Raw genomic sequence first — 113,777 nt, 5'->3', positions numbered from 1 at the left:
CCAGAAATAGTGCTTCGGGTTAAGAACTTTGCTTCAGGATGAGAACAGAAATCGTGCTCTGGCAGCGCAGCAGCAGCAGGAGGCCCCATTAGCTAAAGTGGTGCTTCAGGTTAAGAGCAGTTTCAGGTTAAGAACGGACCTCTGGAACGAATTAAGTACTTAACCCGAGGTACCACTGTAGCTCATCTTATTTCCAAATCCAAATTTGGAGTGAGTCTTCTATGTATCAACCCAGTCCTCTTCACCACACCCATCCATCCACTGATCTCTTCCCTCCATCCTCTCTTATGAAGACTGGAAGTACTCCAGTAGCAGCAAACGGGGAGAAAGGAGGAAAATCTCTCCTACCTCCCTGCTGTGAAGCAGCCTCTGAGAAACAGCCATTCCAGGGTTTGCTTTCAGCCAGATGTTCGCCCTCTGCATAGCAACGCATCAGGCAAAAGGATGGGGGACTTTCACAGAGCACCAGCTCTGTGCAATATGGTTCAAGGGTGTAGCCCATGAGTGGGGACACTGATTCCTCTCTGGATCAGATTGAACTTTCTCCAGCTCAGTTGAAAATCTGAGCCAGAGAAGAACCATGTGTACTGCTCACTTTGTATTTGAGCTGAGCCTTTTAGGTCCAGGCATTGTATTGATTTGGGAAAGCAGAAGGGAAAATGTCAGATAATATTGGGTGGGCATCAACTACAGCTCCTGAGACCAGCTTGCTGTGGAGAAGCGGAAGCAAGATACTGCCTTTCTCCCCACCCCCTGCCCTGCTTCCTGGAGCCAGACTAGATCTCTCTATTGGCCTTGGGGTCACTAATGCATCCTTCCTGAGGCTATTAATACTTTGCTGCTCTGCTGACCTTGCATGTCCATCCCACAGCTGAGGGGCCAGATCTGGCCTGAGCCACTGCTAATGAGATCAAGAACAAGTGAATGACCTGCCTGGAGACGAGCCAAAGCAATGCTGAAATCACTTTTCTCCAAATGAAATTCTCAGGTTTTCCCCTTGAGAATTTTGATGCAAGATATCCGCTGGATATTCTCTGAACATTATTAGCAATTGCTCATAATACCCTTATTCTTCCCTCCATAGCAATTCACACATGTTCCTGGAACATCTCCCATCTGCTCAGCTGACGGGGTCAAAAACTGCTAAGCTCTCTGCATTGCGTTGCCCAACGTTGACTGAATATTTCATATCTCTGTTCAATACATCTTAGCTGACGGTATATTAGGGATGCTATTCAGTATTTGATAGCTGAAATGCAATTAGTGCTGCATACACTCTTCTCTCCCTGAAAGGTAGTCAACTGTCAAACTCCATAAATGACATTCAGTAGTTAAAAGCATGAGCTGTAAATCTGGGTGGGAGCTCAAATCTCCCCTTGGTCATAATCTTACTTGTGTGTTCGTGTCCAGTTCTTACTTGCAGCGTCCATACCCACAATATAAAGGTAAAGGTACCCCTGCCCGTACGGGCCAGTCTTGACAGACTCTAGGGTTGTGTGCCCATCTCACTCAAGAGGCCGGGGGCCAGCGCTGTCCGGAGACACTTCTGGGTCACGTGGCCAGCGTGACAAAGCTGCATCTGGTGAGCCAGAGCCGCACACGGAAACGCCGTTTACCTTCCCGCTAGTAAGCGGTCCCTATTTATCTACTTGCACCCGGGGGTGCTTTCGAACTGCTAGGTTGGCAGGCGCTGGGACCGAGCAGCGGGAGCGCACCCCGCCGCGGGGATTCGAACCGCCGACCTTTCGATCGGCAAGCCCTAGGCGCTGAGGCTTTTACCCACAGCGCCACCCGCGTCCCTACCCACAATATAGGGATAACATATTCCCCCAATAATTTTGTCATTAAAAAAACCCCTGAAAATCAGCCTTGGAGGCAGCAAAAGCAAGTTGAAAAGTAAAAAAGAAGCCTCAGAGGCTGCAACTGAGAACAGCAGAATGGGGGGGAGGGTTGCTTAACCCTTTCCAGCTGGTTTTCTGGTCAATCCCTGCCCACCTACGCCACCTGATTTTCCATCAACAAGAGAAAAACCAGAGGTTTCCCTTCACTCTTAAGAACTATTTTAAGAGCACCGTATTGGGGAGGGGTATTTTGAGGTTGGAAAATAATTCCTGGAGGGAAAATGCAGCATTTCCCCCACCCGGCCATTCTTCCTCTCAGCCTAGCAGCCCTGCTAAAACTGCTTGTACAGTGGTACCTTGGTTCTCAAACGCCTTAGTACTCAAACAACTTGGAACCCAAACACCGCAAACCCGGAAGTAAGTGTTCCGGTTTGTGAACTTTTTTCAGAAGCCGAACATGCTCCATTTTGAGTGTTACGCTTCCGCTTTGAATGTTACACTGAGGTCTGTTTTTGCTATTTCGCGTTTTTGTTTTTGCGGCTTTTTTGTTTTGTTTTTGTGACTGTGTGGAACCCAGTTCAGCTATTGATTGATTGATTGATTGATTGATTGATTGTGTGACTGCAGTACATTGTTTATTGCTTTCATTTCATGGATCAATGGTCTCGTGACATGGTAAAATTCATGTTAAATTGCTGTTTTAGGGTTTTTTTAAAAAAAAGTCTGGAATGGATTAATCTATGGGAAAGCGCATCTTGGTTCTGGAATGAACTTCCGGAACAGATTAAGTTTGAGAACCAAAGTGCCACTGTATTTAAAAGAAATGTGGAGGAAAGTCAAGGTCTAGTTTGATCATGAGCTAATATCCTGGGTCTTGGACAAGTGCTGTCTAGATGCAATGTGTGTTATGAAAGAAACTTTTGGAGTCTTCAAAGCAAAGACCAAAAAGCATGTGGGAAAGGGTTGCAGTTTCTTTGGCAGGTTTATTGCATCCAGTTTGAAGTATGAAAATTCAAGACAATTAACATCATACCCCCATGTAGCTACGCCCATTCCACAAATGAACGCTATCAAAGCCCAGGAAAAAAACAGTATTTACAAAGAGAGAGAGAGTGATAGAAAAACCTATGCTAAGTTTATATATATATATGTACACACATACACAAGAGAAGACATTTGGTGTTTATTTGGAGCAAACATTAAAACTCTGGTCTGCATCCTTCACTGATTCCAACAAACCTAGGATTTCTGGCTTCTAGGCCCCTCCCTTGAAAGCCAAAACAGATGTGATGTGAGATATTCCTGATCTGCTATTGCTGTAGATCTGCAATGGATAAAGCTAGCTGCTTCAAATTGATTTAATTCCAACATCACATCTCTTTCAGCCCTTTCTCCCTTGCAGTCCCAATCAGGTGTGGGGAATCTTTGCCGCTCCTGATTCTACTGAACTACAACTCCCATCTGCCCCAGCAAGCATGGTCAATGGCCAGGGGTGATGGGAGTCGTAGTTCACCAGTATTGGAGTGGGGAGGCAAAGGTTCCCCACACCTGGTGTAGGCAGCCACCCAATGTCTCCTCCAGAGATTTTGGACATCCTTGCTTCTAGGCACACCTGCTCTCTTGCACTGGACCTCACTTTTATACTCTTATCCACAACGTAGTTGTATTCCTCTTTCTATTTATAATGGAGGGGTCCAATATATTGCCCTACATTTACTAAAATGACAATCAATACAGATCCGTACAACCATTTTGCCATTGTTTTTCTCCAGCACATACTGTGTTTTTGCAGTTAATCTGTGTCGAATGTGTGTATGAGGCTAGTTCATGGCATTCTCCATGTGACCAAGCACTTATTTTCTACCTGGTCCGTGTCTTCCATCATCCTGTGTCCTAATGTGCATGTTGTGAGTGTCAACTGGAATGAGGGTTGAGAATGTGAAGCACAGAACGGGGGTTTGTATATATGGGCAAATGTAGTAACCAGGCATTCCCTTTGTTGCAGCGCATCAAAATCTGAGCTGCCACCAACAACAAAATATGCTTTTATGGTGATGTGCATTATGGATTTATGGTGTTTCCAGAATCTGACCGAATCCCATCAACCCACATATCAGCTTGCTTCTAGACTTTGGCCCATGGCTTTTGTGTTTCGTTCAGCCCATGTCTACATTACACATTTGGAATAATTTCCCCCAAACAGTTGATTTTCTTGATATTGATGAACATATCTTGAAATATTTACAAATTAGCCTAAGATACGCAAACTAGTGGAATTGGGTTAAAAACCTTTAGAAAAATGGTCATGTGAATCCACCTAAGGAGAGAAGCATCAGTGTAGAGGCACACGTTTTATACATATTGACAAAGAGAGCAAAATATTCCTACAGATCCTCCCCAAATCTTATAGGAAGGTCTAGATCCTGGAAGTTGTTCCCAAGGAGCGGAAAGGAGATGTTAAAATCAACAATGGTTCCGGAAGCGGGCTCCACCAAGTTTTAGGATAACTCATGGACGGGCTAAGATTGACACACAGAACTTTAACTCTCCTAATAGGATGTGTAGGGTGTATTTAATTGGTCAGTATGTTTGGGATGAGGGACGGAGGTCTTCCTGTTTAGAGGAAGTAGATAAGCTGAGGTTTGAGTTCGCAAATGGCTATTTAGTTTAGTAAAAAACAACAACACAAGATCTTGTCTTCTGAACTGAGGAGGGAGTGTTAGAGATCTCCAAGACAAAAAAAAAAAAGTACCTACCGTAACTTTCCCTCCAATTCCTGCCAAGCATATTTCACAAAGGCAACAGAAGAAAGCTACTATTTAAAAACAGATTTAGAGATGGTTGGGAAACTCAGTTTGCCAGAGATTGGATCATCTATTTCCAATCATCTTCCCAATGAACCAATGCTGTGCTATTAAGGCCTTACAAAAGACCTATGTCAGCAGTCTCCTATATTTTACATGCATCTACCTTTATGTTCCACCATGAGAATGCCGTTTCCATTTACTTCACATATTAAGGAAGTGCTCCATTGCAAAACATGATGGCGCCATTTTATAGTTGGGACAAAAGTCCCTCACCTCCACAGTACAGACATCAATGCTCCAAATGTTTGCTTACTTTTTAAAGGTAAAATTTTGGTCAGGCACCCTTGTAGAAAATCCAGGCATGCTAGATTCCAGATCCGAAGATCTCCCTGCACAAAACTTGGCTACATACACCCCACCCTCTCCTAAGAGATCCAGGAGTACCCTTGTCCCAAATGGAAAGGTCCCCATTATTTTCCAAACCCTACCCTCTTTTATAAAAAACAAAAAACCACTAGGTATCTTTGTCTCTCCAGAAAATCCTGGGGGGCTTGTGCCCAGCCCCACCCCCTAGATTTCACTCTCCTCTCAAGAACCCAGAAGTCCCTCTTCCTTTGTAGCCTCTCAGTGGCAGGCATTAAATGGTAGCTTGACTACTCCTCCGTGAAGCTCCATGGAGGCTTCGGCCCAGTTGATGATGTCGCCACCGGCGTAGCTGGTGCAGGTAGCCATCTTGTAAACCTCACCTGGTGTCAGGATGTGGCCCCACATGTTGAAATCTGAGATTTCCCCAATGAAGGCTTGAGTGGCATCAAAGCGGCCACCCAGAGTGTCCTGTAGGAAGAGGAGTGGGGAAAGAGAGTGAACACACAGCAGGGCAAGAGAATCTGTGGCCCTCCATGTGGTGCTGGACTCCATAAGAACATAAGAAGAGCCTGCTGAGCCAGGCCAACTCCAGCCCAGCTTCCAGTTTTCACACTGACCAACCAAATGCTTATGGAAAGCACACAAACAGGACCTGAGTGCAGAAGCAGTGTCCCCTTCGGTGGTTTCCAGCAAGTGATATTCGGAAGCATTTACCTCCTCTGAGAGTGGAGGTAGAACATAGCCTTCAGGGATTGTGGCCTTCTCCTCCATGAATTTGAATCTGGTTCTCATTAGCCCTAGCTGGCATGGCCAACTGTCAGGGATGACAACACACCTTCCAACATCTCAAGACCCCAAACCAGGACGCACATCTTTCTGCTTGTGCTCCTGCGTGAGTCACATGACCTCCACAAGATCACATGTCCCGTGTGAGATCACGCGACTCAGAATAGACACTTTTTTCTGAGCCATGCTTGCACAGAACCCAAAAATGCATGTTTTATGGCACTGCGTAATTCAGCAACACTTAGAGGGCTACGTGTTCCCCACCCCAGATTTAGAGGAACCAGAAATGGCTCTCTAGAAGTAATAATCGAGGGGTATTTACCTGCTCCTGGCCCAGTACGAAAACGCCCCCAGGCTTCACCGGATGCCAGGGAGCCAGGTTCTCTCCGCTCCCTCTCCGGACTCCATCCTGGTAAGACTCCCAAATGCCATCCCGGGTTGACCAGGTCACACAGATGTGGTGCCACTTAGCATCATTAATGGCCAGTGGTAATGTGGCAGCCTGCCGAGAAAAAAGGTTAAAGTGGGGTGAGCAAACATCCTGAGCCCTAAGAGTATTGCTGCAATAAGTGTATCATGATCTGATTGGCACCAGCTAAGTTGAACCTGCACAGCCTTGGAACTAGAAGAAGCAGGTTATAGCTGCCATCCAGATAGCTATAAAGCCTTGGGAATATCTCTCTGTGCCTCACCTCCAATGTTTTTGGGAGGGAGATCAATACAGTGGGAGAGGATAGGCAGGATGGAGCACAATATATTTTGCTGATCCAGTTTCAATGGAATCCTGAGGCATGCCTCAATATCCCTTCTGAGGTCTTTGCTGAAGGCTGTGGCCAAAGGACAAGCTGAACTTCAAAACACGTAAAAGACAAAGATTGTCAAAAAGAAACCATGTCTTTAATGGGGTAATACTCTTAATAGGGCCAACCAAAAATTAACAGCAATGTGGCAACTTCTGAGTTCTCCAGAACACTTCACCGGGCAATATAGGATGGTGGGGTGAAGATTTTTATCTAAAACTAAACTAGCTGTGTAGCTTGCAATCTGCATCTTGGAAATGGCAACCTCGTGGCTACAACATCTAGTTGTGTACTTTTTGTTTCAAACTTTTCCTTGTCTGTCCCTTTGTGTGATATCCCATCTGGTGAAGAGCTATGGAGAAAATCAAAATATTGCCACATGTCTGGGACTTTTTGGCTGGTTCCAATAAAGACACGATGCAGCTGTGGACTCTAGAGTTGTAGCTGTAATTGTGAATGAATGGATGTTTGTTGATCAAGGTTTGTTCAATTGACACAATTTATTCCAAAACCAGAATTAGGTATGGGAGGATGTAGCTCACAGAATATTCTAATGCAAAAGTCAAGGTATCTATAGCTACTGTACATCTCTCGTTTACAGCAAATCTTTGGTCAAGATTTCTTAATCCCCTGTCTGTGTCCCCTCTTGTCTACCTTGTGAGGAATTCGTTTTATGTTGTATATCCCAGAACCCCAGTCCAGAAGGCCTGAAATGGCAAACAAGGCAGGCTTCTGTCTCTTTAATTTATTGTTGGGCCCTCTTCAGATTTGGTAGGACATCACTGAATTGTTCCAGCCCAAGTGATCATAAAAAAACTGTTTTTGGTTTTTTATTTATTGTAACCCAAAAGGCAGACGAGACAGAGGAAAAACATGAACATGGTGGCCATTTTTCAAACATATTTGATTATTTGATTTCTAAACCGCTTCATATATTTATAAAATATCTCTAAGTGGTGTACAGAAAACTGAAACAACAAAAGAAAGCTTTGACAAAATATTACAAAAATACACCGTTACCTATAAAAATGTTACATTCATACAAAGTTACTAATATATGAGAGAAAAATATATATGTGAGAAAAGGGACGCGGGTGGCGCTGTGGGTTAAACCACAGAGCCTAGGACTTGCTGATCAGAAGGTCGGCGGTTCGAATCCCCGCAACGGGGTGAGCTCCCGTTGCTCAGTCCCTGCTCCTGCCAACCTAGCAGTTCGAAAGCACATCAAAGTGCAAGTAGATAAATAGGTACCACTCTGGCGGGAAGGTAATCGGCATTTCCGTGTGCTGCTCTGGTTCACCAGAAGCGGCTTAGTCATGCTGGCCACATGACCCGGAAGATGTACGCCAGCTCCCTCGGCCAATAAAGCAAGATGAACGCCGCAACCCCAGAGTCGGCCACGACTGGATCTAATGGTCAGGGGTCCCTTTACCTTTACCTTTACTAATATATGTAAATCAATATCAGTTCATTTTCCTTCTGACTCATCCTCCGTCTCTGCCTCCAGGTTGTCACCCAGGGTCCAAACTCTTAGCTCACCCACAAGCTCATCTCACAGTGAGTCTCGCAACATATCTGACCACCGCCACCCACTCAAGAAGCTCCCAGGTTGGCCTTGCTCCCGTACCTTGTCATTGATCAGCAGTTCCATGGGGTTATTTCCCCACTCGATGAGCACCACTTCGTTGGCCTGGCCTGGCACAGAGTATGAGAAAGGGGTGCCCATTCCCGGTGCTGAACTGGACTTGAGCCAGAGGCAGATGGAGAAGGCAAAGATCTCGTGATGGAGCGTACGCTTCACCTTGACGTACATGTAGTTAGTGCGGAGGGGGAAGCCCACCCGGAAATCCTCAGACTGCTTCTCCACCTTGTTTCCTGGAGGACAGAGGGGGTCAGAGATGTGGGACTGAGCTGCCAACACAGAGAAATGGAGGGGAATTGGGTTTGTCCATCCATCGGCTGCTAACTGCCCAGTTTATCTACCAAGCATCCGCCCCCCAAATACTCTTTTGATCCATTCCCATCTTCCCCCCACCAACTGTAACTAAGCCTGATCACCAGAAATATCATGCACAATTTCCTAGTTGACTCCTCCCTCCACTTTCTCTGTGGACTTCCTTGTACTGGGTTTTCACACTGTTGTACACTCCTAGGGGCAGGTACCTCTTCTTTGTAAAGCCCCATGCACACTGATGGTGCAAATGAAATAATATTAATGGACAACAACAGCATTCATCCATCACACTCTGCTGTCTGTCTCCTGAGCTGTCCATTTCCATTCATCATGGTCTATCCAGTCATATCTGTTCACACGGCTGCTAAAGTTTCCTTCCACCTATACAGCAAGTGGATTCTGAGAATCCTTAAAATGGGCATACACACCTAGCATTTGAAGCACACACACCCTCTCCCGAGAAGCTGTCGTTTCTTAAGAGTGCTGAGAATTGTACCTCTGCGAGGCTAAGACTACAGATCCCAGGATTCTTTGCAGGGGATGTGCCTTAAATGTATGCTATGGGCACAGCCTTATACTATAAGGTTCGAAGGACAAGCCTCCAGCAGATATTACTCAGTGGTTTGAAGATCTTACTGTCATTTCTGTGTTTGAAAGAATGGCTTATAATTGCTAGTCTCATTTTAGGTATCTATCTGTACATGTGGGCTACTTATACTGATCCACACATTTAATTTAGGATTGATGGAATATATTATTGACAAAGTCAGCTGGCATTTAATTTTTTTCCCTATGTTTCTTTTTATTGTATTTGCAAAATATGTTTTTTGTTTTGTGTGTGTGTGTGTTTTTTAAAAAATCTTTAAGGTTTCCTTGTATCCCACAACCAATGAACCAGCCAATGAGGTCACATATGACTGCTTTTATCTACCAAGCCATGTTTTCAATGTTCTGTCACTGAGCCATGCATCCCCACATCTTTCATTCTGCCTCCCCGTGGATCTGCCGATCTATGAATCCACTGTGTTGTCATTCCTTCCACACATCCTTCCGCCCATCTCTCTTCTGACTGGATCATGATTCACCCCACTAAATAATGACATCCACTTATTCCACTGTCCACATGCTGATAAATTTATTTGCCTAAGAAATTAATTTTAGAGCAGGAACCTTGGGCCCTCCAGATGTCGCTGAACAACACCTCCCATCACCCCCAGCAAACATGGTCAGTGAGCAAAGATGATGGGGAGTAGAAGTTCAGCAACATCTGGAGGGCCAAAGGTTGCCCACTCACACACACTTGATTCAGAGCCACCATGGCTCTGAAGCAAGGTTTGCCAGTGCAGTGGTGACCTCCACATGTTTTTGTTTGAATTCCTGCTCCATGATTGCAGTCATGGGATTGTAGTCTATCACATGACGGTATATGTTTTGAGTCCACAACGTGGGAAGTGATGGAGAAAGGATGTTTGTGTTACTGTGTTCCGTGAAGTGGGACTATTGTCCTTTGTTCTTTTTCTCTTTGCTGTCTGATGCTAGAGAGAGAGGGAGCCGTGTTGCAGGGCGTGTGTGTTTATATGTAAATAAAGTAGATTAGCCAAAATGCTGAGTTGCTGAGGTCTGTCATGCAAGCTGCAAAGACTCTGCGGATCCCTAAGTGTGCTGATGTCTGTTGGCATCGTTCGCTGTGATGTTTGGGCTGAAGAAAGCTTCTGAAGCTCCCGAACAATTGACCAGGAGGGAGAGAACATGCCAGTCAGGCATGTGTCTCTGCCAGGATCCTACTCGAGTGTAGGACGAGCTCCTGACAGTTTTTAGATTCCAATTCCCAGTCAGCATGGACAGTGGTCAGGGGGAATTATGGGAGTTGTGCTCCAATAACATTGTCTACCCTTTCTCTGGAGCAACAGAAAATGAATTTATTCTATGACAGCCCTTCAGATACTTGAAGATGACTTCCTTCCTTCCTTCCTTCCTTCCTTCCTTCCTTCCTTCCTTCCTTCCTTCCTTCCATCTCCACCCCATTGTCTCAAGACCAAACCCCCTCTCCCCACCCTGACCCTGGCAACACCTGGTGTGTGACTGCCACTCACCTTTCTCAACACTGTGCCCATGAGAGACGTGCTTGTGCCTGAGCCCTGCTGCTGTTGGCACACCCACCGTGTGATGCTCAGAGGTGTTTGATTTCTCGTGGATCTGATGCTCCAAGATGCTTATCTTTTTCTGGAGAGCATCGCGCAGGGACGTGGAGAAGACAGAGCTGTTCCGATTGTGCTGGTGAAGGCAAGACAGGCAGACATGTCAACCATTAATTCTATAACTCTGCCTCAAAACCCCAGAACCTCCTACCAGGACACTTCTGTTGCCTCTCTCATCTTTCTTCTCCTGAAAGCTACTTTTTGTGAAACCTTCTTCACAATCTATTAGTTCTCATCCCCTGCTGAACGTATAACCAACTAAGCACATGGCCTTCCTGTGACTTTCGCCTCCATCTTCTTTGTGTTGAATTTTAGATTGTTAAGTGCCACAGAGAAGGAACCTGTGTTGCTTGTTCGTTGTTCTTTAAATGACTTTGGCTGCATACTCACCATACATTTAAGCTTTAAATTTTAAAGCACACTTAAATAACATTCTTTCCCCAAAAAGATTCTGGGAACTGTAGTTTGTTAAGGATGCTGGGACTTGCAGCTCTGTTGGGGGTAAAATACAGTTCGCAGGATTCTTGCGTACATTTGTGCTTTAAAGGTATGTTGTGTACGCAACCATACACTCTAGTGGCATAATAATAATAATAATAATAATAATAATAATAATAATAATAATGCATCAGGCCTTGTCTAAGACGCAGCCTACATAAAACAAACAGTTCGTTGACTGTACAATCCTGCATGTGTCTACTCAAAAGTAAGCCTTATTGAGTTCAATGGAACTTATTCCCAGGTCAACAGATCTGTGGCACTAGCTACCTGGAGCCAGCCCTGCCGCACAGCAAGTGTGACAAACTGCTTCAGGCAACACCACAAGAAGTGGTGTCTGACTGATGCAGCAAGACTTTCTCAGGTGTTTTCTCAAATGGGGCCAGGGGCTGGGAGGAAGACATTTGGGTTCTGTTTCTGGAAGCAAAATATCTTGAGCCACTACTGCCAATTCCCACAGTCCCTTCCCTGCCCACAGGCCTGAACTGGGAGACCCACAAACTTTGATACTGTACCCCCACCTCCAGTTTGGTGTGTTCCTGGATATCTAATTCTTGCTTACGTATTAAGAAGGGGGAAAGCGAGGGAAAAGGGCAGCATAATTATTTTTAGTCACTGCACTCAGGTTAACACCTCAGATGCTCTAGTAATCTCTATTCCCACCCACAGTGATGGCTGTAGAACTGTCCTGTCCCTCCTTTCAAGGCTTCTTCAGTAAAAGCCATCACGTACGAAGCAGAATCATAAAACCACGTACAAAGGTGCTATTCAGAACATATTTTGAAGGCCTCTGCTCTTTTTGAGAAACAAAATATCTTGGATTTCTTAGCTTCTGGGCACTCCAGCTCCACAGGAAAAACGGAAGATTTTAAGAGAAAACACAGGAATCCTGTTTTGCATTCCTCCCTTCACTCCACAAAAAAACTGGCCGATAGATGGATGCGTGGGAAAGGGCCTTCTCAGTGGTGGCCCCTTGATCAATGTTTCTTAACCTTGGGTTCCCAGATCAGTTGGGACCACAACTCTCATCATCCCCAGCCAGCTTAGCCAATGGTCAGTTGTAGTCCAAGAACACCTAGAGCCCCCAAGTTGAAGAAAATGGGCTCAGGCCAGTGGTTCTCAAAGAGTGTGGCAGGAAGATTCAAGGACAATCTAATAAATGTTTAAACATTTCAGTGTAGTATAGTATAGTATCAATATATACTTTTTTATTTGCAGAATATTTGCATTGTTCTATATTTTCAGGATGCCCCGTGATCATATTAGAAAGTATTTTGTTCTCTATGTTATAAATCAAGCACTGCTAGGAGTCTTTTCTTTTTGTTTTCCAGTGTATTGCTTATCAATTAAAAAAATAATCAGTGTGGCAATGAGCAATTTTTTTATTCTGAAAATGTGTCCCAGAGAAAAAAGTTTGAGAACCACTGGCTTAGGCTATGAAATTACCTGCCTCAGGACAGAGATCTCTCTATGCCTGAAGTATCAGTTGAAAACAATGTTGTTCTGACATGCATTTCAGTAGGAAATTCTTACATGTTTTGTATTAGTTATCAAGCAAATTTGGGTATGGTTGTTGTTTTTTGTAGGGTGTCATTATTGGTTTTTTAATCATGGTTTTATGATAGCTGTTTCCCAGATTATGGGTCTTGTAAATATGAGTTGTATTTGTTTTATATAAATATAAAAAAATGATGATGATGATGATGATTTATTATTTATACCCCGCTCATCTGGCTGGGTTTCCCCAGCCACTCCGGGCGGCTTCCAACAAAATATGAAAATACGATAGTCTGTCAAACATTAAAAGCTTCCCTAAACAAGGCTGCCTTCAGATGTCTTCTAAAAGTCTGGTAGTTGCTTTTCTCTTTGACATCTGGTGGGAGGGTGTTCCACAGGGCGGGTGCCACTACCAAGAAGGCCCTCTGCCTGGTTCCCTGTAACTTGGCTTCTCGCAATGAGGGAACCACCAGAAGCCCTCAGCACTGGACCTCAGTGCCCAGGCTGGACGATGGGGGTGGAGACGCTCCTTCAGGTACACTGGACGGAGGCCGTTTAGGGCTTTAAAGGTCAGCACCAACACTTTGATAGCAACAAATAGCAACACAACAGAAGCTGCTTCCATACCTCAGGGACTTTGGCTTCTATCCTGATTTGCAAGTGCAGTTCTGGGCCAGCAGCCTAGGCTCAGGATATCTAAGATACCACTTTCTACCATTTGTAGCTGCCCATCAATTGGATGTTCACCTGAGGCCCTCTTCCCAATAGCCCTGCCCTTTGGAGGTTAGGGCCTCCACTGTGGAAAAACCTCTCCTATAGAATTACCTCCCTAAACAAATGTCCCATGTCCTCTTAGCCCTTGTCAATGTATGTCTGGTGGGTGTTTTACACTGTTTCAATGGGAGCGACAAATCTCTTTGAGGTTTGTTACACTGGAAAGTCAGGATAAAGATCTTTTAAATAATCACAACAACACTAGCAATTAGAGCTGTCATCCACTTAAAGAAGCCTTAGGCTGTGTACACACTATACTTTTAAAGCACATTAGAAGCACATTTCTCTCCCCCTCCCCATCAATAATTCGGGGCACTGTAGTTTGCTAAAGGTTGCTGGGAATGGGCAACTCTTTAAGGAGTAAACTTCAGTGCCCAGAATTCTTTGGGGAAAATAATGTGCATGGGACGTGCTTCAGAGGTCATCATGTGTACCTCATTCCCAGCCCTACCTGAAGATGCCAAGAATTGAGCATGGGGCCATCTCCATGCAAAGCAGGTGCTCTAGTACTACTGAGCCTCAGGTTGTACAGGGTTGCCAAAGCTGGCAGTGCCCATGAAAAACGCCCAGAGCGACCTCTCAGTTATTTGCTGCTTTGCTGCCAAACCTGTCAGTCCTGTCCTACTTGAGTTCTGGAGAAGGATTTTGGATGTATTTTTCTTATTTGAAAACAATAAAGGAAAGTTCTAACCAAATAAAAACGTCATCCTGTTTTGAAATGGACTCTTTACAGCTGGAAGAAGAAGAAGAAGAAGAAGAAGAAGAAGAAGAAGAAGAAGAAGAAGAAGAAGAAGAAGAAGAAGAAGAAGAAGAAGACTTATCGTGCTCATAATATTTGTAGCGCTTGGCCACTTGGTAGTGTCACCTCAAAGTACAGCTGTGTTCTATTTCTATCGAGAGCAAATCACATTGAACTGGAAGTTGAAAAATAAGCAGACTTTAAAGCTGACTAACAGAAAATCATTTTGTAGCTTGTGCAAAACCTGCATAATTTGCCGAGGTGTGGGGGAGAGAGTGGAGACACGTTGCTTTTTATCCTACCTTAGTTCCCTGCAGAGCAGACAATACGCTCCAGAAACAGAGCCACCAAGGTAAGCTTGGTGCCAACTTCCACTCAGCTCCCAGGGTAAGAAAGCCCAGACACCCAACCCAGTTGACCCTACTGGGCAACTAGGGTGGGATAGTTACGGTCTTTCCCTCCATGATGGGTTGGACGTTGCAAGGGAGGCATGGTTCCTTTGGCCTGTAACCTAGTGGGCTTTGTGGCTATGTAGGGACTTCAATCTGTCTCCCTGGTTCTTATATGACTCTCCCACCTGTACCCTACTGAGTCCAGATAAATAACAGGTAAACTATCTCCACCTTCACACACACCCCCACCCCACCCAGTGTAAGCTGTGTGGCCCTAGAGTAGCTTGATTGTCTATTTCAGGGATGGGAACCCCATAGCCCATAGATACTGTTGGACTACAAGTCCCAGCAGCCCCTGCTAGCATGGCCAATGGTCAGGAATAACAGGAACAACATCCTCCAGGAACAACATCTGGAGGGCCATAGGCTCCCCATCCGTAGTCTATATTAGCCTGCCATGTCCCAGGAAGAATTTTTACCATGTATCAGATTCAGCTGTACAGGAAAATGTGTGGTGGAATTATTATTATTAGTAGTAGTAGTAGTACTAATATTTATTGAATTTATATACTGCCCTATACCCGGAGGTCTCAGGGCAGTTCACTGTATTGTTATTGTTCTGTGCTTTTACTATTTTTGTACACTGCTTTGTGTAATTTTCTTTCAGGGTAGGTCACAGCAAAATAAACATTTCCCCATTAAAATCAATGCAGTGAAATACAACAATATCTGCAAAAGCTTGGTATTAGTCACTATCAAATGCCTGAGCCAGCACATAGATCTTAAATGTCAAAAACTCATCAGATTTAGCACTTTCCATTATTAGTATTATTTTCTGATTAAACCTCTCTGTCCAGGAAATGAAGGAATCCTGCCATTCAAATTACCCCCATATGATTTTACTGCAGCTGGACCATAAAGAAGGCTGATCGCCGAAGAATTTAAGCTTTTGAATTATGGTGCTGGAGGAAACTCTTGAGAGTCCCATGGACTGCAAGAAGATCAAACATATCCATTCTTAAGGAAATCAGCCCTGAGTGCTCACTGGAAGGACAGTTCCTGAAGCTGAGGCTCCAATACTTTGGCCACCTCATGAGAAGAGAAAACTCCCTGGAAAAGACGCTGATGTTGGGAAAGATTGAGGGCACAAGGAGAAGGGGACGACAGAGGACGAGATGGTTGGATAGTGTTCTCGAAGCTACCAGCATGAGTTTGACCAAACTGCGGGAGGCAGTGGAAGACAGGAGGGCCTGGCGTGCTCTGGTCCATGGGGTCATGAAGAGTCGGACACGACTAAATGACTAAACAATAACAACAACAACAACATGATTTTACTTCCTATCTGAAAGGGCCATTGTCTAAAATCAAACCAGTCAATTCCCACCCCCACCCCCTTTTGAAGGCTTAATTAATCCTGTTTCCCATTTAGGCTGTAAACAGACCATACATTTAAAACACACCTAAATCCAACTACTTCCCCAAAAGAATCCTGGGAACTGTAGTTTTGTTAAGGGCGCTGGGAATTGTAGATTTTGTGATAAGTAAAGTACAATTCCCGGGATTCTTTGGGTGGGTGGAGGGGAATGTCCTTTACATGTATGGTGTGTATGCGTCCACATATAACCCCAGACAGAATGAGAGCCATATTGTGGGAATCCGGATATGCACAGGAGAAAAATGGGGCAGGACCTGTACAGGAATGGCCTCCGAAGGGTAATTAAGAGGTGGTGTGTGAGGGGAAAGCTATGAAGGTGAAGAGAGAAGGCATGGAAAGGTGTGGAGCACAGCATGAGAGGCAGGTCAGATGGTCAGGTAGGCAAGTGGGGAGGGGGGACACTAAGAGAATAGGCAGCACATAGTCTTCAATGGAAGTGCCATTCTGTGGTGTTCTCAAGATCCACTCCGCCATCTTAAATGACTCCTGATCTGTCCCTGAAGAGGAGGAGGATGCTCTCTCAGATCATATAAACATTATTATTTATGTGCCCCTAAAACTGTTGCAGCACCAAATGACCTCCTGAGTTCTTTTTTGCAGTGAGGGCCTGAGTGTTACATCTGTCAGTCCTTCACTCCATCTCATCTGTTCTCCCATCCTCCTTTGTCTCATCTATCCTGCTTTCCTTCCAACCTTCCTATGCATCTAATAATCCATCGATCCACCTCTGCGTTCCACGAATCCATTTGCATGTTTCCTCTCTCCTAGATTCCTGGCCTATTTGTTATCCCTCGTCCGACAGCCGTTTTGGGAGATCTTGCAGTTGCTCCACACGAGGGGATGCAATTGTAAGGTACGGGATGTGCAACGTGGTGAGAGAGGCCCAATTTAACATGGTCGGTACAGACTTTACCTTTATCACGTATTATTATTGTTCGTCTCAACAACCCTGCGAGGAAGGTGAGGTGAGCGATAGCCTTTGAGAGGAAAGGACGGTCAGAAAGAATTCCTAAGGCCTAGATGAATGATGCCGCCACCCTGGCAGTAGTTTCGGCTGTTGTCAGAAGAAGGAGGGATGGGAAGGGAAAGGAAAACTTTGATCTTCATTAAAAACTTATGGTGAGCCATAAGGGGGGAAAACACTCCAAAATCATCAGGCAATATGTTGCTTGTGCAATGGGACTTTCTCCCCTCTCCTCCTCCTATACACCCCATAGTATTGTTTTAGGGGTTTGAAGGAACCCCCAGAACAGTGCATGGGGGAATGGTGGGGTGGTCATTCCACCTTGCATGCTGCCATGCTTGTCATAGCGCAACACTGAATTCCAACCAAGGTCTCAATTTTGAAAACGCCTGGAAACGTCTGGAAAATTTAAAGGCTTGTGGTAAGTCCCCAATAAAGGTTTCATCCAGCTGTCGATTTTGGAGCTTGGTTGACATGTTATTCCTTTCTTTGGAGGTGTGGTAAGCCTCAGGGTGGAGGCTGGTGTGATATGCACTTTGGGAAATCAAGGTTTGTGTGTTGGGGTGTGGGGGAATAAAGGCTCATGAAGACCATTTTCCCGCTGAGACCAAAATGCCTCTAAAAGGACCTGCTCACTTGCAGGTACCGAGATAGCTGAGTGCTATCTTGTGTGGATAGACTGAGCTTGTAAAAAGAAATGAATTGACTTCAACTGGAACCAGAAAACTGACTTCAACTGGAATCATTGTGCTGTATCATGTGCAAGCTGTTGGTTCTGTTACACCAACCTCACTTTTGTAAAAGCAAAACAAGATGATTTTCTGTCTCTGGTTATATATGGCCATAGGGAGGGAGGGAAATAGACAGACAGAGTACATGTGAGTGAGTGGTCATTTGTGATAAGTTCAGGAGGCAAAGGGCAGAGAGACCACTGACACCAAACCATTACGGAGTCCTAACAAAGATTTCACCTACATTTATCCCTGCGGTTAGGAAAAGGAGTTCCAAGAAACCGTGTGAACTATCTTCCTTACTGAAGGAGATACATTGGCTGCTGAGATAGATATGTTGATGGGAGAGACAAGGAACACAGGGTGTTTGTGGAAAGTGGGGTGGAAGGAAAAAGTGGGAGGTGGACCTGAGGGCAGGAAAGCAACATGACATCCAAACGTTTAGAAAGTGTGTTAGTCAGTATGAAGAAAGGTAAAGGAAACTGTGTATGTTTAGACTAGGGAAAAGAAGATTAAAAGGGGACTCAGTTGCAATCTCTGCCTATTTTTAGAGAGTTTAATACAAAGGTGGCAGAAGGCAATCTTTTCTCTCTTGCAACAGAGGCTGGGACAGGGACAATGGGTTTACACCATACTATAGTTTTAGAGCAGCTCCCATCAGCCCCAGCCAGCCCAATGGTCAGGGATAATGGGATCTGCATCTGGAGTGCCAGATGTTGGCTCCCTCAAGGGATAGGAACATGGGGTGTGGAGTGGATCACTTCTTAACTGAAAGAATGGTGGCCAACCGTATGTGATAAAGCCAGAAACGCATGCTCTTCACTTGATGACTGCAACAAGAAGTGATGACTGAGATATAAATCCACCTAGAGAATTTTCTTAACTACAAAAATGACTTTCAGCGCAATTTTTTTTCAATGGAATCAATTCAGATATTTTTCTGCCAGACATAAAGGGTAAAGGTGTATAGAAACTGTGATGAGAACCAAGCTACAGATGACCCAGCTCTAGAGATTTTACAGAGTGGGAAGAATCAGGAACTGATCGATATGGCTTAAGCAGGAGACATACTGCCTTAAGACAGAGAATATCCTCCTTTATCCACTGCTTTGTGCAGCATCTTGCCTGATGAAGGCCTCTGTTACAGAAGATGGATGAATAGACATGGAGGTAGGTTGATCAGTCTACAACGGCGTCCTTAAGAAATGAGATCCGAAATATTTCATAGAATTGTAGAGTTGGAAGGGACCTTGAGCTTCTTCTCATCCAACCCCCTTCTCTGCAAGGTATCAACTAAAGCATCCATGAAAGATGGCCACTCAACCTTTGTTTAAAAACCTCCAAGGAAGGAAAGTCCACCAGCTTCCAAGGGAGTCCATTCCACTGTTGAACACCTCTTACTGTCAGAAAGTTATTTCTTGTAACCAGAAGCCATTGATTTGAGTCCTACCCTCCAGAGCAGGACAAAACAAGCTTGCTACATCTTCCATGTGTGACAGCCCTTTAGATATTTTAAGATGGCTATCCTATCTCCTCTCAATTTCCTCTTTTCCAGGCCAAAGATACCCAACTCCCTCAACCATCCTCATAAGGCTTGGTTTCCAGACCCTTGACCATCTTGGTCATCCTCCTCTTGTCCAGCTTGTCAACATCCTTCTTAAATTGTGGTACCCAGAACTGGACACAGCACTCTAGGTGGGGGGGGGGGTCTGACCAAGGCAGAAGTCCTATTACTTCTCTTGATCTGGACAATATACTTCTGTTGATGCAGCCTAGAATAGCATTAGCTTTTTGTGCTGCTGCACCACACTGTTGACTCATGATAAACCTGTGATCTACTAAGACACCTAGATCCTTTTCACATGTACTACAGGCAAGCTAGGTGTCCCCTGGGAGTACTGACTGACCTTAATTTGTGGTTTTCCCCATTCAGATATTGTTGGTAGTGATGGGGTAGCTTCATAGGCCGTGTCTTCACTATAGCTTTAAAGCACCTCTCAAAGTATTCTGGGCACTGTAGTTTGTTAAGGGTTGCTGGGAATTGTAACTCTGTGAGGGGTAAACTACAGTGCCCAGAATTCTTTGAGCGAAATAATGTGTTTCAAATAAACTGTCAAAATATTAAATTTTGCTTCTCACATGCAATGTCCAAAAATCATCCCTATGGCTAAGACAACTTATCCATGTGAATCTAGTTGTGCATTTCACAGATGTGAAGAGGAAGCGTGAAAGCTTGATGCGAGAAAGTGTATCTGGCAGAATGGGAAATGTTTTTGGACATTGGATTTATAGAGGGTTGTGTGTTGAATAAGGTGGGGGGTTTTTTAACCAGGGATAAAGAGCATTGCCTGCCATTGTTTACTGTGATCACGTTAAAGGAGGGAGGGATGGGAGGCAAACTTGGGTGGTGAATATTTGGGTAGACAAGGAACAGATGGACAAATATGAGAAGAAAGCATAACTGGAAAAGATAAGGGATAGTTTTCTGGAGAAGAGGTGGCTGATGCACAAGACTTGGTACCTGAAGATGCTCCAGTCTCTCCTTGAGGGATTCCAGCATCCTCTCCATCTGGTTCACCCCAGATGTCTCCTTAGGTGGGTCCTCCATGGTGTTGGCAGTGGCAGCCCCCTTACGAAAGGCATCGTGGGTGCTGTGCCCCACCTGTAGTTCATGGTGCTCCCGTTGACCAAAATGGTGGTACTCGTTCTCCCGGGCATGGATGCCTTCGTGGGGATCTCGGTGCCCAGCCTCATGGTGTCCCCTGTGACTTTCTTCATGGTGGCCCTGATGCCCATCCTCGCGGTGGCCTTGGTGTGCATTCTCATGATGTCCCCTGTGACCATCCTCATGGTGGGTCCGATGCCCACCCTCGTGGTGGCCTCTGTGAACTCCCTCGTGATGCCCATGCCCATGGCTGTGGTTCTCTTCATGGTGACCACCATGGTGCTCCCCAACATGTCTCCGGGAATGGGCTTCACAGCGGCTCAGCTTGGCCGTCAACTCCCGCACCGTCTCCCGCTGGTCCAAGATCGTCTCCTTCTGGTGCACCACGGTCTCCCGCAGGTGCAGGATGGTTTCCTTGGCTTCCTCAAGAGTCCCTACCCAGTGCCCATTTCCCGCGCTGTTAGCCCCTGCTCCGTGTCGCTGCTGGCTGGCTGACTGGCAGCCGTTGTCCATATCCAGAGGCATAGGGCTGCAGATGAATTTGGGCAAGCCGTATTCAGTGGCCGGCATCAGTGGGGAGAAGATGAGGCAGAGCAACGCCCAATGCAAGGCCATCTCCACAGCTGCGATGGCTCTGGCGGATGGGAAAGGGATGGGGGTAGGGAGAGCAGTCCGGAATGGGTTTTGCAGCCAAGGAAGGAGGATGGAGGTGATCCTAGATAGAGGCCAGTGGTCTAGATATCATGGACGTTGCCGCACAACAGATTTAGATGCAACCTCGATCATCTAGGCCCTCTTTTAGGAGGCCAACGAAAATCCCAAGGGGCCACCTCTGTTAGGAAGGCGATCCGAAGGTCTTGATGGAAAAGTGGACGTTAATTCCAGCCGGAGCGTACAATGGAGGGAGTCAAGTTGGGCCCGCCAAGTCACCAAACACGAATCAGGTCTTGCCCTCCCCTGAAATCTGGTAGCGTTGCCTCAGCCGTCAGAGCCTTTTCTCCCTTGCCGGCATCTGAGCTTTACTACCCAGCGGAACCAAGCTGCCAGCAGGTATCCCAACACTGTAGGCAGGCGGGATTTGTGCTTTTCCTGCCTCTCCTTCCTTTTCAATTTGCCAAATCCGTTGGTGATGCGGAGAGAAGCATCGTCTCCCCTGGCGACCGAGAAATTAATGGGCTTAAGGTGTCACGGCAGAGCTTTTTCCTTCACCCTTGCCCATCCTCCTCCCACCCCTGTTGCTAAGGCCTCTGCCTGGAAGCCTTTATAGAGCCCCTCCTCATGCCACTGCCCTCCTCCTCCTCCTCTACCCCCACCCCAGCAGATAAGAGACTTGCAAAGCTAAAACTCCACTCAGAAGAATTAAGTTACCAGTGAGAGACACAGAAGCTAAGTCTGAGCTTTGAACTAATTCACAGGTTTCTCATCTAATGAAAAGTACTTACACGGGGCCCATTATTCGCAGGTAGAATAAGAGGACATAGGGGGAGCCAGGGTGTCAAGTAGGCCATGAGGGGGATGGATAGCAAGACGGTGGGAATATCTGTGAAAGATATATCAATACGTCCTACCTGTAAATATTAGACATATATTCCAAAATATAGGGCAAATATTAGACATATATTCCAAAAGCACAAACAGTATCCCCCCCCCCTCGCCCATGTATTCAAACTCAAGGCTTATAATCATCAATTTCATTTAGATATCTCTTTGGATATTTGGACTGCCTATATTTAATTTATATGTTTAAATTATGGAATAGTCTTATTGTTAATGCCAGCTAGCAATGGTGTTATTATTAATATTATTAGTAGTAGTAGTAGTAGTAGTAGTAGTATCTTCTTTCTTTCTGTCAGATTTGCATTTTTTTAAAAAGTAAAAATCAGATTGAGATGATAGTAAACTTCAGACAGAGCCCAAGGGCAGAGGTAGTTGAGGTTCAGAGCTCAGATAGGGATGGAAACATCTGTCCTTTTGGGGTTTCTGTTTCTCATTTTTCCAATCTTAAACTGAGTTCTCCACACTTCTGCAGCAGTTTGCAGGGGCGGGGATTAAATCCTCATGAAAATTCGTGCAACTTTCTCCTAAACACATCCCCCCCCCCAAGCAATTTTGAGGATGACTGTGTTTTGATTCTCACATTGTTTTTGAAAAATGCGCATATCATAGATTTGGTCCTGAATGCAATCTGAATAGCATTTCCTCCATCCCTAGCCTCAGAGCACAACAGGTTGGTTCTAACAAGTCTTGATTTCACATATCTGACATGGGAAACTGAACTTGCCAGAACACTTTTACATGATTGGGTTTTCCCCTTACAGCCCCCAACTCTAATAGCATTTATAACTGGGAACGTTGGATCCATTGTAGCAGGCATTTTACATTTTAGGACATTGGGTTGTGCTAACGAGGCTAAGCTTGCTGCACTCAGTTCACACTGAAATCAATAGGATTTACTTTTCCCATTGATTTCAGTGGGGTTAAGTGCAATTAATTTACGTGTCTGCAATGGATTCAGCCCCAGTTACTCTTTTGGGATCGAAGTCATTGTACTAACCATCTATAATTACATACAGACAAGAAGCAAGTGTCAAGAAGAGCTATTTCTACTAGCAACCCATAAAAGCGTATCATTCAGGATACAGACAACATTTCGAACAAATCTGAGGGAATTATATAATTTTGCCATTAGAATTTTGAGCCTTTTAGACAACAATCCTAATAACCGCAGTTATTGATATTATCAATGTTTCTAAAGCACTTCAACACCCAGTCATCGCACAGCAGCAATAAACCTTGAACACATGCTCAGAATGTATTCCCCCCCCCCCAGAAAAAATTGATTAATCCCCAACGGATTTTTTAAAAAACTCAATTTAATTCTTTTCTTTTAATGAATTTTAAGGCAATACTGTAAGGCATCAGCTTACTAGATTCAATATTTTTATACTCCCCCCCCCCTCCTCTAGATGGTTAATGTGAGCCCCACAAGTCCCTGTCCAATTTCAGGCAGCATCGTTTATAAAACATTCTGTCATCCAGAGATGGAAAGTGCCATGGCATCCTTTGTTGGTGGCGGCAATCACAGTACATGTTCTTCCTTCTGCTTCATGTCATTCTAGGTTAGTGTTTCTTAGCCAGTGGGGCTCCGCCACCCCTGAGGCTTGTATAAAGATCTCAAGGGAGGGGATGTATTCCTTCCTTCCTTCCTTCCTTCCTTCCTTCCTTCCTTCCTTCCTTCCTTTTTTTTGAGGGTATGTATTTCTAAAAAATATATTCCAAGCTAAGTAAAAACAACAACAAAATTATTTATCTATAAAAGTATGAAATACATTCATTTCTATTATTAAACACAAAATGCTATTTGCAATTAAAAGTCACAACATTTCAATGGAAATGCAAATAAACTTATAAGAGGAGCCAGGTTTGAAGGGGGTGTGGGGAGGAGGGGATTTCTATGTTAGCTAAAAGGCCGCACAGTTGAGAAGCACTGTTGTAGGTTAACCGATCCCAGGAAGGCTAGTCACAGTGTTTTGCTTTGCGGCCGTCAGCTAACAAGTCACGCCAAATTGCGTAGTGTTTTGCTCTGGCTCTCCACAGCTCAAGGCCTCGTGCAGTTTGGTCCAGAACACATTCTCAGCCTCAGGGTCCTCAGGCCATGTGAGGTAGCTCTCTTGCTTCATCAGTTTCCTTAGGCGATGATAGGGAGACAACCTAGGAAGGAAGGAAAGCAGGGCTGAGGTTTCCCATTCCTTAGCAGACTGACCATACTCCACACCCAGACGTACTCAACGGGGTCCTCAAGAAGTGGCCCACTGGAGCAGACAAAGGCTGAATCTAAGCAAAACATCCTGCTTCCCTTGGTGGCCAACCAACTGTGGGATGTAATATAAGCAGTCAAGTATAACACTTCCTGTTTGCCTAGAGTGGACATACGGGGGGGGGGTGTTACTCCACAGCTAGGAGGACTTCCTGTCATACTTCCTGTCTGGAGCTTCCTCCCCCTGCATGTGACCAGGTAGGTGGGCGTGACCCTGGGAAACCCCATAAAAGGGGCTGGTCACGGAGCCATCTCCCTTCCTCTTCCTCTTGATGCCATGCTCTCTTGATATTGATGTATTTTGCTGTCTGCTGGCTCTCAGCCACTAGGACATGGGCTCATTCCCATATGGGATGAACTCAAACCCTCTTCTGTAACTCTAAGCTAAAGCCTGTCTTCAGGAATCCAACTGTGAACTGAATGTGAGTAAAATTCTTGTTACTTTTAAAAGAAGCTTCTTGTGTCTTTATTATTATTTTTTTAGGAGGGGTAAAAAGGGGACTTACCAGGAACAAAATCCAATCTGAACAAAGCCAGAATGGATTGCTTAAGTAAAGAGATTCAAACGAATCTACCAACTAGCTTCCTGCTATATATTGGGGAATGTTGTTCTGCTGCTGACTCACAAGTGTGAGTTAGGAAGGATACTATTAAATCAATATATCCTCTCCTAGTACCTACAACATTCCCACACCAGCTGCATATGGGAAGCCCACAAGCAAGGGCACAAAGGCAGTAGCCTTCCCCAGCGTTTCTGAACATGGGTGTTAATATTAAATTGTGGTTTTATTATGATTTGTGGAATTGTACCCTCCTCTGGGGTTATTTTAAACAAAGGATAAGAAATGTTCAAAAGAGAAGGAATGAATGAAATAAGAACTCCTGCTTTGGCACCCAATATTCCTGTCTCACCTCTGCAGCTGATGAGCTATCCTCACTCACCTGTAGTTAGGGATTTCCTCCATAAAGACCACAACCAGAGGGTCCTCCCTCTGGTAGTAGATCTTGGAACAAGCAAGTTGGATTTCCAGCGAACACCACTCACTTTCCAAGTAATTGTCGCTCACCACACACAAGGTCTTGCGGCTCTGGCTTATTCCATTCTGAACGTTGTCTATGTAATATTCTCCAGGCGCGAAATCTCTAGGCCCGAAGCAGAGCCGCAAGCTGGGTTCTCCTTGCACTTCCAGCTTTTCCAGAACATTGTTCACCACCCATTCGTGGTCCTGACTACAACAAGAAATGTAGGCATCATACTGGTATTCTTGTCCCTTTTGGCGCAGGCGCTTGAAGCCCCAGCCCCTCAGCAGGTAGTAGCCATGTCTGAGGGTCCAACCAAATTTGGCATAGACTAAAACAGTAAACAGGAAGCAAAGGGTGATCACAGTGGTGGCAATGAAGAAGTATATTCCCCTGGTCTCAAAGCAGAAGGAGAAGTCTTCATAAGCAAAGAGACGGTCAGTCGTGCCAGGGCCAAAGCAATGATATGAGCCCAGCAAGGACACCTGGATATTTGGTTCCGACACAGACCAGTTTTGAAACCAGGCATTATCACAGGAGCATGTCAGGGGATTCCCAGAGACATCCAGATATTTCAAGGAGGACAGCCCACGAAGCGTTTTTTTACTGATGTTCCTCAGGTCATTCTTGCTCAGGGAGAGTTGCTCTAGAGATGTCAAACCAGAAAATATTTGTTCAGGCAAGTCCTTGATGGCACTGTCATCTATCCAGAGTTGGCTTAAGTTACCCAGGCCTTGGAAGAAATTGAATGAAGGTTTCCAAGAGTCATTGAATGGATTGATTTCGGAGACATCTAAGGACTTGAGGCTAGTCAGGTTAACAAACGAGATGTTAAGGAACAAGAGACTGGGGTTGCCCTTCAAAGAGAGGTACTGTAGGTTCCCAAGGCCTTGGAGGACTTTGTCTGGGGGACAAATGGGTAGTCTAGGACTCTGAAAACTAAGGTCCAGCTTGCGAAGGGAGCGGAGACCAGCAAAAGGACTCGGGTAATCATATTTGTTGTAAGTAAAGAGGTGGTTGTGACTGATGTCCAAGATTTCTAGTTTTTTGAGGGGTGTAAAGACTCCCCGAGACAGCTTGTAAAGCAAGTTGTGGTCTAGGTAGAGATATCTCAGGGAGTTCAGCTGGTAAAAGCCATTCCTTTTGACAGTGAGGATTTTGTTTCCTGACAGCAGGAGAGTCCCCACGTGCTTGAGCAAAAAGGCGCGGGGCTTGATTAATTTGATGCTGTTATCCCTCAAGTCCAAGAATTCCATCTTACGGGCATAATGGAAGGTGTTGCGGGTGACAGCTGTGATCTGGCAGCCCTGCAGGATGAGGGTCCGCAATGCCTCCATGCCAAAAAAGGATCTCTGCTGAAGGTTGGTCAGGTGGTTCTTTGACAGATCCAAATAGCTCAATTGGTTCAAAGGGCGGAAGACAGAATCCTCCAACTGGGAAATGGAATTTCTCCTTAGGATCAGGGTTCGGAGCTGCATCTGCTTCCCCCAGGCGCTAGAGCTGAGCCTCAGGACTTTGCACTTCTCCAGAGAGAGGAATTCCAGGCCTTGAAATGTTTCGAAGACCCCATTTTTCAGATACTTGTACCCCGTGGTGGACAGATCCAGCCACGTGAGATTAGTGCAGGAACCCAGCTGCCTCAGTTGAGTGTCATTCATTTGAGAATGTTGGATGTCCAAAGAGGTCAAAGAGGGTAAGCTTTTGAAGAAGGAGCAAGCTGCTGACATGCTCTCATTTAATGGTGGATTCATACTGGATAAATGCAACATGGTTAGGTTAGGGAGAGTTGCATTGATAAGCTGGGAGATATCCAGGGGGTTCATGTTGAAGGACAACTCCACCAAAACAGGGGTGGCCCGAAAGGATCCAGCCTCCACTTGCGACATGTTGTTATGGGTTAGGTTGAGTTGTTGCAAGTTAGGGAAGGAGCAGTTAGACAAGTCCAGCCTGGAAATCCCATTGCTGCTGAGGCTGAGGTTCCTCAGGGAGGGAAAGACAATCCAACTGGAGCCCGTACACGGAGTAGAGATCTGATTGGAACCCAAGTCAAGGAAGGTAAGGTTGGCCAAGCCTTGGGTAGCTGTTGCCACCTCTTGGAGACTAGAGAGATTATTGTTGGGAAGGTGCAGTTCCTGCAGAGCCACCTGGGATATGAGGGAGCTGGGATGCAAAGTGGCAATACTATTGTGACCCAAAAACAGCTCACGCAGATTCCTGAGGCTGGACAACATGGAAGACTCCACAGACACCAGCTGGTTCCAGCTCAGATCAAGCACCTCCAGGTCCTCCAAGCTGTGGAAGGCATTATACTCAATGCCTGATATGTTGTTATGGTCCAGGTAAAGTTCCAACAAGTGAGGAAGATGGGAAAAGGTCGTTGAGGTCAGGTGCGTCACTTTGTTGTTGGAGGCGTTGAGCCAGCGGGTGGAGTTGGGCAGCTGGAGGGTAACAGAAGTCAAGTTGGAGATGGCCTGGCCACTGCAGGTAGCAAGGCCCGGTCTGTTCGGGGAAAGGATACAGTGAGTGAGCCCGAAAGAATGAACGCCCTGATGCGGCCACACAAAGAAGACTAGCAGTATGTAGAGCATCATGGAGACAAGTCTAAAATTGGGCATTGTGAGCTCTTTGTGCTTCCTGTATGTCATACTGTGGGTTTCACAGGACCAAAGGCAGTTGTTTCTTCTCCATCTTGGGTTGAGAGAACCATCATGCAGCAGCTTCATGCAGAAGACGTTCAGCTCCTAAAGCAAGAATATGAACACGCTTCCAGTGAGTTAAACTCAGGGTGGTGAAATGCGTAATCTAGTACACTGCATTGACATGAAGGCAGCTGGATATGTGAGGTTCTTCTGCAAGGTTTACTGAGGAGGAGTGCTGATATGAATTCACTAGTCATATACAGGGGTAATAAACTGCCTACGTTCCCTGCCCCTTCAAAGGCTCAGGGATGCAATATGGGAGTACAGCAGAGTTCTCTCCTTATTCCTAAGGCACAGCAAGGGGCCATTGTTCATGCCCCACCTAGTATATTGAAAGGAGCTGCCTACCATAGGAGGGGGGGGGACATCTTCTCAATGGTACTCAGGGGGATCCTGGGAAGGGGTGAAAAGTGTCCCTTCCACACTGCGCAGGCAAGCCTTTAGCGACTTCCCCAAAATATGTTAGTCTTGAATGAAGGAGAATAGCGTCTAAAATGCAACAAAGGGGAAAATGGAAGCAGGAGAAAAGAGAGCTGTAGGTGTAAGTCAACTTTCCCCAGCCTGGTGCTCTCCTGATAATTTGGACTACAACTCCCATCAGCCCCAGCCAGCATGGACACACACACATACTCTCTCTTTCTCTTTCCTTGCCACTGTCGCCCCTGACCATGCACTTGGCTTCTTCCTCTGAAACCAGCCCCACAGCTGCCCACAGAGGAAGAAGGTGAGATGAATGGCGGTCAGCTGTTCCTTCTCCTTTATCCTGTCACCACTTACTCACCCAGGGGCCAGGGCCATGGTAGATGTGTGGAAGCAACTGATCTGCACTTTTTAGAATAATTAAATAAATAGGCACCATGGGGCAGGGGTAAAGCTGAGCAGAATCCGGATGGTGGTGGGCAGAGAGCGGGGAGTTTAACCCTTGTCTTCCTGCCACCATCCTGGTTACATACATACACACAAACAAAGTGTGATTTGTATCAGGAAATAAACTCCCATGGGCTCCTGCTGCGGCTAACAGCAAATTGGGGTGCGTCATTTTGATCATGATCACAATGGGGTGATGGTTCCCCACCCCTGCTGCCCCTATCCTCACGGGGAGGTTGCATACATGCTAGTTACGGCATGCTAACTGCTTTTACACGCCTGTAGTTTTATTTAGGAAAGTGGCTTTGTGTTCGGAAGGTGCGGATGTTCAATCTCTTGGTGAGAAAACATTTCCTTGTCTGAGCCGCTGGTGAACTGCTGCCAGTCAGTTTTGACAGTCCTGAGCCAGATGGAGCAAATTGTCTGACTCTGTTTCTGTGCCCTCAGAGACAGCAGGTGGGTGGGCAACAAGGAAGAGGACCGGCAAGCAGGCTGCGCAGATTGGCAGTGGGTCTTCTGCTCTGGCCCAGCAGAACATCACCCCCTATTGCCAGCACCTGCCTCCATCCCTGGGCGCCCTCTCATCCAAAGGAAACAAAACACACCACACAAAACCACACTTCTCTCCTCTCAGGAAAGTGAGGAGCAGCGTAACAATATGCGAGGAGACAAAAGAAGCCTCCGCAGACCTCCACAGCTAAACAAAGGACAGCTTCAGACCTTGAGCAACCTCAAGTTGTCGAGCGATTTGTAAATGCCACATGGGAGGAAGCCCAAGGCGGTATGACTGGAGGAATCTGAAACCGCAGGCTTGTGATCCAGTCAGACGCAAGAAAGCAATCATTTCCAAAATCTGGAGTTTACAGAGCCTCACACTGCAAGGTTTGCAAGTCGTAATATCTCTCGCTCTTTTTAAAACACCGACTGCTAAAAGGCAGTTTCAGCAGAAAGTTTCAGCAGAAAGCTTGCCCTCTCGGGCTTTTGCCTTGCAAACACAAGTGCTGCCATGGGCATATTATTGCGCAAGCAACCAGACAGGCATGGGAAATACCCATTTTTTCCAGCCCCATCATTTCCTCTACGCCTTTCCACTCACTCCGTTTTGCAAGCTGCCTCTGTGACTGAAGCCAAACCTCCCCACCAAACCCCGAAGGTCCTGCCATGGGCAGACCCACCTTTAGCATTGGGTCTTTCTCTCATCCGCTGAAGAAGCTGCTCAAGTGTGCTTCCTCCTTCTCCCATGGTACGTGAGGTTTGAGTCGAAGTGCAGCTTATTTCCTCCTCCTGTGGTCAGCCATGTGCCCCTTCACTCCCTGGGTGTGCCAGTTGGGAACTGAAACTTATGACAGAAGGAGGTGCGGCATGAAAAGAGGAAGAGGTGGAGCAACCCTGGGATACTTTCTCTCTCTCTTTCACCCCATGGGTGAGCTTTAAAAGGAGAATTAGACAAATTCATGGAGGCTCAGGCTGTCAGTGGCTACTAGCTACAATGCGTATGTTCTACCTACGCTCTATGGCAAACCTTTCCGAACTATGTGTTGCGACACAATAGTGTGTCGGCTGCAGTGTATAGGTGTGTTGTGCGAACACTCCCCGTGCTCCTCCCGGGACTGAAAAGGGGTTGGTCCTTTGACTGCCTTGGTAGTTGGAAAGCCTCCAGGCCAGAGGCATCAGGGTACCCTATTTTATGCCTGTATTTAGTTACTAAACTAGGGTCATCAGGCCCTAACCTTGCATTTAGGTCGCCCACCAGCAGGACCTTTGCTCCCGGATAATCTGCTAGCAGTAACCTGACATAAGAATCCAGTCTATTCCAGTTGCCCTCAATGTCGGGGGGTTTTTTGCCAGTTGGGGGAATATAAACGTTAATAATTTGGGAGCTTGTTTATAATGAATTTTAAAAAATGTTTAAATACACTTTTGTCAAAAAACCTGAAAATTTCCTTCTGGGGATGATTGGTAATGAAATCAAGAAAGAGGACCAGATTTTATTCCAATATGCCACAACAGCTGCTAGAATATTAATAGCACAAAATTGGAAGTCAACTAATATCCCAATGATAAGAGATTGGCAAAGCAAATTATTCGAATTGTGGCAAAAATGACACAAAAAATTAGAGATCAGAAAGAAACAAAGTTTATTAAGGAATGGAACAAATTTATAATATATATCGAAGCAGATTTAAAAAATGTAAAGATCACAGAAGGCTCAATATAACCCTACGACGTGCAGATATTTTAAAGAGAAACTGTGGGGGGAAATCCTTTGTTACATAACCCAAAACCGAGGTGGAGGGAAGTCAATTAGTTATATGTTGTTTTGGTCTTCTGTTTTTTTTTCTCTCTCTTGTTAGTTTTGTTGTGTGCTTTGTTTTTATTTGTGATGAATTTGTTTTGTGTGTATTTGTGTGTAATAAAAATCAATAAAGAGAAATTTAAAAACAAAACAAAAGTTAATAATTAGTAAACTGCAGTTTCCCCAGGATACGAGTAGGGCCATTCCTAGGTGATCTAGAGGGGACAGCTCCTTACAGGTGGGGTTTAGGCATAGTGAGATCAGGATGCATAAACCCCCTTTGAGCCTCCCTGGTCCTCTGCCTACCACCGCTCTAACTGAAAGGGGTTAGTTTAACCTCTGCTTTGCTAGTAAAACTGAATTGCTGTGTCGCAAAATGATGCGTATCTAAAAAAAGTGTGTCACCAGTGTAAAAGTCTGGGAAGCTCTGCTTTGTGGGGCAGTCAGGTTCCGAACACCAGGTGCTGGAAACCACCATACCCTCCAAGTGCCCCGATTTTCCAGACACAGTTCTGGAATTTCAACGGAGCCCAGCAACAGAAGTGTGCAGCTGTATTGAGCAGCACCGGGTGTGGAGATTGTGCGCCCCTAACAATTTTGCACCCGAGGGAACCACCCCTGTGCTGTCGCCGCCCGTGCTACAACACGGTGATTTCAGGACTCTGGGCTTAATGGTCATGTTGTTGGATTCTTTAGATGGTAATGTGCATTTCTTCACTTACAGTGGTACCTTGGGTTACATACGCTTCAGGTTACATACGCTTCAGGTTACATACTCTGCTAACCCAGAAATAGTACCTCAGGTTAAGAACTTTGCTTCAGGATGAGAACAGAAATTGTGCTGCGGTGGCAGCGGGAGGCCCCTTACCTAAGTGGTGCTTCAGGTTAAGAACAGCTTCAGGTTAAGTACGGACCTCCGGAACGAATTAAGTACTTAACCTGAGGTACCACTGTACTTCAAAACATGGTTACCTGGCCCTGCTGCATGAGGGGGGGGGGGCTTCCTTCTCCTGCTAAGAGAGGCCTTGGACGTCTGCCCCAAATCCTACCCTGAGGGCACCACTGTGCAGGCTGAATTATAGCAAGCAGACTGCAGCCCTCAGCAAGGCGTGGCAGGGGCAGCTCAGGCAGTGATCCCTGGTATTGGAATTGGGGTGCTACAAACATGTTCCATGGCTCACCCTACCAGGCCCAGATCAAGACCTCAGGTTCTGCAGTAGGCCTAGCCTGTTTTCCTAACCCTTTTGCTTTCCCTTGCCAGCTCCAAGTGCCAGAGACAGCCAGCAGGGGGCAGCGTGAAACCAAGATGCACCCATCTTATCAGGACACACTGCGGTAGAGATACAGGATTGGCAGGCAAGTCCTAGGTCCTGGACTTTCACTACAGGGGGCCTGGACAGTGTCCCATGGGAAAAACGAGTCGCCCAGAGCTGGCATTGCGTGGCTGGGAATCCTGCCAGCCCTGGAAAGCAACAATAGCAGGCATAGCCAAACCTCCTGCCAAGCTCTGCCAGGGCCGCTTATGCCCAACTTCCAAATCCATTGCTGTCGGAGACCATTTTTGGAATCTCCCTCTGTGTTACATTTCATGTATTCTCCAGCCAACCTATACTGGTCAATGATATCTATTTCCTAGACTTGAACCTTCAAGATCAGAGTTCAAATGCTGCTTTGCAGACTTTGAAAGTTTGTTTACACCGCACAGCAGATTTTCTTGTGTGCAAGTTTTACCACTTGTACATACCAAGGGTGAAGGGAGGCACGTCTATAACCACGTAGGATTTTTTTTACTACTGTTGTACTACGATGATTAAATTTATTAGTCACTTTATATGTAAGGTCCCACCCATCGCTGGAATGTGTCCTTTGCATGTTTGCCTGTGAGGAGGAAACATGCCTTTGGCTGAAAAAGATTCCCCACCCCCGGTTTAGACAGGAAGATGAATATCTTCACAATGTTTGGATTGATTGTAAAAAGGGTTCCTGATTAATCAAGCCAGCAGATGTCAACATTTTCAATTATTATTTTTAATAGAAGCTCTTTCGAAAACTTCAGCAGCCTTGAGTCCTGTGTGAGAGAAAATAAGGAATAATCAAAACAAGGAAGATGATCCCTGCTGCAATTCTACATACACAATGAAGTTTTTTCCTGCTTTTGGGACACTTTTTTCCTCCTCTTTAAATTTATGCAGATAAAATACCAACTTCTTCATTTGATCTTCCTAATAAATATCGTTTAGCCTCGTCATCCTGAACACAGCTAAAATTAACTTTTCAGACTTCGGACATCGTGTGTGGGTTTCAAACACTGAATTTTGCTTTTGTAGCCTTGAGAAAAGCTTACAAAACCTTAAAAATTTAAGACGACGATCACCGTGACTAACTTGCTAACTTTCATATTTTTTCACACCTGGGCGTTTATTTCCTGATAACCTTAAAATCCAACAGCATTCCCTAAATGGGAAACACTGAAAATGACTCCAGACGGGCAGGGGGGAAAATTCCCTACTAGCGATTTCAACGTAAACCTCCCTCCACCCAAAACAAACGGCGCCTTTCAGATGCTGGGGATCCAATTCTCCAACATTTGGCAACAGTATGTATATACCTCCAGCACCCTGTGTACTATTAAAAAATAAGATAAAAATGGCCGTGTATATGAGGCTGACACGCTTTTACCCATCTCACTAACACGCTCTATCTATCTATCTATCTATCTATCTATCTATCTATCTGTGTGGTCCTCCTGCTAAGGATCCCGTTTGATTTCTGGCGCTGCTCTCCCAGCCTTTTCCTTCCCAGCTGATCCGGCTCCCAATCCCCTCCTGCTTCCCCCCATTTTAAGACCCACCCCTCAGGCCCCCACGGGGGGGGGGGGACACAACCCCACCCCCTTTCTAACACGCCCCGTCCAGGCCCCACGGCGCTCACTGCCCCGGCATCATGTCCCGCTCGGAGGAGGTAAACCGGCTCACGGAGAACGTCTATAGGGTGAGTGAGCGGGACACTTTCTATCCTTCTCCTCATCCCTTCCTCATTCCCTCTTTCTCTCTCCATTCTTTCCCTTGACCCTCTCTTCCCAGATCCAGCCCCCGTCCATTTCTCAGCCAGCCCTCTCCCCTGTTTATTCCTCCTGTTCTTCCTTTCTCCCCCCCCCTCCTCCTCTCCCTTTGGCTCCCCTTCATCTCTCTCCCCTCCACTGCTTCTCTCCCCCCCCCCACTCTGCCCCCCTCCGTCCCTGATTTGTGTTTCCGTCCTTCTTTTCCTCCGCCCCACTCCTGCCATCCACACCCCATCGCACACTAGCCCTTTCCAGCACCGCCACACACAAAAAAATCCCCTTCCAACCCCCCCTTTCCCCCCCTTTCTTTTTTCCTTTCTGGCTGTTCTTAACCAGCCTTTTGTTCACCTCCCAAAATCTTTTTGGAAAAACAAAGCCTCGGAAAAGGAAGGGACAGGGGAAAGGGAGGAGAGGCCAGTGGGGCAGAGTTGTTCCAACAAGCTGCCACCCCCCAACCCCACATTTCCACAAACACACACACTTTGTGCACCCCACCCCCGCTGTCCCCCGCGCCCCCCACCCCACCTTTTGAATGCAGAGAAATGCCTTGGATTCGAAGGTAGCGCAACATTAATAATAACGTCCAGGTCTGGGAAGTTCCCCCTTCCCTCTAGTAAATGGGGGGGGGGGGGAGCCAGACAAACCCAAATTAAGATGGAGAAGTTGTGTGAACTTTTTTAAAAAAAAGTTTTGCTCAGATAACGGACCTGTTCTGTTATTTGCAGGAGAGATATGGCTACAGACAACTTTATTATTATTATTATTATTATTATTATCATCATCATCATCATCATCATCATCATTTGGTCCCACTGTTTTATTAGAAACTCAGCTGTGCATTTGGACATGTGGATGGAAAAAACTTTGGGGGGAAGTTCGTCAATGGTAATAGAAATAGTACCGCTAATAAAGTGTTCTTGTTTTGCTCGCTTCCTTGGAAAGAGACACTTTGCTAAGGATGTGGGGCCAGATTCTGACCTGGGCTCCCTGCTTTCAATGAAATCTGTGGTTATCCGCTTTTCTGGTTAAGTTCAGATGGAGCTGGAAGCTTTTGCTCTTTCTGTGTGTTTTCTTCTCCCATATGGAAATGAAGCAAATCCCATGCCAAATCCCAGCCTCAATGTACTTGGCCAGGAGGAGGGAACACTTAACCCTTTCCGCTCCCCCGAGATGTGTTGCCTAAACATCTTGACTCCAACTGGATGGGATATTCTCTTCTTATCCGGGGAGGAAGCACGCACATAGGCCGGGGTTCCTGTGCTTTCTTTGCTGTCTTCGCTCAGCAGAGACACATCTGACAGCTGTTAAAGCAGATGCCGAAAAGGGGCCATTGTCTCCTTGGGGCTGGGAAGGTGGGGGCAGGAGTGGCGCTGGTGTTGTCTGGAATCTGGGTCTTCAGAGCAGTTTTCCTTGGGTGTGTGGAGAACATTGTACTAACCAGTGCTGTTATTCCCTCTATCTCTGGGCTGTGAGTGTCGTTGGTTATGTAGCCAAAATGGTACCACCCATGAGCAAGAGGTATCAGCAGGCTTAGGAGAATCCCAAGGTTTGTAGGAGCATAAAATAATATTTAGGGTAGAGACCTGAAAACGAGGAGCTCCTTCCCAAAGAAACCAAATGAGGACTGAGCATGCTCAGTCAAGGCAGAATTCACGGTTGTGGAATGGAAAACCCAAGTGGTAAGGGAGAATGAGATGGACTGCATATTCCTAACATTTTGTTGCAGTGCCCACTTATTCTAATTTTTTATTACATTTTTAGTTCACATTTCCTCAGAGGTGCTCAGGATGATGTAAGACTCTTTCCTTCATTTGATCGTCACAACAACTTGTTGAGATGAGGTTAGACTGAAAGATAGAGACTTGGCCCATGGGAATTCATGGCTGAGTAGGAGTTTGAGCCTGGATCTGCTCAGTTGATTAACCATTGCTTCAATAAGTTGTTGAAGGCTTTTTTGCTTCTGCTAGGCTAAAAGATTATATCATTAGCTTATCATGCTAATGAGGAGGACATATGAATATTGCAAATTTAGAACAGAAAATGGAAGAAAATGCAGAATGTGATTGTGGTGTTCACCTGCATATTATTACAGGAACGCAAAATACCCTTTTTTCACATCATGCGTGAAAATGCCTTTTTGTGATGAAGCAACAGCAAAAGAATCAGGTGAGAATAAGGTGGCAGAAGAGACTATTCAGCATCTGACTACAGGAAAGGGATTTTTAATCCGTAGGTAGAAAAATAGCATGAAAAGAAGTGGGCTGGCTAACATCCTCCTCACTGTGCTAGATTTTTACTTGCAGGGAACTTTCATTCAGGTGAGACACGTGCAGTTTTAAATGATTAAAAGGTAAAGGACCCCTGACAGTTAAGTCCAGTCACGAACGACTCTGGGGTTGCGGCGCTCATCTCGCTTTACTGACCCAGGGAGCCGACGTTTGTCTGCAGACAGTTTTTCCGGGTCATGTGGCCAGCATGACTGGTGAACCAGAGCGGCGCACGGAAACACCGTTTACCTTCCTGCTGGAGCGGTACCTATTTATCTGCTTGTACTTTGACGTGCTTTCGAACTGCTAGGTTGGCAGGATCTGGGACCGAGCAATGGGCGGTCACCCCGTCGCGGGGATTCGAACCGCCGACCTTCTGATCGGCAAGCCCAAGGCTCAGTGGTTAGACCACAGCGCCACCCGCATCCCCTTTAAATGATTATAATGCCTAATTCTACCAGAGGTCTAGTGTCAAGGATCAGTGGGACTGAGCACCTTCTCAAGGTCCACAGGCAAGCTTGGGTCCAACCACTAACCCTAAATGCAGACCAGACCTGATTTCCTATTTCCAGAAGGGGGAAAGTACTTGGTAGCATCAGGGCAGCTCTCTCAGGTTTGGCGTCCTCAATCTCAGCCCCACATGACCCGGAAGCTGTACGCCGGCTCCCTCGGCCAGTAAAGCGAGATGAGCGCGCAACCCCAGAGTTGGTCACGACTGGACCTAGTGGTCAGGGGTCCCCCTAGGGAGAGGTGTAGATGCTCTGTGACCAAAGCTGACCCTTTTTCACTACTTATTTCTGCTGAATGTTTAGGCTAGGCCAACTCCATTCCACAAGACATCCCTTCTCCTCTCCCTCTGTCCATCATCTGCTCCCTTCATCCCGTTCCTGTCTGTCTTTCCATCCTCCCACACATTCCTGTCTGTCCAGATAATCCTCCCTCCCTCTCTCTGTTCCCACCCCCCTTGGGCACTCTTGATCGGAGTCAAAACAAGATAAATAGCTTCCCGACCAGTAGCTACCAAGCAGCACACATGAGTCAGGGAGAACTGTAAATTTTCCTAATGCATTCCTGTTAAAAAAAACCAAAAACCTACATTAAAACCAATTCCTTCATTAAAATGAAATGAATAAAATGTCACAGTCCTTATCAACAATTATGTCTCGATTCCCAAATATATGAATTGACTTTTGCATGTCAATATAACATACAAAATATAGGTCATAAGAAAATCTGTAGAGTTTTGATTGTTTTATTTTTCATGCAGAAATTATGTTAATTTTAATTTTATAGATGTGGACAACATTTTAGTAAAGTTTCGGGCTTTTGCTCACTCTTGATCAAGCCATTGTAGTGGTTAGTTTGCTAGACTGCAGTTGGGTTGTCATGGGTCACTCAGTGCTTCTGAACCCACCTCATAGGGTTGCTTTGAGAAATATAGGGATATATATGCTCAGTTGAACCCCTTAGAGGAAAACATGGATAACTAAGCTATTTGACCTAGCTACTTTCTTTATCCATTCCTAGACTTCTCATCTATCTGTGGCCTGGTTCACATGTCATACTAAGTCAAGCCATGGTTTAGCATGAGTACTCCATGGCGACATTGCTCCTCTCTCGTTACTCAGTGTTATGCTGAGTTAAGTTGTGGTTTATCTTAGTCTGTCCTCCACATCAGGGGTTATGGTTAAGCTCTCCTGGACAAACAACAAGCCATAAAGGACAAAACCTTAGTTACAGCTTGTGATTGGTCTGGGGGAGATTGAAATCACAAGCCCGGTTCCAGACAATACGCTAAGCTTAATGATGGCTTAGGTCAGTGCAGCTTCAGAATGCCTGGGGAGGAACAAAACAACCCCAATCTACTTTCCCAGAGCCTGCAGGTTCACACTAAACCATGGTTTGTTTTGTTTTAGCATGACATGTAAACCAGGTCTGTGTATTATTTCCCAGGTACCCTCTGTCATATTCAACTCCCTGCAGGCCACCGCGTATAATTCTCCCCTTCCTTGTGCCAGTTTATATATCTTCTCCCAAAGTATGTCATTTTGTTTTATATTTTTTTTCATTTGTAAGATTTTTAGACCACTTTTCTTCTTCTTTGGCAATCACTTGTAGCTGAGTAAGATTGGCTTCCATGAATATGGTCTTAACAGTGTGTTCGTATGTGGCTGTGGAGGCCAATTCTGGATCCACATGTCCTTCCACAGTGGGGACATAAGCTTCCAGGTGGGAGTTGATCACGGTGAGGATTTGCCAAACGTGCCTTCCTCTTAGCTCGTTTCTCCCTTTCATCCTGAGTTCATGCTTCTTCAAAGTCCAAAGTTTCATTAAGTTATACAAAGTAGTTTTCCAACTGTAAGAAAAATATAGGTTAACATCAAATACAATTTAAAATCAGACCATACAGAATTCAGACTCTTCTTCACCAACTTACCCATCAGTTTCTCTATCAAGTACATTTATTACAAATTTAATAAATAATAATAATAATATTAGTGTGTGTCTCTTCTAAGCACTCGTGATTCATCTTGTTTTGCAAGGAAGTCCTCTCTCCTGATAATACGGAGAGAATTGTGATGCTAAGGAGACGAACCAATCACTCATGTCCTTCTAATTCCTGTGGATTTCAGCGAGGAAATGAAGCACACGCCTCAGCCTTTCTGTGGGAAGTTAGTGCCTAAACTTTGTCTGAATCATGCCAGAAGGATTTGCATTATTTGTTTGTTTTCTTCTCCCTTGTATCCAGGCGATTCTGGACCAATTCAACCCCAGTCTAAGGAATTTTGTTACTATGGGAAAGAACTATCAGAAAGCACTCTCAGGTAATGGAATGCCCCAGTCCAGTCCTTGACCTCAGGCCAGGTCAGAGTTGGTGTTCCTTAAAGGGGAAAGGTCTCTGCAGCTTTTGTGTTGAGAGTTTATGATTCAATGGTCCATCCCTCCACCCCTTGCAGGAGTTACAGTGGCCGCCAAGGGTTATTTTGATGCCTTAGTGAAACTCGGCGAGTTGGCCAGCGACAGCCAAGGATCCAAGGAGTTAGGTAGGTTTTTGATACGACCTGTGGCCCCCTCTCTAGGGAAGAGACTTGTTTCCTACTACTGAACTCTCTCTAGAGCACTTTTGCGCTTGCAAAAAGGTGTTAGCAAATCTGGAGTTGGCATAACCCCAGCAAACCTACAGCATCTAGTCTCTGTTTGGAACCACATAGTATTGGTCACTCATGTTGCTCGCAAGTGCTTTCTTGGGTGGAGCAGAACTGCAACACTGGTGTACCAGCAAACAAGTCACTGCCACTTACCAGGAGGGAGAAGGGAGGGGTGAAGCTTCAAGGAGGTCAGTGCAGTGGCACCAGAGTCACTCCTGCACCCCTTCCGCTTCTCGTAATTGGCTGTGGAACATCTTCTGGGAGGCTTGAGTTGCAGCTCTGCTCAACTGAACCGCTTCCAATGAGGATACCACTTGCACTTGTCTCATCATGTACATACCCCATATCTGGACTATTGGTGGTGAATAGGGCGGCATCCCATGTGTTCCTGGTGACTCCATGGAATTCTTCCCTTCAAGCATCGTGGAAACATCAAGGGATGACGTCTCAAGAAGACGTTGAGCCAGTTTGCACATTCAGCAAAACCACTTGGTAAAATTTCCTCTGGGCTGGTCCGTTTCAGGCTGAAGGCGAGGGTGTAGGGTGTGTTAGCATGCTCGAATCCTTCCTTAATTAAAAAAGAAACCTTGTATGTTTGAATGGCATGGCAGGGAGGAGAGTCTGGCCTCAGTTTCTCCCTGCCAACCTATTTTTCTGCATGAAGGGTTTTGTTTTGTTTCACTAGCAAGCATTCAATACCCGCCCATAAGAAGAGTCTTCTCGATTGGGCCAGTGGCCCATCTAGTCCAGCAACCTGTTCTCACAGTGGCCAAGCAGATTCCCCATTGGGAAGCCCACAAGCCAGACCTGAGTGCAACAGCAACACTCTCAGTCCATCAGCACACTGTCCTTGACAGTGGAGGCCGAACATAGCCATTGTGGCCAGTAGAGCCTTATCTCCCATCAATTTGTCTAATTCTCTTTCAAAGCCATCCAGGTTGGTGTTCAGCACTGCTTCTCATAGCCTAAAACTGCACATGCCTGAGGAGATTGTTACTGCTTGGCTCTGCTGACGGTGTAAACTACTCTTTAAGCTCGTCGGCTGTGGGGCCTTGTGGTTTTTAGCAGTAGCTGTTTTGTACTAGTCTCCGCTGTAGATAGGGCTGCCAAGCGGCTAAAGATTTTTTTAGTGGTTCTGTCAAACGATCCATCAATTTACATGTAAATAAAAGTGTGGCAGGCCCTTTCTTGAGATGTTGCAGGAAATATGAGATAAGGTACGATTTCACAAACAAAAGCTACTCCTCATTGTTAGAAGCAAAGGCAATCTTTAATATTTCCTCTTTTCAATTCCCTGTTGCAACACCAGAACCAAAATAGACTCCAGCATAAACAAGGGCGCCCTTAAGTCATGGCCCGATTGATTAAAATGGGCCCCTATCATTAATCAACTCCACCATGCAGCAGAGGGAGGTAGTAAGAAAACTGTGGTGTTAGGGTGGTCTGTACCACTTCACAGGAGAGGTAGGGATGCCGGTTTTGAACACTGCCCCACATCAACACAACTCCCTGCAAGTTATAAATTGCACATAATATGCTGTATGGTATAAGAGATTCTAGAGTCCTGCCCATTCCCTTTTGTCCTGGTTACTATTTATTGGGCAGTTTTCATGTAGCTGAGCATTCAAACATGCCATCCATACCTGCAGCCTGAAATGGTACAGCCCACATTCTGCTGCATGTATATCCCGGTTATAAATCTGTTGATGGTTCCTCCTGTCTTGCAGCCCTAACTGTAATGCCACCTTTAGATGGGTTTTTAAAAATGTAAAACCTCAAATATAGTTCAGACACATTTTTTTCTGTCTAAATGGTTTGGGCCAGGTTATGCTGTGGAATGGTCTTCTATGAGAGGCTGGCAGGTTTTCCCCCCTCTCACGTCTTCTGTATCTTGTGATTTTGTTGTATACCTTCTTGCTTCCCTGGCCAAACCACTTCCCTTTGTACCTCACCCTCCCTTTCACCAATCCCCTCACAGCTTGTCCCAACCTTCACCCCCATTTATAGGATGGGGTGCCTTGCCTTCATCCATTCAACCACATTTAACAGGGGGTCGGGTGGCTTCACAAAACAGCTTGCTGAACTCTTATGTGAAGCAGCTCTCCCCACTCGGTTAAGCGCCTGTCACCAGCACTGTTTCATGCTGGAGCTAACATGGCTGCCCCAACTACAGAGCATGACAACAGCCTTAGATTATTATGTATACAGAAGATAGTTGTGACTGACAATGCTGTAAGCTTTTTTTGAGGGCTCCTGCAGCCAATAGGCAGGATACATATTTGCTTTTCTTTTTTAAAACATCTTTTTGTCACTTTTAGCTACTTAGGCGACAGGGCTGTGAACTGCTCCTGTGCTAGATCGCACTTTCTTTCAGAGGGGATGCTCCCATCTAGATGTGTGCTGCGTCACATTGATCTAATCTCTGTGCCAGGTGTGTGAATTGCACAATGCACCCCAAAGCAGAAGCTGCAGAGCGGTGCTCAAGTTTGTGTGTATGTACCAAGCTGAAGACCTCCTTCCACAAATGCCTGCCATCAACATTTTGGTTCCAATTAAAAGCTGGTTGGAGTTCCTTGGTCAACTCCTAGGAAAGGAATTAACCCGAAAGGAGATTATCCAGGGACAGGCAGAGTCCAGGGGACAAAGGACCTTTTCATAGACCAGGGAATGTCTGGGGTATATTAAGCCTCCAATCACCTTGACCTACAGGTGACACGTTGTTCCAAATGGCTGAGGTCCACCGTCAGATCCAAGTGCAGCTGGAAGAAACGGTGAGTATCTGTATGTGACGGGCCCATTTAGCCTGGCATCAGGCCTGCCTGGATCAGACTGATGGGCCTATTTAAGACCTCTGCCCTCTTCCCCTCCTCTCCTTTGCTGCCTCTGATCAGGACCGCAGGCCCACCTATCCTGGTATCCTGTCATGTCCAAAAGCCATTCTCGGGACCTCCAATCTATGGGCGGGAGGGGGTGGTACTGGCCTTCGTCTTCCTGACTCTCACCCTCTCCTTTCCTGCTTCTCTGTCACCTGGTCCCAGCTGAAGCTTTTCCACTCGGAGCTGTTATCCCAGCTAGAACACAAACTGGAACTGGATATCAAGTATCTGATGGTGAGAGAAAGATTAATATCTGAACCCTCCTCTTCTGCCATTTCAAGTTTGTCTGTCTGTTGTCATGTGTATTTATCTGCCCATCAGTTATTGTGCAATATCCTATCCGAAGCTTAATCTTTGCTAGGGCTCAGTATCAGAATCTATCTATGCCCCGAATGTCTGAAATAATGATGAAGGAAAGTACCCCTGAGCACATGCAGAATGACTTTCCCTCACCACAGAGCCTTTCACAACAATCCTGGAATCTCCAGGTCAAATAGTGTCATAGTATGGCTTCCAGGAAGGCATGTGCCTTGCATTTGTTTTACTCATAAATGAAACACTGGTTCCATCTCTGTTTATATACATTTCCATTACTTACAGTTGGCCATTTAGGGAGGTATCTAATTCATCCACAGAAGAGAGTGCCATTGAGGCAGGAATTTATTCAGCTAAGCATGGGTTGTGATGTTTCTTTCATCTTGTCTTTATCTCACAATAATTCCCCAAGGAAGATGAGACTGAGGGATTGTCAGAGTCTATGAGAAAGCAAAGGAGAGGGTGGTCAGCACTTCTTCACAGGCTTTCACTTCTCTGGAGAGCTTCTTGCTAGCCAGCGAGAAGACCAAAACGAGGCCTTGCTATTCGTGTGGAAAAGCTTGAGGGATGGGCACTCTGGGACAGGGAACTTTTAGCCCTCCAGATGTGGTTGAACTACAACTCCCATCAGCCTCATCTAGCGTTGCCATCAGTCAGGGAACTTGTGGATGGCCACAAGTTCCCCCTCTTGCCCAAGGTGAAGACGTGTAGCTCAACTCTTAAGACTGGCTGTGAAGAAACAAGCGTCCACTGTCAGCATGGTTTCTGCCAGGTCCAAGATTCCTCTCAAGAGAGACCCAGTTTGGCCCAAGCCCAGCTGTTGTCCCTCAGGGAAACCAATAATCCATTCAGTATGTCGTATTGATTTGAGAAGGGTGTGGCCTGAGGTATTTTCCATTCTGTCAACATGCATCTGTCCAGGGGTGGGGAACCTCTGGCTCAGGTTGAATGCGGCCCTCTTGGGCTCTCTGTTTGGCCCCTGGGATTCTCCCTATGCCACAACCTCTCCTCAGAGCTCTGAACTCTGACCCTGCTCCATCCCCTCCTCCAGTAACTGAGACAATGCCTCTTGTTTGCCTGGGTAGAGAGGGGTGAGTGTGTGTAAAAGCCTTGTGTGTCTGAAACTGTAGCCTACTGTATATAGATAACAGATAAGACATCCAATGCTCTGCCCATTTTTGCCTCTGGTCCATCCCACCCTTAGCATGCGGCCCCCTGGTGCAGAAAGGTGGCCCTCAGACTGAAAAAAGATTCCCCACCCCTGATCTACTTGTTCATCCGAAAGGAATAAAAGCTCAACAGCCTGTCTGTTGAGCTGCTCTGTGTATTTATATGTGGAATGAGGCTCAGAGAACCAGGAAGGATCCAGTTCCTTCAAGGCTGACCTGGCTATGTACTGTCTGGTGCCCTCCCTCCCCACCTCCTAGGCCACCCTGAAGAAATACCAAGGTGAGCACCGTTCCAAAGCAGAGTCCATTGAAAAGTGTCAGACGGAGCTGAAAAAACTGCGCAAGAAGTGCCAGAATAGCAAAAACCCACAGAAATACGGGGATCGCGAGGTGCAGGTAAGATTGGCAGCGGAGGAGGGAGGGATTCCATAAAGGGAAGTGCTTAAGAGAACAATGGAAATGTTGCTTGCTCCCTCTGGGAACAGTGTCACATCCTGCCAGAAGCGGATATGTGGAATTCCAGGTCAGGCTATCTGGGCAGGAGACAGAACAGCCTCATGTCTCTCTCTCTCTCCTCAAGCTCAGTGAGCTTATTTACAAGATATAAGATAACAAGTGAAGCTACCTTATGCTGAGGTAGACAAATGACCTCTCTAGCCCATCTACCATCTACCTTAGCTGGAAGCAGCTGTTCAAGCAGTGGTCTTTTCCCCCGTCCTGCAGTCTAGGATGCCTGGGATTGAACCCACAACCTTGCACATCACTCACTTAAAAAAATAAAATCAATCTTGTAAATTGATCTTGTGACATATCATATTAAAGCCCATGAAGTTCTGAAGAGAATGGTGTTTTTTAGCTTTGACTTGCCTCAATTCTGGGCTGAGCTTTTAAGGTGTTTGCATAGTCCTGCAAGGCCAAAATGGTCAATTCTCACAAACGGGATGAGATAAAAAAAATAAAATTTTAGCCTTCAGCTACATTTCATATAATAACAACAACAGCAGCAGCAGCAACAACAGATAGGTCACAGAAAAAAATGGTATACAACAGAACAACCTTGCTGGTATGTGTTGTGTTTCAAAATTTTGAAAATGTATAATATTGGGAAGTTCTGTTTGTGTAAATGAAAAAATACAGATCTGAATGCAAAAAGGTGTAGGAATATTGTTGTTTGGAAGTTCAGCTTTCTAAAGTTTTTCAGTGGAGCAGGTTGCACTCAAGACCTGGCTACTCCATACAGATGCCATCTGGGTGCTGGGATTGGGGTCACTAAGAAGTTTATGTCTTTAAAAGGGTTTAACATTCTTTGGCTGTTTAGTGCCTGGAGAGGTAATCTCTACAGAGGGGGTACCTGGGTTGTTGACAGTAATACAAAGAGAAATGTACACAGTCTCTCCACCAGACCCGTGTATATACTGTACTTCATTGTGTGCATACCCGTAAGCGCACATACAGGCAAGTGCATACCTGTGCAAATCATACATGCCATGTGCTTTACGCATGCACACCCTGTACCCAGAGCCTTACACAAACACCCTGCTTGTTCAGAATGCATGTGCAAGTGCAGTGTGCTGCTTTTGCACACCCGCCTTCACATGCACAGTCGGTACACACTTACACAACAAACCTGAAAGGTCGGGCAAAGCTTCTCTGCTAGGGGATGAAGTCCTGTGCATGGAGAACGCTGCAGAAAGGGTGCGCCCGCCTTGATTCAGATGTCACCCGTCTTCCTCGCTCTCTGACTCAATTTGGTCTGGTGCCCTGTCTCCCCTATCTACCATCCGCCACCTACCCCCATCCTGTGAATCCTAGCAGCAGCATTTGGCTCCGGAAAGGCCCCTTTTGTCAACCTTGTTGCCGCGGCAACCATTACTTCAGGATCAAGGCCTGCTCAGGCTAGAGGCCGCAAGGAGGGGGCTGGTAGGGAATGGGGTATGGAGATAACCCTTCAGCTCCTGGATCCTATAAGGCTGCCCCCTGCCCCTAGCTTCCCAGGATATAAAATCAGTAGAAGCCCTATGTTTCCTAAAATTAGATTAGTTGTTTCAGAGCACCTTTGCCATCCTTTTTTACTCACAATTGGGCTGAAATTGTAAGGAAGCACTGACTTCTCCCCACAATCGTCTCTCTATGCTTGCTTATGGATAGAGCTCAGATCCTAATTCACGCTGGTGGTTGTGTGAGTGTGGAATTAGGCAGAGGCAATTACTCCGCATTAATTAATCCAGAACAATGTGCCAAGGGATTCTAGAAACTGCCCTGAGGCAATGGAGATGTCCTTTGCTAGGAGAGTGAGCGGCGCAAACAAAACGGTGCCTAATGTTTTTCCCTAGTGCATGCGAACAGGAGTACATTTGAACGCTAATGTATCTGTTGATTGTAATAATATCTCTCTGTGAGCTGTGCAGCTTTCTAGACGCTGAACAGCAGTTCCAGCCATGAGCCAGGGAAAAACTGCATTGGGTAAATGTCTGATATAGAATATAAAATAACAGGGTGTTTTATCTTACCCCACAGGCAACATTTCAAAGAGTAGGGAAGAAATTACCTTCAACAGGGGAGAGGGGAGGGAACAGCCCAGAGGATCAAAAGGTCAAAAAGCCAACAAGAAAGAGGCAGGAGGAAGGCGGGGAAGAAACCACAAAATGATGCTTGAAGTGAAAAGAATTTTTATTATACGATGTGATACTCCCCAAACATGTTTTGACTTGTTGCATTCTTCAAGGGCACTAGGAGAGATGATAACAGCAATGCGTGAAAAGAGTACTGAGTAAAATACTTGGAAGTGTTTCCGGCTACAATCCTAAATGTGCTTGGGAGTGAGACCCATCGAACAGTCAGACTTACTTCCAGCTGAACATGCGCAAATTGTGCTGTTAAAGCTAAACTCGACATAGCACCATGCATCCAATGAACAACCACTGTTTTTAAAAAGTAAATAGCAGGCATGTGGGGGGTGATCTGTATTAGTACTGGCTGCTTAGAGGGAGAGGAAGCAAGAGAGATGGGTGTGGGGAGCCTCTTCTGCTGTGGTCTCAATTGGAATTGGGACTCCTTTGCTGCTATTTTATTACAGTATTTTTAAAAAAGAAATCATGAAATTGCTAATTGCATGAGTGGTGTCGTGCCTGATTTGGCCCTTACTGTTGCTGGTTAAGTTTCTCTGTTTTATTACTCAGTCTAACCAAAGAGTTTAGAGACTAGAAGACATAGACAGAATGTATTCAGAATTTTCCTCTACACCAGTTCTTTTTCACTTTTTCTTTTTTTAGAGAGAGAATGGAAGTTAAATATACCTGGTTTGGTAGGATTTTGAGGCAAAGTGTGTTTTTTTATGCAAGGTTATTATCGTCAGTTTAATAATCATTGTTGACATCTCTCGCACTCGCTCCTGAAGAAGGCGACATGTCAAAACATGTTTCCACAAAGTATAATAAGAAAACGATTTTGCTTCAAGTATGATGTTATACGTTTCACCTCCTTCCCCTCTCCACTTTTTGGCTTCCTAAAGAAATCACCTCAGTTTTAAACATCCATTTTATTGAATGATTTCCGTCAAAAGGGTGGTGGGATATACATTTATGAAAGTAAACGAAGTGTGCTACGTAATATAGGAGAGACTAAATGGTGTACAGCGCTGCTATGCAGGCCTGGCTGTGAAGCAGTTGGGCCTCAGATTACAACATGATGGTTCCTTCCCTTCTCGTGGTGGTTTTTGCCTTAGTATGTGGAGATCATGAGCACCAAACAGAGCGAACTGGATCGGTTCGTGGCTGAAGGCTACAAGGCGGCCCTGACGGAGGAGAGGCGCCGGTACTCGTTTCTGGTGGACCGCCAGTGTGCAGTCTCCAAACACTTCAGCAACTATCACACTAAGGTGAGCTGTGCCCTCTCCACCACAGAAGGAGGTATTAGAAGCCCCTGTTTCACTTTCCCTCTCCCCAATGTAGGCTTCAGGAGAGCGAATCAGGGAATCAGGAAGGGCCATTTGCATTCTGCGATTCCGCGACTGCACTGCAGAATTTGCCACTGGCGCGGAATTTATCATTCTGAGCCAGGGTGGTGTTGTGGTTAGAGAATATTAGAATAATAGAACTGCCAGTGCTTTGGACTGTGCCAGCCTCCCTGCCAACTTGTTTCTCTCCCTCCCAGTAAACAGCAGCCACACAGCTGTTGGAAGGTCAGGTAAGTATTGCCCCCCCAAAAAAACAACAACTATGCTGTCTGCTCCTGTACAGCCAAGTCTAGGTGAAATCTGGGAATTAGGGGTGGGGAAGAGAACTCAGCACAACTTCCTGCAGTCTGGAGCTAAAAGACAACTGCTAGTAGCTTAAGAGGGACAGGGTGGAAGCCGGTTGGCTAAAAGAAAGCAAAACCAAGCAACATGGACCTTCTTTTCATCCCTTTGCAGGTACGGGAGCTGCTGGCAGCCAAGTTGCCCATCTGGCAGACATCGTGCACTCAACCCACCCGCTTACCAGAGCGGGCCCTGGCCCTGGTCAAGCTCACGGCCAATAACCTCTCTGGTGGGACTCCCATACCAGCCAATGACGCCCTCCCTGGCTCCAAGGTCCTGGAAGAGCTCTCAGAGCTGGGGCCAAACCACGTGAGTCCATGGGGTGGACTGGTGAATCATCCTGGGGGCCCCAACCTCCCTCTTTACTGCCAGGATTCAAATGGCAGCTCCCAAACTACTAATGTGACACTTTAGCCAACTATGAAGAAGGACCACACTCGCCCAAAGGTTATAAGTTCTCTGTGCGGCAAGGAGGTGGGGCAATAGGATGCATCGGGGTTCACCTGTATAATGCCCTATCCGTTCTTTGCTTTCTCTCTTCCCTTCTCCCCCCACCAATCCCCCACAGCGTGCCTCAGTCCAGGAGGTGATGCCGTTACCAAATGGCGACTCACACCGTGGGCGGGGATCTCGGGACTTGGGGCACCCGCCGGTCACCGAACCCCTCACCATCACATCAGGTCTGCCACCCGCACAAACCACTCAGGCCCCTCCACAGACCAAGACCGCCGACAGCTATTCCTGCACCCTGCCAATGCCACGCAAAATGTCAATGGAGACCCGCCTGGCAACGCTGGGTAAGTGCCCCAGGTTGGTTTCTACCTGCAGCCCACCTTCCTCGTTTAGGCAGCACCGGTTCAAAACCGGGATGAATGGAATGGGACTTCCACTCTGTAATTTATGCCATCTGATCAGTCATCTTTCTGTTGAATTCTTGTCAGAACTCCAGATTGTGCAGTGTCAGGACAGAACAAATTCTGCCCATTCCCTTAAAACAACAACGACGATATTGGAGTTGCACGAGGCCACTTTTTCACCATTGCACCATTTGGGAACTGGCCAGGATGGAGCATGAGATGCAAAACTTAAAGAGAAGCCATAAAACCTTTTGAGCACTGATTGTAAGAACTGTTGGTGACTTGTAGAAGTCAGTTGGTAACTTGCCACACCTCCACCTGTGTGATCCATCAGCACAGGATGTGGAGCCCTAGCAGAGTCTTCAGAGATTTCCTGCTCCCATCACACAGCTTCTTCCAGAGTCTCCAGTTAAAGGGAAAACTCCTCTCTCATACAGTTCAAAGTAACAAAGTGTTTATTGTCTCCAGACGCTAAACTATATACTGTATACAGCTCTTCCAGTCTTAGAAGTATATATACATATGTACAGAGAGAGCCACTAACACTACCGCCTTTTCCCTATCCCAATTCTGTTCCCATCTCCCCACAGTGGAGAACAAAACCCTGCCCCGCATCAATCCTCTGTCGGTCTTGCCTCCACGGTCTGAACGGCGGAGGGTCCAGGCGATATTCTCACATGCGGCAGGAGAGAACAGCACCCTGCTCAACTTCCAAGAAGGAGACATCATTCTTTTATTAGTGACCGAGGCACGGGATGGCTGGCATTATGGGGAAAACGAGGCAACCAAAATGTAAGCAATATCCCCCCCCCTTCTACACAACTGGTAGGCTTTCCCTGTTGGATGGGTGGGAATTTACCCTTATCTGTGTGGGTCCAGGTCATGTGTGCAGTTTGCAGGGACCAGGTATGAGGATTCTCTTGCAACCTCTGCAGGGGGAGGGAGAGAGGGAGGCCTGTTCAGCTTGGATAAGACCTGTAGGGCAATAGTAGCCGAAGGTCCCAGGTTCAGTCTCTGACATTTTATGGAGCAGGTGATGCGAAAGACCTCCGTCTGAAACCTTGGGGAGCTACTTCCAGCCAGTAAGGGATACTGGACTAGAAAGATTTCCGTGGACTATACAGCCAGCAACCGCTCGACTCAGCTCCCTTGAGGTGAAGGGCTGTAGCTCAGTGGCAGAGCATCTGCTCTGCATGCAGAAGGTCCCAGGTTCAGCTTCACGTGGGGCTGGAAGAGACCTCTGCCTGGAACCATGAGCAGCAGCTGCCAGTCAGTGTAGACAGTACTGAGCTAGATGGACCAATGGCCTGACTCAGTGTTAAGCAGCTTCCTATGTTCCCTTGGGGAACGCGGGTGGCGCTGTGGTCTAAACCACAGAACCTAGGGGTTGCTGATCAGAAGGTCAGCAGTTCGAATCCCTGTGACGGGGTGAGCTCCCGTTGCTCGGTCCCTGCTCCTGCCCACCTAGCAGTTTGAAAACATGTCAAGTGCAAGTAGATAAATAGGTACCGCTCTGGAGGGAAGGTAAATGGCGTTTCCGTGTGCTGCTCCGGTTCGCCAGAAGCAGCTTAGTCATGCTGGCCACATGACCTCCGGAAGCTGTCTGCGGACAAACACCGGCTCCCTCGGCCTATAGAGCGAGATGAGCACCGCAACCCAGAGTCGTTCGCAACTGGACTTAATGGTCAGGGGTCCCTTTACCTTTACCTTTATGTTCCCTTGCATAAGGGTCTGGGAGTTCTACTCAGAGTAGACTCGTTAACATGACTAATTTAGGTTCATTAATTTTAGTGGGTCTACTCTTGCTTGGATGCAACCCCAGCTAGGAGGCACTGTCCTTCAAGAACATTGCATGGCCCATTTGGTCCAGCAACCTGTTCTCACAGCAGCCATCCAGGTGCCTTCGGGAATTTGGAAAGCAGGACCTCACAGCCCTCTCCTCACTTGCAGTTCCCAGCAAGAGGCATTCAGAGGGATACTGCCTCTGGTGGTGAGGCCATTGTGACTCCTCTGCAAAGAACACTGGCTATCAGCCTCTTGGCTTTGTGACTAAACCAAGCTCATTCCCCTTTCTTGAGAACCCTGATCATCTGGGCTGCTAGCTGCTGCTGTTTCTTAGCCCACTAGGTGATCTCCCCAAACCTTCTTGTGCTTAGCCCTGACCCTTCTTAAGCCCCACCTCAAATGCAGAAAGAATAGGAAGCGGTTTTTGGCCCTTTTCCCTTCTGGTCTTAAATGTCTGCTTCCCATGCTTCTCCCTCCCCATTTCCCCTTTTACAGGAAAGGCTGGTTTCCTTTCTCCTACACCCGGCCCTTCCCCCCAGCCGAAGGGTCTGACAAACCGTTCAGCAGGTAAGGTGGGAGAGGGGGGCCCAGTGCCTCAGAGGGAGATTTGGCTGGTGGTGGAGGGGCAGGTCACTTTGACCCTTTGAGACGGATTGCCTTAAGGGTCTCCAGCAGCTGACCTTTGCGGGAGCTGCTCATGTTTTAATACTTGCCAGTCAGCAAGGGATTATGTGGGAATAGGGTTCTGCAGTGGGTTTGGGCTCACCTGCCTCTCCCACTGCCAGATATATATAGGTAAAGAGATAGATGGCTCAAGCAGGGTGGGCTGGGTACCCAAGCTATAGGGTTTCCTCAAAAGCACAGCGAGGGGGAAATCCTGGATCAGATCTAGGAAGCAAAAGTCGTTTGGCATGAATTGGCACAAAACTTTATCCTTTCCCTTTCCTGAGCAGCTTCCCACTTAGCAAGATGAACAGTAGCAGCACAGGAAATTTGGACCGAGCCGGCTCTCCACCCATTGGCCCCGACGGTGGCGACGGGCCACGCTTCGGGCCTTCACCGCGTGCCACTGCATCCCGCCAGCGCCCTTACAGCATGCTGAACCCAGACCTGTCGCAGGTGAGTTTGCGGGGTGGCTGTGTGTGGAGAAGGAGCTGGAGAGCGCTAGAGGGGCCCTAGCCACGTCTGTCCTCTTAACGTGTATGTGCTGCCACCCAGTGGTCAAAGGCCACTAAGCAACATTTCTTAGCAGAAACAATTCAAAATTCAAGTTGCAAATTCTGTAGTGCAAAGGTCCTGGCTTCGTCTGCTGCTCTGGGGTTTGGATCTCTAAGTCAATGGGCCTTTTGCCTAAACTGAAAGGATTCTCTGAATGCAATTCTTTCTCGTTTTGCTTCCCAGCTAGCAAATGAATTTGGCAATCCAAGCGGCTCCCCGTCAAGGTAAGAAACCCTCCTGTGGCTTCCACAGCCGTCTTTCTTCCTATGAGACATCCAGTGCCCCAATTCTGATATAATTTTGCATATAGTGCCTTAAGAGTCCCAGAGGGCACAGGGCACCATGACCAAAAGCTTCTGGGGTGCCTTGTGGTTCAGGCCTAGTTGACGCATTCAGGAGAGTGAAGTGGTAGAATGGGTTGCCCTTCTTCCGGTTAAAGGTGGGAAAACTGCAGCTTTCCAATGCTCCTGTACATTTAAAAATAAATAAATCATGCAAACAGGAAACTAGCACTGTGGGCAAAAGGCCAGGCTAGAGCCTTTGTCCCTGAAATGTGAGTCTTATATTTGCAAAGTGAGCTTCTTTGTTTTAAAATGGAAGAGCATTAAAAAGTGTTGTTTCCCCATCCATTGTCTGTTCTCTGTATTCTGCACTGTCACCTCATTTGCTGCCATATTGAGCTAACCCCTAGGAGATGCTTAATCTCAGGGCTGTGGGTTTGAGCCCCAGGCTGAGTGAAAGGTTTCTGCATTGAGGTGACCCTCGTGATCACTTCCAGTTCTACAGTTCTGTGGTTCTATGGTTCTGAGAGTCACAACTCCCTACCCAGAGCTTCAGAAAGCATCCTTCATGATCTGGTGCTTCCTTCCTGCCACGGTGACACTTCTCCTTCTCTGACTTCCCCTTCCCCACTGCAGGACCAACCCATTTGCTCACATCAAGCTGAAGCGTACGGTGACCAACGACCGCTCCGCTCCGCTCATCCAGTGAGAGGTGTGGCGATTGGTGGAGCCAGATCGCGGCCCCCACTTCCTCTTTTGACCCCACCGTGTGGCCTTTCCTACCTAACAAAGCATTCCTGGCTTGGAGTCGGCGCCACAGGCCAGGCCGGGCCTGCCTCCTCATCACCCTCTCTAGTTGCCAATGAGAGTACTGGGCACGGACTGTTGTATGTTGCGCTCGGTGGCAGCGATTTCCAGCAGGGGACACAAGCCAACAGCAGAAGGACAGAGAACAGGGCAGAAGAAGGCACTAGGATGCAAGCACAGGTGTAATGGTTGGAGGAACAGAGGCAGAAGAAAGATCGAGGATGTGGGACTGGAGGTCAGATGGAAGGAGAAGAAAACTAGGGTGGGATAGAGGAGGACTCGGAGCCACTTCTCACATTGCAAAATTTATTTAAGGAAGGCAGGTCACTAGACCTGGGCACGTGGATGCAATTAATGTTCCTTAGAACTCAGTGGCAAAGTTCCCTTTTTTTAAAAAAAAAAACTTGTATCCAAGTTTCAACCCCATACTTTGAAGTAAAGCCCCATCATTTCAGTGGTATGTATTCCTAAGTAAGGCGTTTGAGACCAGATTGAAAGTGAGGCATGGTTAAATCTCATTAGAAGCAGTGGGATTTAAGAATTCCTGACTTCCTTGAGCCTTAAATTGGCCTCACCTTCTCTGGAATTTGTGTGTACAGAGCATGGGTTCAACTGTCCAGGTGGCTCCCTTGATTGGCTGCAGTTGTGATAGCCTGGTCCTTCGAAATGTTAGCCCCTTAATGGCAATAAACATCATGTAAGGGATGTATCCCTTGTGGTTAAAAAGGCTGCCTATGGTGAGCTCATCCCACAGAGGGACCACTAGCAGGAAGTTCCCCGGGTCTACCCCTGCAGTATAGAATTTAGAGATTTCAGGACTGAGAAGGGGAGAATAGTTTGGGAGAGAGAAGAAATGGGTGATCATTACAAACGGAATTTGGGAAAGGCTGAATTCAAGGCTGATTCTCGCTTTCAACATACAACATACACAAGTTACGCAACATGTGGTTATACATCACTAGACAGCTGAATGTGTGAACTGACTCCATTGAAAAGCATTGAATTGGAAGGGATATGAAAGTTGTTTCTGCAATATATTAGGTATGTGTTGGCCTACTAATACATATGAATTCCTGCCTTCTTCGAGCAGTAAACGTACCCCCTTGTAGCAGCCCTTGGCTACTTGAGGGTGAATATATGAGCAGTCTCCAGTGAGACTGTGTGGTGTAGTGGTTAAGAGCGGTAGTCACGTAAACTGGGGAACCGGGTTTGCGTCTCCGCTCCTCCACATGCAGCTGCTGGGTGACCTTGGGCCAGTCACACTTCTTTGAAGTCTCTCAGCCCCACTCACCTCACAGAGTGTTTGTTGTGGGGGAGGAAGGGAAAGGAGATTGTTAGCCGCTTTGAGACTCCTGAAGGGGAGTGAAAGGCGGGATATCAAATCCAAACTCTTCTTCCATTGGCAAGTCAATAACTACAGACCCTATGAAAACTCTGTTGGCATTTGATCTACAGTGGCTGTTTGAAACTTGCCGTTACTGAGTGATGGTATGCATGTGACAACTAGCCCATCATTATAATCTGTGCAGGGCAACGTGGTGTGTTAAAGAGGAACTGGTTTTCCTGGGTTTTCTGGAAGTGCAGTGGTTGCTGAGCTATTCTCCGTGGGCGGCTGGGTAGTCCACAGACCTCGCCGAAGTGGTTCACACGGCTAGTGAGCTTTGACTGCTCTTCAACCAGAAGTTGCAATACTTTCACAGAACAACAACGCCTGCCATCTCCCCAATACCCCTTCATGAAACACGGGCCACCAATTTTCCTCACGTGTTCACTGTGTAATTTATATTGATTTGTGTAGCAGATTTAACCATAACATCACCACACTAGGATATATGGCCATCTGCGAGAATAGATTTTGTCGTCCCCCCAACATTTTGGGGGAACCAGTAATGTAATAAGATGTAGATAGAAAACTCAGGAGTCAGGACTCCTTAGTTTTTTGGGAGAGGTAGCCAGTTAGAGAAAGGCAGCTGGGAAATGTTAAAATAATTGAGGATGTTTCTTAACTTCAGTTGCTGGGAGAAGAAAACAATCTGCAGCAATATACATGTCTTGGGGAACCAAAATGCAGGCATTTTGGTCAAGGCCCAAGCTGGCTAATTCAGCTGCAAACATTTTGTCTGAAGCAGTTATTTCTCTTTTGAGAAAAGGGCATGTTGTCCCATTTCCTAGGCGGTGCCGCCACACCAGCAAGCCACTCGTTTTAAGGACTGGCATGCTGCCCCCTGTGGGCACAGATGTGCCATTGCAGACTCCCTGTCCTGGCCACTTTGTCCTGGTCCTTGACCTTGCCTCCATCTCCCCCAGTTTCTGGAAATGTCCATGGCCCATCCCTCTTTCAGACCCGGGATAAGCAATCACGAAAGCAATATGTAAGGTAGTTACCTCTGTTGATGTTCACAACTCCGTAGCAAAACAATGGCCTTTGCCACAGGGGCCAGGAAGGGTTGAAAGAACCACGGCCCTTTGGACATGTGGCCAGAGCTTGTCAAAGCAGGAGATAAAATGTTTCAGCTGTGTAAATGGGTCCCGTGTGGGGTGGCAAGGACCCCTCCTCAGCCATTCTGTTGCATCCCCTTGTTTTGTTTACTTTGCAATATTGGTTGTCCTCGGATGTTGATTTACATTCGGGGTGGATGCAACTGGCAGCATTAAAACTTACAGTGGGTGCTTAAATTGGCTTCAGAGAAGTAGCTGCCCATCTGTGTGATACATTTTCAAAAACTGGCATATAAGACCAGTGTTTGGCTCGGATAGGGTTAGGGAAATGGCATATGCATTGGATAAGGCCAAATTGTATCCATGAGAACGTGGCTTCAGGTGCTGAACAGAAGGGTGTGAAGAAGGCTAACTGGTTTTGTGCCCTCTTTTTATGTTTCTGGCGTAACATAACTTGCTCATCTCCTCTGCTATGAGATGTGCGCTCGCCAGATCCTGGGGAAGTCCACATGTGCAAGGCAAGGGGGGGTGCTGCAGTTCCTCCTTGGGACATGGCACCAGAAGTGTGGAAAGTGAATGTGTGTCCCCTCTGCCCTCCATTTCCATGTAATGTCTGAAGCTGCTCTCCTTGACAGAGGTTCCCAGTAGGATAGCTGTCACCAGTTTGCCAGGACAACTACTTCTTGTACTATGGACAACCAAATACAGAATGCTTTTTGGGGGTGGTGGGGGGGGGAGAGGAATCAAATGTGGGGTTTTGGTGTGGCTATGCGATTGCAAATGTCCTTTATGAAATAACCAGCTGCAGAATTTTCTGTAGCAGATTGTTGATCGCAGAATGTGATACATTATCTAAAACCTATGCAGCTGGGAAGTGTGCCTTATTAACAGCAAATGCCTAATTTCACCCTACTCACAGCCATGGGCTTAGCCAGGATTTATGTTAGGGGTGGCAGGCTTTATGTTGGGGGGCAGAACCCCCTCCACTAGAGAGAAATGACCCCAATCCCCACGTTGGTTTTATGTATGTGTTTTTCTTGTTTTGCATGTTTCTGTAGAGTCAGTTCTGGGGGGATTTTGCCTTCTGGATATTTCTACTTGGAAAGCCTGTAGCGTGAATTCAAATTGCAGAATTTCATACCTGAGATCAATTTTTTTTCAAATTCTGAGCGTGGAAATGATGTGGAAGTTTTTATTTGGGGACATTCTGCTTTGAAGGAATGACAGAGATGGCAGCGTTTGATTTGCAGGAGCACTCATTGTAACACACTCAAACAAAATCAGAGTTCTGGTGTTTGCTTTTAGAGGGGAAAGCAAATTGAATTCCATTCCAGCTTATGTGTGTTCTGTGGCCCCCAAGTGGAAAGAATCCATCCTGTCCCACTGCTTTGTTCGGTTGACATATTTCCAAGGGCAAAAATGGGTCAGTGCTGGTGACTAAGTTACAAGGTGGTGGCTTACCTTGATGTGCGTGTAACAGCTGAGTAAACTGAATTTTTTTTTGTCCTAAGTGGTGGGAAAATAGGGAGTCTTCTTGCTGCATCTGCATCAGATCAGAAATCTAGGGAAGCATTGGATAGTAAAATTCTCCTCCCTTCTCGGTAGGATAATACAAGGCCATTAGTTCAGCAAGTTACCCATCAATAAATAGCTTTCTCTTTTTATTTAATGAGCCTGTGTTGGTGTGCGCACACACGCACTCTAAATATGTACACGTGTACATTGCTGGGTGCTTGGTCTGGCCCTGAACAAAGTGTGGAAAGGATATGATGTGTTCCATTTGGGGCTATCGGGCTTGTATGTGTGTGTGTATAAGAAGCATCATTGCATAGGGACACATGAGGTGTGCAGCTATCCGTGGCCGTGTGGGGGAGTCTCTCATTAGCTATGTATATATCTCCGTGTCGATACTTCCTAATTCTAATATTAATAAAGTTTAATATAAACCTACTCCTGCTCTGGTTTTCTCATTCTCTGGACACCAAATCTCACAGTGGGCCGGTCAAGGTATGCATGGGTAGCAGGGGGAAATTGTGAAAAGCAGAATTCATTAATGGGAATTTTAGATTGTTCTGTTTCTAGAAGGCATGTGCTAAATGCAATGCATAAATGAAGAAAAGAATTTTGCATTTGCTCACTTAGGAAGTTGTGTTTTTATCTGTTCTGTCTGGCAGTAGCTCTCCAGGGTCTCAGGCAAGGAAAGTCCTTCCACATTCCCTACCGTCCGATCCTTTTACCTGGAGATGAACCCGATACCGTCTACAATCAAAGCATGGTCACAGCCTCCAAGCCACCCCACAACGTGCAAAGTGGAAGCATGCCTTTCCTCCGCTGTGTGCATACCACAGGGAAAAGGCAGCAAGAGAGCATTGCGATAGGTCCCAGCTCCCTGTAGCCTAGGACTAATGTGACTTTTGAAATGGCCAGCCGACATGGCCTTCCCTTGCCAAAAGTCAGAGAGGAAGTGTAGCCCAGATTCGGCCTTTCTCTGGCTCACAGCACATGTTGCACAAGCACTAAGGATGTGCAGTACAAATTCCGGCACAACCATGTTGCTCCAGTGCTTGTTGCGCAACAAAAAGCAGCAGCGCTACAGCAGTCTCTTACGCAACTAGCGATGAGCACCATGCTCACTCCGTGTGCCCTCTCTTGCGCAAGCCATTCCGCTGGTGCAACTAGTGTGCTGCAAAGGGGCTAGCACTACGTTGAATTCCCCCCTTTATTCCCTTCAGACGGTTGTCCCATCACACCCATGTAGGCCATACTCCAGTGTTCCTGTTGCTCATACAGCTCTCCTCTTCTCCACATCCATTTTCGGACTCTGGAGGAACCCAGTGGCAAATCAGGCAAATTAATTCAATGTATGCAAATATGCACAATTTATTACCATTGCAGAATTTTGGAGATTTTTTTTTTTAAGTTCTGATATTTAAATGCTCTCCCCATCTTTACATACTCCTTCCCACAACCCTTCCATTAAAGTATCACCCCTTACAGTCAGCCCACAGTAACATCTCTGACCAGCCACTCCCCCCCCCAGTCCATGACACCTCAGTCCATCCTCCCCAATGCATCCTTACGCAGCCTATTGCCACCCTTCCCACCCCCATTCCTTGAATAGTCACATTCCCTATCCTTTCATCCATCTACCCACCCACCGCTATTTACTTACTTTCAACCCCCGCCCTAAGAATCACTCATCCACATAGACGGAGAGTTGGGTGCAGTGGTGGGTTTTTGTTTTTAAGATCATTTCCTCTTCACCCTGCCACCACCTACTCTTCCTTTTTAGTTTATACATCTCTTTCATTTTGGCAGATCAGAAGAATTGGCAACGGTTATCCTCCCTTTATGTGGTAATCTGGTCGGTGGTGCTTCTTGTTGTTTTTAAATCTGGCCCCCATCGTCTCCTGCTGTTTTCCTCAGAATATACAAAGAGGGAACTTGGAACTAATGTGGGAGAGCCTTTACCCCCAGTCAGAGCGGCCATTTTAGTCTCAGCAGGTGAGGAATCTAAAATCAGCCCACAAGACACAGGACAAAGATGGCCAGCCTGACAGACCTGAAGCGGGATGCTGATTTCCAATCTAGATGTTTTCTAGATTTTTCTGCTTCCTGTTCTCCCTAGCACCGCCTGAAAAAGGCTAGGAATGCGATACCATCGGTAAGGCCATTTTGGGGGACGGGGAAACATCTTAGCTCAGAGGCATCGTCCCTTAATCTACGGGTAGCTGCCATGGAACCCTTCAGATGCTGTTGAACTACAACTCCAATCGTATTCCTGACCATTGGCCCTAGATGGCTGGGGCTGATAGGAGTTGGGAGCCCCACAGCATCTAGACAGGGTGCCGTGTTGGCTACCCCTGCAAAGGGGTTCTCACAGTGGACAAGCAGGTCTCCTGATGGAGGCACCAAGGGTAGCCATATATCGTGTGAAGACTGGGGAAAAAGAGTTGGGGGACCAACACAGCCCTGCTTGTGAGTTCAGGGCCAGAAGTGATGTGGCTTGGTCCCGCCAGTGTTGCCAGGGGTGAAGATCACGGAGGCAACATTTGGAGGTTTGCAGGAGCAGGTAAGAAAAGAGAGTTGCAAGCTTTTGTGCTTCCAGGCAACTCCTCCTATGGGCATGAGACTTCTTAACACACATTTAATGGGATAGCTCAGCTGATAGAGCACAAGACTCTTAATCTTGGGCCCATGGGTTCGAGCCCCATGTCAGGCAAAAGATTCCTGCACTGCAGGGGGTTGGACTAAATGATCCTTGTGGTCCTTTCCAAGTTGTCAATTCTATGATTCTATGACATATCAGGAGGGCAGAGTGCCTTAAATGCCTTTGGGGAGGGATTGGCTGGTCTAAGGCAGTAGGAGGCTCAAATGAGAGGCTCTGGTAGCCAGACTGAAGGGCCTTATCTTCCTTGCCACACTGCGATAGCTTGGCAAAAGAAGCACATGCTAGCCTGCTCTTAGGTACACATACGTGCCTGCTGAGAAGTAAGCTCTCTTGAATGAAAAGGGACTTACTCCCAGGCAGGGATTGTTAGGATTGCCACCTTAGCCACTCGATATAGCTAGAGGACCCTGTGGCAGCTGCTAGTTCACTGCAGGTCAGAGGACACACTTCTGCCTGGCTGGTAAAATAAAGCAATTTGATTTCAGGATAAAGGCCAGTTTGCAGCTACTTGCTTTCCTGCCTCTCAGCTCACGTGCTCATAAGCACACCAGCTCGCTTGGAAATATGCTGGCTCCCCTCCTCTCTGTCAAGTGCATTTGTTGACTTTGCTTCACCATCTCTCCAGACCCCTTGGGTTAAGCAAGTAGAGGATGGGTCTCCCTGTGGCTGCTAGCTCTGCAAGCCAGCAGGTGCAAGCTCTAGTTTCAAAGATGGCGCATCTCTGCCACAAACCAGCAATGGATGTTCCCAGCATGCCTTGCTTTGACACCTCCCTGTGGCATCTGGCTGGTCATCTGTCTTGCCTCCCCGCAGGTAATTCTGAGTTCCTGTTCACCTTCTTTCCCTCCTTTATTATCTCTCTCCCATACACATCCACCCCAAGTTCAAAATTAAATACCTGTCTCTTATCTGGGCAGAAAAATTCTTTCTGAGGGGTGGGGGAAGGAAGGAGTTAGCACCCTAAATCAACCCTTCCCCTAGAAGGGCAGAATGAGCTTGGATCAAACTGCCTCTTATTGTAGGCTCGACCCAAACCAGCAATATGCCATTTGTGGTCCAGTGAGTATTTACTTCAGAAATCAATGCTGCGAGAGCTCAGGAGGAAGTCGACATCTAATCCCACCCACCCAGGCTGGAAGGCAGGTTCATGCATATATCTGCCCACTCCACAAGACCAACCCACATACTGCCTCACACAAAAGATGAGGAACCTGTGTCACCCTCCAGATGTTGCTGGACTCCAACCCCCATGATCCCTGACAGCTGTCTATGCTCCCTAGGGGTGATGGCCGTTGGAATCCAACAACAACTGGAGGGCCACAGGTTCCCCATCCCTGCCCCACGCCGATGCTTCACTATTGCCACTACAAGCAGAGAAGGGAGCGAGCAGATCCATCATCTCAAGATGCTCGCGGAATAGATAACTCCAAAGTTTCCCTACCCCTCCAAGCTCCCCGTTCCACTCCTAATACAATCTCAGTCTTCACGTGGTGCTTTTGGCACAATTGAATGGTGGCTCCGCAAATCCCTGGAACTTCCAGTGATTTCAACTGTATTCCAGTAGGGCCCAGTAGCCTTTATTAACCTCCCAATATCAACCAGTGGAGGGTTGGGAAGGTCAGGAAAAGGCCAATCCCAACAAAAGCTAGCCATCTCCGTCAACGCTAAGTATGAGCGATGGATATTTTTTCCCCCATGTATGACACACCAACCAGCCTGGGACAATTAACCCATGGCTGTCCATTATATGGCCACTAAGTAGGTGTTGTGACCAAGTCAACATCCTCCCATGTCGGTTCATCCCAATGAGTGCTGAGCCAATGTGTGTCTCTTCTCAAAAACGATACTTCTGGATCATGCCCTTGCGGAGGTGTCAGAACAAAGGGCCCCTACCCAACCAAATCTCATCCACCTGCCTTGTGGAGTCCAATTGTCCGCTGGTAATTCCAAGGCTTGGTGATGAAGTTTTGCCGACAAAACTCTGTCCCGAGGTTTGAATCAACGGTCTTTTCTTTTGTATATAACGCTGGTTAAAAGGGGAGGATCACCAGCCCTATTCAGTTCCATTTGGCACAAAAAGGGTGTCGTTGTTTGAAATTGGCAGCCATGTTCCACATTCCAAGATGCAGCTGATGAGGTTCAGGGAATTGCAGAAGAAGGCTCATGAGCAGGTCAGACGCCACTTCCTGGAAACCCCTGTTTCCCAACCCAACCCTCTCAATTTGGCACAGAGGGTCCTTATAAGGGACATATCAGATTGCTGAAGGGAAGCCAGGAGGGGGCACAAGGGTTATACATTCAATAGCCAGTGCTGGGCAGGGGCCCCTAAAATCGAGGAGATGCCCCCCTCCTCGTCACTCATTGGCTCATGATTGTTTATACAAAAAGTTCTGCCCCTTCCCCAGAAGTGGGGGTGAGTTGTTGGGCAGGAGAGGAAGGGCAAAAACAGTCCCTATGATGTCAGGCTCCAGTTAGCAACAATGGCCCCCCCAACACACCATGCACGCAAACGCACGCACACACAAACACATCTGTCTGTCCGTCCGCCACAGGAACTGGCGGGTGAAATCTTGGCATCATGGGCAAGTCAACTGGATGACTGGGCGTCGTCCCTGAATGTCGAGAGAAGAAGAGGCGGGGTTGTCCGATTTCTACTTGGTCTCAGTTCTCAATGGGATCTGGGAGAAGGGAAAAAAGGCTTCTTTTAACACATTATCAACTTAAAACCAGATCAGCCCACTCCACCCTACTGCATTTCACATTACATTTTCATATTATTGTACATGAAAGTCACCCACTGTCTGTACCAGTGGATGGACTATAGTTTGCCCACCACATGTAAGAATGGATTAAAACCCTAGGAGAGGATAATATGCTTGTGATTATCCTTCCTAACTCACATGAGTGCCATCCTTTGCAGATTAAGTGTGGAGACTAAAACAAGGTTGATTTAACCCCCTAGAAACAATAACCCAGGATGCTTTAAGGCTGACTAGATTTCCCTGGTAATATACCCTTTCTCCCCCTTAACAACAACAAATCACACACGCACCGTGTTTTGTGAACAAATAAAAGTGGTATTTACTTACTTAATCTAGGTCTTGAAGCAGCAATTATAGTAGCAAAATGAAGGTAGGTTTATAACTACTAAGTTACAAAAGTACGAAATGTAAGTTCAAAAATGGTGTCTGAGATGCAGAGCTCAGGTATGCATCAGCTTGGAAGCACGCTGAAGAAAAGCAGGCTGCCCAGGCAGGAAGGAAGTGTGTAGCTTTACAGCTTCCTGCCAAGGCAGACAAAGGAAGTGATCTCACAGAGTTCTCTCTAGCAAATTTTACAGGAAACCTCTGTGAGCCTCTGCCTCTTCATGTGCCTATCTGGCAAAACATGAATTGTTGGTTTGACTGCAATAACATCCCACACCAAAGAGGTACAATTCCAGCTACAAAATTACAATTTTCAGGATCTTTGGGGAGAAGATATATGGCACATACGCAGCCATGGCCCATCAGCCCCACTCCACGGATAAGAACCATGTGCATCCATATCCATGTGTCCACTTACCAGCCGTGGGTCCCAATTCGGTGTCACAGGATGAAGAAAGGTGTGGCTCAAGGGCAGGAGAGACGGTGAAGCGAGAGAACCTCAGGGCATCCACAAGGCCGGACTCAGCCCGCTTGGCTGCTGGCAGCAAGGCAGGGGCCATGGGCACAGGCGAGGACATGACTGGGTGGGGCTTGGCTGCGTTGGGGTCGGGCACCACGGAGACGTAGGATGGGTTCTGAGCCATCAGGGGGAAGTCATCATCCCACTCAAAACTGCCACCTGAGTGGAGAAGGAAGAACGGGGAGGGTAGGAAGGAGGCCTAGATTGAAGTGGTAAGGAAAACAGCCTCTCCCAGCCTGTTCCCTTGGTTTGATTGGCATCATCTCTCTTTCTCTCTCTCTCTCTCTCTCTCTCTCTCTCTCTCTCTCTCACACACACACACACACACACACACACACACACACTTTCCGGTGCTGACATGCACAGGGATAAAACATGGCAGAAAGGCAGTCTTGATGAGGCTGCACACACACCCCTTTCCCAGCCCCTGACAGTCCCTGGAAACAATGAAACATGGTTATATAGCAATACTTCTAAGAATATTTATGGTCCTTGTCTTCCAAGAAGTGTTGGGAAATGCCTGAAACCCTGGAGAGCTGCTGCCAGTCAGTGAGGGCAATACTGAGCTAGATGGACCAAAGGCCTTACAGTGGTACCTCGGGTTACATACGCTTCAGGTTACATACGCTTCAGGTTACAGACTCCGCTAACCCAGAAATATTACCTCAGGTTAAGAACTTTACCTCAGGATGAGAACAGAAATCGTGTGGTGGCAGCGGGAGGCCACATTAGCTAAAGTGGTGCTTCAGGTTAAGAACAGTTTCAGGTTAAGAACAGACCTCCGGAACGAATTAAGTACTTAACCCGAGGTACCACGGTACTCGGTTTCAGGCAGTCTGCTATGTTCCTGTTCTGCTATTTCAATGAGATAATTCGTGTACTATATTTGTTTGTTTTTTCTCGTTTTTATTTGTTTGTACAGTGGTGCCCCGCAAGACGAATGCCTCGCAAGACGGAAAACCCGCTAGACGAAAGGGTTTTCCGTTTCTGAGCTGCTTCGCAAGACGATTTTCCCTATGGGCTTGCTTCGCAAGACGAAAACGTCTTGCGAGTCTTGCGATTCCCCCCCCCCGCTTCCCCCCCTTTTTCAAAGCCACTAAGCCGCTAATAGCCTTTTAGCAGCTTAGCCGCTAATCCTTTAATAGCCGCTAAGCCGCTAAACCGCTAATAGCGCTAAGCCACTTAGCCGCTAATAGGGTTGCTTCGCAAGACGAAAAAACCACTAGACGAAGAGAATCACGGAACGGATTCTTTTCATCTTGCGAGGCACCACTGTATATACATGTGTGTTTTAGTCTTGAAGCTGCCTCGGAGGCCTTTTGCAGGGTGTGGCGGCGGGGCCACAGAAAGCAGAGTAGAAATGTCCTAAAACAAAAATAAATGGAATCACTTGCGCATCCTGTCTTCACTTCATTTGTGCTATGGCACAAAGCTGCCCTGAATCCATTTTTAATAACCAAGAAGGCTCTGTGCTACCATCTGCCTTATTGAGTGTGACAATTTTAGACTGTGTGCTTTCAAGCAGAAATCTTTTAGGAGTTTATCTCCTAAAAATAAACTATTCAGGGATTCAATTAAAAAAAAAAAATTCAACACAAAACACACCCTGGCAATATTTCCCGAAGTTCTGTTAGGCAAATTGCACTGGATCAGAATTAATACAGGAAGCACACACTTCACTCATACATCTGAAGCTGGCTTACTTTTAAGGTTGTGGAAAGAGAACAGAATCCTAAAGCTGGTGGTGGGCACCTCAAAGGCCATCTAGCTTAACCCCAATGTGGGAAACCCACAACTGTACCACTCCTTTGCAACCATCCTGATCCAGCTTCTGCCTAAAGGCCTCTAAAGAAGTGAAGTCCACCATCTTTCAAGGCCGTTGCACTGTATGGTAACACCTGCTTTCAAAACACTTGGTAGAATCTATACTACCCCATTAGTTGAACTTAGATCCTAATGAAATGGCTGGGAGAAGAAAGCCACAGCCTGTAATCCTGTAGGTTTTTATTTTAATTATAATCCTTCTCTTTTCTTTTTGTTTTTTCCCCCCATAAAATTTATATATCGCTTGATTATTTTTATTTTTAATAAAAGGAAAACAAAGTGGTTTTGGTGCTGTTGTTAAAACCTTAATTCAAAAACTAAACAAAACTAAACATGGTTGCTAATATGCCACAATAAATGCACCAAGGATGAGGAACCCCCACATGTAGTTAGGCTCCAACTCCCATCAGCCCCAGCCCTCATGGCCAATGAAAAGTCTGGAAGGCCACAGATTCCACAACGCTGAAGTACATTAACGAAATAACAAGATGGCCCCAGCCTGCCTTCAGCCAAATTGCCTCTGCTGTACCTCCTTGCCCTCAGCCCGCCAATGGCAGACTAGCATGCCCAACAACACAGTTGGACAGCCATATGCTCTTGAAGTACAGCTCTCACCAACTTTGGCCATCTGCCATGTTGGCTTGGGTTGGTGGGAGTTGGGAGTCCAGCCACCTCTGAAGGCCTCTGCACTGGCTACCCCTGCTCTGGCCCTTTTGATCTCCATCAGCATCCTCTTGAGCTCAGCCTCATGCTTCAAATCCTGGCCTTGCTTTAGAACTGGACCTTGTCTGTTTTGGACCATGCCCCCGTCACAACCCACCCCTCACCCTCCGCACTTAGAAGCCACCTTCCCCTGGAAGCCAGGACATTTTCCTGTAACTCATATTTTCACACCAAACACTGACTGAAGTGACCAGGTTACTGTTTCTTTGGCTGCACAGCTGGACTGGCTCATTCTGCATTTCAGATTCCTGATGGGGATGGCGACTATTTCCCACTTGCTCTCTCCTCCTTGACCCAATACTCACTGAAGCCATCAGCAGAAGGGAAGGCATCAAGTCCTGGTTCTGCCATTGAACCAGGGGAGGGGGAATCACCATCTGGAGCTCCCTGGGAACTCAGCTCATTGGTTGGTGTCTCCTGCATACAGAAGAAGACAAGAGATTGTGGTAGAGCTCCTCCCACTTTCAATTTGTTTCTGACATTCCTACCACAATTAAATATGGGCTGCTGCCTGCTACCTATGCATAATATATTTTCCACTATTGCTCGATATCACCGAATATTCACTAACTCGCTGAACTATTTAGGAATCTGTTGCCTACGGAATGTTGGCTAACAGTTTGTGTGAGGGAAAGTGAAAGGTCAGTATGGCTTGGATTAAACCAGGTCCAAGAGGGCGTGAATGCTCTGTGGGTAGACAAGGGAGCTTAAGTGTGGAGTGCTTAGTAAGAAGACACCTCAAAATAGGAGTAGTAACAGAAAGAGGGGAGTAGAGCCAAGATGGCTGAGGGGAGGAGGACAGAGGAGGGAACTGAAAGAAGCCCTTCTCACCCCACTGTGGCCAAACTTTCACACCATCAACCTTGGTGCTCTTGACAGCTCACCTGATCAAAGAGGTAAACAGTGACATCATCAAAGAAGGAGACCATCTTCCGCTTACGGTCGAGCTCAGCCGCCGCCTCCTCAGCTGAGCGTGGTGACTTGAGGAGGCCACGCAAGTTACGGGCGTCATCGCTTTCGCTCACCACAATGGGGACACCCCGCCCTCCGCCTCCAGCCAGGCCTCCTTCCTCTTCCTCTTCAGCATCATCTTCCTCCTCATCCTCTGCCGCTATGGAAGCCTCTCTCCCTCCCAGCGCTGGACCCTCCCCCAAAGCCGCTCCTTCCCAGAAGGGCCCTTTCCTTCCCCCGCCAAGCGGGGGGAACGTCTGCAAGGCCAGAGGGGGAAGCGACAGAGATAAGCGGGAGAGCTTGGCTGGAGGGAAGAGCCAGACATCAAAATGGAAGGATGACCAGGAGGTGGGAAGAATGATTGGGTCGAAGAGCCAAGATTCAGAAGTCAAGAAGACCAAATGGTACGGAAGCAAGGTGAGGATGGAAGGATTGGGATGAGAGAGACAGAAAGAGAGGGTTACTTCATTAAGAACACGTCCCTAGAATTTCTACCCAAATGTATCTATCCAGGCAGAGGGCCTTCTCAGCAGTGGCGCCCACCCTGTGGAACGCCCTCCCATCAGATGTCAGGGAGATAAAGAACTATACGACTTTTAGAAGACATCTGAGGGCAACCCTGTATCAGGATTTTTTCATGTTTCATGTTTGATTATGTTTTTATATTTTGCTGGAAGCTGCACAGAGCAGCTGGGGAAACCCATCCAGATGGGTGGGGTATAAATAAAGTTGTTGTTGTTGTTATTAGTATTCTCCTTGTCAGCATTACCATACTGTACACAAATGCATTCCCTAATGCAGCCACACCACAGAATTATATGAATACATTATGATACTGATTGTTTTTGCACATAGATACCCTTAGCATCCAAAACAGCACACACACACACACAACCTGACCTGTGGGTCTAATTAGTTCTGGCAGGTCTTCCCATTTGTCCAATGGCAACATTTTTTGTTAAGCCACACACACCTGCCCTACTCCTGAGATCATCTATGGTGCCAGGAGTGAGGCAGGGAAAGACATAGCGAGGCAGTGCTTGTGGGCACCACTTCCAAGGGCCCACGGATCAGCTGATTGCTGACGTGTACAAAGGCACAACAGGGCTTTGCAAGTGCCGCCGATCAGCTGATGGGCTTGAAGACACGCAGTGTAACTGCCAATCAGCAATTAGACTATAGGTTAAGCCACCGTCCCCCAGCTGGCTTCTCCTTCCCCCGTTTGTTCTAGGAACATCTCAACACTTTGTTCTTACTTCCACACCAATCACAGATGGAACCCTCACCTTTGATATCCTCACTGGCTTGGTTCGCAGGGACGCCAGGGTCCTGATCCTTTTTGGGCTGCTCAGCTGCTACATATCTGTCTTCCTGGGCAGTATCCTGTGTTTCGACCACGATGGGCACTGCTACACTTTGGGTCTCCATCTGGCTTGGCATCTCCCCTTCTTTCCTTTTCTCCTCCTCCTCCTCCTCCTCCAGCTCTGACGGCAACTTTTCAGAATCTCCTCTTCCCTCTTCTTGCTGCTGCTGCTTCTTCTCCTCCTCCTCCTCCTCTTCCTCCACTTTATCTTCCGCACCTTCTGGCCACTGGGAGTCCGTTGCATCTCCATTATGGCTTTTCTTGGCCTCTTCCTCCTCCGTCTCCTTCCCCTCCTCTGGCTCTAAGGTCCACAGCCTCAGAACAGCCTGCTCCTTCAAGGGAGCCGCTGGAGAAAGCCTCAGAGTCGGCAGCCTACTCTGATTACAGAGTAGGTTGCGTGTGACATTCTCTTGCAGTGTGACCAACAGCTGCTCCTTGCACACTTGGACCACAAAGCCTCCATCTACTGTCACCTTCTCTGTGGGCTTCCTGCCCTCAGGCCCAGCAGCAGCCGGTGCCTCAGCCGGTTCTCCCTCCCCGTCAGAGAAGTAGGCTGAGTCCCGGTGAGGTGTTGCTAGCCCCAGGCTCCTCCCTATTTCCTCCTCTAGCTCCGCCCCTTCTTCACTTACTGACAAGGTAAGATCACTAGTGGACTGAGAGATGGATGCTGTCGGGAGTTTGCCGGAATCTTCTTCTGCCTCTGTTTCTTCCTCTTCTCCAGAAGGTGGTGGTGGCGGTTCCTCTTTGAAGATGAACTCGGGTGAGAAAGTGCTCTCCGTTTCGTAGCCGCTGTCGCCAAACTTTTGCCCTGGAGAGGAGTAGTGGGATGCTGGGCTGCAGACGTCCGAGGAGCTGGTGTTGGAAGGAATGTCCAAGGAATCCACTGAGTCGAGGGTTCCCCGTTGCCGATCTGGTACCGCGGGTGAGAGGCTTAAGGTCACGGGGCCAGTGGAGAATCCATCGGTGACTTCCGGGAGGATCGCGATGGTCTCCTCGTCGTTGCTTTCGGCTAGGGTAGACAATGGCGGTATCTCCACCGGAACAATCACATTGCAGCAGCCAGACGGCAGTGCTGGGAAGGGCGACCCAGGTGGGCGAGCGCTCCCCCCGCCTCTCTGCTTCGGGTAGTCTTGGAGCTCATAGGTCTTCACCGCCGTGCCCATCAGCGGGTCGTAGAATTCTCTGCGCTCCCCGCCATCCCCATCGCAGTCTCTAGGGGGCAGCATTGGACAGTCAGAAAGGGAACCCCGCTCCACTTTTAGCGAGGAGTCGTCCTCCGTGCCGTAGCTGTCGCGGTGAGGGCGCCGCAGGGGTGGCCCGTGGTTGCTCCAGCCACTCACCATGTCCCCCCGAGGGATGGCGCAAGTGCAACGTGCCCGGGTGCACAGCGGGCACGGCAGGAGGTTGTGGCGCCCGCCCCCGATGCTGCTCCCGCCCCCGTCGGTGCTGCTGCCAGAGCTCTGGTCCTCCATCAGCGACGGCTCCTGTTCCCACGAGGGTGAACCCTGGAACTCCGAGGGGTCCCCGGCCAGCGTCTCCCCTGCCCCTCTTTCCTCCATCATCTCAGCATCCCAGCTGCGGTGCTGGTCCTCCAGCTCACGGTACACTGTGAGCAGGGACTCTGCTAGGAACGCCTCTCCCCCCGACGTCGGGGTCTCAGTCAGGGACGTCTCCTGGATCTCGCCATCTACGCGGAAGGGGTTGCTGTCCCCGCCGCCCCCGGCCAAGAAGGGGTTGGTGCTGGGCTGCTCCTGCGGCCGGTAGGGGGCGCCGTGGGAGTCCCAATCCGAGGGAAAGAGAGGCTGGGGTGGGGATCCAGGGCTGGGGGCGCAGACGGGCCCCTCGCAGCTGCCATGGTCCTCCAGGCGGATGTAATACTCGCTACTGACCGAAGGGCTGCGGGCGCTGATGACGGGCACGACGCTGGGTGTCTCCAGGCTGTGCCCACGCTGCGTTGCCTGTTCGTAGAAAGGATTGCTGCCCGGCACTGCCAGCCCGCCGTTGCTGGAGGGGTAGTCGGGCGGTGCTGAGGCAGGGCCCTTCCACCGCCCCAGGCGGGCCTTCTCCCACATGTACTCAAAGTTCAGCCCCCCACTGCTCTCTGTCACCGTCAGGATGTCGTCCATGTCGCCGCCGTGGAACCCGTCCAGCAACGGGTAGGCCGAGATCTCTCCTGAGGGGCGGCGGTGGCACGCCGAGGAAGAAGAGGAGGCCGGGGGTGGCGAAGAGGAGCGCTTGGGTTTCAGGGCGCTCCAGCGCCACTCGAAGCTCTCCTCCGCCTGAGCGTTGGAGCGCTCGTTCAACAGGTAGCTCACCTGCAAGTGCAGCTCTTCCATGGTTGGGCGGTGGGAAGCCGGGAGCCAGCAGGACTGCATGACCTCATACCTGCAGCGGGGCAGGGACGGAGGAAGGATAGAGGAACAGTCGGAAAAACAGGCAGAAATAGGAGCAGGAGGGGGGAAACAGTTGTGGGGGGGAGATAGCCTGAGAGAACAGTTGGGGGTGGGGATAGGGAACGGGAACATTTTTAAAAAATAATAATAATAATAGAGTTGCAGAAAAGATGGTTGCAGGCACTGCGAATAGAGTTGGAGACAGAAAAAGAGGCAGAAGCTAAAGGGGGCATGAGTACTAAAATGGGCAGTGATATGTGGAGAAACTGTCAGGAAGGAGATGGGTTGTGGGGCAGAGAACAGTCGGAAAGCCAATTGGAAGCCTTAGCAGACACAGTCAGAACAACAAGCAGACATGAAAAGGCAACAGTTGGAATTTCTCATTTTTCCAGTCTTCAGTTTTCCCCACTTCCACATCACTTGATATTTTTTTAATCCTCGCAAAAATTCATCAGCATTTTGGTGCAAATTTCTCCTAATACACTCATGTTTCATAATGCAATTTATGCCTAATATACACATTTTCGCCAAGCGTTGCCCCCAGTTATGATGTATTTTTGTGCGTTTTTTTCACGAATACATTCACTTTTAGGCACAGCTTTTCTTAATATGTGCATTTTGTAAAACATAGTTTGGCTGGAGAACTGCATTGCAAAATTTCAAACTTCAAAAGATGCCTGCGTTTCAGTTCACATTTTGTTTCGGGAAAGTGTGATAGATTCACCTTCAAATGTGACCTGAATCTAATTTCTCCCGCCATCCCTACTCACGAGCATACGTCTTGTGGTTGGGATGGTGGGGACTCTCTCTCTTCGCTATATAAAACTTTGCTTAATATTGAATGAAAGTTACAAATAAGCCTGTAGTGTAGATATGTCCTTATACGGATATGAACAACATCCAAAAGGAGATCCATAGCCCAAAAAACAGACAACCAACTGGAAAAGTTGCCAGAAGAATGGTCTGAAAATACAAATCTGGAAGGAGGGAATTTGATTCACAGACCACCAGTGCAGCTGGAAGAGCAGGCAAGGAAAAGGTATGTCACACAATCAGAGGAAGACCTGGCAGAATGACAGTGCAGGGAGGGAAATGGGCAGGCAGGCGGAGGAATAGTTGGAGGAACACAGAGAGGGAAGAATGAAAGAACGTTAGGAGGACAAGAACAATCTTAATGCACAGGGCAGCAGCTACTCCCAAGTCACTAGCTGCTCAGGAGGCACCAAACAGATGTCAAGGATGGAGGAGACTCGGGAAGAAGGTATCCCAGCTGGTGGGCTTTGCTTTCTTTGGAGGAGAGTCCTGGACAACAAATACTTTTTTTTTCCCTTATGGGGGGGCAGGAGGGAGAAGAGGAGAATCAACTCACCAATAGTCAGAGTAAGGAAGCTTAAGGCGTGGCTTGGCCAGTTTCATCTGCTGCTCCTTGACGACAAAGGTCAGCACTTCCTCGTCAGAGAGGTGGCGGTAAGGCTGGGAGCCAAACTCAAAAAGCTCCCAGATGGTCACCCCCATAGACCTGGCAAACAAAGGGAACAGAGAAATTAAGCCCAGAACTATGGACTCCAGAGAAGTGCAAGCAGAAAACAAAGAAGAAAATCACTGCAGGTGCCAGAGGTGAGGCCTTATAACCCCACCCCTTTTACCCTTTCTTGCTTAGCCCCACAAAACCAAGAATCCCAGCCCAGACACTGAAGGAAATGGCAGCCCAGGGATTTGTTTCAGGAAAGCAGGGAGCTGCCTTATACGGAGTCTAACCATTGGCTCATCTAGCTCAGTATCCTCTAGTCTGATTGGCAGCAGGTGTCAGGGAGGAGCTTTTCCCAGGCTCACCTGGAGACACCAGGGTTCAAACCTGATAGCTTCTGCATGCGAGGCAGAGCCAGGGGTGCCAACTTGAATAAAATATTGGGGGGCCCAGATAAGCCCCATCCCACATAATTGATCACACACCATTTGAATGGCAATGCCCATCAACTGAGGGAGTCCTCAAACAATTTATTTGAGGGCTCCATCAGTTGATTTATTTACTCTTAGAATAATTTATTTGGGAGTGGACAAAGGGACCTCAGCCCCTAGGAGTTGATTCCTATGGCTGAGGCTCTATCACTGAAGTACAATACAGTGGTGCCTCGCAAGACGAAATTAATTCGTTCTGCGAGTTTTTTCGTCTTGCGAATTTTTCATCTTGCAAATCACGGTTTCGGAAAAGTTTTGGAAAAGCTTCAAAAATCACCAAAGTCTTCAAAAACCTCAAAAAAGGCTACCACACGCTATGAGTTGCTCCTCGAAGTCAAGTCGCAACTATATTAACAGTTTTAAGAAAAAGGAAACAAACTTGCAAGACGTTTTCGTCTTGCGAAGCAAGCCCATAGGGAAATTCGTCTTGCGAAGCAACTCAAAAAACCAAAAACCCTTTCGTCTAGCGAGTTTTTCGTCTTGCGAGGCATTCGTCTTGCGAGGTACCACTGTACCTAGGGTTGAGTCTTAGAACAGCTGAAGATTAAGATGTCTCTGAGAATACACATAGTACGTTTCCTAAATGTCTGCAACACTACAGCCTTCCCCTTTCTCCCACTCCTTAGGGGTAAAGCAGTGGTAAATTTGCCCTCCCTCCCAGATGCTGATGGACTACAACTCCCATCAGACCCAGCAAGCATGACCAATGGTCAGAGGTGATGGGAGCTGTAGTTCAGCAAGATATGAAGGGCCAGAGCTTCCTCACACCTGATGTAAAGGAACACGACAGTATCGAGAGCTTATATGGTGGTACAGGTAGCACTAGACACCATTTTCCCTGTACAAAGAAAATACAAATTTAACCCTTAAAAAAAAAAGAAGTCTGAAATTTCAAGACTGCAAATGTTGGTTTTTGAGGGGCATTAACAATAAATTATTCTAAGAGTGTTAAATGAAATAATATAAGGTATTAACATACCAGATTGAAAATTCTATACCCTGGGTTGGTTTATTTATGTGTATGTTTGTTTTCTTGTATTTATTTCCTGCCTTTTTCTCTCAGTGGGACCACAGAGAGGCCAACAGTACATTATCACACAGCAGCACACAACAACAAAATAACACAACCAGAAATCAAAGCAGAAGTGAAACAGCAATAAGGCTCCCAGCCTCTCACAAAATCCCTAAACCAAGAGAGCATCCATAAACTAGACATGTTATTTTAAAAATTCAAATCAACTAGGTCAGAATTGAGCTGGATCCAGCCGGATCCCTTATCTCCCCCACCCCACCCCCTGCTGGTCAATTTTTAAACTAGTGGGTGCCCAGCTGTCAATCACCTGATGTCATAACATCAGGTAACCACTTGGAAAAGGCTCACTCTCAGCACCAATCAGCTGATGGATACTGAGAGTGAGCTCCTTTGAAGGAATGGTGTTAGCGCCAATCAGCTGTTTGAGGCTGACAGTACATCTTCAAAGAATGCCCTTTGAAGTTTCTCTACAGGGAGGGTTGCAGTCAGGCTGCACTTGCAAATGAAGAGGGAAAATGTCAAGTTTGCAGGTATGGTTTGACACCAAAGAGTGCCTGTAAATGTGCTTTGAAGGCACACAGCCAGGCAAAGTACTGATGATCAGCTTTTGCAAAAGCACAGATCAGCTGGCGTGGGGTGCCTGTAAACCCCGCATTACTACATATTTACACCTGACATAGGGCAGATGGTCATGACTCAGCAGAAGCAGCCTCATGAGTCATATGAGGCCTGCTGGGCTTAATCAGGCCCACTGGCCAGTGGTTCCCCACCACTGAACATGGTGGATATAAATTTTAATATTTGTAAGCAAAGTTTGGAGCATTCCCTTAAGGATTTTAAAACCAAGTTTGTTTCAGCTCTAGCCCAATTGGATCTAGGCGTGCAAAAATGCAAACTAAGGTTGAAATCCTATGCACAGTTACCTGGGAGTAAGCCCTGTTAAACTTGGTGGTGCTTACTTCTGAATAGACATACAGTCAAACCTTGGTTCCCGAACGGCTTAGTTGCCGAACAAATCGGCTCCAGAATGCCGCAAACCCGGAAGTAAGTGTTCTGGTTTGCGGACGTTTTTCGGAAGCTGAACATCTAGTGCGCCTTGGTTTTTGAATGGTTTCAGGAGACGAATGGACTCCCAGAATGGATTAAGTTCGAGAACCAAGGTACCACTGTATAGGGTTGGGCTGTGAATTCCCTCAAGCACAGGTGCGTGGGGTGTGTGTGGCTCTTTGCAACTCACCAGACATTGCTCTGCTTGGTTTGATCCACCACAATGAGGCTTCCGTGCATCTCATCCAACAGTTCCGGGGCAACCCAGCGCAAAGGGATCCAGAGCCGGTCCGGAGTGATGTAATAGTCTTCCTATGAACAGATATGAGGAATGGGTGGAACAGGGCTGGAGATGCAGACTCTCCAAAGCTTCACAGATGAAAACAGGGGCGTTGAGCCTTTCCACGCAGGTGTCTTTCTGTGGGTATATTCCACAATATGTCCCTGACACAATATTGGTGCATTTACTGATGGATTTAGTCTGCTTTATTAACTGTTCTGTGGTGCTTCCTCAATGCTACCCCCTTACTGCTGCCCAGAGGGGCTACAGAACAACAAAGCAGGACAAAAATAAACCAGATCCTTTGTGATAGCAAAAGGGATTTCAGCAGAAAGTTACTATATATGTGCTGATTGGAAATTATGCAGGAGGATCACCCAAAAAAACCTGATGTCACCAGACACAGGCAAACAGGCAAACACATTTCAATCTACCTGCAGGGGCCTTGTGGCATGGATGGCCCCGCCCCTCACCTTGTAGTTGTTGTGCGACAGGCCGTAGTCTCCAACGCGCACTGTGAGGTCAGAGGTCAGCAAGCAGTTCCGAAGGGCCAGATCACTAGGGAGGGATAGAAAAATACCCAGTAAGGGCGGCTTGGAGGTGGGTGGGCCAAGGGGATGGAGAGAGAGAGTAAAGAGCACCTTTCTTCACCAGCTTTCCCTTTCTATTTATTTAATTTAATGCAACCAATTGGCCCAAACTAAACAGAACAGCACTAACTAAACAGGTGCCACCAAGAGCTTGGATAAATAGGGGGGGAAATCAGTAGGGAAAAAATTGTAATGGACACCATTACAAGACCAGGTCGACTGGTTGGAGGGAGATAGGGAGGGGGAAAGACATGCCCTTCTTTGGGCGGATAGGAGTTTTTCTGTTGCAGGGAGCCAAACCAAGTGTCCTCTGGATGCCATGGGAAATCCCATGGTGTAAAGCAGTAATTCCATTGGCAAAATGATGCATTCTCGCCAGGGGTGGGCAGAGCAGGAAAGGCCCTGGATACAAAGCCTCTCCATCCCCCTCAAAAATCCCAGAATGAAGCTAATCAGCTATACCAGCCTGGTGCTGGCATAGTTTATCTCCCACCTCTGAAGCCTATGGAGGGGTTTAAAAATAAACGAAAAACAAGATAGGCTGAGATGAAGATAGACAAAATTTGCCCTTACCTGTCACTCCCCACCCCAGTTACAACTGCTCTGCTGAATGACAACAAAGCATTCCCAACTTTGGGTGGCACCAGAGAAAAAGTCCTGTTTTAGATGCCCCCCTCATCTTCAAATGTGAGACACTCCGAGTAAGGCCTCAGCAGAAGAGCTCAGCAGATAGGCGGGTTCACACATCTGTTCTGCCCCGACCTGCTCAAGCTATACTCACCTGGACTGAATTTGCCTCTCAGAGGTAAAGTAAAGTAAAAGTAAAGTAAAGGACTCCTGGACGGTTAAGTCCCGTCAAAGGCGGCTATGGGGCTGCTGCGCACATCTCACTTTCAGGTTGAGGGAGCTGACATTTGTCCACAGACAGCTTTCCAGGCCATGTGGCCAGCATGATTAAACCGCTTCTGGCGCAACCTAACACTGTGATGGAAGGCAGAGTGCACAGAAATGCCATTTACCTTTCTGCCACAGCGGTACCTATTTATCTACTTGCACTGGTGTGCTTTCGAACTGCTAGGTTGGCAGGAGCTGGGACAGAGCAACAGGAGCTCACCTCATCACAGGGATTCAAACTGCCGACCTTCTGATTGGCAAGCCCAAGAGGCTTGGTGGTTTAGACCACAGCGCCACCCGCGTCTGGAGTATGGCCCGCTACATTTCAAATCATTAAAATTCATATTCATCAGCAAAACCCTTTGAGTTCCAGAGCTTAAACCATACACAGGTCCGTACAGCTCAACATTTCTTGAACAACCCAAGGATCGTGGTCTCTGGTCTACCTGTGGATGTAGTTGTTTTTATGCAAATGTAGCACTCCCAGAGTGATCTCGTAAGCCATGCGCTGTAGTGTGCTGAGGTCACGGGTCAGCAGGTCAGGGGTCATCCCGTCTGCTTTGCGCTGAGCTCGAAGGTAACGTTTCAGATCTCCCTGGAGGAACACAGGGCGAGAAAAAGGTTGGTGAGCGAAGTCAGCGAAGCTAGCACAAAGTTTCCTACAGACCCAAGCAAATTCCCCAACCTCATGTGAAAAAACAGAATGTCCCTTTTTTCCCGGGACACTTGGCAGCTATGGCCAAACAGATGGAGTGATGTTAGGAGAACCTTCCCCGCCGCTCCCCACAGCGATCTGTTTGGACCCCTGGCAAGAGCAATCTATCCCTCTTGTGTTTTCCCACCCAAATTCATCTCTCGGCTTAAGTATACTTACCAGCTGGCAGAATTCCATGATGAGCAGGAAAGGGATGGTCTCTGTGCACAGGCCAAGGCATTGCAATATGTTTGGATGCTGGAGGCTTCTTGAGGGAAGGGGGTGGATGGAGAGAAGGGCAGAAAGAGGAGGGGGAAAGAAGGTTTTGCTCCATTCATCACAAAGAGGCAGCACCTGTTTCTGCTCAGTTTTCGAGGGCTGAAAGTGTACCCCAACTGCATTTTAGCAAATAAAATTAAAAAGAGCTGACACTACATTCCAAAGTAAGCAAAGTGTTATGTACTGAAGTTCTCACCCTGGGCCAGCAGGGGGATACTGTAGAATGTAGATAGTTCAGGTCCACATATGCAAATAAGGGATCGAAAGTAACGTTCAGTGATTGGATAGTTACAGAAAGTTGTTACAGTTACGTTGTACTGGAGCTCTATATAAGCAGGCTGTTTCAGTCTTCAGTTCAGTTCTGTTCTGACCTCTGAATAAACAAGAGCTGTTTGAAGAATCGCTGTGTCGTCTGATATGTTCACCCACAACTTAACACAAAGCTCGACTAGGTTGAGTTTAAACCCTTTTTTAAAAGATTCCTTCTTTCCTATTCTCCTCCCTTTTCTTATGTTCTTTATTTAGAGCAGGGAGTACAGTCATACCTTGGAAGTTGAATGGAATTCGTCCCGCAAGTCCGTTCGACTTCCAAAACATTCGGAAACCAAAGCGCAACTTCTGATTGGCTTCAGGAAGCTCCTGCAGCCAATCGGAAGCCATGGAAGCCCCGTCGGCCGTTCGGCTTCCAAAAATAGTTCGGAAACCGGAACAGTCACTTCTGGGTTTGCGGTGTTCGGAAGCCAAAACGTTTGGGAACTAAGCTGTTCAACTTCCAAGGTACGACTGTAATTGTGTTACTGTAGTCTCGACTAGCGTTTCCCTATTACATGATGATGGGCTACTGGGGAGAATGGCATGAGTTATAACACTTACTGGAATCATGGGCAGCTTTAGCTCTGCAGCAGCTGCCTCACAATAAGGTTTATATGGGGATATTTTGCCCCTTGTTTCTTCCTCCCACTTCAGTTTCTTCGGCTTCTTACCGATATGGTTGGGCCTCTGACAGGAATTTTCTCTGCTCCAGTGGCCCAGCATTCACCCGTAGCTCCTTCACTACCACCTGTGCAGGGGTGAAATCTGAGAATATTTCACCCAGGATTACCTGTGGAACAGGGGGGGAAATGGTTACTAACCAGAGCTGTGAACACACGCTCCCATTCCATTGTGATCCTACCACTGGTTTAGGAAAGCGGTGTCCACACGACATTGGCCACGATCCATATCTATTCTGTCTTTTCTTATGAAACATTGCACATCCATTTTTCCCCTTCAAACTAGCTTCAGAGTTCAGAAAAAGAATGACCTGGCAGCGATTTAAGCCACAGATATGTATGCAGCCTGGAACCAACTACACAGAACACATCTCGCCAGTTCTTACAGGGCCACACTGACTGCCAGTTCATTTCTGGGCACAATTCAAATGTAATTCGTAATTATCTATTAAGCCCTACCCAGCTTTGTGTCCGGATACCGCCTTTTACCACACAAGACTCACTGAACCTTCTGTTCATTTTTGGAGGCTTCTCTCTATGTCCCTCTAATCTGAATTTAGGCAGGTGGCAACTGGAAAGAGAGGACCTTCTCGATCCTGGTTATTTATCTGTAAGATGGCTGTAGGTTTTCTTTTATCCTTTCCACCCAATATGGAGATTTATTTTCGATTGCTGTTCTTTGCCTGTATTGTGCAATTGACTGGTCACACCCACACTACACAGTTAGAGAACATTTAACGCACATTTAAAGGACATAAGAATCTGGGGAACTGTCGTTTACCCCTCACAGAGCTACAATTCCCTGCAACCTTAACAAACTACACTTCTCAGGATCCTTTGGTGGAAGCCATGTGCTTTAAAATATATGGCGTGGATGTAACCATGGTTGTTGTTTTATTTACTGTTGTTTCATTTTGTGCATCTGCATTACATAAGTGTCCTGTTACTCTGTTGTTGTTTTTAGCTGCATAATAATATTTCAAATTATTGCTATTTTTAAACTCACAGTGGCTCTTCATATTCCCTGAGAATAAAACTGGAGCCCACTGGAAAGAAACTTGGATCCCACAACAAAAATCACATCCCCAACAACAAGCTTTTGCTCACCTTTCCAAACCAGCCATTTCCAATCTCCTGCAAATAACTGAGGTGTTGTCTGCTGAGTCCCAAGTGTTTAACCAGATCTGAAAGAGGGACAGAGCGTGGCAGTAACAGAAGTCAATGTCATGACATTTCCCCCCACGTTCAAAAGTTAATAGACAAGCTACTGGGACATAAGCTAGCAGCAGCAGCAGCTGGGGCAGGATGGTACCAGCTTCCTGGCAAATATAATGAGTGCTGCTTCTCCCTTTGTAGGCCACCTATCGTTCTGGGCAAGAATGGAGAACCTTTGGCCCTCCAAATATTGCTGAACTACAATTCCCATCAGCCCTAGCAAACACAGAAAATGGCCAGAGGTTGTTGTTCAACAGTGTCTGAAGGACCAAAAGCTCCTCATTCCTGCTCTAGCCTTTCTGTCATCTATATGGGGCCAAGCTGGTGTGGGAAATAGCAGCGATTTGTTTGTTTATTTTTACAAATTTATAATCCACACTTCCATAAAAATAGAACAAGGCAGAGTATACATATAAGGGTAAAATCAACAGAAGAGCCATAACAACATCAATAAATATCAATAAATACTGGCTGGCTATGAGGGGAGGGGGGAATGTTGTAAACAAAAAGGTTTTCTGAAGGAAGAGAGGGATGGTTCCTGCCAAGCCTCCATTTGTAGGCAGTTCCACAGGGCAAGGTCTGCCATACAAAAGGCCTGGGCCCTAGAGATGGCCAACTGATCCTTAGGGCCATAGGGAGCCACCAGAAGGGCCCCATCAGAGGATCTCAGTGATCAAGGTGGAGCATGAGGAATCAGGTGGTCCCCAAGGCACTTTGAGCCCAAGTTGTTTAGGGCTTTGTGGATAAACACAAGTACCTTGAACCTAACCCAGTAGCAAATCAGCAGATCAAGAGGCAGGTGCAGGCATACCCTCTCCAAGGAATCTTACCTGTTTTGGGCATCTGCTGGTTGGAGGACGGGAGCGAGACCTCTGAGAGAGGCAGAATGTAGACATCCGGGATAGACTGAGAGGAGGACGTCTCCTCTGCAGGTGGTGTGTATTCTCCAGAATATTCTTCTCCATCAGGGTTCTCAAATTCCTGCCAGGTGGGCAGAGGTGAGTGTAAGGATAATAAGATATTCTGCTGGTTTTCCCATTATTTCCCAGTCTGTTGCCTGAAGTAGCAACCTCCGTGTTTCCCCATGGCCTTGCCATCCCCAAGCCTCAGAACCCACCAACAGGGCTGGTGCCAGGTTTAATGGGGACCTTGGCATGGCCAATGCAACACCACCATCATCAAAGTTGCCCCTGGTGCATCTGATCTTCCCCTTTGTGGGACAACACTGCCACCCTCCTCTTCCCTTCCGCCCTGACATCTCTCTTAATCCTGTTTAAAAACAATAACAGCTTCGCTGGCACCTCCCTCAGCACCTGGGCTCTGAGAAAGGGCCAAAGACATCCTTTTTAGAGACAGGCATTTTGGTGATGTGGTGGCCTGGAGAATGCCTCTGCCGTCACTTCTGCGGTTTGCCATGGTGGCTCGAAAGACTTTTTAAACACAGAGGACTGACCTCTGGCGCTCCTTTCTACTCTTGCGGCTCAGTTAATAAGAGCATGAGGCTCTTAATCTCACGGTTGAGGGTTCGAGCCCCACTTTGGGCAAAAGAATCATGCATTGCAGAGAGTTGGACTAGACAATCCTCTTGGACCCAACTGTATAAGTCTATGATTATTAACTTTTTCAAAAAAAACAAATGATTTTAAAAAGCCTTTTTAAGTATCACGGCAAACCGCACTGGCGCAGGCAATGCCTAGCCATCTCACTAAGAATGCTAGAATCTGACAAGAAGGACCCTCTGGCCCCTTTCTCAGTGCCCAAGCAAGGAGGTGGAGGTTGCTAGCCAGCTGCTATGGGGTGGAGCTGGACCCAGTGGTGAGCTGGTGGGCAGCAGATCAGGCTGGTGAGGAGCACTTTAGAGTAATGGGGCCCACAGGAAATGCCCAATGTGGTTAACCGCTGGTACAAGGCCTGCTCACCAACATGAGGGATGGGGAACTTGTGTCCCTCCCATCATCCCTGACCATCAGGGACTAATGGGAGGGCTATAGGTTTTGCTTAGGAAACTGTACACTCCAATCCGTGATGCTGTTTAGCTTCACAGAATACAAGCCACAAATGCCTTTCAGCAAATAACAACAACAACATCCCTTCCCCAAAGCATTCCATGCCCACCTCAAATCCCCACAACCAGGCTCACCTTGAACCCCACATCGCCCCGCTTGCAGCACAGGCAGGTGAGGAGGAGGAAGATAAAGGCCAGCAAGCCTGAGCAGGAGATCAGGACCACAGCATAGGGAGGGGCCAGGGGAGCCCGGCCTTGGGACAAACCATCTGCAGGGGAGGCAAGAGGCAGAGGAAGAAAGGGGACAGAGTCTTTCTCTAAAGCACATTTGTCAAAGGCTATGTTCGTCCACAACCCATAATATGGCATTTATAAGAATCAGCCAAAGCAGCTGGGCTGACCCAAACTTTTTTCGCTGCCTGAGGCAAAATACAAGATGGCACCCTCCTATTACTTGTAAAGAAGAAATGAGACTAGGTTGTACACACATTGAAAGTATATTGCTTCCCCACGCAGAATCCTGGGCGCTGCAGTATGTTAAGGGTGCTGGGAACTATAGTTCTGTGAGGGGTAAACTACAATTTGCAGGGTTCTTTGGGGGGAATCGATGTACCTTCAATGTGCTTTAAAGACATGGTGCATATACAGCCTGAGAGCTGAAGATGGGCGACAGGCTAGCCTCCTCCACCTTGCCTGAGGGCAGCGTATGTGCTTAGGAGGTGCAGAGCAGCCCCTGGGGAACACACAGCTTTGTCCAACACCTCGCTGCCATTGCCTGTCTTCCACCATCCACCACCTGAGGCACCCGCCTCACTCTGCCTAACGCTAGGACTGGGAGTGAGAGTAAATAAGCAAGCATTCAAATTTTCTTCCAGAATTCTACATCTTGGGACTGAGATGCAGTCAATGAGAGAGAATGGAGGACAGATGTCAGGGGGGGGGTGTTTTTCAATCCCCCAAATGTAAACAGATTCTCTGTGGTTTCAGCCCTTACACATCTGTTCAGGACCTACAGCACCATTCTCCATCTGTTATTTCGTGTTTAATCCGGTTCCTCTACAAATCTGGCTACACACTTCCCTAGACCAGGGCAGAAACTGTTCCTTCCATTCATCATCATAAACATTCCTCCACTCCTCATCCTCTTAATTCTCACTCCCCACAACCTTACTTGGACACCCCAGAAGGTTACCAGCAGCTGAGGAAAGCAGCTATAGCTGCCACCATCTTTTCCTCCCTTCAGAATGCCTTTGGGCTCCATGGACTTGAGGCCGAGACACATTCTAGGTGATAAAGATGGCTGTGGCAGCAGTTGCTCCCCTATAAAAATGCTTAGGCAAAATTTATATGAAAGGATGGTGGCACCCATCCAGGAGGGTCCTGACATTTGCCCTGACATGCTGGGTGCTGAGGCCGGGTCTTCCCCAATGGAAACTTTTTACCAACTCACTGTCAGTTACTTTATCCATCCCACTTTCAATTCACTGCCAACCACCTGTCCATTTGGTGCCTCAAAAGCAGAACTCTAAACTGAAACTGTGCAGATGTATTTTTCAGATCTAAAACTGAAAAAACTAAAAGTCAATATAGTGCCATGGCTATATAAACTGTTTTATACCTCTCTAAGTGCCATTATAGGGACGTGGGTGGCGCTGTGGGTTAAACCACAGAGCCTAGGACTTGCCGATCAGAAGGTCGGCAGTTCGAATCCCCGCGACGGGGTGAGCTCCCGTTGCTCAGTCCCAGCTCCTGCCCACCTAGCAGTTCGAAAGCATGTCAAAGTGCAAGTAGATAAATAGGTACCACTCCGGCGGGAATGTAAATGGCATTTCCGTGCGCTGCTCTGGTTTGCCAGAAGCGGCTTAGTCACGCTGGCCACATGACCTGGTAGCTGTACGCCAGCTCCCTCGGCCAATAAAGCAAGATGTGCGCCGCAACCCCAGAGTCGATCACGACTGGACCTTTACCTTTAACTGCCATTACTGCCACCACCCCCCAAAAAAAGAATTCTGGAAACTGTAGTTTGGTGAAGATGCTGAGGCGTCTAGCCCCTTCCTCCAAAATAATTACAATTCCCAGGGTTTTGTAGGAACGGGAAATGACCGTTAAACCAGTTTAAGCCTGCAGTTGGAGGTGTCTCTTTTCTAATGGCTTGGGGGTGGTTACATGGAAAAAGTTATACCAGAAATGGAAATCCAGCTGGATTTTCCAGGAAAAATATATGAATCCCTACATTAAGAGAAGCCTGGCAAACAGTCTGTGGTGAGCCCATAGACTTTTTGTTGGTGAAGCAAAGAGAAATGTCACATCTTCTGTCCCGAGACCATCATGAAGTCATGGGACTTCCCACCAAACTACTTCTTCTGACATCACCCAAATGGCCTTGATTAGCCTGTCCCTAAATGGGCTACTAGAACAATCATTTGTTTCCCTATGGATTTATCTTCCCTTGTCTGCAGAAGAAAACATCTGGGCCAAAAAGGTCCAAGGTCTGCCAAGGCCTCCTTAGCACTCAACCCAGGACGCCCTACCCTCCGAGTGACACCATGGCAAGTAAGCCAATGGTAGCCTGAGCCCCACCACTCCAGCCTTCAGAGCATGTATAGAACGAGAGGTGAAAAAGAGAGAGAAATATTGGAAGGGTTGTACATGAGGGAACACACTGACTTTGCAAGAGAAAGGGCTTTGATTATAACTCAGGGAAAAACTTTCCAGCTGTTGGAACAGTAGGGGTGACAGGATCCTGAAATAAAACTCATTAGCTACTTTGTCAAGAATAACATTGAATTTGTCCAATGCTGCACACACACTATAGCTTCAAAGCACATTAAAAGCACATTCCCCTCCCCCTCAAGGAATTTGAGGCAGTGTAGTTTCTTAAGGATTTCTGGGAACTGCAACTCATGAGGGGTAAACTACAAAGCTTAGAATTCTTTGATGAAAAGAATGTGTTTTGAATGTCCTTTAAGGGTATAAGGAAGATAAAACTCCTGGCCTGTTTGACAGGCCTTTTGATCCAGCAGTGTTTCAGAATTCACTGCGAGGAACTAATCTTTGTGATTATTTCTGTCTCGCAGAAAACAAGAACCCTATCGGATCGGACCAAAAGTTGATCCAATGCAAACATCCTGTTTCACGCAACAGGCCAGGCAGTTACTTCCAGTAAAACCACAAGCAATGTTCCCTTGTCCTAATTTCTGGTCGCAGCCACGTTACACATTTAAAGAGCATGGTTTCCCCCAAGGAATCATGGGAAGTGTAGTTTGTTAAGGGTGCTGGGAATTGTAGCTCTGTGAGGAGTCATATGCTTTAAATGTATGATGTGGGTGTGACCTCGGCCCCCCACCCCACCCACCCCACCCCACCCCTCTCTCTCTCTCTCTCTCTCACACACACACACTTGTAAACACCCCACAAGCTAACATTAGGAGGAAAGTCTTTATTGCTCCCATTTTACAGAAGGGTAACCAGTGGATGAGGTCCTGTCACTTACTCTTACCTGTACGATCCATCAGTACATAACCACCCACCCTTCCCTTCACCTTTTCGTCCCTTACGCACACACCCCTACCTTCCTCTCTCTCTCAGCTCATCTTCACAACCCCCCTGTTATCTTCGGGCCCCAAGTACCTTCTCTATCTCAGGCCCTCCCAGCACTTTAGCAGTCCCACAGCACATGCCAATTCCCACAAAACTCTACCACACCACCAGACCCTTGTGCCAAGGGCACATCCATAGTGAGTCACGCCGCTCTCTCCAGATGGCTGCCAGACCAAATGTGGCTTCATGCTATATATTCGAGATGCCACAGACCTCACGCCCACCCCTCCCCACCTCTCTCTCTCTCTCTCACACACACACACACACATACACACACACACACACACACACACACACACACAAACACACACACATTCCTTGTTTTCTTCACACACTAATCCCAGATCTTTGCTGTTGTGCTCTAATCATGGGCCCCCACCATGTACAAAAACATATTTGTTCTCCTAAGCCCCAAATAACTTCTATTCTTGTTTGCCACTCCTTCAGCCCCTCCAGGTCTACTCAATTTCCCTCGCCAGGGTCGGAAAGGAAGAAGGGATGGGGGGAATCCAGTCAACCAGCAAACACCGCCGGCATAGGCATCTGAGGAAAACCAGCAATGATTAATTTGGTCTGTACAGGAATCCCAGCCTTCTCTCTGGAATGGAATTTATTAACCCAGAAAACACCGCCAGCCTCTTGTTTGGGAAGCGAGAAATCCCGCAAGCCCTGCCGCCGCCGTGCCCAGCTTTGCACACATGAAAGTGGGATGGTTGTCTAATTTGGGCAGGTAACCCATCACACAAACAGGTGGCCACAGATGGTGGAGGCGAGGGAGGCAAGGAGGGGTGGCCACTGCCACAGATGAATGGGAGCCCTCGCAACCTGCCAAGAAGACTCACCGTTTTCCGAAGGCGCTGCCAAAGCTTTCTCTGGGTTGAAATACGACATGGACGCAGCCAGGAGAAGGAAGGGGCCTTGTCTTAGCATCTTAGGGGGAGTCTGGGATCATGGATCAGGAAGGAGGGGAGCGAGGCGGGGAGAGGTCTCAAGACGTAGGTGCGGGGTGGGGGTGGGGAGAGAGAGAGAGAGGGAGAGATCCGCCACCCAGCAATGCACAGAAAAGCAGAGACACGGTGGGCATCAGTCATCAGAAGGGATGGAGCAGAGCCGAAGACGCCAAGAACAATGGTACCCAACAGATCGTTGTGTCGCCTGCATCCTTCGGAGGATGTGCGACCGCTTGGCTGGCTGCTACCTGGATCTCATCCCCAGGCATCATCTTCTCTCATTGCCTGAGGAAGGGGAGGAGATGGGAAATGGAATAAATAAAGAGGGAGGGGAGGGCAGAGGATAGTCAAAGGTGGCTGAAGAGAAGTGGCGGCAAGGATGGAGGGGGGACGAAGAAAGCCATTGTAACAATAGGTGATCTCACATGGGGAGGGGGAGGGAACAGGAGGAAGCAGATGTGTGGGGAAGAGGGGGGTGGGGAAGAGGTGAAGGAGAAAAACCTAAAATCCCAGTTGAAAGGAGGAAGGAGGAAGGAAGGAAAGAAAAAAAAAAAGAGGGGAAGAGAAAAAGGGGGGGAAGGAGGCTGGGTGTTCCCCCCCCTTCGGAAACCTTGCTCTTCGGGTAGCAGAGAAATTGATGGAGATCAAAGCCCTCCCATGCAGCCCGGGTTGTGGATTGGACAATGGGCATGTCACTTAGGCTGAAGGGAGGAGGATGCAGGAATGGATGGGGGGGGTGTTATCACCATGGAGACCTGCTCTTGGGTAGCAGCAGCAGCAACAACAGCAGCAGCAGCAGCAGTAGGGAGTGCAGGAGCAAGAAGGTGAAAGGATGGAGTGATTAAAAGAGGGGTTCAGGGCAGCGAGGCAGAGAGGGTTGCAAAAGGGGAGTGGATATTTTGCACACAAGTAGTGCTACGCCGCTGAGCATCTGCCAGATTCAGTGTCATATTCCACAAACACATAAGCATAAGGAGAATCTCCTTCTCTCTCTCTCTCTCTCTCTCTCACACACACACACACACACACACAGGCATAAACAGAGTCTCTCACACACAAACATACACACACAAACATAACAGATCATGCATAATATTTCATGCTTGCAGAAAATGTCTTACACGTAGATAGGAAGTGTTGCTGTATTTATTTACAGTAGCTGCATGCTGCTTTTCGACCACCAAGCAGTGTCCAACAGTGATAAAAATATTTAAAACGATATTCCTGTGAAAACAATTAATTGTTACGTAAACAACAATAAAATTAAAACACTGAATAAAGGGAAACAGCTGCTGAAACAGTGGTGCCAGAATCCCATAATTATCAGATAAAACCAAACAGGAAAAGCAGAATGAAATTTCCCTGTCCTCTGGAAGGAAGAGGTGGCAGAATGTGTGAGCAAGAACCACAGAATGGGTAGGAGGGAATCCCAGAGCTCAGAGGCTGCCACTGAGAAGTCCCTGCTCCTTCTCAACGGCAGACTAGACTCCATTCCCATGGTGTCATGAACTGTATTTTATGTCACACAGAACCATTTTCTCAAGGTCATCCTTACACGTTGCCTCATGCATCCCAGAGAAAGATTCCCATTCGGATCAGAGAAAAGAACTCTTCAGATGACCCACCTTCAACAAACATATGAGGCAGGGGATTGGACCTGCTGCAAGCCACAATGACAGCACTGGATGACACTGAGGCCACATCTGCCTGACAGCCACTCATTCAGCTTTGGTCTGGAAAGAGGCCTGTGTACAGACAGGCCTCCACAATTCTGACCAATGAGGGGTGTGGCCAATTGGTGTCAGAAGGCGGAGTTAGTGGGTGCACTGATCACAAGGTGAACAGCCTTAAACATGGGTTCATTGTTGTTGTTGTTGTTTAGCCGTTGAAGAGTTTAGCCGACTCTTCGTGACCCCATGGACCAGAGCACGCCAGGCACTCCTGTCTTCAACATGGGTTCATAGCCTTCCTCAACTCTGATAATCATATTGGATGGTTTTGATCCAGTTACTACCTTCCAGCCTAAGCCCCCTCATAGGATTTTGTAAAGGAAAAATATGGGATGCTGAAAAATACTCTGCCCTGAGTTTGTTGGAGGTAGAATGCAAACAGGATGAATAAATAACCCAGTGCAAAATGGCAGCAGTTTCCACACATGCTGAAATGGTATTGGAATCATTCGCAGTGTGGTCAATTAAAAAATAATACAGTAAGCCTGCAACTTATACACATTTAACCTGTGCACATTCAGCTTTACGTATGGGGCAATAATGATTTTAAAAAACCTAAAAGAAGCAGAAAGGGTGTGGGGTTCTGGGGAAAACAACTTTGGCAATCCTGCCTATCATTGAACCCAGTGGGTCTTGACTAGATGTGATTTTGCCTTCAGTCGCCATCCCGAGAATGTAACCCCTGTATGAGTTGTGGGCTTACAGTAATAATTTCACTGTGTCAGCCATTAAGGCTGCGGTGAGAATTTGATTGTTTAGTGTGATAGAACTTTGGAACTACCTGCCTATTGAGATCGGCTTTGCTATACTCTTTTCGGCGCCTGCTAAAAACATTCTTGTTCAGACAAGTCTGCTCAGATGCTTAGAAAGATGAGGTAATTTCAATCTGTTTTAGCATTTTAAACTTTTGTACGTTGGCTGTGAATTATTATTGGTTTTATTGTTTTACTTTGTCGTAAACTGCTTTGAGTGGTTTTTTTTTATTACAGCCAAGCGGTGTATAAATTTTATGATACAGTGGTACCTTGGGTTACATACGCTTCAGGTTACATATGCTTCAGGTTACACACACCGCTAATAAAGAAATAGTGCTTCAGGTTAAGAACTTTGTTTCAGGATAAGAACAGAAATTGGGCTCCGGCAGCGCAGCAGCAGCAGGAGGCCCCATTAGCTTAAGTGGTGCTTCAGGTTAAGAACAGTTTCAGGTTAAGAACGGACCTCCGGAACGAATTAAGTACTTAACCTGAGGTGCCACTGTATAACTAAATAAACAAATAATCACATGCATGCAGACCCCAGTTGCCACAGTGTTTCACTCACACAAAATGGTGGCGCACAGATACCTGGTGCTATTCCTCATGCACCACGGAGTAAGAAGACACACAATTTGTGCCTTCTGACTACCAGGTACTGAAGGCATACAGCGAGAGAGGGACCCTTGCCATCATGCTACTGGTTTGTGGGCTTTCCGGCAATAACTGGTTGGCTACTCAAAACAGGATTTCCGGGGGTGCAGCTAGCTCCATGCGCACTATATATTTAAAGCATACCTCCCCAAATAATCTTAGAAACTGTAGTTTGTTAAAGGTGCTGGGAATTATAGCTCTGTGGCGGGCAAACTAGGGTTCCCAGGGTTCTTTGGGAAGAGCTATGACCATTTAAGTGACGCAGGTGGCGCTGTGGGTTAAACCACAGAGCCTAGGACTTGCCGATCAGAAGGTTGGCAGTTCGAATCCCCCGCGACGGGGTGAGCTCCCGTTGCCCAGTCACTGCTCCTGCCAACCTAATAGTTTGAAAGCACGTCAAAGTGCAAGTAGATAAATAGGTACCGCTCTGGCGGGAAGGTAAACAGCGTTTCCGTGCGTTGCTCTGGTTCACCAGAAGCGGCTTAGTCATGCTGACCACATGACCCGGAAGCTGTACGCCGGCTCCCTCAGCCAATAAAGTGAGATGAGCACCGCAACCCCAGAGTCGGCCACGACTGAACCTAATGGTCAGGGGTCCCTTTACCTTTATCTATGACCATTTAAAGTACCGTAGTAGAAAACCACTTTAAAGGTATAGTGCAGATGGGGCCTTTAAAATATGTGCTGCACATTAAAGCACATTTAAGAGCATCTCCGCCCTGCAAAAGAATCCTGGGAACTCTAGTTTACCCCTCACAGAGGCTATAATTCCTTGCACCCTTAACAAGCTACAGCTCCCAGGATTCTTTCAGGGGTGCTTTATATGTATGGTGTGTACGCCATCACGGCCCCTTCTCAAACTTTCCAGTGGGAAAACTTTCATAATTTGTCAGCACATGTTACTGTCACAGCGCTGCAAAGAAAATCCACATGGAAATCACATGAAAATTCACTAAAACCATGACTACATGTCATACTTGGACTGGTTTGAGATGCGTTTTACTGCCTTGGCTTCTGTCCATGAACTTGAGGGTTGTACTTTTGGGACCATGATGGGAAATTCCTCTTTGGAATCCCTAAACCACTTCATGGAACCTAGAGCTCCTTGGGGGAAATCACAACACTTAAGCCAGTTTAAAAGGTACAGTTCTCACTGATGTTTTGCCTTTGTTTTACTACTAGGCAAACACGACCTTGAAATCCAGGAAGAGGGGTGGAAAGAGAGAGAGAGCTACATGAGAAGAGATCTGGAGTGGGGAAAGGGGAATGTTCCCCTCCCCTCTCCCTAGATACCACTTAAAGGTAAAGGTAAAGGGACCCCTGACCATTAGGTCCAGTCGTGATGGACTCTGGGATTGCGGCGCTCATCTTGCTTTATTGGCCGAGGGAGCTGGCGTACAGCTTCCAGGTCATGTGGCCAGCATGACTAAGCCGCTTCTGGCGAACCAGAGCAGCGCACGGAAACGCCGTTTACCTTCCCGCTGGAGCGGTACCTATTTATCTACTTGCACTTTGACGTGCTTTCAAACTGCTAGGTTGGCAGGAGCAGGGACCGAGCAATGGGAGCTCACCCCGGCGCGGGGATTCGAACCGCCAACCTTCTGATCGACAAGTCCTAGGTTCTGTGGTTTAACCCACAGCGCCACCTGCGTCCCGCGATACCACTTGACTCTCAATTACACCCTCCTCAAACCGTTCTTCTTCTTTTAACAAAAGGGAATTTAAGCTCTGGTGCACATTTGCACATAATGTAAAGTTAAGCCCCTAGTGGTAAACCCGGGTTATTTGTCCTGTAATATGCCGAACGTTCTTAGGGCTTGGACCAGAGAGGCCTGTGTTCAAATCCCCACTCAGCCATGAAGTTACATGAGAGAAATGGACAAGATGTTAGGGATCCTGGATACTTTTGTCTTGAAGGCAAATAGATGCCTGGAGCCATGTCTTCTGAGAGGATCATTTGGAGGGAGGGAGGGAGGGAGGAAGAGAAAGCGGAGCTTTAAGGATAGAAGCAGGACAGGAGGCTGAGCCACAAACAAATGCTTACCCAAACCTAACTTTATTGTTTTTCCCCCTGCTTTAAAAGACACCCAGTAAATTAGCAGCTTCATTTATCTAGCATTTTCTGTTCCTCAGCACTTTATTGCTTACCAAATGAAAGTGTCTAATGAAAGGGGTGTGATTTACAAGCCTTCAGGCTCCCTGAGCCATGAGCAATTTTCTACATCCCAGAACACAACAGTGCAGGAGAAAGGGGAAAGAAACTCATTGTCTGGGCAAATTCAGCCACCCACTGAGGAAAGAAGAAAGAAAGAAAGAAAGAAAGAAAGAAAGAAAGAAAGAAAGAAAGAAAGAAAGAAAGAAAGAAACTTTACAATGAGCAAGTTAAAATCCTAGTCATCCAATGTGTGGTTCTTGCTCCATATTGTTCTTTGACTGTATTTACCTCTTAGCGGCATCCAAATGTGTCTATCCCTAAGATATATTTGTCCAGGTCTGATACTTAGTGAAGCATTCCTAATCATTCATTTAAAGAAAAAAAAATATGAAGCGGTTAGTGCCTTATGTCTCATGCTTCCTGAGTTCCATATGTTCTGCTGTATTTGCATTTGTTAATGTGGAAATAGTTATGTACAGGCATTCTCAGTGTCGTTCAGGGCCAAGCAAGACACGCCATCATTCATACAATTAGCAATTTCAGGCATTAAAGAAAGTAAATCAGAGGCGTGGCAGGTGGCGGCTGTGGGGGGTGGGGGTGCATCTGTTATTTGCCTTGAAATGCAAGCTCCCATTTGTTCAAATAGAAATCTTAATTTCAGTGTAAATATCACATACAAGGAAGACCATTTTCAACTCTCTTCAAAACTGATTCTAGCCCAAGACAGAAATGGGTTTGAGAGGAGACCACAGCTTGAAACCAGAGCCTTGCGGGATATCCAGCCTCATATAACCAAGATGCTTAACTCTGATTAATGTATGAAGAGGTTAAGACCATAGAGTAAGCTGTTCTGCCAGGCTTAGCTGGATCACTCCACCTCACCTTGGGAGGAAGGGTTATCAAACTCTTTGTTCTCTCAATTGCACCATGTGAACCCTACCAGTAAGGAGGTCCAAGCTGGTTGCTGCAAGCCATGTGGCTTAAGAAAGCCATCTTTATGTTTCTGTAAAAATAATTTAGAAACACTTGCCATTTTGGAATCTATGTTGTACTGTACTGCCTGTATTTTCTTGCTGCTACATGGAAAAGCACATGAATCTGACCTTTGAAGAGTTTGCAAGTAAACCATTTCTAGCTTACCAAACTGGTGGCCTCTTTCTAAGCTAAGGGAAGTGGGGAACTTTAGAAACAACTTGGGGTATTTTAAAGGTCAAACGGTCTATATTTCCACACTTTACTTTGCTGCTTGTTTTGTGATTTTTAATCTCTCCTGGGGCTCTCTCACCAAAGAGTACTTGCCCCCAACCTGACTCTAGGCATTCAGGGAATTCTCTTTTTAACTTTACCATCTCTCTCTCTTTTTTTTATCAAACCAAGAGGCTTGAGGTGAGTGGGGAGGATTGACCAGCTTAGATACCACATAGTAAACAGCCCAGGTGCTGAACATAGCACATAGCATAAGAATACTTAGCCAGCAGCTGGACAGTGATATACAATAACTGATGGGTTGCACAGAAAAGGCCCCTGTGTAAGCAGAAAAATACAGATGGAAGGAGTTCCACTACCTAGGTGCATTCACACAAAATGCCCTCTGTCTTGCAGAGACTGCCTCTCCTGCCAAACATAAAACCTGGACAGTTAGATATGAAGACAGGCGGTCCCTCAAGCAAACTGTTCAGGGCTCTATAAACTAGCTAGCAGTAAGACTTTTAATTTGGCCCCAGTAGTATATAGGCAGCCACTAAACATCCTTAAGGAGAGGGGTTCTGTGCTGTTGATATGAAACCCCCATCAGGTGCCAGGCTGCTGCATTCTGCACAAGTTCCTGGGAAATACAAGGGAAACCCCAAACAAAACTCATTGCAGTAGTCTACTTCCAAAGTTAGCAATGCTAGAAATACAGTGCCCAAGCTATCTAGAAAAGTTAGATCTCTCTTATGCTGGATGAAGACCACTTCATTTTCTGAGGCTGTTTAAAATTGCAATTACAGATGGGTAGCCGTGTTGGTCTGCCATAGTCAAAACAAAAAAAATTCCTTCCAGTAGCACCTTAAAGACCAACTAAGTTAGTTCTTGGTATGAGCTTTCGTGTGCATGCACACTTCTTCAGATACACTGAAACAGAAGTTGCCAGATCCTTCTATATAGTGAGAAGGTGGGGAGGGGTATTACTCAGAGGAGGGTGGGGATGGGTGATTGGCAGATAGCTGTGATGAGCCTGTTGACGACTATTAACGACTGCAGTAGGTCTTACAGGAAAAAGCAAGGGGTGAGAAGGTGAAAAATGGCTTTGTCATGTATAGTGAGATAAGAATCCAATGTCTTTATTCAGGCCAGGTGTCTCCATGGTTTTAAGTTTGGTAATGATTTGCAATTCAGCAGCTTCTCTTTCCAGTCTATTTCTGAAATTCCTTTGTAGTAAAACAGCTACTTTGAGATCTTGTATAGAATGTCCTGGGAGATTGAAGTGTTCTCCTACTGGTTTCTCTGTCTTGTGATTCTTGATGTCAGATATCATCTGACATCAAGAATCACAAGACAGAGAAACCAGTAGGAGAACACTTCAATCTCCCAGGACATTCTATACAAGATCTCAAAGTAGCTGTTTTACTACAAAGGAATTTCAGAAATAGACTGGAAAGAGAAGCTGCTGAATTGCAAATCATTACCAAACTTAAAACCATGGAGACACCTGGCCTGAATAAAGACATTGGATTCTTATCTCACTATACATGACAAAGCCATTTTTCACCTTCTCACCCCTTGCTTTTTCCTGTAAGACCTACTGCAGTCGTTAATAGTCGTCAACAGGCTCATCACAGCTATCTGCCAATCACCCATCCCCACCCTCCTCTGAGTAATACCCCTCCCCACCTTCTCACTATATAGAAGGATCTGGCAACTTCTGTTTCAGTGTATCTGAAGAAGTGTGCATGCACACGAAAGCTCATACCAAGAACTAACTTAGTTGGTCTTTAAGGTGCTACTGGAAGGAATTTTTTTTGTTTTAAAATTGCAATGGCATTTTTAGGATTTATTCCACCACTGTGATTACCGGTATATTTTTTGCTGCCTTGCTTTTTATATATATTATTATTTTCATGACATGCTTTATTATTTTCTTGCTAACATGTTCGTTTTACTGTTTGCCACTGTCAGAAGCAGCAATACCGAAGGACATTAGAATACAGGAAAATAAATATAGGCAAGCAGAGCCACACACTTAGACATTGATGTATTTTAATTTCTTTTATTGTAATTTTAATTATTTGTACAAGTTTTTAATTGTTTTAACTGTTTTTATTGATAATTTTCATATTTGATGTAAATCGCTTAGGGGTTTTTACTACAATCAAGCCATATATAATTTTTGTAAAATAAAGTATTTTAAATTAATGGTGGAGAGGTGAGACCCAAGATAGCTACTGCTGATCCCATTTTCAAACTCCCTCCCCATGCCACAGGCACTTGGTGGACTGACCACTGTGCCTGGTGGTGCTGTTGGTGAATACCAGGTCAGTTCACATTAAAATGAAATCTCCCCCATCTACTATCAAATCATGGATAAGGAAGTTGTGCCAGCATGTATTACTGAGACCTGTGTGGGTGTGCAGCATCAAGACAGACTTCAGGGTTATTGTTGGGGAGCTGCCACCATGGGAGGAAGTTGTGGGATGTAAATAAAATAAATAGTCCACACAAGTACCATTTCACTAGCCAGGAAACCCCTCCATCCTTGGTCAGGCAATGAGAGTCTGCATTTGGCATAAGGCTAGAAGACATACAGGGGCCTCCTACTGGTATACCATGCACCCTGCTGCCCAACAGCTCTGAAGCCTGAGCTTGTCTTGGGCATGGTGCTGAAAAACCCCAAGGCCTTGTTCCTGGAGGTCTTCAACATCCATGCCAAGACCCAGCACTGGACTTCATGGCCTTCATGACAACCATGGGGCTGTCTCAGCTTGTCACTGGTCTAATACAGAAGTGAAGGCACACCGTGGATTTATCACCTAGTTATGGTCAAACCACTTCCCAGTGGAGTGACCCTCTGGTATAGTTTTCCGCAAAGACATTTAGGGCTCTTCCACACTTCCGCTTGTCCCATGCCTAAGAAAGCATGGGTCCAAGCAGTTTTCTGCTTGCTTCACCAGGCCTGGCCAGCTTCTGCAGAGTACCTGGGTGGGCAAAGAGAGATGGGCCACTCCACACACACAGGTCTCTGCAGCGCATGCCGTCTCTGCCCCCATCAAATCGGGAAAAAGAAATGTCTGGGTATGTAGGTAGGTCATGTATTTATTGTATGTATAATATAGTTTATGTAAACTGATGTATAATACTGTTTTTGTCTATAAAAAAAAATGTCTGAAGCTGCCTGAGCTCCCAACACTTTCTCTGCCCATGTCCCCCCTGCCCCGCCCCTTATTATTTACTAAATCAATTAGCCACTTTTTGCCGCACACACGCTCCTTGCCACCACCCAATAGCCAGAGCGGCTGTGACTGAAGCACCATCTTTTCCCCTCTGCCTCTCATAAGGTACTGAATGGCCAGTTGCTGTATACTAGGGTACTACTGGGTGAGAGCATGGAGACAGAAAATACTAAGAGCTGACACGCATCCTATACTACACACGCACACAAACAGAAAAAGCCGTCACTGGTCACGCGTTTCTTTTGATAGAAACAGAGTAGAACGCCAGGTCTAAAGACCGGAAGTGAGAAGCAGCGGCGAAGGTATGTCCGACTCTAACCTTTTTTTGTGTATCTCTATAACGAAAAGGGAGAGGAAACACATTGTGGGTTCTTTGGCATCTCTATGGTACAGGGCATGGGGGGAGGTGTTATAGGGAAACTGTTGAGACACTCGGTTTCAGAAAGCAGCAGGGACGCCTGTTTATTCTCTGCAGCCAACTTCAAACCGCAGGCAGGGATGGCGGCGGGCAACGAGGGAGAAACTCCCCGCCCCCAGGGAAGAACTCTGTTAGGGCTCCAACCCCACAAAGTAATGGCGGCTCCACTCGCCACACAGACACTGGACCGTTAATGCAACGCGCTACCCTCCCCTCGCCCTCTCTACGTCTTCCTCTCTATCATCCTTGGAGCAAGCGCTAATTGGTTACAGCGCTGCGAAGCAGCCTCCGCCAATAGGTTAGGCAGGAAAGACGTCGCCTTGCTATTGGCTAGCGGAGACGGTAGGCGGAGCACCGCACGACATATATAAGCAACCTTCGTAGGCCGCTCCCTTCCTTTTAGTAGTGGCCGTCAAGCGCGTCAGAAGGTAAGCGGAGGTTTTGTTTCACGGCTACCCGAGGCGCGGTATCGGGAATACGAAGCGCCCCGGTGGCCGAGAAGGGCGTTTTAAGTGACTCCGAATAAATTGGTGCCTCAGCGGTTGCGCATCCACTTTAAATCAGGGAGTTGGAGCCTTTATTCGCTCGGCCCCTGCCTCACTCGCTCAGTGCGCATGCGCGGGTTGTAGAACTAGGGCAGCCCCGTGTGCGCAGATCACACGTGTCGCGTGGCTGCTTCCGCGGCGCTGCTCGGCCTATTCAGGGGATTCGTGGATAGTGGGGATTAAACGCGCTCCCTCGAACCGCCGGTCTCACGTGATTTAATTTTTTTTAAAAGGGGAATTAGCCTTCCCTGTCTTGTGAATTTTACAAGTGTCGCGTTGGGCAGAAAGATTCCTACTAGATGATCCTCTTGGTCCCTTCCAACTCTGCAATTCTATGATTCTATAACTTGGTGTCACCCCACGTGTTGCTGAAAAAAATAGCAGCTATTTCTAGGTGCTCCCTTTTTTCTATAATTTTGGTTGAATCGTTTTCAAAAGTTTGGTCAGTGTGAGTTGATTCAGTGTTAATGTTTCCTCCCCAGAGGCTGGGTGAATGCTGCTTATGCAAAATCATCCTTAATATGAGGAATGTGCCTTTGAGATTATTTTACTGATGGCCCATAACATCTTTGAGCATTTCACAAATTCTCATATCTCCCTGCTCAGTTGGGAGCATTTGGGCTTAACCATTGTTATATGGAATCACACTCTTTTCCCCCTGCTCAAATTATATCCATATTAAAATACTGAAGTAGCAGTAAATTGTGCCATATATGTTACAGGTCTTGCTTAGCTTAGTTTGTGGGGAACAGGACTTTAAAAGGGGCCAAAGGGTCTTGCTGGTTTATTGAAATAGTTAAAAAGTGTACTTTAGTTGCTTGCTGTAATTCAGTATCTGCACTGAAATTTGGTGCAGTGTTTAATGCTGACTGGCTGCAAGTAGCTACTTTCTTTTGGATATAGCAAGTGGTCCAAAGTGGCAAATGTCTTCAACAAACTATTCTCCCCCTTTCTAATGGGTAAGCTTCCATTATTTATATCACCTTCAGGGCTTCAACACAACTTTACAAAGAACAATTGTGACCCTCTGGTGTCCAGTAGTGTCAGTTAAGGGTCAGTCTAGACTCCAGAAAACAAAACTTGTATTGAATTTACCCTAAACTCAGTCTGAGTGGTGTAGTTCATTGGGTAGCATTGACCTTAAAAATAGGAAAGGCTGGCTTTAGACCTGAAATTCCTGGCCGGCTTAGCCTACATCATAGGTTTGGATGAATGTATAAATGAAATGACGAGTCACTAATAATAAATTATACAGAGAAGTAGTTGTGAAATATACCAAAACTTCATTTGCTTCACTTGTTTCATCTGCCTGCCACTTCTATAGATCTCTCAACTTTTTTCTCCACAGAACTGGACTCCCTTTAGGCCAACATGCCAGTTGCCAGGAGTTGGGTATGTCGGAAGACATATGTCACCCCAAGGCGGCCCTTTGAGAAGTCCCGGCTTGACCAGGAACTGAAGCTGATTGGTTAGTATATCCTGGATGGAAAAAAGAGAGTTGTTCAATTAAACAGTTATGCTCCAAAGGCAGGCGCATGTTACATTTGAACTTTTATATCCCCTCCTAGGTGAATATGGGCTGCGTAACAAGCGTGAAGTGTGGCGGGTGAAGTTCACCTTGGCCAAGATCCGCAAAGCTGCCCGAGAGCTGCTCACCCTGGATGAGAAGGATCAGAGGCGTCTCTTTGAGGGTATGTTAGGGCTGGGCATGCCAGTCTTCGGCATCTTTAATGGTTCTTTTGCTGTTGCGGATCCCTTTAACGGCTACCAGCAGATTAAGGGATCTGGGATGTGAGTTCACTTCCTTTATGAATCCTACCAGTTTCTTGGATCTGGTCCAATTAAATTTAAAACCAGAGATTGTCAACTTACTGTTATGGACAGTTGTAATATTTTCATCTTTCCATAATGGTTAGTTGATGGTCTCTGGTTTTAGATTTCAATGTGTTATATATAGATTTTATTGTAAATACTATTTTATGATACAGGTCCTGGTCTCTCTCTCTCTCTCTCTCTGTACACACACACACACATTTAATGCTTATTTCTTGTGTTAGATTTAAAGGAATAGACCAGATCTATTGGATTAATATCAGTTACCTATGTTGAATTGTTTTTACTGCTGTAATTATATTTACATATTGTCTTGAGAATCTTTTAAATCAGTCCCATATTTCAGATCAGAGACTAAGGCTGAGATTGACTGTCTTCTCAAAGACTGCCCACCATTTGTGGCTGAGCTAGGGATTTGAACTGTGATTTCAAGGTCAATGTAATATACTATAGTGCTGCTTAGTAGTATGTAACTAAACCTGTCAACCTGTGCTAGAAACTGAGATATGAAAGCTAGGAGGTAAATGGCACCTTAAACCTATGTTATGGGTGTTGCAACAGAGTTTCTAGGTTCACTTTTTTATAACAAGAATACAAAGCTGAAAATGAATGAACTGCAGGTAAGGTCTTAAGTTCAGTTTTCACATGGTTTGGTCCTTATCTGAAGACTGCAAAAAACAAATCCATACTTCCCCTGCCTGCCCCTGTAATATTATGAGGGTCCCTTCTCCAGTCTTCAGAGTGGCTGAAAGTGGGGAGGCAGAAAAAAGTCCTCCTTTCCTTCTAGCAGTGGCAATTTTAATCTGAAATCTTAGGCGCAGTACTGCACCCAGAGCTCAGAAACTGCTCACACTAATGAAATTCCCTTTCGCAAAGCACACCTAGAACAAAGGGAGTTTCAGATGCTGGCGTCAACTTGGTGCCATTTCTTCCTCTTCTCTCCCCCACCCGTCATTAGCATTTCATAGAGAATGCTTTTTTCATGGCCACTTAAGACGTACCAAAATACATGAATCTTGTGCCCACTTCTCTAATTGTGTGTGGGCCTCTTCAGCTTGTTTACATGTCCATATCTTTTCCTAGGTAATGCCCTGCTGCGCCGTCTGGTCAGAATTGGGGTGCTGGATGAGGGCAAGATGAAGCTGGATTACATCCTGGGTCTGAAAATTGAGGATTTTCTGGAAAGGCGTCTCCAAACCCAGGTCTTCAAGCTGGGCCTGGCCAAGTCCATCCACCATGCCCGGGTGCTCATCCGTCAAAGACACATCCGGTATGTTGCCTTGGAGTATGTTTAGAAGTGGCATTTCGCTTAAGCAGAACGAAGCCAAAAGCAATGACTGAGTTGCTGTGGGTTGTAAAGACAGGGTCTACCTCTGAAGTAATGCATCTGATGTCTCTTATGTGTGGCCTGTGCAGGGAGATGTGTGGACATGTCCCAGCCGTGTGTCTTTTTACCCCACCAATCCCTCCCCTGGACTGGAACCCTGGATAATCTAAAAGCCCTGCAGTCTGCCTAATGAGGCTGTATGCCAAAAGCACCAACAGTTTCGGCAAGGTTCACTGCGGCTCAGCCGTACACCTTGCGAAGGTCTTGGCGTGTGGGCAGTAGAGGTAACAACTAGCAACTCTGCTCCTTCTCGGCACAAAGTGTTGATGTTATCCCTCTTGTTAGTGAATTGTCTGCTGTTACACCCAGTTTTCAGTATAACCAGGCATTCATCTCGCCATTGTATACTGAGGGCAACAGCAGTAAATGTCAAACTTGAGTCAGTTTCTCCCAAGCATTTCCTGTTGGTTCGTTCTGAACCTTTGTTCTGTGACCAGTTTTGCGAGTAAAAGTTGTGAGGGCATAGTTGCTTTGAGTTGTATTGTTCAACACTTATTAATGTGTAAGAAAGACCTATTGAATGGTGGGGCTTAGTTCTGAGTATCTTGTTTAGGAATTCATTGCAGTGTTAATTAAGGAAGGGGCTGAGGTTAACCCTGGCTTTGATAATAGGAGCAGGATGTTAATTTCCATGTTCCCAAATGCTGAGCTTTTAAATTTTAAACTCCCTGAGTGCTGGAATTGGGGGGGTGATCACTTGATTCCTCACTTGGCTCTCTTCCATCAATCACTTTAGCTCTCTAGTTCTGTGAAAAACCGTTCTTAAGAAGAATGCTGCTGGGTTTAGCTGGAACGTCTGTAACTGCTTCCTTTCTCCCTCTTCAGTGTAAGGAAGCAAGTAGTGAACATCCCTTCCTTCATCGTCCGCCTGGACTCCCAAAAGCATATTGACTTCTCCCTCCGCTCACCATATGGTGGTGGCCGCCCAGGTCGCGTCAAGAGGAAGAATGCCAAGAAGGGCCAGGGTGGTGCTGGAGGCGGTGATGATGAGGAAGAAGATTAAGCTGTGGGGTGGCCCCCCTCCGCTCATGCCGGTGGGGAATCAAGCCTGCCTTAACTGTAACATTACACAATAAAAAATATTTGTGGATAAAATATTGTAGCCCTTCTGGTGTCGGGGGTGCATCTTGAAAATACCTGATAATACCTGCAACAAGTGATCTTGCATGGGGCGCTCTGTTCAGATGAGAAACTCAGTTGAGGGTTGTTCCTAGCCAACAGGACATCTGCATAGGAAGGAGCAGCAGCCAATTGTTGGCTGGGAATGGGGCTAGCAGTGGAGTGTGGCTGAAGAGGGTGCAGTGCGCCAATACTGTACTCTTAACATATGCATGCCTCTTTTCCATCTATGAAATGGTTAACTCCATTGCACAGAAGGGTCCAAAAACAAGGAGCAGTAGTTGTTTTTTGTCTTCCGCCAACCCCCTCCCCCTTGCCTTGGAAAGTTGAAACTGAAATCTAGAGGAGAGGCCATTCCCAGTGGCCGCCTGGGTCATTGATTCCCTGGACCCATAATACTATACTTCCCCTTGTTTTTCTGCACACTCTCAAGGGGGATTATTCATGGAATTAGCATGCATATATGTATAGCTGAATTGCAACCCTTATCTCCAGTAGATGGAAACGATCGCTGCTGAAAATAGCATAAAGGTGAGCGATGAGTAAAGAAATTGGCAGGAAACAAGTTGGGATCTTTCCCGGAGGCATCTACGGGAACAGATGGCAGGTGGAAAAGTGAGAGATTTGGGGTCCAGGAGCAGAATTGAGCGCTTTGGGTGCCAACTTTGCATGCACCTCCCATGTGTGCTGTGTCTCATTGCTTTCAAGACTTCCAAGCAAACAGAAGTTGAAGTTAAATTAGCCTTCAAGTTTTATCAGAGCAGCTTGAAGCTCTGGGTCACCTCGCCTTGGAGACAAATTGGCAGGGACTCCCAGAGTTTCCAGTAAGAGATCTGGCTTGCCAACAAGAAATGCAGAATCTACAACCCAAGAATAAGATTGAAATCAGACAACCCATGACTGCAGTTGATTTAAATAGGGGCAGGGTGGCTCAAGTTAACGTTCGGGTAAACTGGAACAGCACAGGATACAAAAATTAACTTCAATTATTAATTGGTCGGGTACAGTTTTAGACAAAGGTAGCTTAAGATTTTTTTGTTTTAAAGCTTTAACACATCTGGTATGGCAAGTTGTTCCTGCTCATTTGTACAGGGTTTGAGTGCATGGCAAGTGTTGAGCATATATGCTCACTGGTATAGCCTAGTCCCTTGTAATAAACTAGAAGCCACTCCTTTCTTTAAACACTGCTGCAGATCTGTGGCCCCCTCTGCTCTTCCAAGCTCCCCAGTGACACGGCCTTTGCACACACCAGGCTGTTTATGAAAACATACACAAGCTAAAGAGTCGCCAGATGCAGCATCAGATTAGCTGAGCTTGTACTTTCTTTTTGCCTCAAAACGTCTTTTTCTCAACAACTAGTTTCCTGTGTCAACATTCTCGAGGCCTGTCAAGTTACAGTAATGACCTGCCCTTAGGGCAGTGACTGGAAAGATTTGTGTCACGTGTAGAAAAATGGGATGTGGTGGTGGTCAAACATGAAAAGTGAGTGGGAGAAGGCTCTGGTGCGGAGAGAAGGATGCCTTTGCAAAGGAAAACCAGTCTGACCTGTACAAAGAATGCCTTTTCCTTGGTCATGGAATGCCCACATCCTTCCCCAGAAACTATGGGAAGCAAGGGCTTCTCATTTGTAGCATAGTGCACAATTTCTAGCTAAACGTTTAAGAACCTTGGCTTGTGGCACATTAAAACAGGTATGGGGAACTTTTATCCCTTCAGATGTTGCTGAAGGGATGAGGGGGCTTTTAGTTCTTCAACATCTGAAGGAACGGAGGTTGCTCACACCTAGAAGACTGCAGGTTTATTCTGACAAATTACAGTGGTACCTCGGTCAAAACAAAAAAATTCCTTCCAGTAGCACCTTAAAGACCAACTAAGTTAGTTCTTGGTATGAGCTTTCGTGTGCATGCACACTTCTTCAGATACCTCGGGTTCTTATTATTTCTGGGTTAGCGGAGTCTGTAACCTGTAGTGGTACCTCGGGTTACAGACACTACAGGTTACAGACTCCGCTAACCCAGAAATAATGCTTCAGGTTAAGAACTTTGCTTCAGGATGAGAACAGAAATAGTGCTCCGGCGGCACAGCAGCAGGAGGCGGCCCCATTAGCTAAAGTGGTGCTTCAGGTTAAGAACAGTTTCGGACCTCCGGAACGAATTAAGTACTTAACCCGAGGTACCACTGTACTATACTTCTGATGGTTGCTAGATTTACTGCATCTACCCCTCATTTAACACTGAGCAGGGCATCTCCTAGTGACTTTCTGGTGAATAAGAGAACTCTTACCTGTTCTAGGGCAACAGTTACATCTTAGGCCATCGAGATTACAAGTGTGAACCTGCAAGGATGCAACTCCTCCCGAGAGCAGGAGTTCTTTATACCTTTCTCTGAATGTGCTTTTGAGGTGGGGGCTTGTCTTACAAGCCCACCCAGGTCTTGGAATAGGCAGCTTTTTTCCTTTTCTCTGCTTCTGGTGATACCTGACATCTTGAGAGCATCAGAATGAATTTGAAGGCTTTTGATGAATGAAGAGATGGCTGCTCCCAGTATACCAGTTGGTTTATTCCACAAAGATAATGATAAACAGGCGCCCCCCAGCAATACACTGTGCAGACAGGCCTGCTTATGTACTGTACAAGGAATGTTAGGAAGGGAACGAGCCTTTCAGGTGCACAGCGAGTTCAAGAGTCCCTGCGGTACTGGCAGCCCCTGCAGCTGGGCCCTGGCATCGCCTCTGCCCCTCATACTGGCACGCACTGCCCGGCGACTCAGCTCTTGCAAGGTGGGCACTTTGCAGCAGAGAGGATGGGCGAGGGCCAAAGGCACTGGGGGCTGCCCCTCCCTCTCCAGGTAGCAAGGCCCCCCTTCTACTGCTCCCAGGCACAGATAGTGCTCTACTAGACGGACCACACAGTGGAAGGCCGGGGGGTGGCCAGCGCCTGGCAAAGCCTCCAGGTGGAAAGCTGAGCCCTGCTGCTGGATGCGCAGGTTGGTGATGCCCGTGTTGGTGCGGACGCTCAGGGTGAAGAGGTGGTGGTGGTCGGAGGAATCTCGCACGAGGAAGACGCCGGGCGGCTGGGAGGTCAAAAGGCGCTTGGCTTCGGCCCCAGACAGGCTGCCCCAGTAGAAGCCGCTGGCCTCGAGGCGTTCCAGGGCGCTTTCCACCCGCTCAAACTCCCCACAGAAACTCTTGAAGTGGTAGGAGGTTGTGGCCGTGCCCGTCATGGCCGCCGCAGCTGGAGCAGGTGCTGGCGGGCAGCACCAGCACAGGGGGACCATTGCGCCTCCAGTTGGCCGGGAGAGACGCTCAGTCGGTTACCGGAGCAGCATCTGAAAAGGAAGGCAGAGACGGTTCATGCATCAGGAACCTGCCGGCTTTCAAACTCCAGCTGAAAGGTGCAGGTCTCTCCCCTGGACTCATGTCTTATTTGCTCGAGACAAAGCATAAAAGCAGAACCAAGAAACTTGGGAAATAGGTCTATTTCAATATGCACCTAAATGGAGACATGCTAACTAAAAATGCTTCATATTATTCCTGTGCATTTGCTGTGAAAGATCTCAGAGCAGCACAACTGAACAAAGCAGGTTTAGCAAAGTTTGTTTGAAAAGTAGCTTTGACACTTTATCCCAAGCAGAGCTTTTTTTGGTTTGAGAGCCACATTCACCCTTGGCCAAAAACTTCCAGGTGTTGTCCATCAGTGGTGTGTGTGTTTGTGTGTGGCCACCTCACACACTTGCAGACACAAAACTCCATGCAGATTAGCTGAGATGGGAGGTTGTGGCCAGCAGATCAATCTGCCAACTGGGCAGGAGGTGGTTTGCAACCTAACCAGGGCACTAGGTCTCTCTGCCCACTCTAGTGCTGTACCTAATTTTTATTTTTATTTTTTGCCACGTCATCAAAATTGGTAAGGCCTTGGGGGACGGACAGAAAAACCCCCTCTTTTGCTGACCAGATCAAACCAAGGATGTTGTGTTGACATTCCAGTGCACCAAGCTGGAGCACTTGGCTTCACAGCTTTCAACTTCTTGCAGGAAGCCTTAGCTATGTTGTCCAGTGTTTGCTGGGCTATGATTGAGCAAACTCAGCTCTTGCACAAGCCTTTGCCACTAGTAGCTATGGGAATCATCCATGAAAGTTATACCCAGAAGAACAAAGGCAAATTTGGGTGCCCAGATATCAAAGCAGGGAGGACATATTAGGATCCTGAGTGATATCCAATTAGTCATACAGGGAATACACCCATTAAAATCAATGACTTGTATCCAACTAAGTTCTACTCAGAGGAGATATGATAATCATCTTCAGATATCTAAAGGGCTGTTAACATGGAAGATGGAGCAAACTTGTTTTCTCCCGCTCCAGAGATTAGGACTGGAACTGGTGGATTCAAGTGACAAGAAAGGAGATCCTGACTCTACAGGAATAACTGTCTAACACCAAGCACTGTTCAACAGTGGAACAGACTCCCTTGTATTGGAAGGTGGCAGACTCTCCGTGGAGGTTTTTAAGTGGAGGCTGGGTGGATGCCTTAGCAGAGATTCCTGCATTGCAGAGATGATCTTTGGGGTCCCTTCCAACCCTACAATGCCATCATTCTAAGAAGCAATGTTATTTCCCCCACAGTATCATCGTCCAGGGGATTGTATATCCAAAAGAGGAACAGGCTGCAGGGACGAAGCATTGAGAAGATGCTCTTGTAGGAACCTCTTATCTGCAGTGTACAGTGGTGCTCTCCCTTCCACTGCCTCACCCCTCTCCCACCTTGTTCTGCTGACACATCTCCAAAGCTTTTCCTGTTACTAAACTGGACAGAAGCATAGAAGACTGTTTGATCTCGCAGCAGATCTGGTTGTGTGATTACTTGGAACTAATGGCTGTAGCTCAAACATAGCGGTGGATGAGCTGTGTTGCTCTCCTTGGGTGCCAAGCTGAAGAAGGGGTGTGTGTGTGTGTGTTGTTGTCCAGCTAAGTTCAGAGTTTGTTGACTGTTCTGTCTACACTGCTGGGGCAAAATCATTGACAGGTAGCTCCGGGATCTTTTCATGAGCATTTCTGGGAATGCCTGGGAGCAACAAGGGCATGTTATACTGTCAGGTTTTGCAACCTTGCACAAGCTACATAACTTGGCAACCCTACAAAACCAGCCACAGAGGGGAGTGCTGCAGGCATCCCTCACCCAAAGATGCTATTTATACTAGAATGAGGCCTGCTTAAAGAGTTGGGTTCAAATCCCTCTACTGAAATCACATCTACACCATACATTTAAAGCACATTTACAGTAGTTCAACAGGTGGCTTCCCCCAAAGTCCCCAGGATTCTTTGGGGAAAGGCAGGTGCTTTAAATGTGCTAAACATTTAATGATATGGATATGACTGGTCATAAAACGATTTTGTAAGAGGCACGTAAAGGTAAAGGTACCGGTAACCCTGAGCGTTAGGTCCAGTCATGTCCGACTCTGGGGTTGCGGCGCTCATCTCGCTTTATTGGCCAAGGGAGCCAGCGTACAGCTTCCGGGTCATGTGGCCAGCATGACTAAGCCGCTTCTGGCGAACTAGAGCAGCACACGGAAACGCCATTTACCTTCCCGCCGGAGTGGTACCTATTTATCTACTTGCACTTTTGACGTGCTTTCGAATTGCTAGGTTGGCAGGAGCTGGGACCAAGCAACGGGAGCTCACCCCGTCGCGGGGATTCAAACCGCCGACCTTCTGATCGGCAAGTCCTAGGCTCTGTGGTTTAACCCACAGTGCCACCTGCTTCTATGGTAGTCAAAACAGCATACTGGTCCTTGATGGATGGAAAACTCTCCTTCCTTTGGAATGCAACACTCACCAGAGTTTGGGGTGGAGATAGGGAGCCATACAAGGAATCTCACAGCGAGCTGGCAGTGAAGTCTTGGGGTGGGCTGTAGCGGTTCACCTAGTACCACCTTGAGAGTCTACTACCCAAAATAGCACTTGTGGGGCCTGGTAAATATAAGCCTGTTTGATCCCAAAATGTTTTTGTCTTTTTATAAGTAAACACCTGCTGCAAAGCCTTTGTAACTGTTATTTCATGAAAAGGAAACATACTCTGCAACTTCCTACTTCCTGGGAAAGAGGAAGCAAAGACCTTTTTTTGTCACTTTGGAAAGGAATCACTGTTATGTTCATTGCACATTCTCAAGTAATTTGAACTGTCCAGCTGTCTAGGATTTCCCACGGATTTGCAAACTGCACACATTAAGTACCCCAAAGTTGTTGCCCATCTCAGAACAATATATGCTGGTGCCCTCTAGGTCTGAACCTCCTGATAGTCTCCTATAATAAGGAATCAACGACTACTCAAGCGTGGATTAGACCAGGGTTGCCATATTTTTGGTTCCCCTCTGGTGGGCGTCATATACCGTACCTCTGCCAGCTGTGTGTGGGCAGAAATTCAACAGGTGATGCTTTTCCTTGAAAGAGCTGTAGTGATAGGGAAACTTCACCCGATGCGTATCTGCTTGCGAGCATAAAAAGGAACAACAAGGTCTGAACCCCCGTTTTAGAGCTAATATGCAGGCTCCGCCTGGTAAAGCCTCCTCAGGAAGCTGAAGGCTGCACATTTGACAAGTTTCCCCACACCAAAACATCCCTGCATACAGAAATCAAGAATCATTCCCCCATACTGAAGTGGTACAGCCCCAAGAACACATCAGGCTGCAGCGACCATTCTGCTGCTGAACACCATCTTGGAAGATCTTATCATCCCACTGTAGCTGCTTCCCGAGACCCTCTGAAAAAGTTAGGGGGAGGAGACTAAGTGGGATGGGTGTGGTTAACTTGCTTTGGGGGGGGCGGGAGGGAAGCTATGCTATGCCAGTGTTTACAAAGAACCTCTGCCAGAAAAGTGCTTTTGGAAGCCTTCATTCCCACAGCAGAATCGACGTGGCGAATGCTGCTCCAGAAAAATAAAACAATATATGGAATTTCTTCTTATTATTTTTTTAAAGGAGGCATCTGTGAATAATACTGAGAGGGAGGGTGGGGATTTATATTACATTAGAGCACAGTTCTGTTGTTCAGATACACGAACTTGGATGTGGCAGCAGGATTCTAGTACAGTACCCTGTTCCCCAATCTCTCCTGAAAAAAAATTGAATTGAGTGGTGCTTTCTGCACCTATCATTCTTCAGGCAGAAATCACGCCCCCCCCCCACCAAAGCACCCTGTAAAGGCTGGCAGGGCTGTGATGAGGTTCTGATGCAGAAATAAAACCTCCATACCCACACACAAACATTGGGAATTTAGTCATTCCCAAACTGTAGAGTCGATACAGGTGGGCCCATGCGATACGGGGGTTCAAACCTTTTTCTAATGCCCCCTAGTGTTTGAAGCCAGGTAATGAATTCAATTCAGGTAATGAATTCAATTCAATTCAGGGACGCGGGTGGCGCTGTGGGTAAAAGCCTCAGCGCCTAGGGCTTGCCGATCGAAAGGTCGGCGGTTCGAATCCCCGCGGCGGGGTGCGCTCCCGTTGCTCGGTCCCAGCGCCTGCCAACCTAGCAGTTCGAAAGCATCCCTAAGTGCAAGTAGATAAATAGGGACCGCTTACTAGCGGGAAGGTAAACGGCGTTTCCGTGTGCGGCTCTGGCTTACCAGAGCAGTGATGTCACGCTGGCCACGTGACCCGGAAGTGTCTCCGGACAGCGCTGGCCCCGGGCCTCTTGAGTGAGATGGGCGCACAACCCTAGAGTCTGTCAAGACTGGCCCGTACGGGCAGGGGTACCTTTACCTTTACCTTTTAATGAATTCAAGGGAAATTGAATGCATGCGTGTGAGAGAGCTCTAGGTTACTGTGTAGGATACTCACCTGGGGAAATAAATTAATTTAAGACTACTTTATCTAGAGTTGATTTGGGCAAAAAGAATTGATTTGGAGAAGGGCCTGTGAGAAATCAATGGGGATAAATGAATCTGAAGAGGAACTGAGTAGAGACAACCTCTGTTCCTAAATTAACTGAAAAATTTATCTGGGGTGATTTGGGTGAGAAATCTGTGGGTGGGTTTTTTTTGTTTTTAAGGGGGGAGGGCTGTCAGCTTAGTGGTTGGAGCACCCGCAGAAAGTCTCAGATTCAATCCCTAGAGATGTTCCCATCTCTACATATACATTAGCACATGGAAACGTTATGCTAATGTTTGCCTTTGTGTCCAGGCCTTGAAATGGTTAAGTTACCCATCAATGTCCCTGCCAACTTGGGTGCCGCAAGCAAACAGTGGCTGCCATGGGGCAAGTCTTTGTGCCAGAGGTCCAGCTGTCTCCCTCGGCAGCAGGAACAGGGGGTGAAAGGCTTGCCACATTCTGAAGAAAGGGAAGCAAAACACATGACCGCCTAAAGTGGGGCAGGCTGCGAGCCCATTAGTGTCCAGAGTCTAAAATTACCTAAGCACAACACTATGAAGAAACTGCAAGCCCTGCCATTAGGAAACCAGGGAAGGGGACATTGGCCAAAGCATAAGCTTTGGATTGAGATGGTCCCACAGTCAACCCCTGATAAAAGGTAAAGGTACCCCTGCCCGTACGGGCCAGTCGTGTCCGACTCTAGGGTTGTGCGCCCATCTCACTTAAGAGGCCGGGAGCCAGCGCTGTCCGCAGACACTTCCGGGTCACGTGGCCAGCGTGACAAGCTGCATCTGGCGAGCCAGAGCCGCACACGGAAACGCCGTTTACCTTCCCGCTAGTAAGCGGTCCCTATTTATCTACTTGCACCCGGGAGTGCTTTCGAACTGCTAGGTTGGCAGACGCTGGGACCGAGCAACGGGAGCGCACCTCGCCACAGGGATTCGAACCGCCGACCTGACGATCGGCAAGTCCTAGGCGCTGAGGTTTACCCACAGCGCCACCCGCGTCCCCTGGACCCCCACTTAAAAACATCGGGTAGCAGGTGATGGGAAAGGCAGTAGGTAGATCTACATCCTGGATGGATCAGCAGCCTGACCAGGCATAGGTCAGCTCCCTATGTTCTTTTTCCCCCCAGAAAAAAAGAAAGTAAATGATTGACTGTTTTTGTGAGCCAGAAGTACCCATCCACAATAAGGCTGCCTCTCTGAGTGAGTCGCTGCTCTAGCTTTCCAGTCTTTGCTGGAGGAGAGAAATCCGGCTTGGATCAGCTGTGCTAGCAGCTTCCAGTCATACAAGAACTGCTGTCAGATGGGTGTTGCCTGCCATATCTCTGTGTGAGTCGGTGCTCTGGGTTTTCCTTCTGCCTTGGGTGCAGTTGGACAATTCACTCCCAAGGGGGGGAGGAGGGAGGGAGCTGCAGAATGGTCCCCTGGAGGAGGTTACCTGTTGAATCTCTGCATGGGTTTAAATAGAGTCCTTGATGGTTAACAAGAGGCACATAGGAACATTCTTGGCACCGGTGATCTTCTTCTAAGGCAGTTTGACTCCGAGTCCCACACACCTTTTTCTCTATACTTAAGGAAGAGTCTCCTCAACAGCGGCATTGCAATGGCAGAACACCCTGCCAAGCTGGCCACACCTCATTGCCTTTCTTTCTCTCTTTCTCTTTCTTTCTCTCTTGTTAGCAAAACTTTTTTGCAATCGCTTTGGACTTGAAGGCTTTAGAAAAGGGGATCACATTTAAAACGGAAGGCTTAAGCATGGGCATAAGTTTCCCACTTAAATAAACAGGACTTAAATATGCACATCTTGGGTTGGGCTGTAGGAACATAGTAAAAAGCCTTAAACACAGTCAGACAATTAGTCCGTCTAGTTCAGTCTGAGCACCATTAGCAGTGGTTTTCCAGGGTCTCAGACACGGAACATGCCCAGCCGCACCTGAACCAGGGAACCTTTTGCAATGCAAAGTAGCTGCTCTTCCTCTGAGTTGCAGTCTTTACCCCAAAAGGCCCCTCCTTTTCTCGCTGCTCTTAATTACATGTTATTGTCTCCTTCATTTTTCAAGCAGCAACAATGCCTTCAGGATGGTTTACGGAAAGGCAATCAATACCTATTTTGATGGTGGCGATAACAAATAACGATGATGTTGATGATACTAGGGATAGAATTCCACAAAACAGCATAGAAACACTGTTCATCTTTACAAGGGGAATATGTGGAAATAAGCTGGGGCTTCCAAGCAAGGTTTTGCTATGGTTCGAAAACCAACTCCTAAATAAATTTTCTGTTGGGTTGGCTGAATTTAAAAATCCTGCTGATTTTCCACTTCCCTCCCAATACTCCCAGTTGTGCAATCCCACTAGGTTTTTTTAAGGCGTGTGTGGTGGAAATGGAAAAGTCCTGAATGTAGCAAGTTGGCTGTGCGTATTGTTTTGTTTTAATTACAACAGCCACAAAGATAGAACATTACAGTAATATCCTCCAGAAGTCAGCTCTCAAAAGCAAAATGTTAAATGTTTTGGAAGTTTGCATTTTCTTTGATTTTATTTTTTTTTTGGTCAGATTTCCAATTTGTACAGATTCTAGTCCTTGTTTACCCCCCCCCCCCAACCTAAACCACCTATATTATAGGCTTTGCCTATAATCTGGATTCCCCTGATTTCCCTAAATAATTAATAACCGTCATAATAATTAATCCTTTATGACGAGGATACAAAATTAAACTTGGAGAAAGTTATTTCTCCCCGGCTGACTAGCGCCCGACACGAAAACCACCACAATAGTGCTGGAGCCAAAGTTACCAGGCACTGACTACTCCTCGCTTCCAGCTCTGGGCGGGCTGGTCCTGTCTCCTCGTCGTCTTCTCCCCACCTTCGCAATCTCAGCCCTGTCCCCCACTTCTGGCATCAACAATATAAAACAGGGAGTGGGATGGGGGTTATTAATGCTCTCGCCGTCGTCGTTATTTTAAACTCACTTACCTTTGGCGGCGTGAAAGCAGCGAGGTGCCTGTGTGTGTCTCTCCAAGAGTGGAAGAAAAGAGAGGGAGGGAGGAAACCGGTGGGGTGGGGGTGGGATCAAAATTTAAAAATGCTCTCCCCTTCGCGGGATCCTCTGGCGAAACCGAGCCCAGTCCGATCGCCTGCCTTTGCCATACTTGCAACGCCGGCGAGGGGGGCGGGTTGTGGTCGGGAGGGGGAAGCGGTGCGCCGAGCAGAGTCTGCAAACGCCCCGCGCGCCTGGGGCGCACCGGATGGGAGGCTTGTTCCCAGGCTGGGCCAATTAATCTCTCCCCCCCCCCGCACCCCCCCTCCCCGGCACACACACACACACACACACACCGGATACCTCCCGGATTAGGACTACTCAAGAGGAGTCGAAAGTGGTGGAAGTTGCTCGGGGCGGAGGAGGAGGGGGGAGGAGTGAGCGCGCAGAAAGGCCGACCGATCCGTTTCCTTTCGCCAAGAATCGCAGCGTCTTTCTGGTTTCCTGGAAGTGCGTGTGAATGTGCGCGCGCGTTTCTGAAGCGCTTTTCCCGTTAGCGGAGTAAAGCGGGGCTGGCCGGCGGTGGGAGGAGGAGGAGGAGGAAGAGAGCGAGAGCCGGTGAACTCGCATCTCATGTCAGCGTGTGGCTGCTGCTGCTGGCTGCATCGTGCTGGGAGCTGGAGGGACGGAGAAGGGCGGGAAAGAGCTACAAGAATAATATTTGAGCTGCTCCGGTTCCAAGAGGAGCTTGTCTAGTTCACGGGGGAACTGACACGCTGGGGGAAAGAGAGGCTTGGATTCCTGGTGCCTGTGTGTGGCTGGGGTGGAGTGTGGCAAGAGTATTTATTTTTATGAATGGTCAGAACTTTCATTGGCCGCCGGAGGTGGCTGGCAGGCTCCTGATTGGCAGGAAGTGGCTGTGTAAACCCCGCTAGGCTCCCTCCCCCTCGCCCTCCCCCTCCTGCCTTTTTTTTTTTCCTGGGTGATTCCTGGAAGTGTGGAGGGGACTGTTGGTAAGGAGGAGGGGAAAGCGAGCTGGTCCCCGCCTATCCCTGCTGCAGAAGAGGGAAGAGAGGTTGGGTAAGGTGATCCAGGGGCTTGCAGGGAGATCCCGCGGGCCGAAAAGCAAAAAAACAACAGCCACGCGAGACCCGTTTAACCCCCTCGCGGCCGGGCTTCCCAAGAGACGAAGCAGGAAAACCTTCCCCCAAGTGGCCGCCACGGCTCCCGCTCCAGCCACCCGCCAGCCGCCTTCACTTTGCACATGAGGTTGCCCTCTGCACATGGGCAGTTTGCACTGACGCGCGTGCACGGAGCAGGAGTTTTTGTTCGTGCGCACCTATTAGGCGGTGTAGGTAGAGCGTCCTGTGCGCGGAACATGGAGAGGAACATCCAATGAGAGCTGGTGTAGCGCAGCGGCTAAGCGACGGGTCCGCGGGCCACAAAGCTCCCGGTTCGAATCTCGGCTCTGCCGTGAGCTAACCGTTAGGCGGTCTTACCCAGGCACTGACTTCCACCCGCCCCCATCGCTCCCTGTAAAATAGAGGCCGAGGCTGTGAACTCAGAGAGGAGAGATGGTAATAATAGTGACTTGGCTAACAGAGTTGT

At 47.1% G+C, this 113,777-nt stretch overlaps 6 protein-coding genes and 1 long non-coding RNA gene across 15 annotated transcripts; 2 read left to right on the top strand and 5 right to left on the bottom strand.

Annotated features, from left to right (window-relative positions):
- Positions 1–4,588: 4,588 nt before the first annotated feature.
- On the bottom strand, positions 4,589–21,274 carry LOC114582475 (neuronal pentraxin-1-like). Its single transcript, XM_028703537.2, has 5 exons — positions 20,304–21,274; positions 10,648–10,828; positions 8,228–8,475; positions 6,123–6,302; positions 4,589–5,482 (listed from the first exon to the last, which is right to left on the bottom strand). The coding sequence occupies exons 1-5, from the start codon at positions 21,060–21,062 to the stop codon at positions 5,273–5,275; spliced, it is 1,578 nt and encodes a 525-aa protein (XP_028559370.2). The 5' UTR covers positions 21,063–21,274; the 3' UTR covers positions 4,589–5,272.
- A 1,803-nt stretch (positions 21,275–23,077) lies between these two features.
- LOC114582538 (uncharacterized) lies at positions 23,078–30,375 on the bottom strand. The gene is made up of 3 exons (XM_028703630.2): positions 30,026–30,375; positions 25,207–28,025; positions 23,078–24,158 (listed from the first exon to the last, which is right to left on the bottom strand). Exons 1-3 carry the CDS (start codon positions 30,032–30,034, stop codon positions 23,996–23,998), a joined length of 2,991 nt encoding a protein of 996 aa, XP_028559463.2. The 5' UTR covers positions 30,035–30,375; the 3' UTR covers positions 23,078–23,995.
- Positions 30,376–34,010: 3,635 nt separating this feature from the next.
- On the top strand, positions 34,011–53,616 carry LOC114581834 (BAR/IMD domain-containing adapter protein 2-like). Of its 4 annotated transcripts, none has more exons than XM_028702479.2 (14): positions 34,011–34,137; positions 39,224–39,299; positions 39,432–39,518; positions 42,333–42,394; positions 42,662–42,733; positions 44,242–44,379; positions 47,708–47,860; positions 48,395–48,589; positions 48,849–49,077; positions 49,728–49,929; positions 51,418–51,489; positions 51,876–52,041; positions 52,324–52,364; positions 53,058–53,616. In XM_028702479.2, exons 1-14 carry the CDS (start codon positions 34,090–34,092, stop codon positions 53,128–53,130), a joined length of 1,614 nt encoding a protein of 537 aa, XP_028558312.2. In that variant the 5' UTR covers positions 34,011–34,089; the 3' UTR covers positions 53,131–53,616. The 4 variants fall into 4 exon arrangements, with proteins under 4 accessions (XP_028558312.2, XP_028558311.2, XP_028558313.2 ...); XM_028702478.2 differs by having other exon boundaries at positions 51,873–52,041; XM_028702480.2 differs by lacking the exon at positions 39,432–39,518 and having other exon boundaries at positions 51,873–52,041.
- Positions 37,572–46,091, bottom strand: LOC144325078 (uncharacterized). 2 transcript variants are annotated; one of them, XR_013390370.1, is made up of 2 exons: positions 45,611–46,091; positions 37,572–38,830 (listed from the first exon to the last, which is right to left on the bottom strand). It is a non-coding gene; the product is annotated as an uncharacterized LOC144325078 (long non-coding RNA). The 2 variants fall into 2 exon arrangements; XR_013390371.1 differs by lacking the exon at positions 45,611–46,091 and adding an exon at positions 43,098–43,740.
- A 4,902-nt stretch (positions 53,617–58,518) lies between the features above and the next one.
- LMTK3 (lemur tyrosine kinase 3) lies at positions 58,519–86,962 on the bottom strand. Of its 3 annotated transcripts, none has more exons than XM_028702002.2 (15): positions 86,189–86,959; positions 81,882–82,015; positions 80,572–80,722; positions 79,634–79,710; positions 78,518–78,636; positions 77,436–77,523; positions 77,008–77,156; positions 75,551–75,635; positions 74,988–75,109; positions 72,128–72,277; positions 68,289–70,750; positions 66,936–67,306; positions 66,357–66,468; positions 63,403–63,663; positions 58,519–62,516 (listed from the first exon to the last, which is right to left on the bottom strand). In XM_028702002.2, the coding sequence occupies exons 1-15, from the start codon at positions 86,274–86,276 to the stop codon at positions 62,500–62,502; spliced, it is 4,386 nt and encodes a 1,461-aa protein (XP_028557835.2). In that variant the 5' UTR covers positions 86,277–86,959; the 3' UTR covers positions 58,519–62,499. The 3 variants fall into 3 exon arrangements, 2 of the variants coding, with proteins under 2 accessions (XP_028557835.2, XP_028557836.2); XM_028702003.2 differs by having other exon boundaries at positions 77,436–77,520; XR_013390369.1 differs by lacking the exons at positions 58,519–62,516; positions 66,936–67,306 and having other exon boundaries at positions 63,524–63,663; positions 86,189–86,962.
- Positions 86,963–96,739: 9,777 nt separating this feature from the next.
- RPS9 (ribosomal protein S9) lies at positions 96,740–101,295 on the top strand. Of its 2 annotated transcripts, XR_003703431.2 has the most exons (6): positions 96,740–96,863; positions 98,329–98,448; positions 98,549–98,671; positions 99,897–100,083; positions 100,230–100,424; positions 101,026–101,067. XR_003703431.2 is itself a non-coding variant. In XM_028703055.2 (5 exons), exons 2-5 carry the CDS (start codon positions 98,352–98,354, stop codon positions 101,201–101,203), a joined length of 585 nt encoding a protein of 194 aa, XP_028558888.1. In that variant the 5' UTR covers positions 96,742–96,863; positions 98,329–98,351; the 3' UTR covers positions 101,204–101,295. The 2 variants fall into 2 exon arrangements, 1 of the variants encoding a protein (XP_028558888.1); XM_028703055.2 differs by lacking the exon at positions 100,230–100,424 and having other exon boundaries at positions 96,742–96,863; positions 101,026–101,295.
- A 2,562-nt stretch (positions 101,296–103,857) lies between these two features.
- LOC114582395 (suppressor of cytokine signaling 3-like) lies at positions 103,858–112,526 on the bottom strand. Of its 2 annotated transcripts, none has more exons than XM_028703387.2 (2): positions 112,166–112,526; positions 103,858–104,646 (listed from the first exon to the last, which is right to left on the bottom strand). In XM_028703387.2, the coding sequence occupies exon 2, from the start codon at positions 104,593–104,595 to the stop codon at positions 103,981–103,983; it is 615 nt and encodes a 204-aa protein (XP_028559220.1). In that variant the 5' UTR covers positions 104,596–104,646; positions 112,166–112,526; the 3' UTR covers positions 103,858–103,980. The 2 variants fall into 2 exon arrangements, with proteins under 2 accessions (XP_028559220.1, XP_077773185.1); XM_077917059.1 differs by lacking the exon at positions 112,166–112,526 and adding an exon at positions 107,712–107,734.
- Positions 112,527–113,777: the final 1,251 nt, after the last annotated feature.

Source organism: Podarcis muralis, chromosome 13, assembly GCF_964188315.1.
Source record: "Podarcis muralis chromosome 13, rPodMur119.hap1.1, whole genome shotgun sequence".
NCBI lineage: Eukaryota > Metazoa > Chordata > Lepidosauria > Squamata > Lacertidae > Podarcis > Podarcis muralis.
The sequence above is the reverse complement of the archived record's forward strand: the minus strand, read 5'-3'. Positions and strand labels throughout refer to the sequence as shown.

Bases quoted from the DNA above. Each gene is read 5' to 3' on its own strand.
- LOC114582538 (XM_028703630.2), bottom strand. The intron at 24,159-25,206 runs GTGAGTGAGGAT...CTTCCTTCCTAG, and splicing joins GAGGAAATCCCTAACTACAG to GTTGTCTCCCTATCATCGCC.
- LOC114582395 (XM_028703387.2), bottom strand. From the start codon at position 104,595: ATGGTCCCCCTGTGCTGGTGCTGCCCGCCAGCACCTGCTCCAGCTGCG.
- LMTK3 (XM_028702002.2), bottom strand. From the start codon at position 86,276: ATGCTAAGACAAGGCCCCTTCCTTCTCCTGGCTGCGTCCATGTCGTAT. The intron at 82,016-86,188 runs GTGAGTCTTCTT...CCTCCCCTGCAG, and splicing joins GGCAGCGCCTTCGGAAAACG to ATGGTTTGTCCCAAGGCCGG. The intron at 77,524-78,517 runs GTAAGAAGCCGA...CCTTCCCTCAAG, and splicing joins TCAGAGGCCCAACCATATCG to AAGCCTCCAGCATCCAAACA.
- RPS9 (XM_028703055.2), top strand. From the start codon at position 98,352: ATGCCAGTTGCCAGGAGTTGGGTATGTCGGAAGACATATGTCACCCCA. The intron at 98,449-98,548 runs GTTAGTATATCC...ATCCCCTCCTAG, and splicing joins CCAGGAACTGAAGCTGATTG to GTGAATATGGGCTGCGTAAC. The intron at 100,084-101,025 runs GTATGTTGCCTT...CTCCCTCTTCAG, and splicing joins ATCCGTCAAAGACACATCCG to TGTAAGGAAGCAAGTAGTGA.
- LOC114582475 (XM_028703537.2), bottom strand. From the start codon at position 21,062: ATGGCCTTGCATTGGGCGTTGCTCTGCCTCATCTTCTCCCCACTGATG. The intron at 6,303-8,227 runs GTACGGGAGCAA...TTTTCTCGGCAG, and splicing joins AACTGCTGATCAATGACAAG to GCTGCCACATTACCACTGGC. The intron at 5,483-6,122 runs GTAAATACCCCT...CTCTTCCTACAG, and splicing joins TCGTACTGGGCCAGGAGCAG to GACACTCTGGGTGGCCGCTT.
- LOC114581834 (XM_028702478.2), top strand. From the start codon at position 34,090: ATGTCCCGCTCGGAGGAGGTAAACCGGCTCACGGAGAACGTCTATAGG. The intron at 34,138-39,223 runs GTGAGTGAGCGG...CCTTGTATCCAG, and splicing joins TCACGGAGAACGTCTATAGG to GCGATTCTGGACCAATTCAA. The intron at 42,734-44,241 runs GTGAGAGAAAGA...CCCACCTCCTAG, and splicing joins TGGATATCAAGTATCTGATG to GCCACCCTGAAGAAATACCA.